This window comes from Saccostrea echinata, unplaced genomic scaffold (assembly GCF_033153115.1).
Source record: "Saccostrea echinata isolate AGI-Se365-2 ecotype Australia unplaced genomic scaffold, CSIRO_AGI_Sech_v1 ptg000047l, whole genome shotgun sequence".
Classification (NCBI taxonomy): domain Eukaryota; kingdom Metazoa; phylum Mollusca; class Bivalvia; order Ostreida; family Ostreidae; genus Saccostrea; species Saccostrea echinata.
Genome location: NW_026889796.1, coordinates 4,200,690 through 4,343,526, shown reverse-complemented (window position 1 = coordinate 4,343,526; position 142,837 = coordinate 4,200,690). Strand labels below are relative to the sequence as shown.

At 31.9% G+C, this 142,837-nt stretch overlaps 6 protein-coding genes and 1 long non-coding RNA gene across 9 annotated transcripts; 3 read left to right on the top strand and 4 right to left on the bottom strand.

Moving 5' to 3' along the window:
• The first annotated feature begins 16,555 nt into the window (after nucleotides 1–16,555).
• LOC133202901 (uncharacterized) lies at nucleotides 16,556–27,046 on the top strand. The gene is made up of 7 exons (XM_061338765.1): nucleotides 16,556–16,690; nucleotides 17,005–17,076; nucleotides 21,684–21,807; nucleotides 22,272–22,366; nucleotides 24,439–24,507; nucleotides 25,846–25,996; nucleotides 26,933–27,046. The coding sequence occupies exons 1-7, from the start codon at nucleotides 16,556–16,558 to the stop codon at nucleotides 26,992–26,994; spliced, it is 708 nt and encodes a 235-aa protein (XP_061194749.1). The 3' UTR covers nucleotides 26,995–27,046.
• Nucleotides 27,047–51,848: 24,802 nt separating this feature from the next.
• LOC133202292 (SH3 domain-binding protein 2-like) lies at nucleotides 51,849–95,763 on the top strand. Of its 2 annotated transcripts, XM_061338081.1 has the most exons (14): nucleotides 51,849–51,919; nucleotides 54,100–54,250; nucleotides 83,797–83,879; nucleotides 85,871–85,999; nucleotides 86,113–86,215; nucleotides 86,571–86,694; nucleotides 88,821–88,882; nucleotides 89,062–89,189; nucleotides 90,282–90,368; nucleotides 90,490–90,539; nucleotides 90,658–90,722; nucleotides 93,961–94,024; nucleotides 95,268–95,321; nucleotides 95,569–95,763. In XM_061338081.1, the coding sequence occupies exons 3-14, from the start codon at nucleotides 83,819–83,821 to the stop codon at nucleotides 95,701–95,703; spliced, it is 1,062 nt and encodes a 353-aa protein (XP_061194065.1). In that variant the 5' UTR covers nucleotides 51,849–51,919; nucleotides 54,100–54,250; nucleotides 83,797–83,818; the 3' UTR covers nucleotides 95,704–95,763. The 2 variants fall into 2 exon arrangements, with proteins under 2 accessions (XP_061194065.1, XP_061194064.1); XM_061338080.1 differs by lacking the exons at nucleotides 51,849–51,919; nucleotides 54,100–54,250 and adding an exon at nucleotides 82,118–82,320.
• LOC133202351 (protein tfg-1-like) lies at nucleotides 66,173–69,463 on the bottom strand. The gene is made up of 5 exons (XM_061338157.1): nucleotides 69,335–69,463; nucleotides 68,650–68,997; nucleotides 67,811–67,896; nucleotides 67,161–67,347; nucleotides 66,173–66,505 (listed from the first exon to the last, which is right to left on the bottom strand). The coding sequence occupies exons 1-5, from the start codon at nucleotides 69,338–69,340 to the stop codon at nucleotides 66,383–66,385; spliced, it is 750 nt and encodes a 249-aa protein (XP_061194141.1). The 5' UTR covers nucleotides 69,341–69,463; the 3' UTR covers nucleotides 66,173–66,382.
• Nucleotides 71,859–73,133, bottom strand: LOC133202350 (uncharacterized). Its single transcript, XM_061338156.1, has one exon. The coding sequence runs from the start codon at nucleotides 73,015–73,017 to the stop codon at nucleotides 71,932–71,934; it is 1,086 nt and encodes a 361-aa protein (XP_061194140.1). The 5' UTR covers nucleotides 73,018–73,133; the 3' UTR covers nucleotides 71,859–71,931.
• Nucleotides 73,838–81,749, bottom strand: LOC133202295 (probable E3 ubiquitin-protein ligase DTX3). Its single transcript, XM_061338085.1, has 4 exons — nucleotides 81,647–81,749; nucleotides 80,844–81,212; nucleotides 80,310–80,527; nucleotides 73,838–74,071 (listed from the first exon to the last, which is right to left on the bottom strand). Exons 1-4 carry the CDS (start codon nucleotides 81,653–81,655, stop codon nucleotides 73,963–73,965), a joined length of 705 nt encoding a protein of 234 aa, XP_061194069.1. The 5' UTR covers nucleotides 81,656–81,749; the 3' UTR covers nucleotides 73,838–73,962.
• Nucleotides 95,764–109,542: 13,779 nt separating the features above from the next.
• Nucleotides 109,543–124,096, bottom strand: LOC133202786 (uncharacterized). Of its 2 annotated transcripts, XR_009723306.1 has the most exons (3): nucleotides 124,057–124,096; nucleotides 114,956–114,984; nucleotides 109,543–109,847 (listed from the first exon to the last, which is right to left on the bottom strand). It is a non-coding gene; the product is annotated as an uncharacterized LOC133202786 (long non-coding RNA). The 2 variants fall into 2 exon arrangements; XR_009723305.1 differs by lacking the exons at nucleotides 114,956–114,984; nucleotides 124,057–124,096 and adding an exon at nucleotides 121,916–122,076.
• Nucleotides 124,097–125,411: 1,315 nt separating this feature from the next.
• Nucleotides 125,412–134,803, top strand: LOC133202785 (homeobox protein ceh-28-like). Its single transcript, XM_061338658.1, has 2 exons — nucleotides 125,412–126,010; nucleotides 133,916–134,803. Exons 1-2 carry the CDS (start codon nucleotides 125,560–125,562, stop codon nucleotides 134,437–134,439), a joined length of 975 nt encoding a protein of 324 aa, XP_061194642.1. The 5' UTR covers nucleotides 125,412–125,559; the 3' UTR covers nucleotides 134,440–134,803.
• The last annotated feature ends 8,034 nt before the right edge of the window (nucleotides 134,804–142,837 follow it).

Genomic DNA, 142,837 nt, shown 5'->3' with positions numbered 1-142,837 from the left:
AAACTTTTTCTATTTGCGATGATTTGATATTTAAATATTTTAAATAAAGCCACAATGAGCACAGAACATATTACCTATTTCACTGTCTACCGCGGTTACCCTGTAAATATTGTCAATTTTGTGTCGCTTGATCTTTTTACATGTACGTCTCTGTTCTTTATAAAATCTTGTTAAATAGCAGTATCATATGTAAATTCAAATTGAAGAATTTTTAAAAAATGTTAAAGAACTTTCTTGCATGACCAAATAAACTAATAAAGAAGCTATTCTCTGGAAAGTCTTCGGAACAATATGTTTATGCTTTATTGCTTTAAGTATATAAGAAGATAGATATTCAGAATAGATCAAAGTTTTAAACACAGTCTTTGATAGGTCAATTCCAATTTTCTAACATGCATCCTATGAGTTTCTTATTTTATGGTGAAAACGAAGTCTTGTCTATCCATGGGGTGTAATTCGCTTACTAGTAAAACTTTCTACAAATCCTGATTTATTCTACAATAATCTATTGAATACAATAGGTACTCAAGTTTTATGTTTGCGCCCAGACAAAAGCTCCATTTTATGTTTCCTTCTCATAAAAATCAAAGGTGTAACAACTGAAGATACAAATTTTAATATAATGCCGCAGAATGCACTTCAATGTTATAATATTCTGAACTTTTTGACTACGTAGATTTAGAATAGGAGAAACAATGGATTTGGTTAAACAAAAAAATGCAAGATTCAGTAATTAAATATGAGTCTTACTTTTTCCCAAAACTAAGTAAGATTGCAAATGAATAGCACATTTAAGCAGGGTACGGGCAACTTTGTGAAAAGTATTTCAGTTTCAAGACAGTTAGGATATTGAATCTTCGATATTTCATTGGACTAGTTATAATCCGTTTGATATGCAACACAGCGAAATATTGTAAACAAATCTGAAAAAAAGTGCACGTGAAATTAACGAATAGTAATCGATCTCAAAAAATCTGCAAACAATACAAATTTGTAAACAGGGCATAAAACACAGAACCAAAGAACCCCTAAAATTCCAGAGATGGGATCAGGTTCCTAGGAGGAATGACCGGTCACATCCACCGTGAGCCCTTTGTATTGGTCAGGTAGACGGAACATTCCATAGACAAATTTACTATAAGAACAAAGGCATATTAATTGAACAGTTGGTATGAAACACGGCAGCCAACATACGAAATGATATATTCTATTTGTAAACAGGGTAATTAAAATCACCGTAGAATTTACGAAACCCTGACTTTTAACGAGGTTGTTGAAATCCCTGTAACATCAGCTTATCTGTTATTCTGTTCGTAGCCTTCCTCGGTTTAAAAATTGAGTTGGGAGAGGTACACACCATATTCAGGTGATTGTGGAGTATTACTACATCAATAAGAAAAGATGATGAAGGAAAAGCTAACGTCATCGCGACAGTCATAAAGTTTAGTTTCTAGTTTGTCCGCATCGTTTATATTCAGTAAAACGTCCAAATATGAAACAGATGTGACAGACTCTGTGTTGTTAACGTCTTCCTTGGAGGAATGAGAGTACCAAATCCCCGGATGTACACGTGGTTTTGTTTGTTACACAAAGTAGTATAGAGTACTGAATAGTGTGTGTTACCCGATTGGCTGAATTCAGGTATATAATTATTTTCGTTTTAAAGTAAAAATATTAATGTTTGAAATAAATGATGGAATGTAGGAATATTACAGAAAATATAGAAGTACCAGGGGAGATTGTAGGAGTGGGGGTTGATATTTTTGGCATAGTGTCATTTACTGCCGATCGCTATAAGTTGTAAACAACAGCAATTTTGACCTATAAACGCCATGGGACCCTATATTTTTTTCGGGCTTTTTTATAAGCGCTCAGAATAAAGTTTCAAATGGTGCCAAGGATTTGTCTGAAATCGAATTAGTAGAGTACTGAGAGAGCAAAAGGTTTGTATAGAGTTCTATGGGAAAATAATTGGTACTCTTTTCCCTGGAAGACGGTATATTTACAGTCTTCGGACAATGCACTTCCTCTCTTTTGTGATTGGTAGAAAATACACGATGTGAAGATTTTCAATTATTTCATTGATTTAAATGCTGTGCTTTGCAAGGTAAATAATTTTCTGTTGATTTAATTTTCGTACGACTTAAGAGCGAGTCTACGAGAAAATCATGCAAAAATAAAAATATGTTACACAAGTCACATTAAAAAAAGATTATTTTAACTACATCATTTTAAAGAAAATGGACCTTATTATCTGTTGTGAAAAAATTTTCAACAAATGCTTTCTCCTATTTGAGATAGCCCTGAATCTATTTATAGCTCTCTGGTGGGCTGGGATTTCAAGGAAAATTAAGCACTTTTATAAGCCCTTTAAAATGTCAAATAAAACAATGATTTTGGATATTTTTGTTTTCTATGTAGAATTAATAAGTATAGTTTTTGTATGAAGTTAAATTTTATTTACCAGATCTTATTCATTTGGGAAATTTAAAAGGTTTTATTAAAGAAAATCTACTTGACTATTTATTTGTCTATGGGAGACACAGTGCTGTGTTTGATACAACGGGTGAACTTTTGTTTACATTCATTTATCTGATTTAACGTGAATTTTTACACATTATCTTTCAAGGAATTTCTTGGATTTACGATAAGTCTCAAGAAATACACCTTTGAAACTCTTTAATTTTTTTTCGGAATTATCGATCTTTTCGAACTCTTCAGTGCATGAAGGGAAAAAAGCCATTGTTTACATGGAGGGAAAATGGCAGCGATGTCGTCTGGGGTGTGTGATTTTGGTGAAGGTTGTGAAGAAAAGGCGATATATTATTTGAAAGACTGTGTAAAACAAACCTTTCACCATCTCAGATACCTAAATTCGAACTCTAAGGGTATAGATCTGCCCGAAAGTTATCTAATACTATGCAGAGCAGGTGTTAATGTGATCACGTTAGATAGAATGTTCTATCGTTAAAATAATATTGTCCTACGGACCCGGTTTAACGATAGAATTCGTTCCATGTATTTGCAATGTAGCAAAATAAACACGGGCGATAACTCGAACACTGTGCATTTTCTATGAGGAATCCAGAGAGTTCCGAATGTCAACATGGCGTTAAATTTGAAGCGAGGAAAAAACATTGAGAAAATGAGTTGAATTTTCGTATATATATGGATTAATTTTTAGGTTAAAAGGCATATACAATCTCAAAAAGGTTTGTTATGATTAATTTGGTAGTTATTTTCAGTGCAACTCATTTTGTATTCTTCAGAATCATTTCGGAGTGGATCCACTCCGATTTGCTACATTGCAAGTATATGGGACGTATTCTAACTGTGGTGAGGGCCTGTCCCGAGACACAGTTAGAATATTCTAACTATGATCACGTTAGCACAACTAGACAAGAAAATTTGCCATAAACACAGAGACGCGCTTGGCCTGTACTGGAAACGGAGCAAGCGATCTTGTGTACATCCCTTTCATGGAAAATCTAAAACAAAACCAGACAGAGGCATCACACCAGTTTTGAGTCGGGAACTTTGGTTGCGTCTACAGCTGTCAGTCCCGATAGGCGAAGGTAAGTAAGAAATTTGTCCAAATCTACATTTTTTTCAAATGTCACATGTACTGAATGTCCTTGAATTATTTTTATTATTATTACATTTATGTTTTAAATTTTCCCAAGGACAAATATTGAATATATATACCTAAACTTGCTACTTATTTAGCAGGTCCGGCACAATCTCTTGATTAAGCTATATAGCTTGATTTAGCTATATAGCTTTATTAAGCTATTCAGAATAGCTTGATTTAGCTATTTTATCACACTTTTTTCTCAAATGTGTTATTTTCCAAGTATGCACAAAAAGTCGCACCTTGGTGCAGTGATGATATTCAACCTTGAACTCTTATGAAAATAATGCGTGTAAAAATCACTCATCAAATTGCGTCTCCTTAAGAGACTTTGTACTCAAAGTTCTAAAAGTTTTGGGGGCTATATAAAGCAATTGATACAGTTACCTCTTCAATGAAATTATAAAGGAGGCCAATTATGGTCAACAAGATAATTGATTGGTAATAATTCAGTACAATGAGAAGCAATCATACTTATCCATGCCTCAACGCACACAAGGTAGTGTACAGTTACCCAGACAATGGAAATTCATCTTTTGCTTTAAAGTATTCAAATGCTGCAATGTTAGAACTATCTTTGATTTGGGTTGTTGATTTGATAACCCATATTACATATATGAATAGTCAAATACTTGCGACTTTTTGTCTATTTTGTACAAATAACATTTTTGTGAAAACCTGCATATAAATAGCTTTATCAAGCTATTTTGAATAGCTTAATAAAGCTATATAGCTATTTCAAGCTATATAGCTTAATCAAGAGATTGTGCTGGACCTGTTTAGTTGAAAGTTTATGGCAACAAAACCAGCTGAAAACAACTCAACGCCAGAAACACAAAATATGATGTGTTTTACTGTAGAACGTAGAATGAACACATAGATTAGTATTCCCCGAATTGTCACTAATTTTCCAAGTTTTAATGACCCAGACCCCAGGACAGAAAAGTGGGTATGAGAGCCCTGGTACGCCGCTTGCATTGACCTAATCAAGGTAATCTAGTAAAGTAAAACAATATTCGGTCAATGCCCTAAAAAAGCCTTTTACATGTATTCCCACATTTTAAAAGCATTGTGACGTCAAAAATATTGCAATGTTTATGCCATGTGGCGTTTTAGTTTCAACTGTAAAAACGTGCCTAAATCGGTTTAACGAAGCTCGTTTTGGAGGTCAGATGTAAAAATACATTGCAGGATAAACAAAATATATGGTTACTGTCTTGATCGATAGATAAACAATATTTTGGCTCAGGTTGAAAACGTAATTTAAGGAGGCTATTTTTAGTCAGTCGGTTGGGAGAGGGCAACCAAACAATTTTTTAAAGATGGCCTAACCATGTATGTATTTATTTGATTCATATTAATTATATGTGAAATGTTACTGAGGTCAGCCAAGTCTAGTAAGTCATGATGTTGAAGTACATGTACATGTAAGGTCTTGTGAATACATGTATGAGGTCAGGTTGATAAGATATTTTGTACCAAAAGCACATACTGAGCCAAGACCCCATTTTACAAAAGAATTTAAAACTGAGACCAAAATATGTTTAACGACTAAGACCCAGATATGTTTTTTTGCAAATTATTGTGTACATTAAACTTTTCAGAAGTATAAGCAAGATGTTAGAAACACTTACATTTACTGATCATGATTTCTTTTGTAATAGCACCCATGTATGTAAATCAGTCATGAAGCTAGGTCTTAATTAGCTAGAAACCATAGCAAAACTGACCAAGTATTCATAAAGAAAACAGAAAACCTTATTCATGAGGACACATATTAATAATTCTTTTTTTGAATGTCTTATTTTAAGCTGTATGCAGAACATGTGTTTCTAAACACAAAGCAGATCTCGGTCTTGGTGAACAAGTTGTGGAAGAAATAAAAGGTAATTACTTTTATTAGTATATCATAAATATTTCCAGTTTATTGGCATTAGGGATGGATCCATGTTTTTTTTCTGTTTTTGGTGGTTGGAGTTGGGGGGTTATGGATTGACCAAATTATGCATTCCAAACAAGACAAGTAATATGGGATGTGTCCCTCATTATATACAGGTCCATGTTTGCACCGCTCCTGATTTGTATTGTTTGAATGGACTTTTGAGCTTGAATACTGTTTGTTATCTCCATATATTTCCTTTTCACTTAGACAGAGTTGAGCAGCTGACCATGTCAACTAGTGCCTCATTACCTTCACCTAATCTGAGAGACTGCACTGAAGTCAATGGTATGTTGTTTGTGAATAGTTTCCTTAAACTTTCAGACTATTTATGCAAAATTTTTAATTAAAAAACATTTATATCTTTAGGTCATCTGAGTTTTTCAGGTGACATTTTGCTATCAATTTTTGTCTGTTGTCCTTCCTTTGTATTGCATTGGCAATTTTTATGCCCCGCCATGAATATGGCCGGGGTATATAGTGTTTGTCATGTCCGTCTTCTGTCCTTCTGTCCTTCCATCACACTTTCAAAGAAACTGTCCAAGATATTTTTATCAACCTTCATATGCTGATGGATATTGATGAGAGCTATGCAACTGCATCAACATTTTTTGACCTTGACCTTTCCTTTGACCTTGATCTCACTTTTCTTAAATTAGTGTTTAGCTCAGTTTTAAAAATACCATTCAAGATGGTGTAATCAAACTTCATATGTTGATACATACTGATGTAAGCTATTCAACTGCATCAACATTTTTTGACCTTGACCTTTCTTTAGACCTTGACCTCACTTTTCTTAAATTAGTGTTTAGCTCAGTTTTAATGAAACCATTCAAGATGTTTTTAACAAACTTCATATGCTGATACATACTGATGAGAGCTATTCAACTGCATCAGTTTTTTTTTACCTTGACCTTTCCTTTGACCTTGACCTCACTTTTCCTAAATAAGTTTTTAGCTCAGTTTTAAAGATGTCATTCAAGATAGTGTTATCAAACTTCATATGCTGATACATACTGATGAGAGCTATTCAACTGCATCAACATTTTTGACCTTGACCTTTCCTTTGACCTCACTTTTCTTAAATTAGTGTCATACTTCATATGCTCATACATACTGATGATAGCTATTCAACTGCATCAATATTTTTTGACCTTGACCTTTCCTTTGACCTTGACCTCACTTTTCTTAAATAAGTGTTTAGCTCAGTTTTAAAGAAACCATTCATAATATTTTTATCAAACTTCATATGCTAATACATACTGATGTAACCTTTTCAACTGCAACAACAATTATCGACCTTGACCTTTCTTTTGACCTTGACCTCACTTTTCTTGAATTAGTGTCAAACTTCATATGCTGATACATACTGATGTAAGCTATTTAACTGCATCAATATTTTTTCACCTTGACCTTTCCTTTGACCTTGACCTTACTTTTCTCAAATTGTGTTAAAATGTTGCATTATTAATATACCCTCGGCGGGGCATTCATGTCCTATGGACATATTTCTAGTTTTCAAGTATTTTCAGCTTCTCTTTTGACAGACACACAAAAGATTGAGATTTAATTTCTCCTTGCTTTCACAAAAGTGGGAACAAAAATCTTTTTCTAGCAGGCATATTGTTTGTATGATAATAATGAATAGTTAGCACACTACAAAAATTATGAAATTCATGTATCCCAGGTCAAAGTACAAGGCCCAGAGAGGGGCTAAATTTGTCATACATTGAAATTTATCAAATGGTAAACCTTGCATGGTTATGATGAGCAAGGATACCTCTTCCAAAATTATGAAATTCATAGCTCATATTTTTTTGCCCATGAGTATTAAGCAAACGTATTTAGTACATGGTTATGATGAGAAAGAGTGATTAGTTTTCTGAAAGTGCTTAAGCACTACTGTTTTGTTTAGTCAGAATGGTGATTGTAACGTGGGAGCAAGTACAGGCAAGAAAATAGATCTACTTTAGATTTGTTACTGAGCACCAGATTAATTATTTTGTTGATTCCTGGTCATCCTAATTGTCTTCCATTTTGACAAGATAGTTTCATCTTTATGTTTATTTTCTTTTACTCTATACTTCTATGGATCATTTGCAATTTTGTATTATATTCAGGTGACCGTTAAGGCCCATGGGCTACTTGTTTTTGTAATCATTATTAATTATATATAAAATTTAAATACTTCATAAGATGAATGCTCTACATTTTCAGATGTTAACAATAATGTTAACCCTGCTGAAGAAACTGATGTAGTATCACGTGTCTCTCAGACAAATGAACTTGACCAAGGTCAGCATATACAAATAACCGGGTTTATTTTACAATGGACATTGTAATGAAATTTCTCCTATACTGAAACCATTTTAAGTGACCTTATTAAAATAAATTTATTTGAAATCCTTATGATGAAAAGCTCTAAAGCTCAAGCGAATTTTTCTGAGCTACTACTAAGAATAAAGCCCATAGTCCACAAGACACCTGATTTACCTTTGGCCATGTTCTGAAGGTGTTTAAATACTTGCACATGTATTTCCTTCTTTATCCCCATTTACCAATTTTGACCCCCAGATTGTGACCACACCTTAGTCTCAAACAGTTTGTGATTAAATAAGAATCCATACATAATGGGATGCTTCAAAATGAATATGACTAAAAAGGCCTTGATGTTCTGGAAAAAAAAAGTTTTAAAGAATATTTTACTCCTTTATACATGCCTTAATATGCAAAATTTGATACCCAATTTAGCCCTGGTCCAACCAAAGAAACCATAAAAATTTGAGAGAAAAAAAAAATAAATCCACACAATATTAGAATGTTTGGATATCAATATATTTATAATTTACTGACTGATTATGTCTGTTTTCATATCTGTACAATGGTGCAAGAATGAAAAAAAAATTTAGACATTCCTAGTAAGAACTGTTAACATCATTTCATATATGTCAAAGAAATTTATGCAAAAAAACGTACTGCAAAGTTTTACAAACTTGATCCCCAAATAAGTGCTACTAGTATTTCTTTTTCTCTTATACTCATCACCCTTCATCAGTTGTATGTAAATAATTATATTTTTATTTTTTACAGATATCATGATGTCAGATAGTGAATCTCTGCATTTGTCTCAGTCCACTGCAGCATCAAATTGGTCAGATATGCAAAAGTCTTTAAGGGAGAAGTACAATGATGCAATGCAAATGTTGACAAACGGCCACTTGGAATGCCTACGCTCCCAAGTAAGCCAACCTCTGCAGGACTTGCAGTACTCAACAAGAGCATATTATGTGCGTCATGCAAAAGCTGCTTTTGAATATATTTGTGACATCATTGCTCCTGGCCAGAGTCAACAACTCCTTGATGAAGTGATCAACAGCTACAAAGGCTCAGCCATATTCCATCAAGATTCAATGACAGACACAGTAATTGAGGCATACAGGAAGGCTACAGATCATACAACTCGCACTCAGATTCTATCCCTAATTGCAAGTAAATATAGCAAATCCATACTGTTGAGGATGATTGAGGGTTTGACAATCCACCATATAGATGTGGCAAGAAAACATGCAGCTACCTTCTGGCCTGGACATTATGTTGCACCACCTAAAATTGTACGGATAAGAATTTCAAAAGGGAGAATCCAGCACTTCATAGAATTCATATCAGCTCCTATGTACCTCCACACAGTGAGTTTTGGTTCCAAACACTTGAAACTCTCATCAGGATTGGAGGTCAAAGTACCTAAAGTAATCCGCACAATGATTGCATCAAGACTCATCAATGCATACATGGCATATTGTCAAAACAATGAAATTGCACCACCATCAAGGGCAACTCTATACAAGATAGTGAAAGTTTGTGCAGCTTCACAGTTGAAGTCATTACATGGTATTGACAACCTTGCGAGTGAAGGGGAATTGGGAATTTCCACCATTGAAAAAGCATTAGAAAAGTTATCTGAAGTGGGACTTCATGACGGAAAAGTGAAAGACTTCAAGAATCAATTACAAGCTGTAAAACTGCATCTGAAGAATGAATTCAAAACACACCTCAGCACAAAAAGCACATGCATTGAACATTGCATGCAATATGCTCTACCTGATTTGCCATGTGACCATCAACATTCAGAGACCTGCATATCTTGCCGACAAATAAAAAATGTCACCACTGACATTGCTCAGTGCCTTGAAGATGTTCACTGTGATGCAAGTGTTAAAGAGGAAATTCAACATGATGTAGAGTTATCGTGTGAGAAAATTGTGAACTGACGAGATCACTGCATACGAACTGTTAATCAGGATGCCTGTAAAAGTGATATTCTGAACAATCTTAAAGATGATCAAGGACTCATAATTATTGACTGGGCTATGAAATATTTGCCACAGACATTTAGAGAAACTCAGAGTGAATGGTATGGAAAGCAAGGGATCAGTTGGCATGTTTCATGTGTACTCTTACGAAGAAATGATGCAGAAGATGATGAATCAGTGGACATCCTTTCTTATGTGCACCTTCTTCAACATGGCACACAGGGTTGGTTCACAGTTTCAAAAATCCTGATCCACATTTTGCAGATGCTTCATGAGAGTCACCCACATTTGAAAGAAGTTTATTTGCACTCTGATAATGCAGGATGCTATCACTGTCTTCCCCTTCTGACATGCCTCTGGAAATTAAGGAACAACATGCATGTAACAATCAGAGAATATAATTTCAGTGAAGCCCAGTCAGAAAAGGTTTTGTGCGACTCTCGCACAGGAAGTTGTAGAATGCACATCTTGAATTACATCAATGAAGGCAATGATGTTACAAATGTGTACGAGATGAAAGATGCACTTGAGAGTCATGGGGGAGTCCGGAATACATTAACTTCCATAATTGATGTGGACATGAACGCCCAGCCTATACTATCTGGTCAACTGAAGATTGCCATAAGTCAGTACAACAACTTCATCTTTAAAGACTATGGTATTTTGGCATTCAAGTCTTATGGTTTTGGAGAGCAATTTATTTCATCTGAAAAGCTTGAAGCAGTTACAAAAAATATGGTGGACATCCCAGAAGCTGTGGTATGTTGTAATTTTCATTTGCTTCATATAGCACAATCTTGGTATTATTCTATTAATGAATTTAACACATATGTTTTTTTTTCTTACTTTAGTTCATTTTTTTTATACACACAGATTGTTGCAAACCCAAAGCCACCCTCTGAGAAGACAAGACAAAGAAAATCTACAAGTCGTTTACTGTCATGTTGTGATCCTGACTGTGTAAAAGAGTTCAGAAAGGAGAATCAACTGCTTAACCACCTAGCAGTTGGTAGTCATGTTTATGACAATGAAAAGACCGACAACATACTGGACACTTCAAAGAGAATGTGGGCAGAAGAATGCACCAAAATCAGATCTACTCAGCCCAGTGTCAGTGTGGAAACATGTGATATGAACCCTGCTGAAGAAGTCTCGTATGAGACACCGGCATACGCACTGAAGCAGCGGAAGAAAAATACAAGGTTTTCAAGTAAGGTGAAAAAGTATTTGCTTGAGATTTATGATGAAGGAGAGAAAACCGGCCGAAAAGCCAATCCATACACTGTAAGCAGACAGATGCGATCTGAAAAAGACTTTGATGGGGAGAGACGTTTTAGCCCAAGTGAATGGTTGACACACCAACAAATCAGAGGTGTTTTTGCAGGTTTTGTTTTAAAAAAAACAAAGAATGCTAAGCTGTACTTTCCAAACAAAGCGCTTGAAGTTGGAGGAGGTCAACGATGAGCAGGATGTCGAAATACTCGAAAATATCATAAATAGTCTTCAGGCAGCGGAACAATTTGATAGTGTCCAAGCAATAGCCAATGAACTAGCGGAATAAATGGCTGTCACAGGAACTCATTGTTTGAGTTCAATGTTTTTTTTAGATTTACTTGAATAATGTTTTTATAATAATACTCAGATGTGTATTCCCCATATGTAATTACATGTACTTCATTACATTCATTTTTGTTGGGATGAACTTCTAGGGTTTCCACAAAATATATCATTTTGTTGAGATGTTATTTCATTGATATACTGTAATTTTTTCAAAAGAATGAAAGTACATTTTTCTGGATATTTTATTTCTTCAGAAACATGGTACATGTACTGGGGTAAAATAACTTTGCAGAATTTTAGTGTAGAATTTTGAATGTATTTTTTTTTTCTCTTTATAAAGCTCTCTTTACAGATTTCATAGATGTACAGTCATATTACATATAGTATTACTTGAATTTATAACATGGTGGTTAAGTCAATCCATTCACATATAAAGTCATGTTGTCTTTGAGGATGCAAACAATACTAGTAGTTTTATGGTAAGGAACTTGTACTTATTCTTGTTTTAAATTTTTAGCAAGTAAATTGTTGCTATGCTTTAGCCACCATGTTGCTATGCACCTCAAAGGATTATTGGTCTCATAAGTAGACTTCAACCCAAATTTCCCCATAACATACATGCCTATGGAGCTCATTATTTTATCATACTCTCCTTCTCTCCTTGAACTCTACTTCCTGAAGATATTGTGTGAGGTACATGTAAATACAGATGTCTACATTATGTTATAATGGGAAAAAACTCCCTCCCACCCCTATGAGGTTTGAAAATAAATGTATGAATGGTATAATCTTTGCAGAATGTCGTAATTGAGGCAAAATTGATATTTTTATACTAAGTGTAGATTATTATGTTCATTTTACAAAATATGTAGCAAATATTTAGATTTGTAAAATAAAAGAACTAGGTCCAATATGGGCTAAAATTGGCCTTGTTGATTTTAAAAAATGGTGTAAGTTTGTTTTCATCATAACTTCGTTATATTTTATTATCCGACAAATTCCAATTTCTGATAGAAACACTATGTAATGACCTTTTAAGGAACAAAAAGAAATTTCTCTCTCAACTGTGTATCAGGTATTATGGCTCTTAGAATTAAGGCAAGAAAAATCTATTTTTAGAACATCATGAGATTGTTAGAGTTGTCTCTCATTAAAAGTTTAATAAATTTAGAATTTTTATAATGGAAATGATTAACACTGTTCATATATGTACAAATATCCCATATATTTTCCCTGAAATTTGTTTATTATGAAGTAAAGCTATAAAGGAAACTGGTATTTTTTCATGTGTTTTATAACATTATAGCAATTTGCCAATGACAAACATAGATGGCGCTCATGTACACTGTGCTAATTACCAGAATTTGACCAAATTTGCAGAAAAGTCTTACAATACATTGAAATGAATAAATATGATAATGGGTTGTGAAATTGAGAACCTAACATGAATAGCTCTCTGCATGGTTTTCTCGTAGACTGCCTCTTAACAATTTTTCAATCTTAAAAAAATCGACAAAACGATTTAACAAAAGAAAGTTGCAGTAAATGAAACTGACACTTTTATTTTTTATAACAATTATTATGAAGTTTTTCAATAATTTCATGATTAACAGAAAGAACTTTTTGCGCATGCAAACATTGAAATGCGTGTTTATTCTTTTTTCTTTTGTTAATATGGTAGGGCTAATGTCTGTAAAAAGCTGTTGAAGAAGTACACAGCCAAGACCTACAGTACTCAAAAAATAATACGGTCTTATAGGTGTATGTCAGTTTACAGTTTAAGGTTGTTGCTAAAGACGGCAAAGCTCTTTTGAAAAAGCTATATTTGTTTTATGGGGCATTTTCAAAATCAGTAAATCATTATTTCGTTATGTCGACGTTAAGGAAAAGTTCGATGAGAGAGATCTTTTCCGCATAAGAGATAACCTTTAAGTCTGCTATCATGCGCAGGTCATAATGCACAGAATGTGGGCTTTAGGTATAAAGAGACATTCTTACTGGCATAGAGTTAAGATAAATTGATAGGTGAGTGAAAGGTAAGTAAGTACCTTTAATTCTCAGAATTAAATTGTTTCATTATTGCAAGAATATTTCATTCTTTCTTTATGCATTTCTGATCAAATACTGTCCAGTGTTCGTCTGTCTATTTGTCTGTGTGTTGTCTGTAAAATTTTCACTTTTTCTCATTTTTCTCCAGTACCACTGAACTAATTTAACCAAATTTGTCATAAAGCAGTATTTGATAACGGGGATTCGTTTTTAATGAATGTTTTTCTCCATCAGGAGATAATTAAGAAACAGTGAAAACTTGGCACCATCATTTAAATCTTCTCAAGAACAACTGTTACAGAACAACGCAGTACAGTTAAGGTGCTTAATGAATATATATTTTGGTGATAAAAATACTTTCTTGATATTATATTAATCAGGATGGGGATTCTTTTTAGTACTTTATTTATATCGTATATATGATTTTATGTTAATTAACTATATTGTGAGGACGATTCGATTTTCTATATACACTTGTCATTTTAACCAACTTAAAATTCTAAGTTAAGTTTATAAAAATTTTCAACACCCAATGGGGTTTATGAAAATTGCTGCGATCCTATATAGATTATACCTTTGCATTTTTAAAATTATATTAGTATGACTGAATGCTGAATGTTTTACTGGTCAACTGCATGAAATATAGAAATAATTAATTCCCTTTCAAGATTTCACAAGGATCGCAGCACTTTCAAATAGCTTAATATTTCTAGAATGTATGCATGAAAGATTCATGTGATCCATTGAGTGTATGCCCTTGCACTAGAACGATGTATGTAGACCCTTACATAACCCTCCTGTCCAATGTACCTGCATACAAATATACGACAGTATTAGTTAACTAGGAAGTGTACGGAAAATATTTGAATAAAACCATAAAAAAGACATTGCATCCAAGTTAATGGCTTCTAAAATATCTACAAATATTTTTTTTTTACTATAAAATACATTTTTCGTTATGAAAATATAACTTGATTCACTTCTCACTGCATACAAACTGCGTCAAGTTTTACGAAAGGACATCACATCGACAAGTGCATCACGAGCAGTGACATATGTGGGATTTAACTAACGACAACGTGTTATAGTACGTTTTGATGTAATTTAATGCTCTTTTACAGTTTAAAATCGCAGATAATTGCATTTTGTGGTATTTTAAAGATTTGTTAGTTTTGTGCGATCATCTTTTCAAAATGACAATGCAACATTTTCTCGTATAATGTGCAAACATCCTAATGCATATTTGTTGAAATAATTGCCCTTGTGATATATAAATATAATAATATTTTTTCCCAAAGTACTATGAAGGGCAATAAGCTAAATTGTCTCAGGTGAGCGCTGTGGCCCATGGTTCTCTTGGTATTTTAAAACAAACATACGAATGTTACTTTCATAGTTTACATTAGGAGTGATGTTCGATAAACATGATCAAATATTTTTATCAACCTTTTATTAAAGGCATGAAAACAACATTACTATGTGAGTACTTTTTATAATTAAATATAAATTTTGTGATGTCAAGTTCATATTTTGATCTATTTTCTCTATAAATTTACGTCCACTGAATATGATCCCCTTTATTTTCTTTTAAAAAAATCCAATTCCTGACTACAAATCAATAAACAAACTCTTTTTCAGAGTAAATTAGATATAGAACTTTTTTTTTTTGCTTTGCTTTGTTTTGTTTTTGTTTTGTTTTCTGGTTTTTTTTTTTTTTTTTTTTTTTTGTTTGTTTTGTTTTTTGTTTTTTGTTTTTTTTTTTGTTTTGTTTTTGTTTTTTTGTTTTTTGCTTTGAATTGGTTTTTTTGATTTATTTTGTTTTTCTTTGTTTTGTTCTTTTTTTTTTGGTTTGGTTTGTTTGTTTTTGTTTTTGTTTGTTTTTGTTTTGTTTTGTTTTGTTTTTGTTTTTGTTTTTGTTTTTTTTGTTTTTTTTTTGTTTTTTGTTTTTTGTTTTTTTTTTTTTTTTTTTTGGTCATCTGTATAAAATGTCTTTTAAGAAGTGTCATACGTCAACTTTTTAATTGCTTTTTCAATAATGAAAAGTAATAGTACATGTACTTTATCAACTTTACATGAATAATTACCACAGATACAATTTATAAATAAAAGTAACAAATTTTATTATGTTTACAACAGTGAAATATATTTATTGAATACAAATGATATTTTCTCATTGTATGAAAGGATACCAAAATGATATTCTGTCACAGTGCGAAAGGATATCAAAAGAAGTAAAAAAAATCTGGCCTGTAATTAGATAGAGTAACCAAACCATCTTGATAGAGACTAAATTTCAAACTTCCGATTTCTTCCACTATATGTTACTAAAATCCATGTTACAATGTAACAATCTCAAACAACTGCTAAGCTATGACGTCTCAACTGCTCAACCATGACGTCACAGACTATGAAACTGTGCTAAGAAAAGACAGAGGCAAAAGGAAAATCAAAGAAAATGCAATAAACAGAAAATTCAATGTTTGTAGTTGGATATGGAATTTATTTCACTCGTGAGACAGAATTTTTTAATATTTTCACTCATGCTTCGCACTCGTAAAATTATTTTAAAAAATCCTGTCCCACTCGTGAAATAGATTTCATATCCAACTACAAAATATTGAATATCCTCTATATCTCTCCTTGTTAAGTAATAACAGGATTAACGGTAGCAATCATTACAGATAAAAGATAACGTAACCCGATTGCGCGCTATCTGCAATTTTGCAGCCGTTAATCCCCATATAAAACAGAATAGAATTTCATTGAATTATTATCCATCTTGATCATTTTTCTTTCAGTTGTATTCATCAGCATATCCGTATATGGTAAATAAACCTAAAAATATATAGTATCTTATGATATTGTTTATGTATTGATTGTTTAGTTTACAAAGTATATTTAAACAAATTCTTACAGATTACAGAATGAATCAATATACCTTGTTGAGGATAAAGTACATTTTATATATTATTCAGTCCTTTAAGAATAAAACCATTGCTACATTTACATTATATTGATTACCCTTTCAAACGTATAGAAATCTGCATGGTCAAAAAGGTTTGGACCATGAATATGAAACTTTGTTTTATTTTATCATTTTTGTTAGGATTGATTCGTGCTGGACCAACCTGTATGCGATGTACTGATGCTGCAGATATAACAGATTGTTTTACAAATTTGGCTGTTTGTGGTGACAATGAGGTAAGATTCAAAGGAGCATCAATGTTATGAAAGCCTAATAATTATGAAATCCTATCATGAATTTTACCGCGGAGGTATTACAATATATGCTGAACCTTTTTTTGTATGACCAAGCCTGCATATAAGGATAGTTCAATGGTATTTCAAGATGAAAACAGGCCTTCTGCACCGGAGATGTACTTTCAACAACATCAGAGCCATGATTTAAAATGAGTCTTTCCTTGTAAAAATTGTTGACGTCTTCTTTGAAAGAGAAAACGAAAAGAAAAAAAAAATTAAGATAATGTTCACCATGACGTATTTATTCCTTGTAGGAATGTTATTTGGAGAAAAGTACAGGAGAAGACCTTAGCATCAGGTATAATTCGGGATGCCGTTCACATGCGGTTAGTATATACCAAAACGTTAAACCAATATATGACCTTCTCTGTAGGGAAACAAGGTTTATATTGTTTAGTTTGATCGCCCACTTCCGTCTGCTGTTGTGTCAATTTCAAATTTGATTAAAGGCAAAAATCAGCGTAGGTGTTTTTATATTTAGCTTAATGTCAATTTTTTTTATAATTTTATCGAAAACACTCATTTTACACAATTTTGAAGTTTTTATTAATAAAAGTAAGATTACAATGAAATCATTGTAATTTATGGGGGTTCAATATTCGTGGATTTTGTGGGTAATAAAGGTGAAGTTTTCTATAAGAAGAAATTTAGTCACATAATTAAGTCAACACAATTCTTTAAATTATTAGTATTTTATAATGATAGGCTCCAACAATTAATAAATTTGTTTATCCTTACACTGCAACTTTTTAGAGACTTTAACATCAACAGCATCTCTTCTAATAATATATTCCGATGATATAATAATTATGCCTCCTTCGAAGAATGGAGGGCATATTGCTTTGCAGCTGTCTGTCTGTCCGTCGGTCGGTCCATCAACAGTTTCCTTTCATTTTCTTTGCAGAGTTTGCATATACTGAAATAAAATTTGGTGTATAGATTTATCATGAGAATATCTAGGTCAAGTTGTGTTTTGGGTACGATCGAGCGATTTTTGACAAAGTTATGCCTCTTGGACTTAGAAAAGTTGCAGTTTCCGTTCATTTTCTTTGCAGAGGTTGCACATACTGAAATGAAATTTGGTATACAGATTTATCATAAGAATATCTAGGTCAAGACCTGTTTTGGATACGATCGAGCAATTTTTGAAAGTGGTATGCCCCTTGGACTTAAAAAAAATCCAGTTATTTTGGGGGGGGGGGAGGGTTATAAGTGTTTCACAAACATCTCTTGTTAAGTTTATGTCCTGTGATTGACCTTTACTAAGAGTTCTCAATCATTTGAAGTTTTATTGTTCCACAGAGTGTATAAAAAACATTAAGATTCGCGGTCCTTTCGGAACCAAATTTACGATGGAGTAAATTTCCCTTTATTTAAAAATGGGGAAAGCATAACTAATTTTAATCACTAATTTCGCGAATTGAAGATAAATTATAATACTAAAAATGATCAATCATAGTGTAAAAGAAAGTAATGCATGTATAATATAAAAGAAAGAACAATTAACCCTGAACCACACATACAATTATGTATTTTGAATTAAAACAAAACCACCTCAGAATCTTAAAGTGTTGTTTATAAGGGATTTGTCTTTAACTTTTAAACATTACAACAATACATCATTATGGTATGACAATCAGCTCACAGTGCCAAAAAATTTGGATCGTGGTTCTAAAGGTGAAAAAGATGATAAATAAATGGTTATGAAAAATTCCATGAGCACTCATATGGAATTGAGAAAACAAACGTCCCATGAGCAATCATATGGAATTGAGAAAACAAACGTTTTGTCCATGTTAATCCATGCGTAAAATCCAGCAAGGGTCAAGATTATTGATCATTCAAGCCATATTTTTAGACCAAACTTAGCTGTTATTAACTATTTAGCATTGGAAACAAAACAATATATTTTCCTTTATTTTTGGGTTCAGTTAGAGAGAATTTATTTTCCTGATCTGTGCGGATCTCGTTGTGGTTCAATTAATTATTGTGACGCTAAATATTCTACAGTGGCTCGATAAAAAATTACTTTGGCGCATGCACACAATGAAAAGACTCATCTAGAAGCATGTTTATCAATTTATCATAGCGAATGACTATCCTAATCCATATCCTTAACATCCGAACACAAAAGAGGGTGTTGCAGTTCTTTTGTTATCTTCCCTAAAGTTGTAGCAGTTTAAAAGAAAAATTTCAAGTAACAGAAAACTGTCTTATTTTTTTTCAAATACAACATTATATACAGCACAATGTAGAACAATATTAAGAAACTGCATATCGACTACCAATTTGCCATTAAATGAAGTGTAAATTAGCCACATAGCAAAATAAGTCAAGTTTTCTGATTTTCAAATAGGGAATCCCCATTGTTCTGAAAAATTGCCTCCTTGAAACAGAATGAATTTGATATAAGCATAAAGAGACAGGACTTTTCTTCAGAACTGCCATTTCCGATTTTTGTTTCAAAGAGGCATATTTTTGAAAATCACAAAAATCGAATAAAAATTATTATCCATCCGAAATGGAAAATGTGCACATAAAATAGCACAGGATACGTCAGTGTCGGAGCTGGTCTAGGGGTAAAGCGTGTGGACTCTTTGTGCAGATTCTTTTACCTGGGGATGGGTTCGAATTCTGGAATGGCTGGTATATACATATATTTTTTTCTTAAATAATGGAAGTACAATGTAACAACTCTCTTGAGAGGGAAAGAGAGGGGGAGAGAATGTCAGAAAGTTGATGGGTTATATTTTAAATGCATGCAGAATTAAGTTGTTTTCCTTGATATTGTGATCTAAAACAAATAAGACTACATTTAGTGGCGATGTCTTAAAAAATAAAGTACTATCATTTTAAATAATTGAATTTTTTCATACTCATTTCGTTTCATTAATGTTCTGTTAATTAGTTGCTCGGATTTGACTTGAAACAACTAAACTGAAATGACTCAATGGAATTTTTTGGATATTGCATCAACAGCGTGATTATTGGACACATTTATATATATATTAAAAAATATTAACGAATGGTGTCTACAGCACATCACTCAAAATGAAGTGCGAGATGCACTTCATTAATTGTGCTTTTTATCGTTCTAACTTTTCTCGTGCAATATGGCGACAATGACCATAGATGTGAAAAGAAGTTTACTATCAAGTCGCCAGTCTATAGGATAGGATAATATTTATTTTAAGTCGGATAAATCAACAAGACAGGAAAAATTATGCATGAAATAAACGTAAAATATGAAATGTTTTGTTATAACAAGCTGGACATACCCGCCGTATAAAAAATGTCATCTACGTACCATTATCTATATTTAGAGATAACTCTTCATGCGTCGTGGGTATTTAAATGTCCTTCTTTAGGGAATAATCGCGAGTTTCTGCAACACCCTTTTTCAACATTTCGTCATAGAGCAAAATTAGTGCGTAAAATCAATTGAACTTGTAGACCAAAACATACAATAATGTGTGGAAAAAGATACTCTATCTAACTTCGTTGGAGGACGTAACAATATGTCCATACGATGGGTGATCAAAAAGTTCGCGAATTAATTGAATTACTTCCTTAAAAGATATAAAATGAGGTTTCAGTGTTCATTATTTTTTAAAGTGGTCCTCTGCGATTTTAATGCACATCTGACATTGTTCTGCCCATGCACGAATCACGTGATCAGGCGGTCACGTGACATGCTTCGTAGCGATCTGTTCACAGAAGCTGAGAGATTTTTCCGAGTCTTATATTTCTTACCATGCAAGTAATCTTTTATAACAAGCACAGACCATCTGTCAGAAATGGCCAAATCTCGGCAATAGGATGGGTGAATAAGGATATCCCTTACCAGAATTAGCATGGTGGCCATCACAACCCGAGTTCTCTGTCTCGGGAGCGTCGTTTATCCAATGTGAAAAATGTATGGGCGCCTTCTTTTTTTCATATCTCATTTGTTTAAAGTCTAAAGTAAACGATATTTTAGGGATTTGATAATTATATTATTGCTCAGATATTCAACTATTTTTCTTACTGTAACTTGGCGACCTTTCAAAACAAAATGCTCATTTAAGGACACATCTTTTAACCGGCTTGCTTTTGCTAGGCAACAGAATAAACATAATTTTTAATCATCTCCCTGCCTTCACTAAAACATTTGATCCAATTAATAATTGAACTTCTGGTAAGTATTTTGTCTTCATAAACCTTGTACAAATTATCATATTCTACCACAAAGGAATTTCCGAGATATACGTTAAACTTTACAGCCGTTCATTGCTCGAGTACGACCGAGTCAACCATTTTTTGTCACAAGTGACCTACATACTGACGTCATTTTAACATTGTGACGTCATAAACACGGAGCAAAACATTATTTAACATCTGCTATTTATAGAACATGTGTTTGACTATATGTGTGCCAAATTTCATTCTGATCTGAATTGTGATTTTTTAAATATAGAGATAGTTCGCGAACTTTTTGATCACCCCTCGTACTTAATTTATTGATATTTTACTTTTGTAAATGTATGACTGTTTGCATGTCTTTCCGATATTTCAAAAAGATGTTAAGGGATTGTAAGGAAATTCAAATACCAAAAAGTGAATTAATCTTGCTCAACATCAGGATATGATGGATTTTTTTTTTCAATCAACGTTTTCAAAAGAATTATCAATAGTTTCCCATGACTTCTACTTCTGAAGATGATCAATAAAATAGTTAACCATCGTTTAAATTTACACGAAGGAAAGAAGCTGGAATTTATTGAAATTTCGATATTTGAACTTTGGAATCATGAAAGGCTACAGTAAAATAAGTTTGTACACGTCACTACAATTAGTTCTGCATTCTTGAGGTACATTTACTTACATATATGAATCTGTAGCAGTTCAAATCAGTTATTTTAACTAAAATTAAATAAAGTAATTTTCCATTAAGGTGTGTGAAATAATGAGGATGATGAGTGGTACTACTGGAAGAAAACGGCTAGTGAATTGTGCTAAATGTTGTACAGATGTACCAGACGATAACGGTCCATGCAACGCAAAACTGTGCGATCTTAGTGAGTAGATTATTATAGTTTCAAAATCATTTTATTTCATTTATTAAACCCAACAGTCAATCTTTACGGGAATAAAAAAAATTCTACGGAGATATACCGACGACTTCACATTTAAGACAGTGTCTAATAAGTTTGAAGTGATTATATGATATTACTTTAATAGACTTAATCTTAGGTCAAAATTTTGTTATAAGGACCCTTGTTGAGCAATATTGACCCCAGACATAGAAAGTGATATCAAATTCGAAAGTTTGGTCTTTATCACTTTCTATGTCTTCGGTCAATATTACTTGACATGGGTCCTTAAAAGCACAAATCGACCTATACCAAAGTCCATAACTCACAAATATTGCACAAAGAATTGGTGAACAACATTCCTAGAATATCTTTTTTTTAATTTTACTTTCAGTGTATGTATTAATATTGCTTCATATATTTTTAATACAATCTCTTTGTTATCAAAGCCCCTCCGCAATTGCAAGCCACTTGTGTGGTCTGTAGTGGAGTACACGCTGACGCTCAATCATGTACTTCCGTAGCTACCTGTCCTCCAAACGAGGTGAGTGAAAAAAAATTCAAGAATAAAATTAAATCAATGAAAGCTTAAAGAGCTGTATAAAGTTATATCCTTCCTGCCACATTCCTCTGTTCTTATTAACTACAACTGTAAAAAAAAAAAAAAAAAAAAAAGTAAAACACAATTCCAGATATGTGTTATTATTTCCATGTTGTGTTATTATGAAATTAAGTACAAACTCCCGAAGAAAAAGTAAGTATACATCTCAGAAGGTTCAGCAAATTTTATTTTAGACAGTGTGTTTGAAAGAAATACACCAAGTTTTGAACGCTTAGCAAGCATATGCATGTCGTTTGTTGACCTTTTATAAACAAGTCATTTAATATGCTAAATATCAGTAAAAAAAAAATGTTTCCCTGAAACTATATAATTAAGAAAAAACTTTTAATCAATTCAAATTCATCATTCTATAAATAATGCCTTGAAGGAATGAAAAGAGGCATACGCGTATTCGTGGAATTGGAACGCATCCATCAAAATACAATTATGTCATAATGGAGATGAGACCGTCACGGTAGCTTAGTCGGTAGAGCGCTCTCTCCTTGATCGGAGGGTCATGGGTTCGAACCCCTGCCGCGACTGACCTAAGTCGGTAAAAAAAAAAATAGGAAGCAACTGTTCTTTCGCCAAGCCCTCAGCACTTTGAAGTGAAAGTTGCGGGTCCTTCGGATGAGACCTTAAAAACCGAGACCCCGTATCACGGCAAGCGTTGGCACGATAAAGATTCCTCACTGCTAAATGACCCTAAGCCCTGAGTGTCGAGTAAAGGTCTAAATTTGAAGCCCTTCACTAGTATATGGTTACGTCTCTATATGAGTGAAAAATTCTCGAATGGAACGTAAAATAAAATAAAATCATCAATCAATCATTATGGATAAGGTATTCAAGACCTCCGATATGCCGATTGTATACACGAGCTTGATCTAAATGCACAGACATATAGTTAAAAGATTTTTACACAAATATAACGTAAAATACACGAAATAATTTTATTTACATGGTTAATGAACATGGTATAAATTGCACACACGTAAAATCAAATAGGCAACTGAAAATTACACGAACAATTTTAATGCGCACATAGTTGAGCATATCATTATTATGCACAACGAATATTCATCGTGTTCTTGGTTTTCTGTACTCTTTATTTATTTATGAGTACTGGATGTTAACGAGAGAAAATGGCGCTTACGATGACATATTTGTTTTATTTTTAATTTCTTTGCTAAAGCTCAATTCAATATCTAGTTAATGCAAATCGAGCAAATTGACGTGTTTTATTGTGAACTGTGTGAGAAAATTTCAAAGCTGTTTAGAGATATAATGTTCTTCTTATCTTGACCGCAATCCTTGCCAAAGTATGGAAATATTATATTATGTCAGGCATAAATTGTGGTAAGAAGTGAATGACATTTTCAATATAGTCGTTTGTACTATAATGACGAGAAACAAAATACATTTACACTTTATTAAAAGACTCCTAGCTAAAAGTTCATATTCAAAGACCAAAAAAGGAATTAGGAAATATCAAAGAAAACTCTGAATTGATAAAGAATTCAATGGTCAATACAACAATAAACAGTAGTCTGACCATGGTTATGATTTAGAAAATTTTCATAGATATTAAGATAAATGGTTCTTTTTCAATTTTTAATAAACACTGTTTCACTCTTTGGACATCTTCATTAACAAGCTATATTTTAATGAAAGATCAAGACAATTCAAAAACGCCTTATAATAATGAAGAATATGAATCATTAAAATGAAAAAAATTCTACTTGAAAATCATGAAAAATTTATACTACAAAACTTACTTAATTTTTAATATCCACAGAAATATTTCTTTTACTCCTCAACAAATATGCACTTTTCCCCACTTATTTTTACTTGATTACTTGATAATAGTTACAACCTTAAAGAATAGTACATGTAAAGAGCTGGATTAGTCATGCGATTCGCCTCGACTTTCTAAACTTTACTGAATTAATTAATAGAAGCAGATTGATTGGCATTATTTATTTTGACAATTGCATGCTAAATATTTATTTTTGCAGGTTTGTTTTACTGGAATTCGTATCGTTGGGGCAAATATTCGTTATGTTTTTGGTTGCTATGAAGAACGTGTAAGTTATTTAAACTAAGTACGTAGGTTTAAATCATAATTACATTGTACATTCATAAACATATTTTGTTCATCTGAACGCTTACTTTAGCCTCTATGATGAAAGATGCCCTTGTGAATTATATTTAGAAGTAAAAGTAAGTCAATGCGAATGGTAACGTGAAGGGGGTAATGTAAGAAATTAATTTACCTTGCTCGCAAATGCTTTTGGCTACACTATTATGTGCCCAGTCTCCGTCAATCATTCTTGTTCTCATATGGATGGGTAAGTAATCATTTAGATCATCTTGTCAATCGGTCTACATGACAATTTTCATAGCTTGGAAAACGAAAAAAAAATCAATGTAAACAATATTATATACAGAAATGGTCGGGCTTTATAAACTTTGAAATTTAATTTCTTTGTAGAAATACAATTTGAAAAAAAATGCATGTGCCTTTTCACTCTACCATCGGCTCATACATTCACCTCTATCATTGGCTCGCGTATATCACAGTGATCAGCACGAGAAATAGTGCATTTGTTTAAATTCATTATAATTAAATGCCTGCACTAATGTTTCTCTTTTAAGGTAGATATTTACTAAGTATATCTAGAACTATTTGTTTAATTTGAAACAATCCTTGGAATGTCATGTTTTTACGTTATGTCAAAAATCTTGACATGAGTCCATCGCAGAGGTGTCTGAGAGAGAAACGAAGGACAACTCTGCAAGGGAGATTGGTGCTTTTTATGAACTAAAAGCTTATATATAAAGAGACATAAGATTGACAGTACATAGCAAATTCATATTATTTTCCTATCGAACTGACTTGGCTTTGTAGTATAGTGTTCTGCCTAAGATTAAAAAACTTGCCAATATTTAAGAAAGCTAAATATAGTACCAAAACCCTTGCTTTGCTTCAATCTTTACCAAAATTCTATCAATTATATATGCAGAGTAGATTACAACCGAAAACATTCTGTATTTGAAAAAAATAGTTTCTCAAAATGATTTCAATCTGAGAAAAAAAAATGGATCCAGGTATTTAAATATACAGTTTAATTCAAGATTTTTACCCAAATTTCTTGAAAAGAAAATTCATTTCTTTTTCTTCACTGAAGATCACATTGATTTTTAACATTCAGTGAAATCCACAATTGTAGAAAAGTGTTCTTAATACGAGTTTAATGGATAATTAATATTGGCAAAACATCTTAGTTAAGCAGGGAAACCCAAGGAACTGTTATCTTATTATTTCAGAATCTTGTTCTTAAATTCACGTCCTTTTATACGTATTTTTAATGCAAAGACTCCAAATACAATTTATGTTTGTGTATTCCCATCTATTTTGTTAGGTCTGTCGTGCTATGTTAGATAATGACAGCAAAAACTCGACCATTCATCGATCTGGTCGAGTTATTCACGGTGACCAAGGTACACCTATCTGTGATTCGTGCTGTAAAGGAAATAGATGTAACGCTGCAGACTGTTTTGAACTCAGAAAGAGTAAGTTGTATAACAATGAGATTTTTATCTAGGCATTAGGAGTCCCAAGTATTCATAGAACTTTAAATATCTTGAAATCAAACAAATAGCATCGGTTTTTTCCCGTTTTCCCTTGTTTATAAAAAATCATAGAAGACATATAAAAGTAGTTGTTGAAATATACCTCATTTTGATACAATTGCAAACACTGATTTTACTATTATCCCCCATTACTAAAAGAATGCCTTAAAAAAAGTTGATATATCGTGATAAGTCTTTTTATCTTTCATTGTCCACTAAGAAAGGTCATTGTCTTTCTGATTTTTTGTACTCCTCACAAAATTTGGATCGTGATGACAATCATTTAGGGAATTTTAACACTTTTGTGTGTTGGATGTAACTCCACATTGTAATACTCCTAAGTGTATCGAAGGCAATGACTGTATTTATTTGTGTTCTTAACCCTTGAAATAGAGCGCAGAATAAAAACAAAAAAGGGAAACGATTTTTTGTTTCAATAAGCAAGCGTTTAATTTAAAATTGAAAGCTAAGAGAATCATTTCATAACTATTCTAATCATCATAAAATTTATGAAATCTTGCGTATTTCCCTTGTTATTTCAATTCTGATTTATTTATTTATTTATTTCTCAATTGCACAATGTCTCCAGTAAAAGATATTCATATGTAAACATAACGGAAAACTTGAAAATGAACACACATCTTACTATGTTTTAAACTTTACGTATGATATCAAGATCTCCAATGTCATTGTGCTTACAATCAAATAGGTATGCCTTGTTAAGCTTTATTTGTCTTTTTTTAGAACTCTATGGGCTTTTTTTTAAATTGTAAGCACCACATTTATGCTGCCAAGGCGAGTTACAGCTCATACAAAAATATGAATATTATATTTTGCATCAGTAAATGCTCAAATGTCTTTTTGCTTTTTTGACAGATATGACGATTGGTGACTTTAGCAATGGTTCTGCATCTCCATCTAGATCATCCATTGGTTAAAAAGAAAACCATGTTTTCAATGTTTTTAATAAGGAATGAAATAAACACTAGTATTTAAATAATATGAATTGTTTGTACAAAACTTAATGTTACTTCAATTTCCATATCAGAAATGCATAAGAATTGGCTATCGTACTCTAACGTTCTCGTTTTCGTTTTGTACAATAAAGATTTTAAATATATAAACACAATCACATCTTTTCAGGCCTATCCGTCAAGCTCGAAAAAAACACTTCGAATGTACATCACAGGATGTTAATTTTTTTTCAAAATGGAGTCGCTCCCTATTTATTAAAGTATTGGATAGACAGAAACGATAGATAGGTAGTATATTTTACGTAATATCTTTACATTTAATGAAGTTAAGTCGAGATTCCACATTCTTTGAACAACCTGTATATTTTATCAACCAAATAATCCTTTATAGACGTCTCTACAGATCAGTGTACTCGCTTGTTTTGAATTTTCTTCCATCCAACAAAAAAGCGAGTTGATTGGTCTGTAGAGAACTATAAATGGCTAGGAGGTGGATAAAATATACAGGTTGGTCATAGAATATGTCTAGAATTAGGGAATGAAAGGTAGTTGATTGACCAATGCTGGAAAGTGGAGAAATACATTCCCAACCGGCGCAAGATTTTCTGCATTTTTTTCATATTTGCATCATGGGATCTGAGCGTTCTGGTTAAAGACTAAAATATAAAACCATAACGCTACACTTCTGCAGCAATCAAAAGGGTTTCTTCATTCTACCATGGAATAACAACATCAAAATGAATGTACGTGAACAATACTGCATTCAAGATTGATCAGGTAGACAGTGTAATCCGTAGTCAAAAGTATAAAACCGTGACTTAAGAATTAGCATGAAACATGTCAAACATAAAACGACCCAATGATAGACTGTATTTAAAAACAGGGTCGTTATAACGATGATAGAATTTGGAAATTCTGACTTTGATAAACGATGTTAATGAAATAAGCGAAACATCAAATTATTTTTCAGTGGTCTCCCTCGGTTTTAAAATTGATTGTATAATACTTTTAACTTAAAAATTTAAGAGAAATTCTGATTAAAACAAAATATATTTTATTTTAATTATTTACCTCAATTTTGTTAAATTATATAATAGACTTATGTGACGTTATCTTTTTACGAAAAAGTATTTTTCACTACACAATTAATAATAACGTGTATATGAGAACAGGGGTTCTTGCCATTGCAAGGGGGAACTATCCCAGATACCCAGATATTCTCTACAAATATGAAAGTAACATATAAACATCCAAATAAGCAGGATGGCAGACTCTTAGAAGAAATAAGCAAGCAGTACTGCGCATCAATGCCCACAATACAACGAAAAAAGAAGTAACGCCCTACAATCGCGAAATTTACCTCTAAATAGAGAAGCAGGAAATTGGATCTTTCATTTGGTTTGAATTAGTGTTCCTACCAAGTCTATAAAGCTAGTCCCAATATTTTTATTTTAAGCAAGTAGTTTTAATTTTAAAACTTTTATAGTTAACGTTAGGAATATTCACTTTCCAAATTTAAATGTAGTATGTTCAAAACTGTCTTAAAACGTGAAGTGTAAATGGTGTATGCACCTCTTTGATTTCTTGGTTTCAAAATCAAACAATTGCTACATTTAAGTTGTTTTTATTACATTTTTAATCTATATGAATCTGTATAATCAATATTTTTTAATCACTGGGGTAATTTTGAAAAAAAAAAATGTTCTTTACAAGATACATTACACCAGGATTGATGGGTGCTGGACCATTTTTTATGAAATGCACTGTCTCTAAAGATGTATACAAGACTTTTTAAATAATGTAGATATTTTTACTGTTGACAATAATTTTTGGTAAATTGCAGTAATAATAAATTTAAGTGAAAAGCATTTTTGACCCAATATTTTGCGCTAAGCAAGGACCTAACATTTAAACATAAATTTAACCATCAAATTTTGAGGAATTTTAATGGAAAGAAGTCATATCAACTGAGTGTAATTAATTAGGTAATGCAGCCAGATCCTTTTATGGTTATGTGTGATTACTTATATTTTACAAGCTTACAAACTTACATTTTTTTAATATCTTCTGTACTAGCAAATATAAGATTTGATGAAAATGATACGTCTATAGTCGCTTTGCCTAGATTCTGAAAAAAAGCTTGCAAACATTTATAATGATATTACTACTTTTTTTTCTTGCTATCTGTAATAAACTGATTTAAAGAACTGATTTGTTTACATTGTTTACTGGATATCGCTGATGATATAGTATATAATGCATATTTATTTTAAAGCTATTACATGTCACTTCATTTTATGATCTCACCAGAGGTATCAGGGATTTTCTCTACCACATACTTTAAGATATATGCGTTTCTTTCAATTGATAGAAAAGCCGTAAAGGAGATTTAGGCGTCAATTTAAAATATGATGCAATTTCAAACGAAACTTTTTTTTCCGAAGATGGAAATGATAACTCGCATGAGATAAACATTCAAACTTTGAACTCTGCCGACAAGGCATGATCAGAACGTCTTAAATTTGTCACAAAAGATAAAAGATTGTCGACGACTGAAAATTAAATGTGGAAATATGATGACAAGTAGGTATTACCAAATTACAGAAATCTAAATCAGCTGGGTTTATCTGGTCAGTTTATTTAATATGTAAATTCATGTACCATACAACCAGTAACAAGAATAGAGGATTCTTCAGTATAGATGTGTTAACTTTTAAATCGATTATTTATAAACAATATTTACCATGATTCAATATTGTTTGTTTTAGGGTTAAATTTACATATTTATTATGCTTTTTGTGGAATTTAAAAAAAAAACACCTTCTTTGTAGCAACATGATTAATAGATTAACAAGTAGAGTTTTTTTTTTTAAATTAATCTGCAAATTAAGCAAATTCTTGAGCAATAGTAAAATGATTAGTATTTTGTTTTTATCCTTTAATCATGTTTATTTTTGAATAATAAACATTCAAAGACAACAACCTTTTGTAAAGGCTGAAGGGATCCAAATCCTTCCATTTTTAAATAAGATTCCAGAACTAGAATTCTTGTCTTAATTTAAATTGGCAGATCAAGCATTATAGATTTCTTATGCAGCAAGCTAATTAACCTTAATTACAAGGAATAATGTTGAACAAGAGCTCTGCCAAATAGAGCATCCCTTGCTATAATACTTTTAGAATTATTTAGGATCACTACTCAAAGTTTTCTCTAACCCCATAGACACTTTCACGAGAAGCAAACTTGTTTTTTTATTATTCTGTAGTGTTAACTTTAACATGAAATTCGAGTTTATGACCGATATTCTTAGAAATAATTCACCAGTTATCTTGAAATTTAATTGGGTTTGACGTACTATACTCGTATTACAATTGAGAACGCATCTTGCAATGTTCAATCTTACGCATGCGCACTAACTATTAGCAAATACAGGGGTTCATTCACACAACCATACACACTGACACAATCGTCGCCCGCGTGGAGCAGTGGTTAGAGCGTTCGCTTTAGAGTCGCTGAGTAAAAAGTTGATCCTTACGTCGCGGGTTCGAATCCCACTGTGGGACGTGGAGAGCGGTCCTTTGGATGAGACCGTATAAACTGATGTCCCGTGTCGCAGTAGGTGCTGGCACGAAAAAAGATCCCTAACTGCTCAGTGGCCCTGAGTGCCGAGTATCTAGGTCAAAATTTACAGCTCTCCACCGGCAAGTGGTGGCGTCTCCATATGAGTGAAAAATTCTCGAGACGGATGTTAAACAATAAACAAACAAAACTGACAGAATCACATGCGAGCACAATAGCGATATATTCCTCCGCAGCTTGTTTATAATTCATATAGTGTTTCGTACAGGTTGTTATTGATAGACGACAGAAATACAATTAAATTGTTATAACCTTCTCTATGAGGCTAACATTTACTTTGTAGACATGCGAGCAATATTAGGTGAGTATTCACGTCATTGGAATAAGCTACCGTATGTCTTGCCCAGTACTTCACTTATGAAAATATTATTTGAAAAAAATGATATTTTATTTTCTTTTAAGTACTTTCCTCGTTTTGCATCCTCCTTTGTGGTAAGTTTTTAAAGATACTTTGAAGGAAGTCTCTGCATACGAAAAAAAGAAGGAAATGCTCCAAAATCATAATGAGAAGTAGCGTATGTTTGGACTTAAATTTCACTTAAATTAACAGGTTATATTCATGCTGGACCCATTTGCATGCATTGTAATGGAGCCGTACATATTGCAGATTGTTTCTTAAATACCGTCAGCTGCGGTGACCTGGAGGTGAATTTAAAAAAATCTTTTCAAAATTTAAAAAAAAAAAGTATTGAAGTTGATAAGGATTGCTATTGTAAATTTATAGTTAAGTTAATATGTTTGCTTTTTAAAATTGGCCATTGTAATTTGATTTGCTATGATATATTTCATTGCTTAAATATAAAAGTTGTTGAAAATGAAATTCCATGGCGTAAAATATGGATATGAAATATACATATTCCATTAACAAAAATATGAAAGATTTTTTAATCGGGAAAGACTACAAAACTTTTATTTCACTCAGTTTGCTATTGATGATTAATTGTTTCTAAACTTACCTGTGTTAAAATTTAGCATTATGATATATTTGCTTATAATATGAAGCAGCACTCAATATTTTGCTCATAATAATGCATAAAATTAAATGAAAATCATTAATTGTATTTAGTATTTAAAAGATCATCATTTAGAATGATTAACTTTGTACTAAAAAGTTACCGAATTTGTATTATCCTTACTTCTTTCATTTTTATTTTTATTTATTTTTTTTTTTCATCTTTTTTTGTCTAAGTTTAAATCTGTCAGGGTCCAATGGTGTTTATATGTACATGTTTATGTGCACGCAGTCAGTGGACTTTGATGTGTGTAATTAGATGGGAGAATATGAATTTTTATCATCTTCAGTTTATTTATTGAGTTGAGGTACATGTATTAGAGGGGGATGTGCAAATTTAAACAGCATTCATGTGATTGATTTAGGACTGTTATTTGGACAAATACCTGGATGAACATTCAGCGATCAGATACGATGCAGGATGTCGTTCAAAACAGGTTTATATATATATATATATATATATATATATATATATATATATATATATATATATATATATATATATATATATATATATATATATATATATATATATATATATATATATATGTATGTATGTATGTATGTATGTATGTACTCTGGTGAAGGCAGCAATCAAATCAAATTTTATGTAAAAAGAAAGGCCTAACATGTCAGTCAAACTACACCCATTGATAGGTTGTATTTGCAAACAAGGTCATTATAACCACCATAGAATCTATGCTGACTATGAGATTATTGAAATCCCTGTAGCATCAACATTTGGCTATTCGTTGTCCTGTCTAAAATTATTTTGAATAGTAACTAAAGTGTTTCAAGGAACACATGTGTCGCCTTCTTTATAACATCATTAAAGATAACAATAAATCGAAGGATGGTCAGTTATTTATTTTCTACTAGCATTATCATGATTTAAAATAGCAAAGAAAAAAATGGACAAATATTAGGACCGAAAGAGTAGCATTTATCATATAAAATCTGATATTCAAACAGAAATATGATTCCCCAACCTTCAAAGCTAGAGTGAATAATGAAATTGATCGATTGATTGTATGTTGTTTTACGTCCCATTTGAGAATTTTTCACTCACATAGAGACGTCACCATATACCGGTAAAGAAAGGGCTTTAAATTTAGACCTTTATTCGGCACTCAGGGCCACTGAGCAGTGACGGTTCTTTGCCAACGCCTACCGTGACACGGAGCCTCGGTTGTTAAGGTCTCACCCGAAGGACCCGCAACTTTCACTTCAAAGTGCCGAGCGCTTGGCGAAGGAACAGTTGCTACCTATTTTTTTTTATCGACTTAGGTCAGGAACAGTTGCAATCTATTTTTTATCGACTTAGGTCAGTCGCGGCCATGATTCGAACACACGACCTTCCGATCACGGAATGATGAAACTGAATTTACATATTAGAAATATTTATTTTTCATTTTAAAACATATAAATACGTGTTTAATCCAACTATCCTCCAAAAGAGATTTCAGTCTTTCTTTATTAAATAAATAATAACAGTCTTTAACGTTCCTTTTGGCATACCGATCCCGAAATATTTTCATAGTATATAAATTTCAGTTTGTGTGGTCACTGTATAGCATACAGTTTCAAAGTACAGTGTCATGAGATCATAAAAATGAAATATAAATGCTAATATCAAAACCATGCCTAAAAATCAAAAGAGACACGTCAAGTTAAATCAAACCGGTCGTAGTATTTTTTCAAAGTAGGTCAAAGGTCAAGTGTATTGTAACGCTGGCAAATTTCCTGATGTTTTATCTCAAACAGTGCACATGCTAAATAGCATAAATGTACAGTACCTCTTAAATGTCAAAAATAGCTGTAGATCGACACAATGAACTATTTTGAAAAGTTGATCAAAGGTCAAGTTTCAAGATCATGAGATCGGTAACCATGGTATTTTAAAAAAGCCAATGTGCTGAGCGATCTATGTGCAAAATATCAAATCCATATCTCTTACAGTTCTCAGGATATAGGGTGTGACAGACGGACGGACAGACAGACGCCTAGTAAAGTGATCCCTAAGTGTCGCTCTGCTCTATTACTGTCTATTAATTGTCCAGTCTGTAATTATTTGAGTAGTATAATTTTCCTGTATATACATGTAGTTATTTTGTGTAGTAAAAGCTATTCATTGTCCTGTCTTTAGTAATTTTGGGTAATATAAATTGTCTATAAACTGTCTACTCATCGTCTGCTCTATAGTTATTTTGAGTGGTATATAAACTATTCATTGTCCTGTGTAATGTTATTTGTCGCCTGCAGAACAAAGCAGTTAAACTATCTTCTTTCTATCTGTTTGTCCGCTGTTTGTCTGTCTGTTTGTCTGTCTGTCTGCTCTCCGTCTGTCACACCTTATATCTTGAGAACTGTAAGAGGTATGGATTAATATTTTGCACATGTATAGCTTTGCACTATGGTTTTTGAGAATATCAGAATTACCCGCCTCATGATCTTTGAACTTGACGTTTGACCTTTCAGAATGGTTCATAGAGCCGATATACGGCTTTTATTTTTCACATTTAAGAGGCAAACCTGCGCTGTTTAGCATGCGCACTGTTTGTGATAAGATATCTAAAAAAATACCAGCGTGACAGTTCACTTGACCTTTAACCTCCTTTGCAAAAATACTTCGAAAGGTTAATTTTAAACATGTCTTTAAAATTTTTGTTGGCAGAGTTTCGATAACTAGCATACATATTGTATATCACATGTTTATGAGTTCATGACACAGTAACTGTACTTTGAAATAGTATAATAAAATATACAGTTACCATACAAACTATGAAAATACATCAGGATCGGTATACCAAAATGAATTGTACTTGTAGACTGACAATTGCAGTAACGATAAACTGAAATCTCTCTATAGTCACGAATCTGTGAGGATTGTAAAACAAATATGAATAAAATAATAAATAATTATTTCTAATAATTACAATTTCATTATTTATTTAAATTTGAGGGTTGGGGAATTTTATTTTTGCTTAAAATAAATAGCTGGCCACTCTCAGATTTATTTACATTTTCAATGGTGCTATATTACAGAAGTCAATTAGGATCAATCTATGAAAGAAAAAAAATTAAAAGCGTAAATAATAACATGAAGTGAAAAGAGGCAGTAACGCCAATAAAGGCGAAATAACGCAAAAAGGGGTAATAACGCAAAGTGAAAAGGCGTTATTACGCGTTTCAAAAAGGCATTATTACACATTTTGAAAAAGCGTTATAACGCAAAGTGAAATGGCGTTATAACTCATGATCAAAGTCTCTTGACAGGCCCTTTGCAAGTTTTTAATATTGGAGGAGGGGGCAGCTTCACAAAATTTCAATGTTTAACCAACTTAGTTCTTCTGTGATGCCAGACACCTGGACCAAGGGTCATGAAATTGGTCAACTACGGTATACGGAAAAGTAGATCCGTAAAACCGATTAACATCTTTCAAATTTAAAATAAGGAAAGAAATAGTTCCCTTTATAAAACAAAAAAGTGAGTGTTTACCTTATTACGTCAAATAAATGCGTTTAAAAAATAGTCCACAAGAAGAGTTTTTCTATAAATGGTTGACAATTTGACATTAAACCTGTATTGTTATCACAAAGGTCGACGAGTCGACAGTTGACACCTAATTGGTAAACTCTTATCCCTCAAAATAAAGGTCGACATCAAATTGCTAAATCTTATCCATCACAACAACACAGCTCGACAGTTGACACCTAATTGGGAAAGTATATTTTCTCTAACCCTTCCGAGAGATTAGGGTTAGTCCTCGAACCCATCGGAAAGATTAGGGTTAGTCCTCGAACCGACCTGAGAGATTTGGGTTAGTCCTCAAACCCATCGGAGAGATTAGGGTTAGTCCTCAAACCCACCCGAGAGATTAGGGTTAGTGCAGGAACCCACTGGAGATAATAATCCGTCGACCTGTCAACCCGTTGACTCGTTTACCTGTCGACCTGTCAACCCGTCGACTCGTCCACCTGTCGGCCTGTCAACATGTCGACCTGTCAATCCGTCGACTTGTCTTCCTGAATACATGTAGACCTGTCAAGAAAACAATCTGTCAACCTGTCGACCTGTCAACCCGTCGACCTGTCAACCAAACATTTTGTCAACCCGTCGACCTGTCAACCTATCCACCTGTTTACATGTCCACAATTTTACCAAAATGTTCCTACTCTACATAGAATTTCTCCAAATTTCCTCATATTCTTTAGCAATACACATTTATTCTTCAGCCCTTTGGCGTATGAAAATATTTACCGGTACTACTTATCCATACATCCTAGTTGAGCCGTGGATTTTACGATTTTGGTTGAAGGCTACCCGGTAATTAATATTGCTCATCATACCCATGGAAATAGTTTGCCTGCTTTCAAATATGTGAAATAAAATTTTAATATATGACTAGCTAAGCCCAACGCTGCGTGGGCCTTAATTCTGAATTTCTCTTAATACTCATGTAAACATGTCTGCTAAATGCGCGGGTATATAGAAAAATAAATACTGCATGAATTAAGATGGCTTCGATCCTACCGTTCATATAATCCTTATCATATGATAACGTCTTTTCCCTTTGCGGTGTAAAGCTTTACATTTTCCGCTATTATGCCTTTTCAAACAGACCCGTAGTACGCCCCCCCCCTCCATTTTTTAGAATAGTCTATGGTTTCAATATGAGTTAAAAGCTATATATAAGCTATAAGTTTCATTTATAGGCTGCTTTGTCCTTACACATTTCGCTGCAGTATGGTCGAACTCTGGAAAAATCTTGCTTATAAAAATACTTTACCACAAAGTTTGAAAAAGATCTCTCCTCCTCAATCCCAACCAACGAAGTTAGATTATCGAGTTTGGGCATTTTTTTAGATTTATTTATTTAGTTTTTTTAATTATTATTATTAGGTCTTCCGTTTTCAACGGAAGACCTATAGTGATTCTACTGTTTCTTATTAAGGTCTTCCGACTTCCTTCGGAAGACCTTATTGTTTTCCGTCTGTTTTCTATTATTATTATTATTATTATTCTTTTTTTCATAGTTATGGCGATATCTCAGCTGTGAGTGAACAGATTTCAGAGATTTTTCGCGGAAGATGCATCATGTAAATATCTCCAGACGTGTTTTTCATTTTTTTCAAAAATCACTTCCGTTCGCGATTTTTGGGGAAATTTGTATTTTTTAAATGGCATTTTGTCCAGAATTTTTCTCGACAACGGCTAAAGATATGAAATTGAAACTCAATGAATAAATAGAACATTAAATTCCAATATGGGGAACGACCTTTATTTTTCGTCGTCGGCACTTCCGGTCGCAAACGGAAGTGAATTCAAAAAATCCAAATTTTCAACTTTTTTGTTTTTCAATATTTTTCTTTAGGATTTACAGGGTTTATAGAGTGTTTTACAAGAATTCTAAATATGTATTCAATATTTTGATGCGTGCATTTATTGCAAAGATATGACTGATCCAAACTTTGTCCCACTGTCTGGGGTTCGAATCCTGCTGGAGGTAGTTAATTTTTTTTTCTTTGTTTTTCTCTTTTTTTTCAGTTGCTAATGACTTCTCTCTCTTTAAAAACATGTATGGTAGTTTTTGCTGATTTTTAAAAGCTTTTTTGTCAGAGATTCTGTAGAAAACCTTTCGACATATACTGAATATCTTTGCATCTATGATATGTCCTTCTAAAACTATTTTAAGATTTCATTCTTGTCCCCAAAGCTTGACCCATTCAAAAGTTGTCACCCCTTTTGCAATAAAACCTTGTTATCGCTACTCCTCCGAAACCGTAAAACGTAGAGATTCCAAGCCTTCAGCAGTGTCTTCGACTCATTTAATACTCTCTTCATTCTATCATTGCAAAAGCATTCTTTGGTCCCTTGTATGAGTTACTGCCCCTGAAAGTTTATGCTGCTTACATTTAATGAACCTTTTTTAAAACGGTGTATCCTAGAGACATGGGACCAACTGCATCGGCATGTTTGACTTTGACCTTGAAATATAGGTCAAGGTCAAAGTCATTTAAAAACATAAGAAATTCCTTATATATGTGTGAAATATAGCAATTCACCAAATGACCTTGAACTTTGACCTTGACCTTTGGCCTTGACATTGGGTCAAATGAAAAAGTAAGGACATGCATCCAGCTCCAGTATCAGGTAAAAACATAGAAAGTAAAGATTTCCTTGTTTTGTTTTGTTTTGTTTTTTTTTTTTTGTTTTTTTTTAAATGACCCTGACCTTTGATCTTGACCTTTGATCTTGACCCAAAGGTCACAATCAGGCTTAAAGATGTGAAAGTAGTTACAATTCTTAGTTTAAAAGAGGCATAAAATAAATAATTCATTCCCCCCCCCCCTTCTTAAAAAAAATCACATCAACAACAACGTAGAATATTTCTGTAAAATTCAAACCAGACCTCGGATCGACAACATATTTGGTACATTTGTAGTATAGACCTCAGAGAAACTTTCTTGAGAGTTTTACGATGAGTCTTATAAGTTTATAGAAGTCATGAAGTTTCACGGCAAAAACTACAAGTTCTGTTGTGTTTGAAATTAAAGTGCAGGTGAACGAAGAAATGATCTAAACCTTTTATCGGCTATTTCTTCAGATGTCGTTAGTAGCATTCGATTTTCCTGATATGATACGACATTTTAGTACCAAGCATTCTCTCTTTCTTTTACATTTGGAATTTATTTGATTTTTATTTAGAATTAATCAGTTTCCAGAAATAGCGATTTTCGGTATATTAAAAACAATTCTCGCTTTCATTGTCGTGTTTCCCTTCTAAAAATGCATGTTGGGAGTTTAATTTGTGCTACACATATTTAATTTAACCCAAAGAAATGCTTATTTAAATGTTTCATATTTATTTCAGGATATTCAGTCAGAAATGTTAAAATCCGAACCCGATCTTTTAAGCTTACAACAAAGCTATTTTCAAAAAATTCAGCAAGCTCACAATATCGATGAATCGGGCTACAGTCCATTAATACATTTTCATTAGGGAACAGTGTTAACGTTTTCTCACGCACACCCGTCCCTTGTTATTTTATATATTGCTTGCACGTTCAGGAACTTTTTCCTTTTACGGAACTTCTTTCTTCCCCTACCGATTCTAAAAATACGCTTGTATTTATTCTATAGTCTTAAACAATTAACTTACCCAATTTTATCGGAATGTGTAGCGCAGTGGTTAGCGCACCTGCCTTTCAAACCAAGGGTTTTGAGTTCGATCCCAGCTGGAGGAGGATTTTTTTTTTTTTTTTTTTTTTTTTTTTTTTGCATTTTTTTGCTTTTTTTTTGGCATTTTTCTTTTTTTCGGCCTAAACGACACGAAAACACTTAAAAAGGTGGAAAGGCCTCTAACTGTTCTCTGAACAATTAGTTTACTAGTAATTATTAAGGTCTTTCGATATATATGAGAAGATATGAATATGAAACTTGCTGAGGTGATAGAGCATCAAATGTAGATATGTTGATCGACCATTATTTTCCGTCGTTCGTACTTCCGGTCGCAAACGGAAGTGAATTAAAAAATGTTAAATTTGTAACTTTTTTGTTTTTCAAACCCTTTTTGTCCCTGCTGACAAAGCAGGTAACAACATTGTCTTTGTTTGTAAGACTCATTATATTAAATGTATTTTAGAGGAACTTGGATTTAATTCTACAAGTGGTAATCCAACTTATACTCATAGTTCCCTTTCTAAGGAAGAACTTCTTCAAAATTATATGTCAGTTTTGAATATTTTTAATATTCCAAACAACCAAAATGAATTCGAATTACCATATTTATATTGGATTCCGAAACTTCATAAAAATCCTTACAAACAAAGATACATAGCGGGTTCCAGTATATGTTCAACCAAGCCTCTATCTTTACTCCTCACTAAGATATTAACAGTGGTGAAGGAGAAACTTGAAGAGTACTGTGCAACAATATATTTGAGAAGTGGTGTAAATCAGATGTGGATACTTAAAAATTCCAAGGAACTTTTGGAAAATTTGAAATCACAAGATTTTACCAAAATCAACAGCTTTAAAACTTACGACTTTTCAACTTTATACACAACCATTCCCCACGATAAATTAAAGTCCAGGCTTTTTGATATCATTGACAGCTGCTTTTTCAATAAAAATGGAACTCGTAAATATACTTACCTTGTCATTGGTCATTTGCAAAATTATTTTGTTAAAAAACATTATGATTGTACACACAAGTACTCTGAAGTTGACATTAAAAAGATGCTTGAGTTTCTGATTGACAATATCTATGTGGTTTTTGGAGACCAGGTCTTCCAACAATCTATTGGAATCCCCATGGGCACCAATTGCGCCCCGTTATTAGCAGACCTTTTTTTGTATTCATATGAAGCAGAATTTGTCCAAAATCTTGTACGTGAAAAGAAGAAAACACTTGCTGTGGCCTTCAACTCGACATTTAGATATATCGACGACGTATTGTCAATTAATAATGGCTATTTCCATTCTTATGTCGATACGATATATCCTGGTGAACTTTAGATAAAAGATACAACAGAGTCTGACACATCTGTTTCATATTTGGATATTTTACTTGAAAAAGACGTTAATGGTAATCTAACAACCAAGCTTTATGATAAACGTGATGACTTTAACTTTTCAATCGTCAACTTCCCTTACTTATGCAGCAATATACCTTCATCACCTGCATACGGGGTATGTATCATTCAGTTGATTCGATACGCAAGAGCATGCTCTACGTATGTACAATTTTTAAAACGAGGTAAATTATTGACAAATAAGTTGATGAAACAAGAATATCAGCTGTCTCCTTTTAAAGTCATCATTTCGTAAGTTCTATGGTCGATACAATGACCTTGTCAGCAAATACAATTTATCATTGAGTCAAATGCTGACTGACGTTTTTCATACTAATTGTTACTCCATTATTTACACACTGAATTGTCGACGGATTTTTCCGTGATTTCCCGATCATGACAAGGAGCACACGGCGGGTGTGACCGGTCGGCAGGGGATGCTCACTCCTCCATGGCACCTGATCCCACCTCTGATGTTTGAAGGTCCGTGTTTGCTCTGCTCCTATTTTGTATTGTTTAATGGACTTTTGAGCTTGAATACTGTTCGTTATCTCCATATCTTTCATATGACCGATCCAAACTTTCTCGTATTGTTGCGGGTTCGAATCCTGCTGGGGCGGGAGATTGTTTCTCTTTTTTTCAGTTGTAAATGATATTTTACTCTGTGAAGACATGTATTTGTTAAAGCTTTTTTAACAGATATTCTACAGAAATCCTTTAATAATCATGATCTATGTTGAAAGACTGTGTTACATAAACGCAAACAAAAAATACCTTCAATGAAGTATTAAATGAAGTGAGGTAGCACAGCGATCTGGAGAAAAGTTAGGTCGGAAGACCACTTGTTGCCCTGGCAACAAGAAACACATCTAGTTATTATTATTATTCTTATTTTTTTGACTTTCTAATTTTGTGCACGCGATTTCTCGAAGACTATTGGATGGATTTACATGAAATTTTCAGGAAAAGTGTGTTGTAACATGAACTTGATCTATCTGAGAGATGTTTTGGAAATTCCCTTCCGGTGCCAAGTTACAGACCATTTTCTGATTTCAAAATGACATTTTGTCCGCGGATAATCTCAAGAACGAAAAGAGATATCAATGTCAAACTTTCAGGGATTATAGCTCGTGATAGGTACTAGTCGGGTCGCTACTTTTCGTTCGTCGTCGGCACTTCCGGTCGCTTACGGAAGTGATCAAAGAAATCGTAAAATTTCAACTTTCTTTTTTTAAATTAATACATGTACTTACATCACATTATTGGATCTCTTTTGTAGTTTCGAAATATGTTGGTCCCACCGGAAACAAAAACGACAACTTCCGGTTATAAGAGAAAAACTACATAATTTGAGTATTTTTCTTTCCCATTAATATCTTTTGTAGATAAAGTATTTGGAATGAATTTTAAATATGTTATTCAGACTAAAAATGTCTAGAGTAACGTCAAATATCTTTGTAAAATTCACTTCCGGTCGCGTGTTTTCCTGTCCTCAAAATGAGAAGTTGTGTGAGGAAGATCTCGGAAACGGTAAGAGATTTAGACACCAAACTTTTGTGAGCAACAGACCTTAAGATGTAGGCAAAACCATTGGGGTTAAGAGTGTCAGTCGTTACTTCCGGTCGTCACAGGAAGTGATCAAAGAAAACGAAAATTTCAACTTTTCTTTTTTAAATTAAAATTTGCATCACTTTATTGCATCTTTTTCGCAGATTCGAAAGATGTTCGTCCCACCGGAAACAAATACGACAACTTCCGGTTAGAAGAGAAAAACTAAATAATTTGAGTTTTTTAATTTCCCGTAAATATTCTTTATAGATAAAGTATTTGAAATGAATTTTAAATTTGCTATTCAGAGTGCAAATGTCTAGAGTAACCTTAAATATTTTTTTCAAAAATTCACTTCCGGTCGCGTGTTTTCCTGTCCTCAAAATGTGAAGTTGTCTGAGCGAGATCTCAAAAACAGGTAAAAGATTAAAACACCAAAATTTTAAGAGTAATGGACGTTGAGGGGTAGGTGAAACCATTTGTGTTAAACGCGTCAGTCATCACTTCCACTTGTCACAGGAAGTGAACAAAGAAATAAAAAAATTTAACTTTTCTTTTTTTTAAATTAAAACTTACATGACTTTATTGCATCTCTTTTGCTGTTTTGAAATATGTTAGATTCCACCTGAAACAAAAACGTCAACTTCCGGTTTTAGGAGATAAACTACGTTATTCTTATATTTAACTTTCTCATAAATATGGCTTATCAATGAAGTACCTGAAATGATTTTATGCATGTTGTAGATACTGCAAATGTCTAGAGAACAGTCAGAGATTTTTATAAAATTCACTTCTGGTTGTGTGTTTACATGTTCTCAAAATTAGAATTTAGTCCCACAATATTGTTTGGCAACAGTAAACCACTGAGGACTAAAACTTTCAGGACTGATATTCAGTCATCAGTTTATTTGAATCGTGAGAAAATCTTGCATCGCCGTTACTTCCGGTCGTGAAAGGAAGTGATGTAAAAAAGTGAATGGTTAATGGTTAGCACGTTGGATTTTCATGCTGACGATTAGGGTTAAATCTCCATAGTGTCTGAATTTCTTTATCACTTTTTCAGCTTGAATTTTCGTTTTTATTTTCAGAATCGGACGGAAGACCTCTCATTGCTCGCAATGAGTTTCTAGTTATTATTATTATTATTAATATTATTTTGCTTGTCTAATATTTGGGAAGCTGCCCCCCCCCCCCTCTGTTTTCAAAAACAGCCAAAGGGGTCTGTCAAAAGGCGTAATAACGCCTTTTCAAAAGGCGTAATAAAGCCATTTTAAAAACCCGTAATAACGCTTTTTTGAAAGGCGTTATAACGCCTTTTTGAAAGGCGTAATAACGCCTTTTTAAAAGACGTAATAAAGCCTTTTTTACTTCGCGTTCTATTACACATTTTTCGCACTATTAGGTCTTCAATGACTTAAAATGCCTTTCTGAAAGGCGAATAATGCCTTTTTGAAAGGTGGAATAATGCCTTTTTACTCCGCGTTATTACGCCTTTACTGGCGTTATAACGCCATTTATTATATATTTGTAATATAATACAGGGTTTTTGCATCCCTGATATGAACACAGGCACGCGCCCTGTAATACACACCCTGTATCAGCACCCTTTATTTCACCCTTTATCACACCCTTTATTACACCTATCCGGAACATCTCTGTATTTTTCATTCGGAGTACCTCGGATCTTTTTCTATTAATTTAATTGTTAATGGAGTTTATTTAAATTGTAATCTTATTTCATCGGGTATTTAATGTTGTTCAAAATAATTATTTTTTAAATTTGTAATTATTTCATTTCTTATCACTGAATGTAATGCCTTTGGGGAAAAAAAATGAGAAATGGAAATTCAACAAAAACAGAACCCATTCAAATGATTAAAAATTCAGTAATTAATTTACAAGTTTATAAATGATTTTAAGACACTATTTTCAAATATATAATAAAAACAACAATACATGACAAAATCTGTATCACACCCCATATCAACCCTCGACCAATACCAGCCCTCTGGCCTTCGGCCCTCGGGCTGATATTGGAGTCTCGGGTTGATATGGGGTGTGATACAGATTTTGCCATGTATTATTCTCTATTTCATTTACGTTACTACTGCTTTTTGTCGCATATTACGTCTTTTAAAAGGCGTTATTATGCCTTTTATTTTTTCTTCTTCCATAGATTGATCCTAATAGGTTTTTTACTATAAAGCAGGCTAAAGCAGTCTAAAATTTTAGCTTGCTATTTATTGACCAGGTGAATTATAACATTCTGAGTTCTTCATAGGTGTGTAGTAGTCAAGGTAGGCGGAGAAGACGTTTATTGATCTGCACCAGTTGTTGCAGCGACGCCCCAGACTATAACGGACCATGTAATTCTAAACTTTGCGGTGTAGGTGGTAAGTTATTACCACTGAGATAACACAGGATTTAAACTTTAAGTATCAAATAACTGTGTATGTACAAGAATTTCCGAAATTTTGTTTCAGGAGGTGAACTAGATTAATTATTAATATAGAAATTTAAATGCTTTGTCTGCGATGTTGATAACCGTGCGATTTTTTTTTTATATATAAATATAGCTGTTAGCTTTGCAAATTCCACTTGTGTTTCTTGCGATGGAGTACACAGTGACGTGGCATCTTGTTCTTCATCTGCTATTTGTAATCCAAACGAGGCAAGTTTAAATATTATTCAGGGTAAGAAATGATACATGCAGATGCCCCATATATTCATTATATTTCTGAAGTTCAAGGTAAGGATCATGTAGAGGCAGTGTTTATAGATATATATTTTTAAAGTTCAGGGTAAGAGTCAACAGAGATTCAAACATAGTATTCAGCTATTAGGGGTTGGGGGATGTCATAAAAGGGATTCAAGATCTAAAGAATGATTTTTGTATGCACATGTAAGTATTTCAATAAAATTAATATAAAGAGATTCAAAGACTTTCTATTTGTGATAATATCGGATACATTCATTTGGTTTTCGCCTTTGTATTGAATTAAATGTATAGTATTGTTGAAAATTTCAGTTATAAGACCCTACCGGTGTCATATAGTAAATCTTTCGCATAGCAAACCTTCCCACGGAAAGGTTACTATATATATAGTAAAGCTTCCCACTCGGAATTATTGCTATATAGCGAACCTTACTGCCGGAGTCAATTTAAATTTTTTTTAGTAGTAAATTTTCCAACATTATTATTCATAATTCGGATTTAAGTACATTTATTTACTGATTTTGATAATTATTTTACTGGACTTGAAATCAATAACTTTTTCACAGGTTCGAAACTAAATACTTCAGTTTGATCCGCTGTGATTTTTTTGACGGAAGGACGATCTTTTTAATTTTAAAGGATAACCATATTAACGTGATTAAGAGACTAGTACGAGGGTTGTTTGGAATGTTTCTGGAATATGCCAATCTTCGTTATTCTATCTTCAAGAAATTTAAAATGAGCACATTATCATATGTAAAAACATTTATTTTGTTTAAGTGTGAAATTTCATTCCATGTGATTTGATAGAATTCATGTTATTTAATTTTGAAATCAACACGTTATGTAACCACGGAACAAACTCAACAACACTGTAACGTCAAAAACAAACCGACATGAGATTCTCAAAAATACTATCCCTATACATTTCACACCTGAGTGTCAGTACTGCCCATACCAATACCAGTGCTCTCATTAAAAATGTTTCTCTGTCACTTGAAATCTATTTTGGTAACAGTTGTTCCAGTAGCATCATTTTGTTGTCAATGTTATATTTTTTTTTCACTGCATAAGTATGCTTTCACAAGATCAGCATCTGTGAAGCGCCAAACTCTTAGCATGACCTTACTAACTTTTCAATGTTTTTAATATTTTTTTTTTTTTACAGATAATCCGTTTTCTCACAGATCACCATCGTCTAAGCAGCGTAGTCTATCATTCAAATACCGCTTGTACCATGTTCACACACATGCATGGCTCGCTTTTGATATTTCCTACCTCCTCCGACATTTTCGGAGTTTTTTCTCAAGTTTTCCAGAGTACAACACAAAATTGTATGGTTAACTGCTGCTCCGTGACGCTCTACGACGTCATCTTTTTTTTTTTTTTGACTTTTTTTTTTTTTGACTTTTTCAATGAGGACTTGTGACGGTACATATTGTCGTTTTGTACATATTGTCGTCGGCGACAATATGTACCTACCCTTACTGCACATATTGTCGTCCATCGGCACATATTGTCGCCTGCTGAAAAGTTAAGCATGTACATATTGTCGCTGGCGACATTACGTGCCTCACCCTCACTGTACATATTGTCGCCCCACAGAAATTGTTGCTTAAAGATTTGTTTTGTTGTTTTTTTGGTAGTTTTGTGAATATAATTTTTGTGTTAATCACACTGACGTGTCTCGTATGCTATTTCATGCAGCGTGTTGTGACGGTACATTTTGTCGCCCTGTTCATATTGTCGCCGGCGACAATATGTACCAACCCTCACTGCACATATTGTCGTCCATCAGAACATGTCGCAAGGCAATGCACGGCAATGCTCCATGTAAATATGGCCAGAGCAACCAAAAACTTCAAAAATGGTCATATACACTTAATTTGATCGCCGACATATGGCTGAAATATTGTCGACTCGGCGTTAAACAATAATAATACATGAATCAATCAATCCATATTAATATGATTAATCATTGCTTTGCTTTTCTTGAGAAGATATTTTTTTAAAAAATTTTCCCATATATTCCTATGCAAAACTTTGATCGTCCATTGTGGCCCCACCCTAGGCCAGGGGGTCATGATTTGATTGAACCTTTACTACCTGAGAATGCTTCCAGAAATTTCAGAACGGAAAGGGATGGGGGGGGGGGGACACGGGTGTTGCAGAATTTTTTTGACAAGCAAAATATTTAAAAAGTCATTTGTATGTAAAGGTGTGTTATTGTATATGTTAAGTAAATTATTTAATTATAAAATTTTACCTGTGGACTAAATTGAGAGCATATACAAGTTAAACAAACAGAATTAACCAAAGCACAAAAATATCAAACCATCGGGCCGGGGTGTGTGCGCCATTGCTACATCTGTCTGGTTTTTGAGAAGATTTTAAAGATTTTCTGTATATATTCTTATGTAAAACTTGATTTTGTTTGTTTGTTTGATGTTATAATGTCCATCTCGAGAATTTTTCATTCGTATGTAGACGTCACCACTTGCCAGTGGAGGGCTGCAAATTTAGACCTGTACTTGGCACTTAAGGTCTTTAAGCAGTGAGGGATCATTTTCGTGCCAGCACCTCGAAATTGAACTTACGCTATGTAACGAAGCTTTCACATACTGTACGTGTACATAAATTGGCGTATTCAAAATTTAGCGCAATCACTGGGAATGGAGTTGTTGGCGTAATCATGAATTAGCGCTACACATGTCAGTATCGTGTATTGTATTTATAAATGATTTCTTAGCGATATTCATGAATTAGCGCATCGGTTACAGTAAGTATAATCTCTTCTGACCCAGTACCTCTTGAAAAAAATTACACAGATTTTTTTTCCTAGATATTCTATGAAAAACTTTGATCACCTATTGTAACCACACCCTTCCCCCAAGGAACGCGATCTGAAAAAAAGTAGGAAAAAGAATTCAATAACGTTGATAAAGGTCTTGCTATGGTAAAGGAACAAATGATGGGCATCGGTAAAAAAAAAAACCTCTAAATTGCATCAATTAACCAATATAGTCATCCAGCCTCACATGAAAAAAAAACTTTATCTACACTTTATAATGAAGCTTTCACATTAGTTTCATTTTTTCTGACACAATGGTTCATGAGAAGATTTTCTTCAGATGTCACTAAATGTTCACTAATTCTTAACTACTTCCCTCGAAAGAGGGCATGGCCCTTCATTTGAACAAACTTGAATCCTCTTTATCCAAGGACGCTATGTGGCAAGTTTGCTTAAAATTTACCCAGAAGCTCTTGAGAAGAAGCTGAAATTATGAAAAGTTTTCAGACAGAGGGACCGTCAGACAAAATGTAATCAGAAAAGCTCACTTGAACTTCCAGTTCAGCTGATCTAAAACTGTCAACCCCAACACCAGTCATATCGGCACATGATTGTATATAAAATAAACGCAAAAAAATAATTTCCAAATAATCATTACTACTGAACAAAAAAAATACATGTATTCAATCTCCAAGTACATATTACAAGAAAAAAGAATAGGCTGATTTTTCAGATATCTCAAGAATTATGGTACCTTGACATATCATAGTGATGTACATCAATCCTGGACACAATTATTTGACCAAAAAGTTTTCTCCTTACAGTGTTACAAGTTATGGTGTCTGTCTCCTCCGTGCGTGTGTATGTGTGTATTTGTCAAACTGTCTTTCCTTTCTCAAGTAAATATTCCTCAAAACAACATATCGACGACAATATATGCCGACCTTGACTGTACATATTGACGCTGACGACAATATGTGCTGGTGCTTGACTGTACATTTTATCGTCCATTATGCAGGAGGAAAAGAAGGCCCGTCTCGGTACATATTGTCGCCGGCGACAATATGTACCGATGGACGACAATATGTGAAGTCAGGTTAGGTACATACGAGGGGTTATCAAAAAGTTCGTGGACTAGCGTCATAAAATTAAAACCGCTTTAGGTACATCAATGAATTTTTACACATTTAGTAAGCATCATCTTTCCTATCTGTAGAATAAACCATAAATCATAATTTTTATTTTTTAATAAATTGTTAGTGTTTTTGTAAGCAAAGGTATGTCCAGGCGGCGCAACCTCTAATATGACGTTTTTTTTCTACCTGAGTGTAACTGAGAAAAACTCTTTAGATATGAGTATTTGTCATCAAAAAATCTCGTTAATTCAGGCATGTGGTACGACACATTTGTTCAGTAAAATTTGCAATTTTTACCCCATTCTGTAATTTCTATGAAATTTTATCGTAAATTTTATAAGGAGTGTCCAAACAATTATGGGCTTGAAAATAACGTCAAGAAGGGGGAGGGGTTTCTTTTTCAAACACTCTATATATAGAGTTTTGCTCCTGGAAAAACTGGTATTGACCTAAGGAATGTTTAAACTGGCTACAGAAAAATAAAATGCATCCAGAGTACTTGTTTTTAATGCCCAAAAAGATTCAGAGAGATGAAATATGCACAGTTAGTGTCGATTTGTAGTCAGGGTGTCAAAAGTCAGTCACGTCGAAAAGTGACGTTGATCCTGTGTGGTAGAAATTGAACTCCAACAAGCTAAGTATTCTGGCATAATCAAGTGAGGATCTTTCCCCATATAAAGATCCATTTACAATATTATATGCATTGAAAACAGCTGCTCATGACATTGTAAATTCATATAAATAAGACGGGTTTAAGTCCTTACTTAACTCCAGGTAATCTCATCAAGATAAATGTATGAGGTAGAGAGAGCGGACCTTAAGAAACAATGGCGTTAAGCGGACGTCATGACACTAAACGGCGACAGCGCCGGGTGATCACATAAAGTCTTTTTAATTTTAGAATAATTTGGCAAATTATCGACGTATCAAGCTAAAATTTTCAACATTTCTTAAACTTTTGTTGTTTTATGTTCCGCATAAATTTTGTAAGCAAAGACTACATATTATTAATTTTATCGCGTCAGTCCACGAACTTTTTGATAACCCCTCGTATTGTCGCCGACGACAATATGTACAAAACGACGATATGTACCGTCACAGGACTACCTACATGTATCTTCTGAAACTGATTTCTTTTCAATGAAGCAAAATAATAAGTCATCATTTGGAATCTGAAACGATTAAACAATTCTTAATTTTAACGTATAGAAGTTTTCCGTTTTTGTTTCATTTTACACAAGAAATGATTTCAGACATTACTTAGTGTCTTGATTGTAAATAACAAAATTTTGACCTGCTCCGTGATCCGATCTCGCATTTTTTAAGTCTAAATAAGTTTGAAATATATGAAAGCCGATTAGGATCAATTTATGGAGAGAAAAAAAATTAAAAAAAGGCGATAACGCCTTTTAAATTTTTTTTTCTCCATAGATTGATCCTAATAGGCTTTCGCAGAAATAAACCACGATGTTTTAAAAATTTTTAATACACATCATTTGAATTTATTGTTGAAATAGGATATACATGTGTAATATGACGTTAAGTAAAAAAGTGATGGCAGTACTCCACGAACTTTCCGAACAACCCTCGTACTGTTTGTGAAATGCTCTCAAATTGAGATATATTTTACAATTAATAACCCGTAAATGCAGCCATATCATATTAAGGCTTCCCGTTCAAGTTCGAATGTTCATGTTCAAAACATAATATTGAATTGTGAGATCGATTTTGATTTTAATTTGTGACATTCGGTTATAAACTTAAACACAGAAAATTTATATAGAGGTGTTCTCTCGGCTTTATATTTGTTACTTTAAAAGTTTACACTATATCAAGTTAAAATTATCTATAACAGGCGAGTGGAAAGCTAAATTCACTTTCCAACTTAAATTTACTTAAATAGTAAAGACTTGATTCTAAGATAAAGAATTTGTTTCTCTTTTCTATCAGATATAGTAGCTCGTAGAAAGCCGAGTGGCATTCTTCATTTATGCAGAGCTAGTTCCCCCAGTGCAAAATTGTATGTGAAATATTAAAATATATATATGCTATGATACATGTATCACATGACTGTCGATCACGTGACGGTCATTTATATTTTTTGAAGTCTCACATAAATCGCTTCTGCGCAGCCGATTAACACAAATGAATTATTACTAACTTTTTGTTATGTAAGTGAACCTTTCGGATCCTTGTGTACCGGAAATGTGCTTGCATTACTTGGATACAGATTATTTCATGAGAAGTTCAACTTACCCGCACATTTGAGGATATTTTCCACTCAGTATCGTAATCTGTATCAAAACAAAGTCATCGCTCAACAAAAGCATTCGTCCCAAGCAAGATTCAATCAGAGGACAAATTTCTCTTACAGATTTCCACAAAAGATCACAAATTAATCCTCATTAACCCTTTTACACACATACATATATTGACACATATAATAAATTCTACCTCTAACCACAGGTATAACACAGAGTACATTTCCAAAGTATATTTTTGTAGCATTTAGAACACGCTGAATTTCAATGAAGGGTATTTAAGTGAAGTATTTTAAAATAATCGGAAATAATTTAATTCTAGTTGTAACGCTGTATTTGATTGGATAAAAAATTTACTTTATATCGTATAAAATGGGTTGCCTACGACACAATGACTTGCGTCAAGACGTATCGATCCGCCTGACGTTACATTCAAATTTTGTACAAATTGAAGTCATCTTTTTAAGAACACGCTTCGCTTCGCGGTTTATAAAGCGTAAACTGCCCCAACCCACTTTATACCGTATAAAATGGGTAGCTATTAAATTCATCCTTAAATAATTTAGTTTTAACACGTCCTTTGATTGGATACAAAATTTAGTTTATATCGTATAACATAAGTTGCGTACGTCACAATGAATTACGTCAAAAAAGTATTACTCCGCTTGACGTTACGTTCAAAATATGCTCAATTTGAAACCATTTTTGGAGGAAAAATTGTGTCTTATTGTCTACACTGAAATTAAATTATAAGGAATGAAGCTTATTTTAATCTATCTTGGGGCAGTTTACGCTTTTCTATAAACCGCTTCGCGGTTAAAATAAGCTCCATTCCTTAAATATACAAAATGGATTTCATTTGTAAGACACTGCCCCGTAAAGTTAGTTGTATTATAGAGGGGAAACAGTAAGTTACGCCGATTGAACCCGAATTAACCCCGCAAAGGGGAAAAACTTTAAATGTGAATAAAAGTATGACAAATCAAAAAATATTTATAGCACTCAAACAGAGCAAACTGACCCTTTTTTAAATTCACAGATTATAGAAATGAATTGATTTTGTGTTAAATTTAATGATGATTGAAAAATATTGACTGTTTTGAATATGAATTTTAATAATAGTATTAAAATTTTATCAGGTATGTTACACTGGTATTCGTATTGTTGGTTCGAGCATTCGTTATGTGTTTGGCTGTTACGAAGAACGTGTAAGTAGCATGTTTAAGAACTTATTTTATAACTTATTGTCATAACTACATATATTATACTTTCATGTAAATTAGTTGAATCTGATTCGTCGAGAAACATTTGTTAAAAAATTCTATTACCCGCTGAATAATGAAGCCACGCCCTACAGCGTAGCAACAGTCAAAATTGCTTGACGACGGGTGATATTCTAAAAAAAATTGTGACTGCGCAGAGTTAATATGTATTTGTGCATGTATAAAACATTCAGTATAATATAATAAATATTGCATGTAGTTGAGTGTAACATTGAAAATTTTCACTCCTCGAAAACCATTGTCAACCTCGGCTGTGCTTCGGTTGACCGTTTAGCTGAGCATCTTAGGTTAAATTTTCTTTCACGTCAGTTTTTCGATAGTTTTTTTTTTTCGGGGGGGGGGGGGGGTCAAAAGTATATGCCGAATTTCAACCAATCCTTGCAAAATTAGTAAAGGATAGTTAGTTTGTGGGGGGGGGGGGGGGGGGGGTCAAGAGTATATGATGTATATCGACCAATCCTTGCAAAATTAGTATTATATAAATAGTGCACGTTTTTGAGGGTAACAGTTGAAATTGACACCCCAAGGAAAACCATTGTCAACCGACGCGTCAGCGGAGGTTGACAATGGTTTTCCGAGGGGTGTCAATTTCAACTGTTACCCTCAAAAACGTGCACTATTTATTTTATTATACTGAATGTCTTATTGATTTCGGATGTCATAAAAAAAATTCGGAGATCGTCGTTAAGTTCACGCTTAGAAAGCTCTCAAACTCCCCGCTTCTATTTTTCTCAATAAGAAAGCTTCGAAAAAGATTTACCAACCTCTTTATTGTTTGTTTGCATCTCAAAAAGTCCTTTATCTTCTGAAGTTTGCACTCACAAGGATGTTTCGTCTGTCGTTTGTTGTTTTCAAGTAAGCTACTTCGGACTCAAGCTTTTATTGACGTCGTTTATTCGGCTTCTTTCAAACGCACAACTGACGCGCATGATTTGAACGCATGTGATATTTTCGTAATGTTACCCGTTGTCAAGTGTGTTGCTAACGCTGTGGGTAACATTACGGATTGTTAAATGCATCTAAACCAATCAGATTTTAGTATTTAACATGAAAGTATAATAAATGAAAATATATTTCTGCTTAAATAAGCGGGGATAAAAAGACAAAACTCGTTGGATAAAGAATTTGAAAAAAGAAAATTGATTCATTTTTATCACCCCAAAGACTAGTTTTTCTTTTAAATATAATATGTTGACGGTGTGACCGTTGGGGGCGAGCGCATTGTTCACTTAATTTAAAGATCCGCCTCTTCAAACCGCACGAGACATTTGGAACGTCTAGACTGTGACGTCACATGACGTCGTATGTTAGCTGCATTTCCAATTATAAACAAGTTTTAAAAACGCACAAATTTAAACAAAGAACGTTTAATCTACTATCTGTATGCAATATCCACTAAATTAAGGTGAGTTTATATATGTGAATTTTTAGTTGTTGTTACCCCGTGAACGAAGTTAGCAGCGAGATCAACAAGCGATGCATTGTGGGTCCAGAATTACTGCGGAAAAAATTCTATTGAAAGAATGTGCAGTAGTCCGAATTTCCTCTTCGCCCAGGCGTTGTCGTTAGAGCTCGCAGTGACGAGCGGCGCTTCGCGCCGCTCGCTGCGCTCGCTATTAATGTACATATTTTACTTTCCAGAAAAACTCTTTAAGGTATCGTTGTAAAACTGTCTTTGCTAATAACAAAAAAAACAACAAACTTTTATTATAATAATCTACATGTTTGAATCGAAATCAAAGGATATTAACACTACTCAGAAATCTTCCTTATTCTTTGAAAAAATGGTGACACATTTATAATTTTATGACAAATCTCAAACAATAAGAAAAACTTGAAAAAAAACTCGTAGCCTTTGCAAACATCTCAACGTTCGTAAGGAACAGGTCTGTCATAAATATTGAGATGATATTTGAAAATAGCCGACAGAAACAAAAAAGGAAAATTTTATAAAATCTCTATGGTATTCAAAAGGTATATATATGCGTTTTCCAACTCTTGTGAGATAGAGATGAAATTCAACAATCAGATTAAGTGTGTATTGTTTGATAACTTTCCATCAATTCTTAATAATATCTTTTCATAAACTATACGATGTTTGTTAGATTTGTCTTGCAATGATGGAGAACGACAACAAGAACTCCACGATTCATCGACCTGGAAGAGTCATTTATGGTGATCGGGGTACTACTATATGTGATGGTTGCTGTAAGGGATATAGATGCAACGCAGAAGACTGTTTCATAATCAAAAAGAGTAGGTATAACTTCCTGTTTATGAGGCCTCTTCCTTAGCTGGTGACATTCTTTGTGCAAAAATCTTCAAAAAGCATATTTCTCTTACAGTACATATATAAAATCTTGCAAAATCGAATCATTCGACTTTGGTTTACGACCATGTGGTAAATCTCGACACTAATATTTATTAGATGGGTGTACATGTATCTTGTTTGTTTGCCCTAATGTGAGGTTTGTATAATATTTTTCAAATGTCCTAAAAATTTTCATGGTGATATATGTTTTACAAATGAATGGAGTATATGTCATTGTAACATGATTCTTTTCAATGATTTCGGTAAAGATAACCGTATGTTGCTTCTTAAAACTGAGAATCACAATAATCTGAATCTTCTTCTAATGAATATGTATGTGAGTACACGGCATCACTATATTCTGATTTTAGAAAAGTTGATCTAACACCAAAGACCTGTCTAACCATCCTTTGTAAAGAATAATGCAATCCATTGCATGAAAGCGGTTATGTCCTTACCTTTTGTATGAGAGAAACTTAACAGAGAGAGAGAGATGCAACTTTTTTCTTTCCGTGAGGATAAGATATGTTTAAATAAAGTATAAGATAAATATTCAGCATATAACAAGGCTAGCTTTAAACAAAATCTTTGATACGTCAATTCAAACAGAATTATTGACGTATCTTTATGGGAGGTTTCCAATTCACTGTAACGAGTTGTATCTCCCTAGAGTATTCGTCATGACAAAATAATTATATCGTTCAGTAGCCTTGACTAGGTCATCTACAGGAATATGTACAGTGTATTTCGCTGAATTTCCCACTCTTATCAAACGATTTGCATTTCATTTGATAGAAAGGACTAAAGGCATTAAAACTTTGCAATTCACTGTGATTATCTTCCTAGGAAATTATTCATCTTTCGTGTTCGTCTCCTTTAACCGGATGCCCAGATTTCTCCTTAATCTCCACCGAACAGTTGAGCGTATGTTTGAACAAGATCTTCCTTGTCTTCATGGAATCATGAATAAGTTCTTACTGCTTCTAATACCATGGGATATGTAGCATATACTCTTTTTTGTACATGTTCACCAGTAATATTTCCATTTTAAATTAGCTCTAAATAACGGACATTGCTGTGTCAAAAAATAACAACATTGTGAACAAGAGGAAAATATCAACATTTATTTTCTTTCAAAGTAAACTGTTTAAAAATATTTTGTTTCAAAAAGTTCCGATGCTTTCAGTGTTGCCTTTTATTATTCCAGTGTATCAAGCTACTCTTTCTTTAACCTATACAAATAGAATGAAAAGTATTGATTTTATCGAGTCATCATATACATGTAAAGACCTGTAGAATTGCCAAACACAAATAATTCTATGTTGGAATTTTTAATATATTAGAATATAAAATCTATCCAATAAAATTAGGTTTTTCTCATATAGAGAAAGTTTGAAAAACTTTATTTTGTTTGCTTAGATGTGATGAAGAATTATGCATGTAAATATATTGAAATGAATCAACAATATCATTTTTTTTTTTCAATTTGTGACTTCACTCAGAGAAAAGCTTTCAGTATTATTTCAGTACCTTAAAATCACAAATGTCAAACAGAAAAAGTTTCCTAGGTATGAAGAAATCGTCATCATCGTCTTCATCATCAACAGCCTCATTAATATCATAAGCCTGGAAAAAAAATATAGCATATGAGAGATTTTCTACAAAATTGTGTCATGTGGTAAATTTTAAATTTACTGTGTGATAGTAAGTACAAAATCTACAACAACTTGTAAATTTTGTATTCATTGCCACCTGGCAACATAACACATATATCAAAAGCAATGCCAGACTCAGTTTTAAATTCAAATATCCTTTGTAAATGTGTTTTCCTATGGTTTTTGAATTGCTTACAGTATGACAGATGCTAGAAAAATTAAGTTACAGTATGACAGATGCTAGAAAAGTTAAATCAAAGTCTGCTAGATAAAGTCTTCAATACCTTTCCCTCATCGTCATTGTTAGCCACTGGCTGAAGTTTTGGAATCTCTGGATTCTCTTCATGCACCTTTGTCTCAAAGATCTGTGGATCCCTTTGGAATTGTTCTTTATCATTTACTCTAGTTTTGTTTTGTTGTTCCTTTTTATTGACTTGATCCGGGCTCTCTCTGCTTAAAAAGATAAATGTTCCAATATCAATTGATATATTTCTACATTAATTTGATTTCAAACACAACATATAAAAAATAAAACAGGAAACAATAGTTAAGGATATATATTTAGATCAATGAAAAGGGGTGTCTTAGTTGACATAAAAATAAAATTCTTCTTATTGAGTTGAAAGTAAACAAGAAATCAACACAAAAATGAAAATCAGATAATCTGAAGAAAATGGCTTCAAACAATGGCATCAATCATTACCTAAGAATATCAAAGTCTTCATTAGTTTCTTCTTTATTTTGCTTCTTTACAATCTTCTCTGTCTTTTTGTTGATAGCTTTATCCACAGGTTTTGTTTTCTACAAAAAATTGGGAAATTAAGTTTTGAAATATATTTATATATGGCAGATAATATTTTTTTTATTTTACATTTAAGTTACCTTTTTGTCAATCTAAAGACTACTAGGATTTCTTAACAGGTTTAAGGGTTTGTCAGACTTTTTTGTAGGAATTTTGAAGTATAAATGAACTAAGCAAACGTTTTAAATATATATAGCAAAAATTAGTCTTTTTTATGCTAAATAATTTGCATTGTAATACCTCATCTGTTTTCTCTTTTCCCTCGACTCTATCTGCCAACGACTTATCAAACTTAAGCATTTTCAGTTTTTCCCTCTGTAATTTTTAAAAAGGATCATTTCTCATATTGTAACACAATTTTTACATATGAGAGGGTCTTTGTTCCATTTTTTGAAAGTTTATCCTCGAAGTTTGCGTGAAAATATATATTATTTGTTAACAAATACATGGAGCAAAGACCCACTATACCTTTAAAATACATTTTATGACACAACATTCGTATCTTTCTGAAAAATACTTGGTCCATTTAGTCAAGGGTGATATCACAAACATAATTGAAATGCAACTATTCATCCGGAGTTGTGTAGCATAGTGGTTAAAGTAATAGTCTCAAAGGAAAATGATACTAAGGATTTTTATTGCTAGGGTTCGAACCCCAAGAATAATACATTGTTTTTTTTAATTTTTGCCAAGGAAGTCTTCCTAAGAAAAGTTTTGTTTGTCATGATTTCATAAATTTCAATAATAAGAACTTAACTCTAATTGCAAACTCACAAACTGAATACGATTTTTATATATCTGAAGCTAGAGACATTCTGCACGTCTTGTTTGCCCATCCCCTTTACCGGGTGTCAGTAAGTACTAAATGTACTAGACAACTTTTTAAATTTTGTATTTATTGCCATCCGGCAAATTCAAAGTATACAACATGACATATATCAAAAGCAATAATTCCGGATTCATTTTTTAAATTCAAATCATTTAGGCAAAATATCTTTTGTAAATTTCTCCTTTGGGTTTGAACTGCTTAACGGTATGACAGATGCTAGGAAAGTTAAGTTAAAGTCTGCTAGATAAAGTCTACAATACCTTTCCCTCATCGTCATTGGTAGCCACTGGCTGAAGTTTTGGAATCTCTGGATTCTCTTCATGCACCTTTGATACAAAAGTTTGTGGATCCCTTTGGATTTGTTCTTTATCATTAACTTTAGTTTTGTTTTGTTGCCCTTTTTTATTGGCTTGATCTAGGCTCTCTCTGTGTATAAAAAGTTAAACATTCCAATATCATCTGATATATTTGTATTATATTAATTTGATTTGAACCACAAGAAATCAAAAATAAAACAGGAAACAATAGTTAAGGATATAAATTTAGATCAAATGAAAAGGAGTATCCTAGTTGTCATAGAATGAAAGCTAAACAAGAAATCAACACAAAAATGAAAATCAGATAATCTGAAGAAAATGGCTTCAAATAATGGCATCAGGCATTACCTAAAAATATCAAAGTCTTCATTAGTTTCTTCTTTATTTTGCTTCTTTATAATCTTCTCTGTCTTTTTGTTGATAGCTTTATCCACAGGTTTTGTTTTCTACAAAATAAATTGAGTAATTAATTTTTTGAAAATATATATATGGCAGATAACATTTTTGTTCTTTATTTAATTTTTTATTTTACATTTAAGTTACCTTTTTGTCAATCTAAAAACTATAGGGATTTCTTAACAGATTTAAGGGTTTGTCAGACTTTTTTGTAGGAATTTTGAAGTATAAATGAACTAAGCAAACGTTTTAAATGTATATTGCAAACATTAGTCTATTTTATGCTAAATAATTTGAAATGTAATACCTCATCTGTTTTCTCTTCTTCCTCGACTCTGTCCGCCAACGAGTTATCAAACTTAAGCATTTCCAATTTTTCCATCTGTAAATTTTAAAAAGGATCATTTTCTCATATTGTAACACAATTTTTACATATGAGTGGGTCTTTGTTCCATTTTTTTTTTTTTTTTTTTTTTTTTTTGGAAAGTTTATTCTCAAAGTTTGCGTGAAAATATATATTATTTGTTAACAAATACATGGAGCAAAGACCCACTATACCTTAAAAATTCATTTTATGACACAACATTCGTATCTTTCTGAAAAATACTTGAGGTCCATTTAGTCAAAGATGATATCACAAACATAATTGAAATGCAACTATTCATCCGGAGTTGTGTAGCATAGTGGTTAAAGTAATAGTCTCAAAGGAAAATGATACTCAGGATTTTATTGCTAGGGTTCGAACCCCAAGAATAATGCATTATTTTTGTAACACTAAAATAATTTTTGCCAAGAAAGTCTTCCTGAGAAAAGTTTTGTTTGTCATGATTTCATAAATTTCAATAATGAGAACTTATCTCTAATTGCTAAATCACAAACTGAATAAGATTTTTATATATCTGAAGCTCGAGGCATTCTACACGCCATGTTCACCCATCTCTGACCGGGTGGCAGTAATTACAAAATGTGCCAGACAATTTTTTAAATTTTGTGTTCATTGCCATCCGGCAAATTCAAAGTATGCAACATGACACATATCAAAAGCAGTAATTCCGCATTCCTTTTTTAAATTCAAATCATTTAGGCAAAATATCTTTTGTAAATTTCTCCTTTGGTTTTGAATTGGTTTACAGTATGGCAGATGCTAGGAAAGTTAAGTTATAGTCTGCTAGATAAAGTCTTCAGTACCTTTCCCTCATCGTCATTGGTAGCCACTGGCTGAAGTTTTGGAATCTCTGGATTCTCTTCATGCACCTTTGATACAAAAGTATGTGGATCCCATTGGATTTGTTCTTTATCGTTAACTTTAGTTTTGTTTTGTTGCCCTTTTTTATTGGCTTGACCCGGGCTCTCTCTGTGTATATAAAAAGTTAAACATTCCAATATCATCTGATATATTTGTATATTAATTTGATTTGAACCACAAGAAATCAAAAATAAAACAGGAAACAATATTTTAGCATATAAATATAGATCAAATGAAAAGGAGTATCCTAGTTGACATAAAAATAAAATTCTTCATATTGAGTTGAAAGGTTAACAAGAAATCAACACAAAAATGAAAATCAGATAATCTGAAGAAAATTACTGCAAACAATGACATCAAGCATTACCTAAAAATATCAAAGTCTTCATTAGTTTCTTCTTTAGTTTGCTTCTTTACAATCTTATCTGTCTTTTTGCTGATAGCTTTATCCACAGGTTTTGTTTTCTACAAAACAATTGAGAAATTAATTTTTTTTAATATATGCATGATAACATTTTTATTCTATATTTAAGTTTTTTTAATTTTACATTTAAGTTACCTTTTTGTCAATCTAAAGACTACTAGGATTTAACTGGTTTAAGGGTTTGTCAGACTTAGTTGTACTAAGTATAAAGTGAACTAAGCAAATGCTTTACATGTATATTGCAAAACTTAGGCTATTTACTCTAAATAATTTGTATTGTAATACCTCATCTGTTTTCTCTTCTCTCTCGACTCTGTCCGCCAACGAGTTATCAAACTTAAGTATTTCCAGTTTTTCCTTCTGTAAATTTTAAAAAAGCGCACATTGGTAAATAAACTCTTCATGACAATTTAATCAAAAGTTCATATTATATCTTGAACAAATATATGCACCGCTCCATAGGTTTCTCAATAAATTGTTGATTTTTTTTTTTATATCAATTCATATATTTTAGGTAAGGCTATTCCAATTTTTTTTCTATGTTTAGCGTCCTCTATGGCTGGTAGCGCCTTGGTTTTTGACACCCCATATAAGAAACAAAAACAAAATCAGTGGTCCTGAAATTAATTTTCTGGTCGAAATCATAAAATTCTGTCAATTTCTCCAATTATTTGTCTACAATATTTTATATTAGGAATATTTTTAGCATTTAATACCTTGATTTTGCTGAAGAATAGGTCTTTCTTCGAGAAAAATAGATTAATGAAATCAAATTCAATGAATGACGTTATTTTTTATGGCTATAAAGTCTTCTTTTTTCTTTTTTTTTTTTCTTTTTTTTTCTTTTTGCTTGTGTGTGGGGTTTATTCTTCAGAAAAAAAAACTTGGAATGGCCAAAAGATTTATTCTATCTTTTCGGTAATATATTGAAAAAGATCTATTAATTCATTACACTTTTACTTATCTGTAACATTACTTATTTCTTCGTTGTAAATACGTTTAAAAATTTTGAAAAAAATTGATAAAAAAGACGAAAAAACTTAACACTCACACTCTCAACCCGCACCCCAATTCCCAACCCCTACCCCCCCCCCCCCCCCCTTTACCCCCAAAAAATTAAAAAATTAGAATGGGAAACAACGGGAAAAAAAACAAAATAAAAATCACAAAATGACAATAAAAAAACAGTGCTTACCAGATTTTTTACAGGCTTGTTTTTAAAGTCTAAGACCGCTGTATCTTCACTACAGAGGAAAAACAAGCAAGATTAAACACCTGTATCAGAAAATACAATGTACATGTATGTACAGACAAACGATTTGGGAGTAACCGTTAATTCTACCTGGTAATAAGCTCCCCGCTGTCGGCCATGTCATCGTTTATCTTCTTCCCGAAAAGAAGTTTCTTTATTTCTTTTTCAATTTCTGCACATCGCTGTAGATTCTTTTAAGGAAAGAGAAAATAATTCACTTGATTATTATAAACTAATGACTTCATTTAATTATGTGGTCTATTATTTAACATTACTATTTTTTATCATTAATACATGTAAGATTCTCTCAATTGGACGGATAATTGAATGTCATGTCCTTCGGTTAATAAAACATTCTATAATACTTTCACAAAATCCTAAATATCTACGGGAAAAAAAGACTTTAAACTAGAATATTACTTTGTATCCCTGGTATCAAACGTTTTAAATATCAGTCAAATTCCTTCTTGATTCGTATTGTAATACCTTAATTTTCCTCTCTTCTTCCTTGACTCCATCAAACGAGGCGTAATCAGATTTAGGGATCTCTAATTTCTCCGTCTGAAATTTCAAAATTAAACAAATGTTTTTATAACATATACTGTAGGCAGTCCAACAAATTGTAGATTTTTTTTAAATATTAAAATATTTTAGATAGATGTACATGTCTTTGATTTTTCAGTAAAATATTAAACGAGTCAACCATCTCTAAATCGTCACACAGTTAACTAATTTGATATCTCTAAGATGTAAATCCCTTCTTTTAAAATAGTATAAAATTGTAATAATATTTTTTAAAAGGGGTAGGGGCTACTAGCACCCCCCCCCCTCAACAAATGGTGCATTATGTTATTATACTTTCAAAATTGTCATTACCACCACATGCACATTACCGCGTCAAATTAGGATACAAGACCATACCATTTATATGTGCACACATTGTATGTATAAGTTATCAAGACAAGGCATCTTCTGTAAGACATGCAGCACCTAATGCATGTACGTGTATTTTTGAAAGTCTTATTTGTACGAAATTTAATTGTAACCATCAATGATTAAACTTGCATTGCTATTTGTAACAAGTACAACGTTCAAATGTACTTCGACAACAGGTTGAACGAATTATTTTCAATAGGACTCGATTCATGTTCTGTGGCATGCACATTTAATAACTCGTAGATAGGTTTGTTTTTGCAGTTTAATGCGTTGTAATGGACAGTATTCTTATTGGTAAAATGTAGCGGTAATGCACACCTGAAATCGAGGCGAAAAGTAGCGGTAATGAATTGTCCATAATTTCTTGCAATGTATAGCTGTAATGTATTCCTTTCAAAATTAAAACTGGAACAATAAGAAATTAACAAAAGCAAAAATTTTCAGTTTCAAAATAATAATTTAAAAATACTAACCCAATCTGTTACAGGCGTGTTTCCTAAGTCTAAGACCTGTGTTTCTTCTCTACAAAGAGAAAGCAAGGATTAGACTAAATACCTTTATCATAAAATTTGGACCAAAAGGAAACAATCTGGCGTACATTGTAATTTTAATTCTACCTGACTACAAAGTCTCCATTGTTCTTTATGTCATTTTTGTTCATCTTCCCAGACATTAATTTCTTTAATTCTCTTTCAATGTCAGCACATCGCCTTTGATCCTTTTCAAAGTAAATAACATTTTTTCAAAATTAAAAACCTCATTTTCCAACATGTATGTTATACTTAATTATTCTTTTTCTTAATCTGAAGTTGTATGAATTGGATGAATAATTAATCATTTTGATAAAAATACCCTTCGGAATATAAAAGTTTAACAAAACATCCGCAATATATCAAACATCTAATTACTAAACAAAAAAATAATACTAGAATTATTCTACGAATCAAACTTTTTAAGTCTCAATTTTAGTATCCGATTACCTCTATTTGTTTTTCGTGCTCTTCTACTGCATCGCACCAATTATAGTTAAATTTTAAAATGTTGAGTTTTGTCTCCTGAAAATAAAATACATATGTTTTAACATTTGATATGTCTTCTCGAATAATGTATAAGTGCATATCAGGCTCATGGCCTGACGTTTCGTAGGACAATAAAGTGGGGGGGGGAGGGGGGACCAGTGATAAAACATTTTGTTTGTTAAATCTCACAGTTATTTAGCTTGAATGTTTCCTAGATAAACTCGAATAATTCAAACCACGAGTTTTTAGGCGTAAATCATATTTGTCTATGATTGTCACCCTTATAAATGTACGCAATGTATTTGATGCTTGGCTTTAAAACACCACAATATTTTAAATGGACAAAAATTTAGTACGTACGTATACATAAGAAATACAGATTTAACAGTTATTATGTTTATGAACAGAACTTACCACATCAGTAACGGCACTCTCTCCAAAATCTAAGATTTCGTTCATATCCATTTTTTGTTTTCTGAAATGCTAGTAAAAATAAGTAAATAAATACATAAGGTTACTCTAAACAGATAGACGATACACAGATTATTGAATTATTCTAATATAGAATCGCTTTTCACATGCCTTTTACCTTCGAGTTTTGTTGTAGTAACAATTATGACGTCAGATCATTATTACGTTTGTTCACGTGACATAGTTATTATGACGTCCTTATAGCAATATGTACTGTCGTTTGATGTTTTTTGTTCATTAAATTCAAAGGGGTGTAGTTTTTATCGCTACATCATTTAGACGTATATTGATAAACGCCTTGCAGCGCTGCTAACTTTCCTGTCATTCACATTCTTTAATGATGATTTATCATTTATTCAATTTTGAAATAAATTATGTTTTTTTAAGTGATGCTATTGCGTATTTGTATCACAAGACACCCAGAGTAACGCATTTAGTTTCTTGAAATCATAAAATTTTATATTCCAATTACAAGTAATACAATATATACATGTATGTAAATCTATATTGTGTATATATCGATCTTTTACATTTTTTTAAAATGTCAAATTGCAAGTGTGGGAGAAAAACACTTAATATGTGGCTCTTAGTTTCACACCACCCTAATGAAATCCACCCGACTAAAACAATGAACAAAATTATCTCAGTAGCTTAGTTTTTAGCGATTCACAGTTCTTCAGAGTAAGAAGTCCAATAATAAAATTGTTCTTTGTGGACCATTTTCTTAACCAAAGTTTGCTGAACCTTTCCATTTGAATTTTCAAAGTAAACGAATTTTAAAAAAAGACACCCCCCCCCCCTCCCAATTTTTGACATTGATTATGAATAGTTGTTCAAACAGACTGGTTGGTTATAACTTGTCGCTTGGTGGTGAATGTAAATAGAAAATATCAAAAAATTATCAAGAACAAGTTAATTATTCTAATAAGCACTGAATATAGATTTAGGTTGGAAAAACTTTATACTTACGTTTCACTTCTCTGTCTTTCTTTGGTAGTAAAAGAAAATTTATTGTTACGTCATAGCTATAGATCTCGTCAAACATTCTGTGACGTATTATGTTCTATCCTTGAAATTTTCACTCATCTTTCTCTTACCCTGCATAATAATATTTATTTTTTCCTTCAGTTTTGTCCTAAGCTATACTATTTGAGTTTTGTATAATATCAACGATGTCTTTATGTAATGTTTCAAATCAAAATTCAGTATAAGATGTAATATGTATAGGCACAAATGTACTTTAAAAAAAAGAAAGAAAAAGGTTGTTTTTAATTGTAACGATTGATTATCTTCATGTACGTCTAAGCTTATAAATCTTCTCAGAAAAGAGGGAAAATGTGTTCTTTAAGAAGGGAGTGTTAATGGGACACTCCACCACCGATCCACCTTTTTAGAAATAACGTGTAATGCTAAATTGAAAATATAATCAAAACATTTAGTAGGATGAAAAATGAGTAGCATTGTTCGGATCGAGGTTTTTTTCGGAAAGGGGGGGGGGGGTAATTCCACATGCACTCCAAAAAAAATCTGACAAGGAAAACACGTAAGAAAAGAACTCGAAAAACGAATAGTGAATTGAAATATAATCTCCATTAAGCTTTAAATTGAAAGTAAATTTATCATGCAGAGACTACATGTCCTTTGGGGGGGGGGGGGGGGTCAACTTGCACGTCTTGAGTACTATATCTGGTCATTTTATATTTCTATAAAATATTTAAAAAATAAAGATGATTTTTATGATACACACAGCTTTCTTGGGACAGAATATTTTACAAATGTTACTCATCATGCCTTAGTTTTTAAAAGATATTTAAAAGTGAAAATGGAAATGCATTATATCAATTTAGTTATTGATAATGTTAAGTTGTCTACCCACTGTAGTGAATTTCCAAACTATTGTTGAAACTCATCGTTAACTGCTTTAACCCCCCCCCCCCTCCCCTCAACACGCACACATCTGCATTAAATTAATTCAGATCCTGATTCTTTAATCTATAACTGTATTTCTGTCCTTTTTTTTTTTTTACAGATATGAGGATAACCGACTTTAACGTATTCGGGTGATGAAAACCTTTATGCCTTTGCTGTATATGAATAATAAAACCAGAAATGGTATTGTTACTAGTAATGTAAATGTATTGTAGCATGTAAATTGATTTTTCAGCTAGTTAGCGTAGGTTGATTTAGCGCTTTTCAGAATATGACATTTAGCAATCTACATAATAATTTTTATACATCAAAAATGACATTTAGCGATGCATATGATGTACTTGGTCTAGCAGAAGCTGTTTCCCACCGAATGTCGCTAAATAGAATACACAGTCAAATGTTATGTTTTCGGTATTTCTCAAATTATATATTTTATGATAAAACCAAGGCTTATTTGTATTTTTAATGACTATTCAACCGTCGATTCTTTTACACAGTTTCTGAAAGTAAAGAGTTTGAATACGCCACTAATCATTATATTTCGTCATACAACCTTGTATAAACTTGGAAAGAAAGAGAATGTACTAAAGGTACATGTACAATATAATCTTTATTTTATGAATAAATTAAGATAAAAATATGTCCAGATATTTTGCAAATCCTATGATATACAAAGTAAAAAATCATCACACTCTAATAACGATACATAGGCACATCACTCGTGAAATGAAGAAGAAAATGGTTATTTTAAAATGTCAAAGTGGATAACAAAATCTGAATCCTTTATTCTTTAGAACAGAATTATGCAAATTTAATTTCATTGATCTGAACCGAACCATCCACGTGTAACTCGTCGTACTTTTCAATTGGGTACAGTCTTGCAGCGAAGGTAATGTTAGGGTTAGGTTGCTGGTTGATAAATATCTGAAAGAAAAAAAAAAGGCATATATCACAATTAGTAGGATTAATCATCATGTTCGTTAACTGCCAGTAGTAGCCCAAGAAAGTACAGCTTTCACTATTTTGATGCCAAATGTGTATCTTACCCTAGTAGAATTATTAGAATTTCTGATTCAGATAAATCATAAAGTTTAAATTCTTAATAATTTTGTTTTTCTGGTATTGATGCCTCCATTTATTGCACTAGTACTTCCCATGATAGTTCATGTGAACAGATGCGAACATAAATATTATGTAGTGTGATTGCAATTAAAATTGTGTATGGTCAAGAATCTTCAACATTTTTTTCCGGAACACAGTTATAAATACATAAGCTACATGTACATGCATATGAATATCGTTTTGTAACATAAAGCATGCGTTAGAAAATGTGAGGTTATATCGATGTATAGTGTCATTAAACGTGATGCTACACTTTTGTCACTACATTCTACATATGTACATATTTGACATTACACGTGATACTACACTCTGTGTATCGTGTCATTATATATGATATATCGATGTATCGTATCACGGAATGAATTCTTTTGCCAGCCCTATCATAAAAACTATTTCTGATTGCGTATAAAGTGTTGCTTGCTTTATCATTATATTAGATGCCATGTAACTGCGTTACCAGGTACTGGTTTGGCTCCACATGTATACAGAGTTCAAAATGTTGGCCGGGTTGAAACATGCTTCCGTTATGCCTCTCTTCTGGTCCCCATCCATGTTGGCTATGGTTCAGTACTACACATCCTTGACTCGGACGAGGATTAAAATGGAGGCCGTATTCATCCCCACATTTAAGGTTCACCGAAAACCTGCAACAATGATTTATTTCTTATTTATGTTGTGGTTTTATAATGTATAATAGTACAACTTAGATCTATTTCTTTTCTTTTCTTTTTCTTTTTTACTTTTAATATATAGATTTTACTCATAATCACACGAATTGACATCGTTTTCAGTTAATATGTTTTTGAAAATTATTAGATTTTATACAATCATTCAACAAAGATACAATGGATAAACATGTAAGTTCTTTAAAATTTGCTTACCTTGGGTAAATTATATATATATATATATATATAGAGAGAGAGAGAGAGAGAGAGAGAGAGAGATATCTATTATCTATCACCAGGGTTTCCATATCTATTACTAGGGTCTGTATTATCTATCACCAGGGTTTCCATATCTATCACTAGATAAATAGAGAGAAGCTAGGAGAGAGAGAGAGAGAGGAGTTAAAAGTTATAAAATTTGAATGATATGAATTACATATACCTGTCATCTGCGGTCACCATGCCTTTGATGATAATTGATCTCCCTGGAACAACCCCGCCAGGAACACGACCCACGAATGGCATTGGCTGCAATGAACATCACACAAATTTTATTTGAAGTATTAAGTGTGTCCTTTCCAGAAAATAGACGAAAATAACGAGTTTTATGTCTTAGTGTTAAGTTACCTTTTTTACATTACATTTATAAGCAAAGATTAAAATGATACTAACCATGATTTTTTTTTTAAATAGACATTGACAATTGTAAGTCATATTTAAAGTAAGAACCCCCCAAGTTGTTAGAACTTGTGTTCGAACTTTTGTATGATATTTATACAATAAATATGTTCAAATCAGACCATGATTAAGATCTTGAGGAGAGATGAGCTACATTTATGCCATGTTGGTGAATTTGGGTCTCTTTTTCTCGAACATATTTCTGTCATTTGTTGTTGCTGACTTTTATTTCCGAACTTCTTCATTAAATTTCAAAATCAAACTTCATTCATAAACATGATGTATGTGTTTTCAAATAAAGAGTTTGATTCATTCCTCAAGTTATACATTGACTTGACATGAAGAATTTGTAAAAGAAAGGCTGTTCAGATACTCAGACCATTTAATTCCCCTGCAAAATCACTATAAAAAAAATATGACAATAGAATAGGTTCAGTCATACGTTTGGACTTTGGACAACAAAGAAAGAGTAAAACGAAAGTAAACGTCCAGATTTATAATTTTGTATGAATGATAATTTGATTGAATTATGTTTTCATAACGCCTACTTGTGATGAACCAGAATAAAACTTTACTTTATACATGTATATCATGTCCAATTACCGGGTTATATATGGGTCCCATGTGTCCCATGTTCCCCATCGGAGGGGGAGCGTAGCCGCCTGGGGGAGGACCAACTGGTCCCGTTCCTGGTGGAGGCCCATATCCACCTGGATGACCTCCATAACCGCCTGGAGGGGGACCACCATATCCACCAGAAGGAGGGCCTCCATATCCACCGGGAGGGGGACCATATCCACCTGGAGGGGGGCCATATCCACCGGGATAACCAGGAGCGCCGCCAGCTGGTGGGGGATAAGCGCCGCCAGAGGGAGGTGGATATCCTCCGTATCCACCCTGAGGCGGAGGGTAATGACCCCCTTTCTCCGGGGGTGCGTGGCTTCCGGTTGGCTGAAAAATATATTCAAATTAAAAAAAGCACTCAAAAGCGTTTTGGTATTTTAAATGAAAACTGTAATGTACAATATGCGGAGAGAATTTATAACTTTTGTAAAGTTTATAACTATAAGTACTCAAGTTTATCATTCACATTTTCTAAGGGGAGCATGCACATGCAGTTTTCAAATGATCACATTGTTTATGCATATCGAATTTTAATCTTGAATCTTCACTGCATTAGGAAAATCATATTTAGAAATTTGTCCATCAGTAATAGCTGAGGATACAAGAGCAAATATAAACCCACTGCAGAACTGATTAAACTGGTACGAAACTTACAAGTACTTACATACATTGGAGTGTGTCGGAGAAGAGGAACTGGACGACGCTTATAAACACTATGTTACGAACAACATAATCCGCACTGAAAATTCCACAACTAGTCAAGCTTGCTATTTAAATGTGTATTTCTAAATACTCATTCTATTATTGAGAAATAACCCTCTGTCTGTGACTTTAAAAATCAATATCTTCTAAGGGTAGTGTGCCCATTTCTGGTTAATTTAAGACATCTAACCTTGCTTAGGGTGATATGGTTCAGAAGAAGATACGTACTTCGTTCAGATATAATGTTTTAACATTATCTGTTCAGAGCTGCGAACCCTTACGATACATACCCGTACGGTATGAGCGTCTAAAATACGCCGTTAGACTTCCATATACTCTTCCGATTCCCGTTTTTCTCAATACAATGCTTGAAATACAGGAATTTTCATAAAATTCTATCATAAGTTTCCTATTTTGATTTTTTAAAAAAGTCATATCCCTGCAGACAGACGGACAGATGGACACCCCAATCACTATATATCCCCTGTTTTTCAAGCGGGGGGGGGGGGGTAAAAAAAACTGTTTGTAATATCATTCATTAACTTCTATAGTATGTGTATACACAGAACAGCTTGAAAAAAATGCATTGTGAGTAGATTTCTATTATCTAATGACGGTGAATTTATTTTCCAGTATATAATTTGTTTTCATAAAAGATGATTTAGTATACACAAACGTTAACATTACTGGAGAGAGAAAGAGAAATTGACAATTACATAAACATGAACACTATGACAGCATGCTATACAAGACTGTCTATTTACGAAAGAAAAACAAAAGAACAAACTTGTTAAATCTGGACAGATTTACAATGATGAACAAACTTTAAAAAAAATTATTGCGTCCACTAAAAGCTTGCATAATAATATCATTAGTGGATTTCATACCGTTTGGGGTTACATGTATTTCTAGGGAGGACAAGAACTGGTTAAAAAACTTGATTACATATACCAATATGTATTGCCATGTGATTGTCCATGACGAAACAGACAGAGCTGTACATGTACGTCCGGCCGGGCCGTTACGCTTTGGGGTACACATTTCTTATCCTCAACTCCTCCTATACCACTCAATATATTTTAATGATACTTTCACAGAATATTTGTTACATACATGTTACATACATACACTCTTATTTAACTTTTTGATCGGACACATATTTTGGGTTTCCAATAGCAAAACATAGACACTGCCATTCTTTGTATGATATTGAGGGGTACCCATCTCTTATCCGCAACTCCTCTTATAACACTTAATAAAATTTAATGATACTTTCACACGTGCTTGGGGACGGACCCCCCCCCCCCCGTGTTCCGTACCCCAAGGGTTCTTTGACCTTTTTTGAAAAAAAATATTTTTCTATGACACATTCACAAAGTATTACATCTGAAAAATCCAAAATGTAACCTAAAACTAGCCTTTTATAAAAATTCACACTCTCAGATACTAAAAGAGAATTTTTAGTATCAGAAAGTGTGAATTTTTATAAAAGGCTTGTTTTAGGTTATATTTTGGATTTTTCAGTTGTAATTGTAAATGTATCATAGAAAAATATTTTAAATATTTTATTTAAAAAAGGTCAAAGAACCCTTCGGGTACGGAACACGGGGGGGGGGGGGTTCCGTCCCGTCCCCAAGCACCTGTGTGTTCTCTTTTAGTATCAGAGGTGAGAATATTTGTAAAACGCTTGTCCCCAAGCACCTGTGGATACTTTCACAGAATCTTTGTTACATAGTGCCATTGTGCACCTCCTATTTCACTTTTTGATCGGACACATATTTCGGGTCTCCCATAGAAAAACATGGACTTCTCCATTATAAGCACATGGGAGGCGGGGGTATCATTTTGTGAGCTCAGTGGTCACAGTACCTCTGGTTAGTTTTTACATCTATTCATTTCTAAACAAGGGTGAAGAACGTCTGCGAAGAAGCTACATGTATGGTGACAATGCAACGGAGGAAGAAGTGGATACCTTATTGCCGTGATTGCAACCGCTGCATTTATTGAACAAAGAAAGCATTTTTATTGTTTAAATATACCACCTGTCGTTACCTTGACTTCTCATCTGACCTTCCCCCTTTTATGTTTGTTTGTTTTTTAATGTAGAATTTAAATAGCATACATAAGAGTCTAATATCGTCAATAAAAAAAATTACATAACATCTGATAGATTTTTTAATTTTATTTTTTATCATTGAATTGTCTTAACAAAACAATCATCAATAACAAATAAATCATAACCAAACATTGAAAAGTAAAACTAATGCGGCCTTACACAATAACAAATGCATAGTAGTAACCCAAACTGCATAAGTTTCATATAATCCATACATCCTCAATTTAAAGTATGTCTGTGTAAAAACATTGTAATTTCAATACATTGTATATATAGTTTTACAATATTTGCAAGAGTAAAATCATAAACATAATATAGAAATGATTATGTACAAATAAACTTATGTACAATTAGCCCAATATCCTTATGTACATGGGAAAATTTTTATGTACAATTTGTCACTTTTTTTTAAAGTCTAATTATTGATAACTGCAGGTACATATCTAAACATATGTACATCTTTGTCCATTCTTCCAATAGGTGTGAAGTTCCGAATTCCCAATAATTAGATTTCCGAGAGTACACGAATAAACATTATTTGGATGATGAACTACTCGCTTCTTGATCTTTGGCACATTCAATTTAGCACTGTATCTATTGAAATACTTATTCAAATGCGATGTGCCTGACTCTGGTTGCTTAACAGGTGTAGGTATGGGACTCCTAGTCAGCATGTCGGCACGTTTTTGAATTCCCTCAAGTCTTTCTTTCAAAGCTTTATCTTTTTGGCGCATCTTTTCCGTCTTACGGTTAAGCACTTCCAAACGACGTTGCCAATGCTGTACTTGGTAAGTACTATTTCTTGGAATCCATAGATGCGGGAGTGACATCACGCGATGCAAATTGTTCGAGTCAAATTCGGATTTTCCCGGAAGCTGAGGAGCAGACATGGCACGTTGTAGAACTTTTGCCGAGGCACCATTCCATAACATATCCTCATCCTCTATCCTGATGTTATCCGTTTCTTTCGGTGTACTGTGACTTATTTTTCCTTTCTCAGCAAACTTGATCCTCGGTTGAATTTCAGTTTCTTTAGGTGTGCTGTGGCAAAACTCACCTTCTTTTAGGATAGCCTGACACCTTGTCATTAGTTTATTTCCAAATTCCTTCGGAGTACTATGTAAGACTCGAGCTGTTTTCAGAACAACATGTTGATAGGGCTTTTTGATTTCCTTCGACTCTCTAAATGTTTCTACTTTTTTACTTCTTTCACTCCGAATATTCGTTAAATCGTTGTTAAATTTAGGTGTACTGTGAATGAATTCCTCACTTTTGCGTTGTATAAAATTGTGTGTGCATTTCACATTCTTCGCGCAGATATTTTCCTTTGACTTACTTTGGGTAAATAGTACATTTTGCACAATACTGCCATGTTTTCCATGGAATCGGCTTGCAGCTTCTTTCGGTGTACTATGTCGAAAATTGTTCACATCTTGAAAAACTAAACATTCTTGGCCACAAGACCTTTTAAGCATCAACTCCGCATCGCCAGATATAAAGCACTCGTTTACATTCAAATTTAAATCCATTACCACCAATATACGAGTTAAAAGTACATTAATATTCTCCAAAGTATGCGCTTGTCCACGCGCCCCCAGCACATTAAAGTGTTAAATTTATATAATTAGTTGCTGTATTTATACCATTTCACACCTTGTCAATCACTTTAACTGACAGTATTGGAACTATATATGCATTGTGACACTGAACAGTTGTTACTACACAGTGTGAACTCCTAGGCGTCAAAATCAGAGCATGTTCTTTGTATTCTAATTAAGCAATAATTAAACTTGCTTAATAATGACAATTCAATGAGGACAGAAATCAAGTAATGTCAATGCCACAGTGTCTAACAAATTAATAAATCATATTTATTTATTTATCCATCTTTAAATTTATTTCGCATAAATGAAAAATAAATTTTCTGCACAATAATTTATTAATAATTGTCTGCACATAATCCATCAATTGATATTCATCCATACAAACATGTACTACTTCCTTTGAAAGAAACGTGCATGTATCAACATATAAATTGATAGTATATTTCATTTTTTTGCATTCATTTAAGTATTCAAATGACCTAGTGATAATACTTAAAAACATGTAATAAATCTTACATAAAATACAATGTTAAATAAATTAAATCTCATTCAAAATATTTATAAATTATTGAAATTAAATACTAGTGAATTAAATTCTTATTTTAATAGAGCAATAGTTCCTGAATTATAAATCACATTAAAATCAATAACAAAAACACGATTACAATGAAACATTAAAATAAAGATTTGCTAAGCTACAGATCATAAAAAAATTGTATTATATTGTTGATAATCAATTTTTCATTCATGAATAACTAATTCCAGGAAATTTTTAGTCTTCGGTATTTTGCAAAGAAAATCAAATTTCACCCACTTTCTCATACACATATAAACATTTTTAATCTGAGTTGAGTCTGGAATTGATACGTATCATTTAATGATATCCTCTTTCACTTCATGTAGATCATCTTGGGTCACACCTTTCGCAGCCAATTCTTCTAACACACGATCCAGGAAGGTGGGGTCTGGGTATCCAAAACTGTAAAGACATTTCAAATATTTCTCAGACTTCTAGCAAAGATTTTCAACTTTATGATGTCAGGTCTTGCATGCACTTTGCAATGGGCTTGGCTTTTTATGAGGTCGTAAATTCCATGAAAAGGTTAAACTTTTTAAAATCTTTGGTCATAATTGTTGAAAATAAAATTAAATGTGTGAATATGATTATCACATTATTCAAATAATGCACACCTTTTTGCACTCCTGCAAAATTTGAAGCCCCCAGTCAGCTATAAATATAACTGTATACAAAGGTAATTCACATGACTTTAACACATGCAATTAAAACGTAATTACATGTATGGTACAGCCCTTATTCCAAAGTTACCCCATGCAGCAGTCCCGTTTTTCTGCGATTTTTTCCAGCACCCTCTCTGCTTTTCCGTGACTACTTCACACTATTTTTTAACGATTGGTTTTAACTATGTGATATGTTACTTTCTTTTTTGCTACCTCCTTTCCGCGATTTTTGAATGAACATAGGTAGAGCTTGGCATCAAACGGTTGCCGATATGTACCTGTATTTTCTCAAAAAGTTCTACTTAGGGCCATCTTTACAAAATTGTTTGGTTGCCCTCTCCCGACCGACTGACTAAAAACGGTCCCACTCAAAACTTTTTTTTAACATTCAGATAACAATTATTTTTTTATTGATCACCCACAGTGGCTCCACCCTACCCCAGGGGGTCATGATTTGGACAAAATTAGATCTACACTACCTGAGAATGCTTCCATATAAATATGACTTATCAAGACCTTGCTGTTCTTGTGAAGATGAATTTTAAAGATTTTTTTCTATGTATTTATATGTTAAACTTTGATCACCCATAGTGGCCCCGTCCTACCCATGGGGTCATGATTTGGACAAAATTGAATCTACATTACCTGAGGATGCTTCCATATAAATACATATATGACTAATCAAGACCTTGCTGTTCTTGTGAAGACAAATTTTAAAGATTTTTTCGATGTAATCCTATATTAAACTTTGGTTGCCCATAGTAGCCCTACCCTGGGGTCATGATTTGAACTAAATTGAATCTACACTCCATGAGGATGCTTCGTTATAAATATAACTAATCAAGACTTTGCTGTTCTTTAGAGGAAGAATTTTAAAGATTTTTCCTAGTATTCCTTTGTAAAATTTTGATCACCCAAAGTGGTCCCACTCTACCCCAGGAGGTCATGATTCCAACAAACTTGAATCTATACTACCCCAAAAAGCTTTCACAAAAGTTTTATCTTTTCTGGCCCAGTGGTTCTTGAGAAAAAGATTTTTAATTACCCCATCCAATTTCACTATTTCTTAATTTTCTCCCCTTGGAAGAGGGTGTGGCTCTTTTTTTGAACAAACTTGAATCCCCTTTACCCAAGGATACTATGTGCCCAGTTTGGTTGAAATTGAACCACTGGTCTTGAGAAGAAGATGAAAATGTGAAAAGTTTAAACAACAACGACGACAGACAACGGGCAAATTTTGATCAGAAAAGCTCACTTGAGCCTTTCGGCTCAGGTGAGCTAAAAAAGGCTCAAAACCATGCTTAAAATCCTACTTCCACCTTTGTGGTAAGCAGGAACAACAGATTTTACCTGACAAACAGAAGAAGTACATGTTAAAAACCAGAAGTCTCTGATGAGACTGTAGCTCTACTGGTTGTATTTATAAAGGAAGATAAAAGTAGCACTTTGACTTGAAACTTTGCAACAGCAATAAACAGAATAATGATCCTTGGTTTAGTCTCTTTTGTGGCAAGATTTATTATTATATCAGACTAAAACTGTAGGAGGAGTAGCCTTTTAAAACAATTTTACAGAAATTTTGATTTTAGTAACCATGGCAACATCATTCAACAAAAATCAAAAAACAATAACACCAATTATGTATCTCTGTAGTCTACTTGTATGCCACATTATACTGAAATCAGACAAAAAATGTAGGAGGAGTAGCGTTTTGAAAGTATTTCAAGAAATTTCTACTTTTAGTAACCATGGCAACACCGTTCATTGAAATCCAAAACTGGTACAGAGAATTATGTATCTTAGTGTAGTCTAATTGTGTGCTAAGTTATACTAAAATTAGACCAAAACTGTAGGAGGAGTAGCATTTTGAAGGTATTTTAAGGAAATTTCTATTTTTAGTAACCATGGCAACACTGTTCATCAAAATCCGAAACTGGTATAGAGAATAATGTATCTTAGTGTAGTTTACTTGTGAGCTAAGTAATACTAAAATCAGACCAAAACTGTAGGGGTATTATTTTGAAGTTATTTCAAGGAAATTTCTATTTTTAGTAACCATGGCAACAATGTTCATCAAAATCAGAAAATCAATATAAAGAATTATGTATCTTAGTGTAGTCTACTTGCTTGCCAAGTTATACTGAAATCAGACCAAAACTGTAAGAGGAGTAGCATTTTGAAAGTATTTCACAGAAATTTCTATTTTTAGTAACCATGGCAACACCGTTTATTGAAATCAAAAACTGATACACAGAATTATGTATCTTATTATAGTCTACTTGTGTGCCAAGTAATATTGAAATCAGATAAAAACTGTAGGAGGAGTAGCATTTTGAAAGTATTTCACAGAAATTTCTATTTTTAGTAACCATGGCAACATCGTTCATCGAAATCAAAAACCGATACACAGAATTACGCATCTTAGTATAGTCTACTTGTGTGCCAAGTTATATTGAAATCAGATAAAAACTGTAGGAGGAGTAGCATTTTGAAAGTATTTCACAGAAATTTCTATTTTTAGTAACCATGGCAACACCGTTCATCGAAATCAAAAAGCGATACACAGAATTATGTATCTTAGTGTAGTCTACTTGTGTGCCAAGTTATACTGAAATCAGACCAAAACTGTAGGAGGAGTAGCATTTTGAAAGTATTTCACAGAAATTTCTATTTTTAGTAACCATGGCAACATCGTTCATCGAAATCAAAAACCGATACACAGAATTACGCATCTTAGTATAGTCTACTTGTGTGCCAAGTTATATTGAAATCAGATAAAAACTGTAGGAGGAGTAGCATTTTGAAAGTATTTCACAGAAATTTCTATTTTTAGTAACCATGGCAACACCGTTCATCGAAATCAAAAACCGATACACAGAATTATGTATCTTAGTGTAGTCTACTTGTGTGCCAAGTTATACTGAAATCAGACCAAAACTGTAGGAGGAGTAGCATTTTGAAAAATTGTTTACAGACGGACAGACAGACAGACGGACGGACGACGGACACCTTACTATCGCATAAGCTCTTCTGGTCTCTGACCAGTAGAGCTAACTAGTGGGTATTGTTTTTTTTTACAAAAAAACACATGTCTCCCCTTCTTTACCAACATTAACGAGTGCAAATATATGATCAGGGTCAAAAATAATAATGCAGTGCATCTCAACTCAAATTCTGTGTACAAAATTTCAAGTCTTCATGTCAAACACATCTCAAGTAATGGTCTGGTTGTGTTTTTCTTAATTTGACCTTGAAGAAAGTGGTCAAGGTCAAATATTTTGATGCAGTACATTTAGTCTCAATGTTGTCTTTCCTTGTTCCAAGTTTGAAATCCTAATGTCAAAAAGTTCTCAAGTTATGACCTAGACTATATTTTCATGTAAACGATTGACCTTGACTTTATTAATAGGTCAAGGTGAAAAAATGTTGCCATTCACCCTTCCTCTATACCACCTCTCCATGTTCCAAGTTTGAAGTCTTAATGTCAGGGTTCTCAAGTTATGGTATAGTCATGTTTTCTCTATTTGACCTTGAAGAAAGGGGTCAAGGTCAAAATTTTGAAACGTTGCATCTTGTAACAATGTCTTCTTTCTATGTTACAAGTTTGAAGTCCTAATATCAAAGGGTACTCAAGCTAAGGCCTGGACTCTATTTTGATGTAAAAGATTGACCTTGACATTATAATAATTGGATCAAGGTCAAAAATTTTGGTGGCATGCATCCTTCCTTCATACCACTTCTGCATGTTCCATGTCTGAAGTCTTTATAACAAAGGAGTCTTAAGTAATGGTCTAATCAAGTTTTTTCCCTATTTGACCTTGAGGAAGAAAAGAGGTCAAGGTCAAAAATTTTGGTGTGTTGCATCTTGTATCAATGTCATCTTTCTATGTTACAAGTTTGAAGTCTTAATATCAAAGGGTACTCAAGCTATGGCTTGGACTCTATTTTGATGTAAAAGATTGACCTTGACCTTATAATAATTGAATCAAGGTCAAAAATTTTGGTGGCATGCATCCTTCCTTTATACCACCTCTGCATGTTCCAAGTTTGAAGGCTTAATGTCAAAAGGTTCTCAAGTTATGGTCAGATCGTGTTTTTTCCCTATTTGACCTTGAAGGCAGAAAGGGGTCAAGGTCAAAATTCTAATGCAGTGCATTTTGTCTCAAGGTCTTCTTCCTATGTTACAAGTTTGAAGTCCTAATATCAAAGGGATCTCAGTTATGGGCTAAACTCTATTTTGATGTAAAAGATTGACCTTGACCTTATAAATAGGTCAAGGTCAAAAATGTTGGTGGCGTGCACTCCTTCTCAATGTCATCTATCTATGTTCCAAGTTTGAAGTCTTAATGTCAAAGGGTATTAAAGTTACAGCCTGGGCAAAATTTGGATGAAGAAGAAGAAGAAGAAGAAGAAGAAAATTGACAAAAACAATATGTCTCCCCTGGAAGGGGAGACATAATTCAGTCTAGGAAAAGCAAAAATCAATTATGAAAAAGAAGTATGACTTGTTGCAGAAAAGCAGGTTGATTTTCATGGAAAAACTGTGTCCAATCGCTGAAAAGTAGAACAGCACCCTATGCATGTGGAATGTTAATTACTTTTTGTTTATGAATCTACAACTATTTTACCTATTCCTAGAACATGTAGAAAGGAGAATATATCCATACCTGTTTTAAATCTATAGATAAACATGACAAACTGGCAAAATTTGGATAGAAATGTAGCTTATGTACATGTACATCATATTCAACATTCAAATAAACTGATAAATTAATGGAATCATGCCTTTAACTCATAATTCAATTTGATAAGTTTTCTTTTTTTCTAATGAGTTAAAAAAATGCACTTTTTTCACATTTTACCACATAAATTATTTCCTCTTGAGTAGGAAACAAAAACAAGAGGCCCAGGGGCCACCTCTCTCACCTGAGCACTTTGGTTAGGAAAAAGCAGAAAATTAATCAGTTCAGTATTGAAAAGTATAAATATGACCAATCACAGCTTTGTTGTTCTTGAGAAGAAGATTTTTAAAGATTTTTCGTATGTATTCCTATGTAAAACTTTGATCACCCATTATGGCCCCATCCTACCCCCCCCCCCCCCCCCCCGGGGGTCATGATTTGAACAAACTTGAATCTACACTACCTCAGGATGCTTCCATATAAATATGACCAATCATGGCGTTGCTGTTCTTAAGAAGAAGATTTTTTAAGATATTTCCTATGTATTCCTATGAAAAACTTTGATCACCATTGTGGCCCCACCCTACCCCTGGGGTCATGATTTGAACAAACTAAAATCTACACTACCTCAGGATGCTTCCATATAAATATGACCAATAACAGCTTTGCTGTTCTTGAGAAGATTTTAGAAGATTTTACCTATGTATTACTATGTAAAACTTTGATCCCCCATTGTGGCCCAACCTACACCTGGGGGTCATGATTTGAACAAACTTGAATCTACACTACCTGACAATGATTCCACATAAATTTCATATTTACAAGCACAGTGGTTCTTGAGAAGAAGATTTTTAAATGTTGCCATTAATTTTACATGAAATCTTAATTATCTCCCCTTGGGAGAAGGCGTGGCCCTTCATTTGAACAAACTTGAATCCCCTTTACCCAAGGATACTTTGTGGCAAGTGTGGTTGAAATTAGCCCCATGGTTCTTGAGAAGAAGATGAAAATGTGAAACGTTTACGACAACGCCAAAGACAACGATGACTGACAAGGGACAAATTTCATTCAGAAAAGCTCACTTGAGCCTTCGGCTCAGGTGAGCTAATTTACAATAATATTATGAAATAAAACTTTCTTCTACATGTTCTAGTATCTTTGTCTCAAATATTTGAAACTTAAAAGTGAAACTTCAAATCCATTGAAGATAATATAAAACATTGAAAAACTCAAACTTCAAAATATTCTCCTTCCTTTTCCTGAAACACAGATGCAGATCAGATATGAACCACTTACTTTTCTGGGCCTCCAGATATAGAAGTTTTATGATGAATGTCATTCCAAGTTACACAGTTATCTACCCCTGTAGTTCGTGATCGTCCAACTGTGAAAACTAATTTCCTGTTAAATGCCACTCTAAGGAGTCGTGCCACAATGCGACCTTTTTCGTTGTCTGGGAGATAGCCAGTACGACTTGTTCCATAAAACCTCTGTCCTGGGTTTGGATGTTCTGGCTGTAAAATTATGTAGCAATTATTCTGGCTTATCATTAATCTTTAAAATGTAGTAACTGTAATACTGATCAAATGTCCTAATGGGACCAGAATGCATGTAGATAATTGTGTATTATTCTTCATGGAAATAAACATATGCATTTATGTACAGGTAATCATAAAATCTCAACAATTTTTTAGAAAAATAATAGAGTATACTAGATTGAAGCAGATTCTTCAAGAAATCCTTTAATCAACTTTATCTCAAAACAATAATATGACAAAATGAAATGACATACATGTACATGTAATCTTAAAAAAACAAACACTTTTTTACCCCCTGCTGTCCATCAGAAAATGAATAGTACACTCGGATTAATCCTTTCTCCATAAAACCAGGAAGCTGGTGTCGCCTGTCTCTATTTATCTCCATGTATCCATCTGGCTGATTCCCCATGATTACTCCATAAGCTGTAAAACATATGGGGCACTGTGGCTTGTACTTAAAATGACTGTCAATGCAGTCCTTACAAAATTCATGTGAACATTTTTCCAATGTCTTTTTATTTTGCATGACATCCATGCATATAACACAATCACTATTTTCATCCACTTCCATTGGCTCTTCTTCAGTTCGTTGTGATTGGGTTGGCCCTTCTTGCTGCTGTTGCTGACTACTATGGCCCTCTAGCATGCTACTGGGAATCTATATTCAAATCCAGAAAAAATATATACATTACAAGTACTTATTTACTGCTTTATATTGATCTGTTGATTGTAGGCATTTCTAGCTTGAAAGCATTATTTTATTATTTTAATCCGATATATTATGATAAATCACCCATAACACATCGTTTTTTTTTTTTATCAAACCTTTAAAACGGAAGTCGAGAAGAAGCTGGAATAAATTCTACTTTCGTTTCTGTTAAACTGTTAAACAGTGTTAAATAAGCATGATAAGAACTTGCCGATGTCTTTTTACAGATATGAAAGAATACTGCTTCTTTATGAAATCTGTGAGTAATTCCATTAAAAAAATGCACATCTAGACTTTTCACATTTAGACAACAAAAAAATAGTTATTTCTTTTTGTTGTGAAATATGATAACATCGTTACACGTACACCTGGAGACAAGTTACCTTTGACATTGACAGATAACCGTGTAAAAATTGCCTATTCTCCCTCTATTTCCCTGATTTCTTAATGAAAATATGTATCGAAGAACATTTTGCCAAACTTTTAAATATAACAGACAACATCTTGAATCGCTTTGACTTTTGTTTTTGTTCAGCAAAATAGAAAACACCGGAAGTTTTTCAGTACTACTTAAAAGAAAGATCACACAAAGGGATAGCAATTATCCGGAAATTAATTTTTCCCCCCTTTGAGCTTTTTGGGGAAATACAAACTTCCATTCTATGCATCGAAGTATGTATTTTTCTCTATATATTTTTTTAAATTTCTGGATGTATTGTTATCAGGATAAAAAATGGGTGTATTGTGCCTGACATCTTACCTTGTGTTCTAAAAATAGCCCAATATCAAAACAGGTAACAAACTACTGTAAACTTCCTACATGTATTGCAAAGGACGTCACTTGAATGTGCTATAAGTTAACATTCTCCAAATTTTTACAAATGATGAGTGGCATATAATTCCTATAGATCAATGAAATGTGTTTTCAGCATTATAAGTAGAATCTGAGCATTTTAGAAACCGATATACACATATTTTGGATTTAACTTTGAAAGAGGAAGTTAAAACATCGTTTCATGTAGTAACCTGTGCTTAAAAACATTTGTTCACATGAACGGTAAGTTTTTAATGTGTGGGTTTGAGCGTTAAATTGTTATTATTATTATTTTTTTTTTTTTTACGATAAACACTGTGTATTGCTAAAACTTGTTCCTTAATTTGCATTGAATTAATAAACTTTGGGACATAAATCATAAAAGGCACATTCAGCAAAATTACGATATTTCGTTTTAAAAGTCGAAGAAAAAACGTGTGTTGTAAATGAAAACAAAGGTAAAAAATATCAAAAATTATTAATCATTATGTGTATTTTCTAAACAAGATATTTTTATATATATTGATCAAGCTTTAACTCAATCAAGATTCAAAATTAAATAACGTGTTGATACTTTAATTTAAATGACATTGTTTGAAATTTAACACGGAAGAAAATTTTATGTGGGTACACAGGTTAAAATACACAGGTTGCATAGGCTGTACACAATAAACATTCCACGGGTGACTGGAAAAACGTTGATTTTAACAAGAGGTGAGAGGCACATAGAGCGATAGGTTATCAGATGGAAATGGCTTTCTCTTGATTTGATTCAAATTGATAACAAGTACTTTAAAAGTTCTCCGTTTTTTCTACTACTGAAATCAGACTATTTTATAAACAAACTGTAACCACTGTTTTTTTTTTTTTTTTAAATAAAATTAAAATCTAAAGAAAACGGTAAAAAAAAAAAAATAATTATATATTATGGCTGGTGACCTATAGTCTACCGACTAACAGGAGGCCCTTTCTTTCTTTTAGTAATCTTTCCTCTTTCCTTGTCATCAAAGGTTTAGCAAAGATTACTTTGTTAAAATCTAAGGTAGGACTAAAAAGTTTAAAAACAATTAAACAAGTCATGATTTATAACATCAGGCATGTTATGTTGTTAATATTTCCCTTCCATTTCCAGACCCCAAGCATCATTTTTCAAAGGGGAGGTGGGCAAACAAAAGAAAATTGACGATACATAAAAGAATGTAGAGGGGATTTCAAAAATTAGAACTTTGATCTAAAGACTTACATGTAGTTTACAAAATTAATTTGATTTTTACATATTTGAAGCCATAGGCATTTTGCACGTCTTGTTCGCCCATCTTAACAGAAAAAAGGATAACTCTCGGAGGAAAGGAGAGATTTGGAGTCCCCCATACTACGCGCTTGATCTGATTTCAACGACATCATGTCCCTTCTTGCGATGACTTTGAAATTGAAGTTAATCAAAATATTTAATGTCTTTTCGAATGGCACTGAACCCTCTAAAATTCTTTATTATATCTTTTTTGAAAATGTTTGTGTGTGTTTGTGTTGCTTATGAGCTCAATACGATTTTAGATACCCAGGGAGATACAAAATTCATAGAAACCCAGGTTTGCTAATTCACTATTTCTGCATGAAATTCCGTATCCTGTCATCGTTTCGACAATTGTCTGAGCATCGATGTTCATATGAAACATATTATATAAATGTACCAAGCATTGAGTTCCTTGTATTTTACAGATTATGAAGAAGGTCACACAAGATGAGCGGAGGAACACTCAACCGGAAGAAAGAACCCTTATCTGAACCTCACAGGCACATAGGTAGGGGAGGGAGTGAAAGTTCCAGACAATCCCTTTACCCAATACCAATAATCTGGTTGATAATCTTAAGGGGGATTTAAGTAAATATTATGTCTCTAAAAATTTTTAAACATAAGCTAGGGCTGGCAAGTGTTCAGCGAGTACCGTACACCGCTTGACGTATTTCGACTCGGGCAGTTTGTTGGTGTGGTATCTGTAAATATAAAGACCTGGAATTATAGTTATATAATTTTGTAAATATTTACTGCACAATGATAACTATTATGTTTGAATCATGAGAAGTGACCAGACAACAGTGTTATTTATAGATTTGAGGGACATTTTACTCGACTTGAATTACTGCAACTTAAGATCACATGAAATTCCACAAAGGTTAGAAAATCTATGAATGCCAAAAAAATCAGAGGAATAATTTAATATAAGTAATATTATAAATTGATTTGAAAAAAAATTGAATAAAAAAAAAGTAAATGTAATTCATTCAAAATTAAGTAAATTAATAGATACAGTACAAGCAAAGTGTCGATTTTAAAGTTTTATTTCTATTAGAACAGGAACACAACTACTTGAACTTTTAAAACATGTTTGTTCTTAACGTAGGTACCTCGTGGGTTTACAAGAATAACAAATATCACTAGAAAGCATATCCTGAAAAATTTAAGAAATGTTTATTAGGATTTTAAAAAATAGTATATGAAAATTGAATCAACTTTATAAGTTAATATATGAAATATATGAATATGTATGAAATATATAAATATGTGAAATGAAAATTTTTATCAACTTTGTCTTCGTTATTTTTATACAATACCGTCCTAAAATTAGTTTTGTTTTGGCTACTGATTTTACGTTGTTGTTTTTTTTTTTATTATTGAAATATTTAAAATTGGGGGGGGGGGGGGGATTTTTCTTTATATTTTAGAGGTGGAGTTTATTTGAGAAATTGCAAATATTTTTTATAACCAGAATATCAACTACTCTGCAAGGAAAGAAAAACTGATTTCCAAATTATTTACTATAGGGATATGCGATTTTATCTATATACTGATATATCGTGGCTTTATTAAAATTGTGTTATACAGTGTATATGTATACATGTACGTACGTATCGTGATACAAAGACTAAAATACCGGTATATATTTCAAACATTATTATAAATTCTCGAAATAATTCATTTTTTGTTCAAATCTGAATTATTATAGAGAAGTGTAAAAATCGTATTTTTAAAAGAAACATATCGTAACATTACCTAATATTAGAGGTCAACATACTTTATAAAGTATTTGGTCCATTCCTTGTGTATACATGTGTTTCGGTGGTATCAATAGCATATTTCATTTTATAAAGTTTTCGTAGTAAAGCCCGCCTCATCAGAGATACCTAGGGTATCTATCGATCAATCTCACGAATTAAGTGTGAATTTAACTTCGATCACCTTTGATTTAATGTTTTTGTATGCAACCATAGAAGTAATTGTGAATTAAATGTTCATTCTTCGTCTTGTAGAATGCAATTCCCATATTTTCAAGTAGTCTCTTAAATCCGTTTATATTTGGGAGCATAACGTTCAGTATGATTGTTTTTATTGAAACTTCATTATTTTTTTTTAAATTGAGCTCATAAACGTACTCTTTTCTGTTTCATTTTGTTTGAAAAATTCAAAATTTATATAAATAAAAAATGAATAAAGCAAATCATAAAAAATACTGCATGCAATGCAAAAAATCTTGATATTATCGTGATATTTTGGGGGACAAAAACATGATATATCACGATACGAATTTTTTGGCGAAAACCATCCGTATCATTTACATAAAAAATATTTTTACTCCAAGATTTTGTTGTTGTTGTTGTTGTTGTTTTTTTTGTTTGTTTTTTTTTTTTTTTTTGTGCTATTCAGTTTTGTATCTACGGTTATGAGTTAAGATATTTTAGGTGAATATTTTTAAATGGTATTCTAAAAATGTATATTTGTTACATAACTGAGTAGGTGCTCAAGACCTTTTAAAACAGAAAGACAGTGTGTGTCACAGCGGCTTTTTGCGCAGCCGAGGGAAGTTGGAGAGAATTGTTGGATCAAATGCGTTATTTAAAACCATATTTTCAGAACTTGCCAAATGTAAGTCACAATATATTTTCCAAGATTCTTCTTACCTTATTTTCTATCAGACGTTTTGTTGAATATTCTCTTCCTTCTAAATTTCTTAATATGATTCCACATTGCATTACTAGGGCGTCAGCGGTTTGTGATTATTGGACGAGGGTGCCTTTACGTTTACAAAGACGAGCATGGGAGGGCTCCACTGCATTCTGTGTCCCTCAAAGGGTATAGCAGGTTAAAAAAAATGAATTACTAAAACACATTAATTATAGCATTTTATGCAACAGCAAAACCTAAATGTAAATACATGTTTATCTGTTACTTTACATTAAAATTTTTAAATGTATTTACTTATTAATCTAAACTTTAACAATTATTTGCATATTCCCGATCAATAGTTCATTTGCAATGCCCCCAAAAATGCTCAGATTATGCAAACGCTATACGATAAAATCTCCTTCACAAGAGAATTTGTCACTGACAACACGTAACGAACGATTTTTCTGCAAAAAAGGACCCATCTAAGATAATGCTTTGGTAACATTAACAAAACCATTTTCCAAAACTTTTTTTTTCAATATTTATGCAGAGTGGAGAGGCCATCGCCAGCAATGGGGATAGAGGTGGACACACGAAGGTGTTTTCAGGTGGTGCCTTCAGAAGAGACAATGAAAACTTTTATCTTTGGTTGTGCAAAAGATGGTGAGAGGAAGGTAATTTATGAATCAGAATACGGCAATCAATATACGTCAGAATATGAAATATACACTCCTTCAAAATGTTACAATTATACGGAATTAAAAAGGAAATTGAAGCATTCTGTTAGTTGTTGTCTTACCGTTGAAGACATTAGTTCTTTTTTTTTTAAACAATGAAGGTATTTTATTCTCAGAAACTGTGACAACAGTATAGAGAGGATATTATATACATGAAATATTTACAATAAAGCATGTATGAAAGAAAAAAGCAGTCAAAAACGACAGTAAGTTAAATATAAACCAAGAGAACCAACTCTCTCAATAATAATCCCAATAAGTTTACGTTGTTTAATCAATTGATTTTGCTATTGAATTGTTCAAACTTGAAAACATTAGGATTTGGATATTAATATTTGGAAAATCGTGTAACTCTAGAATTCTAAATGTATGGATCAGTGCATTTAAATAAGAAATAGAGTACCTCTCCAATTTCCTTATATGAAAACAAGTGACATAGCGTGTTCCAGTAAATCTTTCTTTACTCCTCACTAAAACATGAACAGTAGTGAAGGAGGAACTTCAGGTGTACTATACAACAATATATTCGAGAAGTGGTGTAAATCAGATGAGGATATTTTAAAATTCTAAGGAACTTTTAGAAATGTTGAAGTCACAAAATTTTATCAAAATCAATAACATCAAAAAGGATGACTTTTCAACACTTTATACAACCATTCGCCATGATGAATTAAAGTCCAGGCTTTTTGAAATCATAGACAGCTGCTTTTTCAATAAAAATGGAACTTGTAAATTTTCTTTCCTTGTCATTCGTCATTTCCGAAATTATTTTGTTAAAACATATTCTGATTGTACACACAAGTACTCTTAAGTTGATATTTAAAAAATGCTTGAGTTTTTGATTGACAGCATCTATGTAGTTTTTGGAGATAAAGTCTTTCAACAATCTGTCGAAATTCCCATGGGAACCAATTGTGCCCCGTTATAAGCAGACCTATTTTTGTATTCGTATGAAGCAGAATATATTAAAAAAAACTTAAACATAAGAAGAAGAAGACACTTGATCTTGCCTTCAACTCGACATTTAGATATACTGACGACGAATTATATCAATTAATAATAGTTATATGTACTTCCATTCATTTGTCGACTTGATATATCCCAGTGAACGTGAAATAAAAGATACTACAGAGTCTGACACATCTATTTCATATCTGGATATTTTACTAGAAAAAGAAGGTAATGGTAGCTAACAAAAAAACTTCATCATAAACGTGATGACTTCAAGTTTTCTATCCCTATCGTCAAATTCCCTGACTTATGTAGCAATATACCCTTATCACCTGCAGGCTGCATATGGTATTTATATCTCCCAGTTGATTCGATACGCAAGAACATGCTCCACATACGAATAATTTCTTGAACGAGGCAAGCTATTACCAAACAAGTTCATGAAACAAGCATGTCAACAGTCTCGTTTAAAGTCATCATTTCACAAGTTCTATGGTCGATACAATGACCGTGTCAACAAATACACAATCTTTCATTTCTAAGTCGAATGCAGACTAACGTTTATCATACTACTTATAATTATTTAAACACTGAATTTTCTATGGATTTTTTCGTTTGCCGATCATGACAATGAACACTCGGCTGGTGTGACCGGTCGACAGGGGATGCTAACTCCTCCATGGCACCTGATCCCACCTCTGATGTTTCAATGGACTTTTTAGCCTGATTACTGTTCGTTTTCTCCATATTTTTTGAACACAAGTGAGAAATTCTGTTTTTCTCCTGCAATACTATACCATTTTCTTGTATCTTTTGGAAATTTAGCATTTCCAGTTCTAAAACACAATATTTCATAAAAATTTAGAGGGTAAATTCAACAAGTATTTCTCAAAAGTTAATGATTTTTAAACAATTTATTATTAAGACATTTGGCGAATTACAAGTTACTATACCAGAATTGCTTAAATTGATCTACAAGAACATTATGCACATTTTTCTTTAATCCAAACTCGTATGTTCTATATAATATGGTAAGTGAACATAAATCGGTATGGGGAATATATTTTTGGGATACAATAAATCAATCATAGTATTGTATATTTTTTAAACAGGAGTGGATGCAGCACATCCGAGAAGAAATGCTTTTGGCTAATTCTGTGACGGACGATGGCAAGTAAGGCGAAATTACATTCCTTGTTTTACAAACAATGGCTATTAAAAGTATTCAATGGGAAAATAAGAAACAAAGCTCCACAATAATGTTATACTCTCAAGTTGAAAGGGAGCTACATTACGTCAGAAATCAGTAATACATACATGTATTATTATATAATATTTTTGTTTGAATTTTAGAGAAATATCAGGAACTGAATCCGATGAATATGTTTACTTGGAAAGACCAGTCATTGAAAAGATAATCCAAGGAAAATCTCCCACGAGACCTAATGTCCCAAAGAGAAAACCTCCTAGCACACCCAAAGGTAAGAATACTGTTGTGCTTTTGAAAATCAATGTGAATAATTTTTACGTCTGAACATTTAAGAATAAATACATATATATTAGGAATGTCAAAATATTTATCTTCCTTAGTCGATTATTCGATTGCATTATTCGAACGATAATCGAATATTCGGAATATTTTCTGAAAGTAAAAACTGGTACATAGCGTACTTTTAACTCAAAACCCCTTTTACTTAAATCTATTTAAAAAGTAACATCAAAATTAACGCAACGGAACGTGTGAATAGCATGACTAAATGAAATAAATTAAGAAACCTAATTTTCCAAACTGTGTGATTTCCCCGTCAACTGAATTATAAATCAGTTTGTACATGCAGTCAGCTTTTTTTTTAAGTATGCATTAAAAATTTGCCAGCCGATATTTTTATAGGCTTATTATGAAATAAATTTGGGAAGGGGGGGGGGGGGGGTAATCTCACACTATCCACTCGTCAGGTGCCTGTGAAATTGTTCAAAATAGTTAAATATTCTTTATTCAATTATAGATTGCTTTGGCTATCAAAATGTCCTAAAACAGTTTAAAATGTAAGCGAATTATTTTAATAATTATCGAAGTGTCAAAACATGACACAACTATTGTTTGTTCTTTGCATTTGAGCAATCTTAAAATAACAAAAGATAATTGGCACATGGTATAAGATCAAGTCCAATTAATAATTTTACAAACAAAGCCCAGTATATTGGTGGGTAATTTATTACAAAAACAACACAGGCAGTTACTGACAAATAATTCTCACAGTAGTGAATTGAAGCACTTATAATTACTGTACCTTCCATACATGCGTGGAAAATCAACCGTTTTTTGTTGAGGAAAATTATCTTATCGACTGTCTCTGAGAAAAGACGGTTTCTCAATTTTGTGATGAGAATTCCATCTCGTTATCACTCTTTTATTGCATTTATCAAATTATAATAATATTCGAATGTCGTTTCATTATACGATCGTCGGTCCATTCGACTGATAGTCGAATAGTCGACTATTCGTTGACATCCCTAATATATATACAACCATTTGTGTATGTTTAAATTTTCCCTCCTTCTCCTGCCTGCAGAAAATGATGACGACACGGACTCGGATTCTGATTACGATAAGATTGCCGAGGACGAAATGAAGAAGATCCGGGGAAAACCTTTACCAGGTGATTTTTTTCTGGTCTAGTGAATAAAAATTAATAAATAATCATTCAAATAATAATCAATAAACCAAATACGCATCAACACCATACTTTATTTTAATCTAAATGATTTTTTTTAATTAAGCAATCCCGCCAGAGGAAGTTGTGAAAAGGCCAAATAAGCCAAAGAAATTGGTAAGATAGGCCTATTACATTGTATTTTGAATATTCTTGCAACGCTTAAAATCACATAATCTGTGTAAGCTTATTATTTTTGTCTCCCTATCTTTAAAATACATTTACATAATTTCAGAAACCAACAAAGAGCTCTGAAGATGAATATGTTTTTAATGATTCCGACAGGGAAAAGGCTATAGAGTATGTGATATTATAATTATTACTAGTAATTTATTCATGTATTAGATAATGTCTATCCGCAGTTACTTCTTTGAAATTATCATGTTGTAAATTTTGAATTTACTGAGTTGAGGTAAATTCAAAATTTACAACATGATAAAATTATACACTAAAGCAAATACAATGATTAAAAAATATCTTAATTATACTGTATTTCTCAAATACTAGTAAATTAAATAAAATTATGAATGAACCCTTGGAAAAGTGAACTGCCTATATACAGGCCTCTATGTGACCTTTAAAAGTTAGGCGCCAGTTGGCTCCTATTAAAAAAAATTTAGTCGCCAATGCAAAGTTTTAGGGCGAATTTGTTTCTCAAAAACTGGTTTTAGTTTTGAACTAGTTTTGTAAACTGTTCATTTGTTCCACAAACTGGTTTTAAACTAGTTTAAACCCAGAACCGGTTTTCCATTTGTTTTTGCTGTAACTGAAACCAGTTCGTTAAACCAACCAAACCACCTCCGATGGTGGTTTATTCGGTTTACGAAAGAGCGGGAAGTATTCCAGTATGGCGGTGATGAAAGATGGTGACTATTTTAATAAAGAAAAAAGTTATAGATGATTGTTTTTTCGAGGACAAACAAATCTTTTTGACTTTAATGACACATTCTGATGTTTTATATAAAGCTTCAGAGAATAGATATATGCTGCATATTGTAATGGTGTTTGTTGAATGATAATTTTCAAAAATTAGTTCTGATTCATTTGAACAAACTTTAACATGTATGGTAAATTGTAGAACATACTATAAAAACAGTTTTAATGTTGGAAATCTAAAGAGTATAATTATAAATACCCAAGTTTTTATCTTTCCATGTGTTAAAAATGTAGAAATTGATCATTTGATGAATCTTTGAGGCATTATAAATGTAAATACTACATTTTTAAGTAAGATAAACAAGGAACAAAAAAAATACAATTTCTTGGATTCTTTTATTAAGAAAAAGATTTTAAATTTATTTGCATGTGTAATTTGGTTAATATGTTGTTCTAGCTCTTCATCTTAAAGTTCCTACATTGTAAATGCACATGAAAAACGTCATAAAATTATTGCAATTCTATCTCTTTTTTTCATCAACAGCATTATTTCCGCGTTAAATTTCCAATTAACATGATTAATATTAATATAATTAATCACAGGGACTTGAGACAATCTTAGCAAAATCGGGTATATAGTATAATAGTATTAATATATAATAATATTATACTATATACCCAATTTTGCTAAGATTGTCTCAAGTCCCTGTGAAATTAATCATGCATGGATCTTTTAGACGCCATCTTGTATAAACTGTTCATTTGTTTTACCGAGGTAAACCGGATCGAAACTTATAACCAGTTTGAAAACTAGTTTTAAACCTTAAACCAAAACCTGAACTAGTTTAGGCGCAACAAATTCGCCCTTAGTCGCCAGACACATAACCATTGCTAACTTTTAAACCTTTTTTCTCCTCTTTAGAAAAAAATTGTGAAAATATTTATAGTTCAGGAATTTGATGATCACCGAGTCAATTTAATATGCTCGCCAATTTGGTGACTTATAGAAAAAATTTAGGCGCCAATCAAAATTTTTAGGCGCCATGGCGACTAAATTGGTCGCCAAGTAGAGCCCTGATATAGGCAGTTATTAGGCAGTTCTTCAGCAGTTTTGCAAATTTTAAGTAGTTTTCAAACAGTTTCAGGCAGTTTGGCTTTTTCTGTTCTTTTGTGACTGCTAGTGCCTTTGGAGTAAACAATTTTCCTTTAGTTAGCAGTTTTTAAGCAGTATTCAGTTTCCCTAGCAGTTATATCTTGGTCGCCTGTGCTTGAGAAGACACTTTTCCTAAGCAGTTTTGTAAGCAATTTATAAGCAGTTTCCTTGTACAATTTGATTGGGTTCAAGAAAAATTATAACGTTGGGCTCAATGATCAACAAATATAAACAACAGGAACCCAACAACAGACCGCCAAAATTCAATTTTTGGCTGCCATGTTGTATTGTTGGAAAGAGGCTATAAAGCATCCTGAAGAGGGAGCCTGCTAGCCACAAAGCTTTAGATTTATTGAAATAATGATGTAGACATTTAACATATCGGTAAGTACAATATATTTATTAATTTATGTCTTGAATAGAGAGATATAAATTACAATACAACTTGGATCAATGGATGATCTATTAACCCTAGCAATTATAATTACCCAAACAGTGCTGATTGAAATATTATTCATTTGTGGTACAAGGATCGAAAAACCTGACAACTAAAATCGTTCAAAATTGAAACCATACAGATGTTAAGATGTGCACCTTAATTAGTACTGTGAATAACAGTGCCATAGCCTAATAAGACAAATCTACAGAAATGTGTATTGTCAATTATAATGCACAAAACTGAAAATACAGCTGTTGCTAAAATTCTTTGATGATTTAATTGTGATCCATATTTTTATTATCTCTTTTATTATTATTTTTTTAATTTCACTTATGTGTATTTGGATGAAGTGAATATTTGCTGTATACTTTTGACTTTTCCCTTAGTGTTGAATCTTATATGTCCTGGGATCATATAAGATTTCTTACTAGTCATGCTAATCAGTGAGTATAATTGCATGGCTGTACATGTGTATGTAAATAAGATACATATGTTAATTATTAGTTACACTGATTATAATAACAGACACATAAAACAGTGTATGATACTTTTTAAACATTCATCTTAGCAATCTCTAATTGTTTGACTGTGGTATACAACTGTACAAAATACAATAAATTAAAATGTAACAAGCATTTCTGATATAGGTAGATCTATTATAATTGCATATTATTTCAGGCTGGATAATAGGAAATGTCCTCCTGACTAATCAATATTTATGTTGTGAAAGGGAAATAGATAAGCAATATATAATAGTTTACTGGAAGTCCACTAGCAGTTAGCAAAAACTGCCTAAATAACTTCCTATGAACTGCTAAGAATCTGCCTATGAACTGCAAAGAAACTGCCTGTAAACTGCAAGCGAACTGGTAAGGCTAAGAAAACTGCTAATAGATTACAAAAGGTTTGAAAGCAATTTGTTTATCCATTAGCAGTCTAGGGAAGGTTAAGTAACTGCTCAAGAACTGCTAAGGCTAAGAAACTGCTAAATAACTGCCTTCCACTTTGCCATGGGAATGTAAAGAAGGAACATTTTACATAAACATAAACATTAAACATAATTTGAGCAGAATTTTATCCAATCGAGGCAGTGGAACATTCTTAGTGCGGAAATCCAGAGCAGGTGATCAACAAGTAAGTGGAAAATTCCTTATTACATGTAACACCTTTCTGAACTCTATACATATTACACTACATTCATATTTAATATATTATATGGAGTATAAGCTTAGGCAGATATGAAAGAGAAAAGTAATCGCTAAAATGAATACTAGTATTATTTTTGGGGGCTTCAAATTGCGCTTGATTTAAATGACGAATAGTGGCTAATGAACGAATTTGGAAGTACCATAGATAGTCGATTTCCCTAAAAAGAGTTATCTTTCTTACCTTACTTAAATGAGTTCAGTTGCTGTGAAAAATGTTTGTTCTTGTCTTGTATAAAATATACAGTTCAAAAACAGATTGTTCCATCCAACAGTGTAAACTTTTTCTTGCAATTTTGTAGAAGATATTAGTAATTACTAATATCACATACATGTACAATGCAGCTTACTCTACATTGTACATGAAATGTTCTGTCAGAATTTTACAATGTATCGAAAGTTCGCGATGTGTTTAGTGATGGGAAATCGGATAATCGGATGCACTATACTCGATGAATAATCGATTGATCTCAAGTATTAAATTAATTCATTTTTCAATGAAGAAGATTATGATTTTTAAAATACACTTTTACTATATTATTATTTAGGATTTAGTTAAATTCAAAGAAGAATGAATAAAAAATCATAGGAATAATTTGCTTTTATCCAATATTTTCATTAATCGATTAACAAAATTATCATCGATTATCTATAATCGGGGGCCATTTCGATTAGATAATCGATTTAATCGATTAATCGGTACATCACTACCTATACATAACATAGGAAACAGTTGTGTGTAACTTCGTGTGTTATAATTATTTGTGTCAAAATATTTGTTATGGGTACCTGATTGAACATAACCTCCTTATTAATGACAAGACATAGCATTCAGTTGAGGAAAAGAAGAGGTCATTTATATAGTTAAAAAAATGACAGAATAATCAAACAAGTCATATATATGTAAACACTTGTAAACACAAATAAGACAAAGCAAAACATACTAAACACAGTTCTCAGACAATTATGCAATAATTATAAAAATAAATGTGATGTACATAATAAAAGTGTTTCTCTAAGGTAGACTCAATATTCTTACATTTAATACAACAAAGGTTACATGTTCAACCCCCATACAATTGAAAAGATGGGGCGGATCGCGTATTATATGAATTATGTTATTAACAATCAAATGTCATTTCTTGTTAAAAGAGATATTGTTGCTTACATAGGTGTTATCTGTCAAAACAGACGAAGGAATGAAAGAGTACAAAATTTATTCAAAGGTTGGTTACTATTTTTTGAATAATAAAAAGATATTCTCTAGATACAGACACTATTTTCCTATTTTCAATTTTTCTTGCTATTGTAGATGTTTCCTTTGTGGATTCTGGAAATTTATTATTTGATATTCATTTACAATCGATTTACAGGCTCTTTATTCATACTTAATCACATTTCCACAAATCCCTTAAATATTGAAAGACTACCTTACGAACATCATTAATGTTCGTATTTTTGTTTCTTCTTCAGAATGACGGGCTTACTATCGATCATAGAACGTATTTTCAAACAGTAGAAAACCTTATTGATAACTACAAACGAGTGACTCTCCCAAATCGAACAACGACTCTGTCACGGGGATTTAGTGTCAGCGGCGAAGATTAATGCTTTGTCGATATTGAATTTCTGACATATTTTCTATTCATCAATAAAAATCTGTGTTATGAGTACTTAAAGTAGTCATTATGCATATTTTTATTGATAAATAAAAAATATATCAGAAAGGCAATATCTTAGCTAGAAACTGTTCAGAGAAGGAAATCAATTTCATTTTATTGTGTATTCTTTACACATGACAATTGCCTCAATATGTTACTTGTTTGAAAACCATGAATACTTATGCATAATGCTTCTTTATAAGAAATTCTATGATATACACATTCTAAATCTATATCATGTTGATTTTGTGTGAGGTTACTAATTGATTTTATATTTACTATTCTTATTTCAAATCTACTTGTTCGTATTGTGAAAAGCATGGCTTTGTACGACATGTTTTATTACAATTTTTTAATTTATAAGTTTTGTTTTTGTTTTTAGTCTGTTTATTTGTACACTTAAGTTACTTTAAATTTACTGCTTGTGACAAAAAGTATGACACTGATCTCAATTACAATATGGTTGTGAAAATCTTGATAATTATAATTAAAACATTAAATGAAATCGTCAGTGTATAGACAAGAATCTATGAAAATAGTATGTCTGTAAGCAGAATAGATGGAATTTTTCTTTTGCATGGCGATTTCATTTCCACATACATTCAATGTAATACTATAACATTTAGACTATCTTTTAAAAGGATTGATCGCTCTCTCCCGACTCAAAGAAATTGGGGTAAGGAGGTCGGTGATTTTTTTTAATTCAAAAACACTGAAGTTGAAATAGCTATGTAATGGGTGGAAAAAATTCGGGGTGAAAGAATTTCCTGCAGGTTAGAAACATTTTGATTTCGACAGTTTTTTTTATCACTCGGTCAAGAGAGGACAAGCAATCGTTTTCTTTTTAAAGATGGCCTTACATGATAGCTTTTTTAAAATCTTTCCCGAAGACATGCATTTTTTTGTTCATTTTTTACAATCAACCATTTATTTGAATCTTCACCATATTACAATAGTATATAGAGACTTACAACATATGGATGATTTAATACATAGCAATAGCATGTGTTAATAATAAAGAACAAAAATTAGTACGTTGCTATAAATGTGACAATGTTACTTGAATATACATGTACATGTATTTGTGAACTAATTACTGATTATTACATATGTTTATACAATATATTTATAAAGCGATTATTATTGACTTAAGACATTCTTATTGGTTACTAGTTAAGAAAATTATGTTTTGTTTTGTTTTTTCCTTCTTCTTCATTTTTTGCGTTGGCTTGTCTTGCGTAATGTTTTCTGCTCTCCATATATTCTTTCATCTTTTGATTGTTTGAATTTTCCTTGCAAATCCTTCATCTCATCTGCGATTCTGACAGTATGTAGTACTGCTATATCTGTGAACATGATATGTGGAATTAATGATACAGTTTTACAGAAAATTTGAATACGTTGTAATATATAGACTGTGTGTTGAACTGAACGTTAACTGTCATTAATATCTTTTGATAATAAATTCCATTAAATTATACTTTAAAAAGTCCCTTTGCTTCAAGTGAAATTAAGCAAAGACTATAAAACGATATCTATTGAGTATGTATTATTCAAACGAATATTTTTGTTTTAGAAATGTTTTAAATCTATGTTATTATTTTAGAAATGCTTGAAATTTGTGTTATTGCTTCAAAAATGCTTTTGACTTAAGCAATTGTTTTAGAAATGCTTTAATCATTTTTAAATCTTTTTTTATTTTAGAAATAAATGCTTTTAGTCTAGTTATTTTAGTACGCCGGATTTACAGAAAGTTAAGGGGCCCGTTTTACAAAAGAACTTTTGACTAAGACCAAAAACTTGAGTTTATTGTAAAATTTTGCAAAATTAATAATTCTGTTCGTTAAAATTGCTAGAGTAAAAATATCTTACTACATTCCTTTCAAAAATATTAAAGCAATTTTTAATATGATGTAAATTAAAAAGTTATAAGCAAAATAAAATCGTAAGTTCTTTTGTAAAACGGACCCCTGATTCTACAGAGGGTAACAGTTTTTGTATTTCCTGAAAATGCCCACATATTTTTGTTGCTCGTCAAGAAAGTTATATTATTGTCTGTGATTCTGTTACAAACAAGGGTTTCCTCTCTTTATCCACTGCGTATTTGTACGACGGTCCGCCGAATATTATAATGGTACCAACAGCTACTTAAGTACATAATGTAGATATTTAGTCATATATACATGTAGTCGGATTTTTTTTTCATGTTTGACAATATGATGAAAAAATGGTTAATTAAATGTTTTCTTTATTTATACAGGGGATGAACGGTTGCAACGTTGCAGAAAAGTACATAAATAAAATGTTATAATTGCAATGATTGCAATTTCATTTCTGTAATTTTTTTTTTTTAAGTATTTGATTTTTTATATATTTATGTTTGTATAAATTATTCATGCCAAGTTGGTTAAAGTGTGAAAAGCATTGGATTATCGATGAGCAATTTACTTTAAAGGAATTGCCATGAAAGAGACTTTTGACACATTCTAAGAAATTTTTGAACTTGATTGTGCTATTGATTGCTCAACTGTAGAAATAAAGGATAAAATATTCAGTGAGTGTATAAAAAATGTATGTAAAGAGATCTTTCTCAAGAAAGCAACATATTCTGCACGTTGATCGAGTTATACATTATCTAAGCATGTTGGTAAACAAAGCTTTCCTAAAAATAATCTCAGATTACCAACAATTAAGTGGACCTTACTGAACTTGTGTCTCGCTTGAGACCTGTTTAAAGACTCCTATTGATTACCAACTTGATATCTATAAACTGTGGTATCGTATCCCTCATAAGAAGCTAGATGTGTCGAGACTTCATTTCCAATGAAATCCAAATTTAGTAAACTATTAGAATTACCATAACTTTGGTTCAGTAGAAAAAAATGTATTTCTTGCTAAGAAAATGTATTTTGTCCTATCGAAATATACGAAAAGATTCTCTTAAAAGATTTGTAACTCGATGTAAATATAATTGTCTTGCATGTAGACATAATTATCTCGCATGATGACATAAATATCTTGCATGTGAACATTATTAACTGGTCCTTTGGATGAAACCGTATAAACCGAGGTCCCATATCGCAGTAGGTGCTGGCACGAAAAAGATCCCGGACTGTTCAATGGTCCTGAGTGTCGAGTATAGGTCTAAATTTGCAACCCTCCACCGGCAACTGGGGGCGTCCCCATATGAGTGAAAAACGTTAAACAACAAACAAACAAAACCATTATTAACTCGCATGTTAACTTAAATTAGTAGCATGTCTACATAATTATGTTGTATCTTGTATTATTTACCCATATTAAAATTAGAATGTCAAACAAGGTTGGTAACTTGCATGATAACATAATTTTCCTGCATGTAGACAAGATTATCTGGCAAGTTGACATACTTTTATTGCATGATGACATAATATATCTTGCATGTAGGGGGCAGAAATATGCCACCATACTATGCTAATAAGCGAAATTTCTTATTTGCATATACATAAGGACGAATTCCACGAACAAAACATTTGTGTTTAACTGGAATATTGGTATATTGTAAAGGTAACTGTGTAGAGAGTATTCTTAAGATTTTTAAAAAAAAAAAAAATGTGCATAGTAAACCCCGCAGAGAAAAAAAAAATGTTACTAAATATTCTATATACTATAAATCTAAACTTGTGTAAAAATATTCTCATTAAAAATCTGTGTAAATGTGCAAAGTTTGAATTCCGTCTACAGAGGATGTTTCAATTTTTTTTTTTTTTTTTTTTTTTTTTTTTTTTTTTTTTTTTTTTGTAATTACGGATCTTAAGCCTTTGAATACGGAAATTGAAACTGAAAATGAAATTAAGTTTTTAGCTGACCCGAGCTAAATCTCCAAGCAAGCGTTTCTGATCGAAGAGAGTTCAATGTCGATCTCTCTGTCTCGTGTTATTTGTAAACTTTTCACATTTTCATTTTCTCCAAAACAACTGGGACAATTTCTTTCAAGCTTGCCAAAAAGCATCCACAGCTACAAAGATTCTCTTTTTTTCGAATAAAGAGCCACGGCCTCTTTAAAGAGGAGGCAATTAAGAAATGACGAATATTTCTTGTTGTCATTAAAAATCTTCCCATGCTCGAACCACTGGGCCAAAAAAGACATCACTTAAATGTATGCTTCCTTAGTGGGTTAGATTTAATTTGTTCAATTCATCGCTTCTGAGGATAGGATTCGACCTCCATAGAAAATCAAAGTTTAATAAAGGAATGTACATATGGAATATTATTAAAAGTCTTCTTCTACAACAAGGTCACAATTATTTATATACATGTTGATATGCAGCATCCTCATTTAGTGTACATTTAAATTTGTTTAAATTATATTATGACCCTGGGTTTAGGTTTGGACGTCAAATAAGTGTGATCTCTTTTATAGGTAGTAGTATGTATAGTAAAAAAGAAAAATCCCTAAACCTCATATCAAGAGCAGCAGGGTCACAATAGTTCATACCATTCGTACAGTGTAGGTTCGGGTTTTTCGTTTGGATCATGGTCCTTTGGGTGAGGTTTGGGATACAGAAGTAGTCAAAGTTTTTTAATAGCATAATTATTCACAAAAGGTCATTTTAATATCCAAACATTCTAATGCAGTGTGTTCTCATATTTATTCAAATCATGACCCTTGGGGCTAAAGCCAATGCAACAAATACGAGTCGAATTTTTTGTATACATGTAGATTTAAATAATGTAGGTTTAAATAAATAGAGAAATCTTTGCAAATTTTTTTCTCAAAAACATCGAGCAAACATATGTTATATTGATTCATGTTTAAATTTATGTAATGTAGATTCAGGTTGTTAAAATCATTAAATAAAATATAAGGGATCATAATTTAACATTGCAATATGTAAAGGGGCTATTTAAACTTATTCAAAAGATCAAAGGGTTATAATAATTCAAAAAGTTGAGTATTCCCCAAGTCATGTACATACAGCTGCATACATATTTGTCTCATTGTGGCAACCGAGGCAAGAACTGTATCATGGTTGGTGAACAAAATTTGAAACAAAAATACATTTTAAAATATTCACAAAAACTGTCTGCATTAAGTTTCTGTATATCGTAAATTCAATTATTAAACTTTACATCTGTGCTCACAATAATTAGTTTTATTTATCTTTTTTATTTGTGACAAAGGATATGGTGACTCGGGTGAGCGTTGTGGCCCATGGCTGTCTTGTTATAGATAGTACACCTGTTCATGTTCAAGTATTTTTTCAGCGAAGAATCTTATATCTAATGTCGTGATTTAGTAGTATACTTCATTTCTCGTCAATGAAAAAAACTTGCATGAACGAAAGTTCAATGACTTCACTTAGCGTCATTCAAAGACCTCTTAAATGCATTCAGAATTCTTCTATAAATTCTATACTTCAAATCACTTAAGCGATTCTGTGTTTTCTTTCATGGTTTATAAACTTATGCGACTTAAAAGGTATGTTGGGCTTTACATCAATATTAACAGTTTTATTCTCAAATCTATGTAATATTTTAAAACCATTTCCCTTTTTATTTTATCATATCCTTTCCTTTAGAATTGAGAATAAGACAAGGTAATTATACGATAATGCCTTTCCATGCATTTGGACAATTTACATCGTCAGCTTATCCTTGCATTTAGATTTTCAGGCTAATATTGAAATCAAACTAAAAACAAATAAAAATGATTTTGAAAAATTATCGTATTAACCGACTTTGAAAGAAGAAGAATGATTACATGAATTAAAATTACATTTTCATTTTGATTGTATATAGCCGAATGCTTTTGAAATAATTCAGACTTGAAATCACTTACTCTCAGATATTTATTTAAAAATAGTGGTGTATCAAATGATAAAAATATATATATTTACCACCTGCACAACAACAAAAAGTCATATAAACATTAATCTTCAAAATTAATTTTATGCCATTATTTTATAAACACAGAAAAAACGCAAAAAGTTTTCTGCCTAAAATAAAATAACTTCAGTTGAAAAATGTATTCCATTAAAATATAAAATTAAGCCATTCTAAAATTGTGCACTGAATTTCTATTAAAGACTACATGCATATATATAGACAGACAGTATTGATAAATTTTGCAATAAATAACAAGGAACATGAGTTTGTTCAAAATCATCTCTCTCTCTCTCTCTCTCTCTCTCTCTCTCTCTCTCTCTCTCTCTCTCTCTTAATGTGTGTATCAATTGGTAATTTGCCAGTCATCATCTTCGTATTTGATCATCCAATGAATTCATATTGAACAGGTCAAAAAGTGAAAGGATGTCACATCATCTGCTTCATAACTGTGTAAACTGTCGACACATCTCCAAAACATCTTAAGTGTACACTTCAAAATTTGATCAGGATATCCAAATCAATCTGAATTTAGCTTTAAGTACTTCCTTCATTAGAAATTATAATACTCTCTCTCTCTTTTTCTCATCCGCATGTAAAATTATCTTTCTTTTAGAACTTAACACCATCGTACAAAAATATGTATCCTATGCTTTTTCAACATTTATTTAAAAACTACGATGCTATTTTTTGCTTTTCCTCATAACCAGTCTGACTGCAAAACAAATTTAACTTACCCACTGCAGTATAACAAGGAAATCAACTGTTTCAACCTTTCTCTTCATTTTGTCTTACATTTAATCTCAGTTTTTTTTTAATGCAGGCTAAATACCATCTTCCCATTCAACTTATCTTTGTCTTTTTTTAACCAACAGAAAGGAAAGAAAGAAGCGGTTTAATTTCATTCGAAGTAGTATAGGTTAACTTTCGGTTTGGTGCAGTATATTTAGACTATAGGTTAGATACATACGGCAAATATTTTCTTTCTCTGCTTGAATTGGAGACTCAGTGATAGGGTTCGGTTCGTGTGTGGAAAGTCCTGACTTTGATGTAAGGGGGGGGGGGGCTGACCTGAGACTCAAAGTAGGTAATGACTGTTCCCTTGCCAAAAAACTCAGCATCGCAATGTGAGAGCCATGGGTCTTTTGGATGAAACTTAGGGCCAAGGCTCAGTGTTGTGGCACGCCCTGGCACGAGAAAACACCCTAACTGCATTGGTTTGAAGGCATTTAGAGCTTGGCGTACGATTGAGACGTACTACATAAGTCAATCTATTGAAATGTCATTGCAATGTCTTCCATTCTTCTTGTTTATGAAGACAAAGAGTTGTTTTCATGAAACGATCTGATTTTTTTTTTTAAATAATTCATATATCAAACGTCAAGTACGATATTCTTATTGAAATATGGAGATAACGAACAGTATTCAAGCTGAAAGTGCATTAAAACAATACAAATTGGGAGCAGAGCAAAAACAGAGGTGGGATCAGGTGCCATGGAGGAGTGGGCATCCCCTGCCGACCGGTCACACCCGCCGTGTGCTCCATGTCATGATCGGTAAATAACGGAAAAATCCGTCGATAATTCAGTGTGTAAATGAATATTTTAATAAATAGTATATAATTCTGAATATGCAAATAAAACCAGGTTTCACTATAAAAATGTATTAGAAACAATACCTGGCTATGACTATGAACATACATGTTGAAAAAAACTTTATCGTTAGACCTGGAATTTATATTTTTAAATAACTTTTGATATTTTGTTTAGGTTTTATTAAACTCAATGTTTCAATTCCCTTCAAGATTCAGGAAAATAGATTACACAAGTGAACGAAATAAATTAAAAATGTAAACAAATATACTTCAAGCTAATATATTTCAATCTTTTGAATTACAACCGGAATATATACATGTAAGAGCTGAAAAAATAAATTATCGATTTCTTTCAGCCATATGAAGGAGTTAACGTGCTTAGTAATATTGATGTAAAGGGTATATTGCATTTATTTTTTTTCTTTAATTCTATGGTATAAAGATAAAACATTACAGACTAATAAAATAACATGCTTTGAAATACAAAGGTTAGGATTCAAGACTTAATAGAGACACTAGCTACTAAGACAGACAATGCTCACAAAAAATCCAATCCAAGAAATAAAGTAGCTAGCATGTTATATAGATATACGTGTATTCTCAAAATAGAGAATACAGAAACATTCAAAAATATATATGAAATAAAAAAAAGCAATGTTTTTTCTAGGACCCAATCTCGAATAAAAAATGGACACTGCCATTCTTTCTATATCATCGGGGAACCTATTTCTTATCCCCAACTCCTCCTATACAAATGAATAAAATTTAATGCTACTTTCACAGAATCTGTATTACATAGTGGCGTTTTGCACCTCCTACTTCATGCTTTGATCGGACAGATATTTGGGCTGTACCATTATACTCATATGGGAGCTGCAGTATCATTTTCTGAGCTCACTGCTCACAGTACTTCTAGTTTTATTTCATTTTTTGTTCCATTTTTTTTTATTCGTTTTATTTACTATTTTATTCATGCTTTCTTTATTTTTTGTGGTTATGGGATTGCTTTGTTTTCCTTGTTGTCGGGTAATTTTTATTATTATTTGTTTACATTCTTATTACATCAAATTATAAAAATTCTGTATGAAAGCTTCAAGATGCTGAGGTTTTCCAAAATATGTCAAAATACAGATATGTTAGACTCTTAGAACTGCAGTATAATTTAAATTAGTTGTGTTTTGAGGATAAAGAAAGTATTTTCTTCTTGAAGAAATTTTGTTTTCAAAATGTTCATATACATTCTAATGTATACTTTGAAGGAGAAGATATCAGATTAAAATCTCAACAAGTTCTAAATTAATTGCATAAATGAGTTTTCTTTTCATTACATGTGTCCAAGAAAAATCTAGAATCTGAGTTATCATTCATCATTGTCAAAGCAGATGTGCAGATTGAAGTAAATTTAATCTACAATTAAATAATTCTTTGTGATATTTTTTTAAATATAAGTTTAAAGAAAATTTCATAAATAATCTTGACTGTATGATTAAAATGATGAGCGCAAACACCACCGCCTGTGCATTGCTATTCGTAAAAAATGGGTAAAGTTGTACTGAATGAAATATATGGAGATAACGAACAGTATTCAAGCTCAAAAGTCCATTAAACATTACAAAATAGCTGCAGAGCAAACACGGACCTCCAAAACATCAGAGGTGGGATCAGGTGCCATGGAGGAGTGAGCATCCCCTGCCGACCGGTCACACCCGCCGTGTGCTCCTTGTCATGATCGGGAACTAACGGAAAAATCCGTCGACAATTCAGTGTGTAAATAATGGCCTAACAATTAATATGAAAAATGTTAGTCAGCATTTAACTCAATGATAAATTGTATTTGCTGACAAGGTCATGAAGGATTAGTATTTTTTCATTTGCAAAAATAAAACAATTAGTCAGAAATAATGGAAATGGGTGGGAAATGGGTGTAAGCATTTTTACTTCCACGATGGGATCGCCCTTACTCCATGTGGTATTTCAGAAACAAAACGTTTTCAATATAGACCATTTCAAAGAATATATATATATATATATATATATATATATATATATATATATATATATATATATATATATATATATATATATATGTCTGACAGACAACATATCCGACAATTTGCGGAAGTCTTTTTACAACACGGACACCAGCAGTCATTATTTTTAATGATATTAAGTACATTGTCCTTTTCAATAAACACTCGCCCATTTCTTTATCGTTTGATGATAAGGAGTGTTTCCTTGAAACATTAGCTTCAACCCATGCATTTTTGCTTTTAAAGGTTCTTTTTTATTTTTAATTCCATTCAACTATTCATCTCCACCGAACTAAAAACGTGTGTGCTGTATATTTTGGAAATTAAAAGACACAAGTCTCTTGCAAAAAACAATGTTGTGATGTTTATTAATACATAAAAACCATTTGCCAACAGCAATAAATGCACAATCATGTACCGTAATCAGATGCTCGTTTAGAGAGTTGTTGGACTAGTTGGCGGTCAGCTATGACTTTTTCACGTCACGCTTAATTTGCATACGTTGATTCTCGTCTTTGGGAATATCCGCCAAGAGCTATATCTAATTTTCTAATCGTAAAATGTATAACAAGCTTTTTACTGACTGGGCTCTCGGGTAGAATTTTTCTAAACGATCCCTCAAACGGTTCCTTTTGGCGTAAGGGCCTCAGACAAGCAGTTTTTATATTCCCAAATTTTTCAAAGTAAAACTCATCAAAACTGGCAATTTGCAGCTAGCTTTTTGCTGGATCCCGTACATCATAAAATAAATGGAACGGCCTTATGTGTTTAATCAAATAAATAATGTAAAAAGACAAAATGTATAACACAATATAAATAATTAATTGGCAGGGATTTAAAAGCAAACAATGATTAAATCTGACTAAATTCAATGAGAGACATAATGGCTAGTCATATATTAGATATCCCAGCAAATACAACTTAACTATAAATAAATCGTACAACAAATCATAATTGTGAAAGGTGGTGCACAAGAGCATGGGGGCATATTTCAGCCCCCTACATGCAAGATGAATTTTGTCAATGTGCAAAAAAAGTATGTCAACATGCAAGATAATTATGTTGACACGCTAGTTTAAAATCTTTTTAGAGAATCTGATTTTAACACGGGTAAATTTACTTATTAACGCCAATATCTTGAACTTGAACTTGAACTTTATTCTCATAACTGACAAAACAGTGAAGAGAAGATATGTACAGTATAATAAACAGAAAATATTATATTATATTAATAATGCCTGATGAAGGGGTAACAGAGTATGTCAACCAAGAGAGCCAACTCTCTCCATTATAATATCTAACAATTTACAAATTTTGCTAAGTTGATTAGTATTGGTTACATTAAAAAGCATTTCAAATTTCAAAACATTTGGATTCAAATGAAAATATTTTGACAAATACATAACTCTTGAGTTCTTTATAGACACATCAGTGCATTTAAATAAGTAATGAAATTCATCCCCAATTTCGTTGCTGTTACATAATTTACAAATTCTATTTTCGCTAGGGATGTTAAACCATCTACCAGTCTCAATTGGTAATTTTGTATTCCCAGTTCTAAATAAACAATATTTCTTGGATTGTTTAGGAGGCAAATTCAACAAATAGTCTTCAAAGATTAATGATTTTTTAAAAATTCTATAGTTCAAACCTTTAGGGGAAGTTTGTACATCACTAAACCATGTTTGCTTAAACTGATCTAAGAGAGTGGTATATACCTTATTTTTTAACCAAGATATATTAATTGAATTTTCATACCACAAATAAGTCAATCCACATCTGACATCATAGATGCAACATAATTATGTTGACACGCGTCTTATTTATGTTGAAATGCGATATAATTATATAGACATGCGATTTTTTTATGTTGTCATGCAACTTATTTATGTCAACTTGCGAGATAATTATGTTATGCAAAATATTCATGTCGACAGGCATGATAATTATGTCAACTTGAGAGTTAATATGTCACGAGATACTTATGTTGATTTATCTTGCATGTAGGGGACAGAAATATGCCACCCTACAAAAGAGCATAAAAGTACATGTGTACCATTGAATATTTAGAGAAAAAAATCATTGCCTTAACTCTCATTCCTGGTTATAGATCATTTGTCCTTCTTCAGGTTTAAAATTGATAGGAAGATTTAGAAAGGTGTTATATTACTCTATTGCTAAAAATAGGATCCTAACACTAACTCATTTTCTCCTTTTTTCTAACATTGTCATTTAGTCATTTATTTCAGATGCTTACTATATATATATATATATATATATATATATATATATATATATATATATATATATATATATATATATATATATATATATTGAATAATTATCTTAACAGAGTTTCAAATCAATAATTTGTCTTATTCTTATATTGTCTTTCAAAAAATCATTTCAAATCAAATTTATTGCATGTTTGAGACTGCGCTCTCGTTTGTGCTAAATTTATCTTTCAAAATGAAAAAATATAGATGTCAACTTAGATAATATCTCGATTCCAGAAACTGGTTCATATCGCATCTGTAGCCTACTTCCGCCGGAACTGTGGAGCGAGACATGGCTTTCTATGTGCATTTTGTAAGAATTGCGTTAGGTTTTTAATTTGTTCACCGGAAGGGCACACTAGGTTTTCGCTATATTTCATACAGAAACAGTAATTATTTCTTTATTATCGTCCGATCAAATCATTAAAAACTATCCACGTAGGTCGGACTGAAGTATGATTGAGCTTTGCGTTTTGTAACATTCTCTGTCATTTTGAATCCATGTAAACGATTTGGAGTCAGCTGTCGAAATCTCAAGAGAGAAACATTTCTCTCTGTATAGTAATCAAACACAGGCGTCACCTCGACCCTACTGTGATCTCTCAAGTGCTTATGGAACATTTTTACCCAACTAAATGTTTTTCTTTTTGTCAGAAGAGTTGTATATTGTCTGTTCTTCTTTGACGGCAAGCTTCTAACAACAACTACATGAAAATTATCTTCCTAAAGTACTTTTTTCTAATATATTTATTAGTGGAACATATGTCAACTCCTAATCAAATGCACGTTTTATGGTACCGATTGGTTTTGGAAAAAAAAAGTTTTTCGGCACTTGTGAATCAAAACTATTTCCTAAGTGGTATGGGAACGATCGCATGCCGCTGATATACGGAAACAAACATCTCAATTGATACAAACACGACACCCAGCTACATACACTAAATTCCTGTTTTTTCCCGATTCCTTATTACTTTCAATTGCTCTTATGTAGATTTCAGTTTCAAGCTTTTGACTTTTGAATTTTATTGAAATTATGAACTATGCTTCAGCATATGTTGAGAGTTTTCAATCAAAAGACCGTCGAATATTTCAGAAAATAAAACCAATATTGGCGCAAATAATTATTTATTTATCAAAAACTCTCTTTATAACGTTTTAAATAAATGTGCCAATAAATAATACATGCTTTAAATTCATTTTTGTAAGAAATGATAGTAAAGATTTTGAGAATACTCAAAATTGATAATATAAAGTTTTTTTTAATATTCATTTTTATCAAAAAATGTTATATGAACTTGCTTTAAGATTAGAAGAACATAATTTTTTTTTAATAAAATCATACTTTTTTAAGTGCACATGCCTTTATTATAAAGAATACAGACAATCATCAAATTGCACATTAGGATTTTTAAAATAAAATAGAACACTTTACATCCAAATAAAATATAGTGGATATATTTATTTTTTCCAGATTGAAATACAATATTCTTTCATGAAAAAATCAACATATTCATCTAACACTCTTTGTGATAATATTAAACCTGTAACAAAACTCAGACTACTATATTAAGTTTTGATGTCATTAAAAACAAATGCCAGTCTTTGTTTTAGAATTATTAGCTTGCTTTCCATTTGAAAAGAACCTGAACATTTTTGAAGACATACAACACTACATTGTTTATCACAGTTCGTGTTTAATGAGAAATGATTTTATTATAGAAGGCTATTGGAGCCTGCTTATAAACGGCATGTGTATACTTAATTACACTTAATGCTATCTTGGAACAGGGTAGGGATCCTGATAAGCAATAAAAAGGTCTTCACGCGATGGCTTTGATAGACGAGCTCTTCTCCAGGGGATGGCAAATATTCCGTCATAGAACAAAATAACATCTTAATCGGTTTTGTTAGATTGTATATCGCCACATTTATAACACGTTTTCTTAAATGAGATTCCTCTATTTTGATTTTTATCATGAAAATTAGCATAGACTTTTATATAAAACAAGATAATAAACAGATTGATCTGTTTCATCTTTTAATTCACATTTCTACCTCCCGTCGTAAAGAGTTCTAAATTCAAACATTTTGGAACGTTTTGTTTATTATACATTTAATCGCAATGATAACGTAGCGTAATTAGAGTTGAAATTAATTTAGTTATGTTATTAAATTTTTAATCCAACGATGTCGATTTCTTCAGCGTGAATTTAACATCAAAAGAGGCGTTATCTGTGCCTGGCTGCAGGAATTGAGATTTTGTGAACGACAACTTGAGTGGTGCAATATTCTTTGCTTCGGAAGCGCTGCATCATATCAACAAAATCTGCAATGAAAAAAAGTAGATTCACGCCAAACAAATGTTAACATTTGTATGAACTACAATTTCATACCCGTAAAATGTGTAGGCAATTGGAACTTTCTATTAAGCTTATGTTTACTTTGGATGAATGAATTCTTTTTTAGTATCCAATTTGTTGTTTCTTTGAAACCGTGAGTTGATACCTAGAAATGTTAATATTTCATTGTTTTCAACCAAATTTTACTACCATAAATACATAAGTATCTCGAATTAAAAAAAAAACCCATTAGAAACTAGACTACAGGTTTGGTGAGATATTTGGAAAAATTACTGTTTTAAAAAAGGGATGCATATTTAATTTGACAAAGTCTTCATAAATGTATTCAAATATGAGATTACTCTAATTTTTTCACGCAGTCATAATAATTTTAATATTATCTTTCTTTATGTGTTTCTTTATATGTTTCTTTTAGTGATGTTCATTTTTTTTTTACATGTGTTTATCAGATTTTAACGATTTATATGTTTGTAAACGCAAGCAATTCTTGAAATGTAAAGAAACCAAATTATCTATATATATATATCATTAATTTATGTAAGCCCTTTAAATATCAAATACATCCAAAATTTTTACGTTTTTTAAAATCTTATTTATGTATTACAATACTACATGTAATTCACAAAATTTAAAATAACAATATCTATTTAAAAAATGAACAACTTCATTATCATATTTTGACAGGGATGTTAATTTCTTAACTGATGGGGATACACAATATCTTTTCTTGCAGTTTAAATGACTCAGAGCGCTTGTACTTCATACGGAGAACTGAAAAAAAGAAGGCGGTATATTATGAAACAACTGGAAAATACAAGTATGTCTTAAAATGTCAGTTGCAAATATTAATCATACCTGTTTGTGACAATTTTGAAGTGTTTCTGAAAAGAAGTATTTCAAAACAGAAAAACAGAATTACTACATATAAGAAAATAAACTTTCAAAATTATTTAGAAATTAGTAAAATAAATTAATGCATGAACTGTAAACTTACTATTGCAGGGGGTGTAAAAATATATCAAAAGACATAAACGAAATATATGTATGTTTTCGTAAACTGAAATATTTATATTTTTAATAGAATTAGAAAAAAAAATGCAAAAACATCATTAAAATGTCTGCTATACGAGGGTAATTTAGCTTTTAGTACTTTCTGACATTCTATTTTATGAAATCAGCTCTCCAATTTGACTAACTTTATCGCAGATTTTATTTGATAAAATAAAATTTTCCAGAATGGACAAGTTCATTTTTCCCAAATATATTGATATAAAGCGACTCTCATGAAATCGTCGCAAAGAAGTTTTAATCCTTTTTCTAACTTGTTTAAGGATTACTCAAAGCTACCGAGAAAATGGGGTTAAAGTAAAAGTGGCATTTGTTTAAATACATCTATATGGCATTAATGACAAACTTATATATATATATATATATATATATATATATATATATATATATATATATATATATATATATATATATATATATATATATATATATATATATACACTCTGACCAAATATCTCTTCCATATATGAAGCATCTTAACCTCATTTCACAATGACTCGTGATGTGTCCTCTTAAAAAAATGCTGCATAAGTATTCGAAATGTTCATGAAAGGATAATATATCAAAAATACTTACAACTAGCATCACTAAGGAAGCACTTCTGTTTCTACATTTATGTTTATTCAGTTTATTTCATGGTGTTTCTTTTTGTCGGAATGCATTCTATATTATATGCATGAAAAGAATATCCCTCTGAAATAATGTTGCCTTTGCTTATATCATAACTTGTAACTTAATTTGAATAACTCTGCGTGTTCTTTAGCTAAAAAGATTTTTTAATATTGAGTTAAATGTCGATTTTGGTACTTTTAACAATTTCTAAAATACCTTTTGTTTGCTTTTATTTTAATGCATGTTAATCAAAATATTCTAACATTTGAATGGATACCAAAGTTTATGTAATTATCTTGGAAATCTTAATGGTAAAAAAATATTGCAAAAAGTTTAAAATGGATACAAGTCTGGACAATTCCGGAAATAATCTAATTGATGTGGCGGCTGAAACGTACCAAAACTTCATCGTTCGCAATTATCTTCGATATGTAGTTTAAAATTCTATCAAATTGAAGTAAATGTAATTTTGAAAGCTGTCAATTATTATAAATCTCGACCAAATAAATGAAGACATTTATTAATGCCAAAAGCAAGAAAACATTTTTTCATGAGAATATGTCAGGACAAACACGCTTACTGGTTAAAAAAAAATGAATTAAAGTTTACAAATGGTTGATCTATTGCAGGTGTTAGTATTTCTCTCTCTCTCTCTCTCTCTCTCTCTCTCTCTCTCTCTCTCGTGGTTTCTTAATGTAGCTATGCTAATGAAAGAGTACAATTTTAGATTGAAAGAATCACTTTTTAAGAGATAGCATTTTGAAACCTCCCTGTTGTCCTGTATAGAAAGGGAAAATTTTACAAGTGTCGAATTCCGGCCCGATGTGAGTAAGATAAAAGTGACACATTTTCACGTGTTCTAATTTCATCTCCTTGGGCTGGTTGCGACATCATACTTCCTAACACTTTTTAGAAAATCACTGGAAATTGCTTTAAAATTTCGATGACCATACCACTTCTTATTTCCATGTTGTTGATCACAAGAGACAATTTCCTAATTTTGAGATATACAAATGCACTATTTCTAGTATCACCAATGCTTATCCTTTTAAAGATACTGAGCTACTCATTACAAAATACAAATTCAAAAGTGCTTTTCAACGATGTCCAATTGAGATGCTATTTAAAGTCATAATATTCATTGGAATTTGTTTATATTCCATTTGAAATTAAGTATGCATGTGATACTAAAATTTGAACTAATATTAAGTTTTAATAATTCAACTTTACACAAATATCAAGAGATTAATTTGATTTTTATTTTGAAACAACAACTCTTAATTATATGTCAAAATGGTTATGTAAAAAAAAAATTAAATTAAATGTTTAAGCATGATTCTGTAGCTTTCGCATTGTTAGCAAAGAGCTTAATAAGTATTTACACTATGCAATACATGTATATTTAATATAGGATTGCAAATGTAAATATTATTACACATAAACAGCTTTCCCCAGGCAACAGGTTTTTATGCATTGTATTAATATTCTAAGCTGTTTCTGAATACTTGTGATTTCTTTTGAGCAGAAAAACTTCAAAAATATTAATCCAAAAGTAAATGAATCACAAAGCCCTATATGAATCACTTTTTAGTGAAAATGGGAAAAGATTTCTTTGTTACTGTTGTTGACGTTGTTGTAGTTGATTAACGCTGTCCATGCCTTTTCTAATGAAAATGAGAATGACTGTGTAAAACAATACGACAGGAGATAATCAATTTTTCCCCAGAAAAGTTTTTTTTTATCAATAATCAGTTAAATACACGTGGACTGTCCTGCAGAATAGCGTTTTTGGGGGTGTTTTTTTTTTTTTTTTTTTGTTTTCTATTGTTGTTGTTTTAACCGTTCTTTTGTTGTTGTTGTTGTCATTTTGGAGTGGTTTTTGTATGTACATATTACTAAATACTGGTTATAAAATCCAAGTCAAAATAGTTTGTTTTTCATTGATTGAAGTCATATTCAAATAAAAAAAAGATAAAAGGTTGCAGAATTTACACACAGAATAAGGCAGAAATGTCATAAACTTTTGGATTCAAATAGTAATACTTTTCATAATACAAGTCAAGACTTAATAGACTTTATTGTGATGTTAATATAATGACTGACTCGTTTTGTATGTATTTGGTATAAATAAATATATAATAATTTATATATGATCATAAAGAAAAACAATAGTAGGGTTAATGAACTTTTTGGACAGCCCTCGTATGTTTCGTATATTATTCCCAAACGGACCAATGAAAAAGCATCCTACTTTGAGGTCAATGTTTGGAGACATCGAGAGACAACAATGTTTACAAACAAAACTATTCAGCAACATATGCATGCTTCTTTATTAAAAAATATTAAGAGACATCATTAGAATAATATTTATCTGTGAACTTAACTTTGCCTATTATTATTGAGTACCACATTTAAATTGAAAATAAGATTCATTTATTCGACTTATTTTGAAACATACAAACAAAAATCATTTCAATCGGTTAAAAAAATGCAAAATGAAAATACCCTATCCTTAACACGTACAAGCATACTTTTGAACTTTGAGTTTGAATCATTATATTATTTTTTTTTATCATGAATTTTAAATACAAAATGAATTTTGACTACCAATGAAATAAGGTACATGGGATAAAGTTTCCTCAATATGTTATATAAGTCTAAAAATAAGAATAAATTAAGATATTTACTCTTTTTTCAGTTTACAATCTTTCTAAAAAGAAATTAAGGTCATTAACTGGCCAGGCCGTATTTGCTATAATCACAAGGAATAACATCTCATTCATATATTAACCCTCTTTTTCTGCAATGGTCAAAAGAACGGAAATTATTTCCTTTTCCTATAATAATGGATATTTTTCTAAACATATTCAAACTTTCTATAAAAAGTAATGGAGTTATTAATAAAATATAGAGTAACAAATACCCATTTAGAGAAATATAATTCAAAATAAACAATTCAAATAAAAATATAAATTATACCTGGGTATTGAAAGATTAGATCACCAAATGGAATAAGCTGTACATATAGAATTTAAATAAGACAATATTTAATGAAATGTAATCAAATTGTATAGAAAAAATATTAGCATAAGTATAATCTCTCACACTCAAAAATCCCTAGAGAACAGAAAGAGAAATAGTTAATACATAAAGTAAGTGAGGAGCATAAAAACATTTCCAATGTGGGCAAAAATCTTAGCGCATTGTAAAATGGGTTTCTAAACGAAATAGTTTTTAAAAACTTTAGATAAAATATGTAGATTTAGAGGTTATTATTAATGACGTAACTAATTTCAAAAGCGTGCCCCTCCCAAAAAATTAAATAATTAAAAACAATGTTTAAAAAAGATTGTTCAAAATTTTTACAAATACATGTACTTCAATTTATAATTACCTTGTGTTGACGTGTTTTCCATCGTTGCACTGAAAGAAAAACTTGCTTGAATAAAAAAAAAATATACATGTTCGTATAATATTTTTGATTTACTTGGTAGAACCATAAGCTTCATATCTGAATGTTGCAAAAATTATTTTGAAGAAAAAGGATGGGTGAAGAATTTAGATTAGTATTTTTTTCCTAAAGATAACTGTTCATTGGTAAAAACACGGATTAGGGTTAAGATTAAAAATGTGTATTCCTATAACGCATAAATCTAGGGACAATGCTTGCATGTGAGAATCGTTCAGATGCCACTTTAGGCATATGTAAATCGAAAACTCTTCAACATAAGTATTGTTCTTAACCAAACCACAATTACAATGGAAGTACCAGGCACATCATTATCTCGTACAAGAGTCAATTATATGGATTATGCTTCCGAACTTATTCTGGAATATAATGCTCATCTAAAACACATGATATTGAGTAAGCTTCAATTGTTATTAGTAGTAAGCAACTTTTAACTTTCGACAACTTTCAAAATGCACAGGGGAAAAAAAGTTATGATTTTTTAACATTATTTAAGCTGATGCTTAAGCATGTTTAACTCAGTATTACGTCTATAATAATGGAGCATATCAAATTCCACAACTAAAATACTAAACATTAGAAATATATTTTAATTACATAAAAGAAAACACGAATTTTATTTGATCTATACAATGTTATAAACCAAATGGTGTTGAGAAAGGAAGTAGTGACCCTTTCTTCACATCTTAATATTTCTACTCTTGACAACCACAGTTTGGATGGATATATTACAACACATCCTGAATTACTTGGGATCCAATCTGTTCCTCGTTTAAAAAAAAAAAGAAACTACTTTTTCCAATTCTTCCTGCTTATAATAAATCTTCCTTGTTACCTCATTTTTTTTTATAATAAAGAAATGATATACTTTAAGGTTTAATTTTGTCCAGGAATACTTCAATTTTTTTTAGTCTAATTATGTTATAAGTTAAAGATTTACGTAAGATTCCAATATATTCACGTCTTATTTAATAATAATAATAAACGTAAAAAGGTAAGTTTTTAAAATGAAATTAAAAAAAAAATACCCCAAAATTGTAAAAGGAGGTTTTACCTAAAATCATTGTTTTTTAGTTGCGGGTGTTTCCTGTAGCATGGTACTTTTCTTACTAATCTTAGATATCATGGATAACATTAATTTAATCTCAAAATAACAAACTGTTTTGGCTTATATGAATAGAAAAAAAACCTAACAGGATTACCATTGGCATGTGTAGTTGATTGATAAGAAAGTTACAATTATGGTTCAAATAAATTTGACTTTGAATATTCTCGATGTTCCTGATTAACTAAATCAAGTCGTTATATACTGAAACTGATTGAAAATAAGAGGGGTATTGTCATTAAAATAAAGGGTATTTTGAAAATAAAGGGTTAGGATGAATATCAATATTGTAAATACCGGGACATTTTCAATACTCTTCGGTACAATACAAACACTATGATCTTCAACACACCATCCGGCTTGTCTAAGCAGGAAGTAAAGAAATTGGGGATAAATGGGGGGAATGTTGTTTCCTTAATTTCCAAAAGTGTTTTCTCGAATAGATTTTAAATCTATTTGAGTTAATTTTTTGGCATGTTTATCAATATTGAAAATGAAACTACCAATAAGTCCTCAACAAATTTTGAAAATTAAAAAACAAAAGCTTCGTCTCATTTTTTTTTTTTTTTTCAAAATCAGAAAACATTTATTTTTCCACATTGATATTGAAATAATAGTAGTAAAGATAACTGGTTCAGTATTTCAAAAAGTTAAAACAAAATAGTAATTTTTGAGGTGAAAGTTTGTTTTAAGCAAATCATCACTTACAAAACGTATGATTCAGCGCATACGTATAAAGTATATGTGCAAGTATGTCAATCGATATTTCTAGTCACAACTAAATAAGTATGCTGATGTAATTAATTCTCCGAATTGTTTTAAGTCACACATATCTATTTTTTAAATAACTAAAAACACAGTCTTGAAGCAAATTATAGATACAGCAAACAACTGACGATCAATGCAACCAGTTTTGAGAACTGTCAAAGCAAGGTTTCTTTTTCTCCACACTTTGGTCATCTTAGTATACCTACAGAATTAGATATACATAACTATAGGTAAATATGACAGGTATTTGCCAACATATACATGTTTTACAGAAACGTTTGTTCGCAATAACTATAAAGATAGCTAAATTTTCCTTCACTTAAAGCAATATGAACTGCATTTTTGAGAATTTTATTTTGTGTTGTTATGATAAATCTGTGTGTACTTTAATCCTTTATGATCTATTAGACGAAAATAATGTATTAAATTGTTTAGAAGACAGATTTCTGTACAGTGGAATGTATAGTATTATATAAGAATTCAATATTGTACAGGACGACAATAAAGTAATTTTTCTTCAATCAAAGCTTATAAATAGTTCTTCCATCGAAAATATGAACAACAGAAGTGTAAAAACCTTCTTTTTTCTGTCATTGAAATAGTTAATTACAATATTGCAACACAAATATCCGACATCAGAGTTGCAGCTCATATTGCTTTAAGTAATCCGAATCGTACATCTGAGGTAAGTTTGAAGTTGTGCTATGTTTTTGAGTGTTTTCCGTTCTAGAAGAAATCCAAAAATTGCACACTAAGGAGCCCATGTTTTGTATGATGAAAAGGCCAGTCCATTAAAATGGATTCAAGATCTTTTAGCACATACATGTATATGTATTAACTTCTTTCAAATGTGCTATTTAAGAAATGAACTTCAGCGATTATTGTCATAATTTTTTATTATCACGTTACGTGTAACAGGCTTAAACAATTATGCAAATATAACTTTGTACTTGGAAATATGAAGCTAAATTTGGATTATCATCTAAATATTGTAAACTGTGTAAACTAGGAAATTGTCAATTATTATTATGTAATATATATCCTAATGGTACAAACTTAAAGAAACTTTTTGAAGTGGAAATATGAATATTTGTGTAACTATATGCCGTGTTTCTTAATTTGAGTTTTCTGTGTATGGAAATAGGGTATTGTACAAGCCAATATGTCATCTACAAAAGATTGAAATAATAAAGACGTATGTGAGTATTCGAAATCTCATTGAAATTTTATGTGAGAAACTGAATCTTTTTGAAAAATATTTTCTTATTTTCAAGAATTAGAATCATAATTCATAATCTTTATCTTCAAAAATCATAATTCTTATTCGTGCGAGACGTCACTTACTGATCGTGTACACTATCTTATATCAAAAGTGTACTTTTAAAAGACTTATTATATCCAAGTGAACCAAAGTGGAGTTCTTATATTTGTGTCTTTGTACACAATGTACACGTACTTAATCATATAATGACCTAATTCGTTAGAGCAAACACAAATCTTACTCCCAGTGCTACGGAAGACGCCATCGATAATAGAGGAAATATACGTGTCAACGAAATCCCCAAACCGGAAACTGCGCACAGCTAAACCCCTGATCGGCGCTCTCCTAAACAGGAAAATTAGTACAGAACTAGTAATAGTGAGGGTCTCTGATCAAAGCTAGATATAAACTGCGGTCGTGCCCTTTCTGTGTGTCCCCGCTCTTAAATCCGGTAAACAAAATCACATCATTAAATCGTTACATGCTTAGTTGCTATTGAAGAACATTTACTGAATCATAATAGTAGCTGATGTTGTTATCTTTACTGATTTATCATCTTTGTTGACGAGTACATGTGCTATAAATACGACATCGATTACAATGAATGTTTTAACATATTTCAACTTGAAGCAACCGTTTAATATATGATTTCATAACAATTTCTCATACGTTATATTTATCTAAAAATAAGTCATGCGATTATATATATTATTGTCTAATAATGAAAACGTGTACAATGGATTTTACAAAAGATAAGAAATACATCTCGATAAAAAGTTCCAATTTCAACATTAACTTCAAAAAGAATAACTTTTTTTTTATTCTGTGGAAAAACCATTAAATGTGCCGTATAATGCAACACGCATTAGATGATAAAAGTAAAAGTAGAAAGTTCCGAGACTTTTTTAAAATTAGAAGGAGATGATAATATAATACAACAATTAACAATGCCGAACACTCACTATAGTATTTCAATTTAAAGATACAAGTATTTAAGATAACCAATTTGAAGATGAATCAAATAATGTACTTTCCTTCATATAATATCATATTGAGAGATCCGACGGATAGCAGAGTTATTTTTTAATCTTGGAATTTAAATAACTTCCCATCAGGCTCCCTGGCTCTTACTACAAATCAGAAAAAAAGTAGCTGTCGTTTATTTATATCAGTCTTAAGTGCATCTCAACGGAGACAAGATACTCCCTTAAGTATCTTCTACATAAGCCTTTCATCTTAGTCAACCTACGTATTGATAGAAGCTATAGTAAAACACTTTGTTAAGGAAGATTTGCGGCTCTCATTCTATAGTGTGGTTTAGTTGACTACTTGTGATTGTTTATATACTTTAAAATCAATTATGTTTATCAATATGTTACAAGAGTGGAACGTTAATAATATCTCATGCGGGAAACCAAGGGTGTCCGTGTGAACTCATTGAGAGATCTTGCGCTGATTAACGCCTTTAATTAAGTGCTATCGCTTGATTTGAGGTTATTATATCAAATCCCATCACTTAACTACGATTATATATAATAACTGCACATCTTGACTTGCATAACTAAAGTATACAGAAGAATAAGATAAATGTCTCTTTGTTATACAAATTAACTAACGGCATTGCATTGTTATGTGTATTATCTCCTTTTATGTAAATCAGAAAATGGGATGGAGTAGGAATAGAATTTTGTAAACATGTATTCTATAAAGAACATTCATTTTTATTATTATCAACATGTGCAAAAATATGTAACTGTATCATATTGCACATAATTTGTAATTCCTTTCTGGTTGGTGGAAAGGTTAAGTGCACGTGAGAAACTGAATACGTTTGACCGTAAAATAATAAGTAAAGTTGGTTCTTTTCCATAATTCAATTAACGTGCCAATTTTACAAAATATTAAATATACAGAGGAAAAAAGAGAGAGAGAGAGATCATCCGCATTTTTTTTTAAATAATTTTTATTTTATAGGACAGGGAGAAATCTATGATTTACTTTTAAACCAATTTCTTGCAAAGTTTATTTCAAATATTAAAAGAGTGTGTTTGATTTTACATCATAATTTTAGCAAAGGAAAAAAAGTACAAATCTATCGCATATATTCTCAAGGAAGCAAAGGATAGATAAATGATATATATCATATACTTAGTAGTAATTACTCCGTTTCCGCACTGTGCAATACGGGTGAGGCCACAATATCCCATATCAACAACCGGTCTGAAAACCCGTATCACCTAACAGACCGGCGTGCAAAAATCCATATCACACCTTGAGTAAAGTTTTCATAAAGATAAAATGTTAATTAAGTTGATTTTAATGAAATATACCATATATTGTATACAAAATATTGTAATATAATTTTTGAACTAAAATTTATTGACGTAATTAGTTTTAAAATGGCCTAAAATTTGCTCTATTAGATTTACGTGTAAGAAACATTCTTAAATGACTTGATGTGAACACACACACTAATTATTTCAAATACATGTGGATAAATAGAATACTACATACATATGACATCAAATATGGATTTTAGTTTGTAATATTCTTTATTTAAGGGGAAAAAAGACAGATAAATAATACTTCAGTATTTATTGATTAAATTTCTTAAGAACATCATTACAATTTTCTCACAGGAATTTTTAAACTAATTGTTAGTGTTGTTATATCAAATATTTTTCAAGCAAGTATACTATTTGTGTAAACAATATTTTTACTAGAATGTACCAGACATTGGAGAGGTAAAAACTCCAGACATCAATCGCAATATTTCTGAAAATTATTTTTGGAAAAAGAAAATACCATAACGTACCAAATTCATCAAGTGTGTGTCAATTGCAACAAGTACTCGATTTCAAAGTGCCCATACAACAGGTGACAATTTTCCTGAATGTTGTTCCAATATGCATTATATACCAAAAGGACATCCAGTTTTTTAAATTATAAAAGTACAGTTTTTTCATGTCGCAGTTAATTAAATTATCAACGCTAATTTAGAAAAAAAAATTAGTTTTTTTTTTATGTCATTAGATAAAGGAAACCGATGTTTGTACGATTTTTTTGAGTGAAGCGCAAATTACCCTAGTACAAAGAACAAATTTTCCAGGATTTATTCCTAAAATAATTCATGAATAAATATTTCCCGCTTTAAATCATACCTCAGAAATCGAAGTTTTATCAAACATACTCATAATTATTCGATATCTTTCTTAAGTTACAACTTTTGGTATATTTCTACTAAAAACGTAACAGGTTCAATGCTGTTAGTTAATAAAACGCAAGACGACAGCTGTTGTGCACGAATAACAACGTTATTACCCCTATTATTATTATAACATTATAAACAGTAGCTTGCAAATGAAAGCAAATAAGTTGTTTATGTTAAAATATTCTTTCCGACAGTTTATTATTATAATTATCTAATGAAATTATGTAAATTCATATTGCAAATTCTTATTTCATAAAATATACAATGACAGAGTTCAGAAGATACGATTATATTTCCAACGAATAAGAAATTGCAAAATATGTTTTTAAAAATTATGAAGCACGTATTTGCAAAATTTACGAAAAAATAATCCACTTAAGAAAAGAACACATATGTTTTTAGTGTTAGTCCTGTGAAAATAAACATAAAAAAACTTTATTCCGTAAAGTTACATATATACAACTAGAAAATTTAATGCTGATAACGTTGTTTCTTTTAAATACTACTGAAGTGTATAAATTATAAATACGGAATATTTACCTATGCCGATATTCAGAGCACAATTCCAGTCTAATTAAATCTTGGCAAGTATTAACTCAGTATAAAGTTTCTTATCTGACTAACTACAGAATATGTACAGTTGAGTTCTTGCTATCTTGCTCTAAGTTGTACTTGACTGGCAATTACCAATTATCAGCTCTCAAAGGCTAGAGAACTACTGCTAGGGACTTCTAAATCGCCAGTGTCAAGTACAAGCTTTGAAAGTAATGCAAAGACTCAGGTTTGTACGTCAATTGCAGATTAATAAGGAAAAGGTTTACATTAAAAAAAAACTCCTTAACATGTACATTTGTATGTAAAATAAGCATGCAACAAGAATCACATTTCATAAATTTTATTCGAAACATTTGCAAATTAAGAAATACATGTACGTGTATTATGGGGGGGGGGGGTTATCATCAGAAAAACTGTTTTAATTAATTAGTTACTTATAAAAATATCATCAGGTTAATCAAATAAATGATTATTTAGAGGTACTAGGATTTTCACAGAAAAAATGTATATATGGAAAGTGTCAAATTTGGCCTCTTATTTAATGTTACTTGAAATATACTTATAATTGTAATACTTTCAGATTAGGAACCAATTACGAAACATTTATTTTATCATGTTGTAAATTCTGAATTTACCGGGTGGTAGTAAATACAAAATTTGCAGTTGCCATGTTGTTAATTTTGTATTTACTGCCACCAGGTAAATTCAAAATTTACAACATAACAATTTATTCAGTATTGATTTTTATTAAAAGCATTATAATTTTCTAAATTTCCTATTATTTTGAGTTTTAGATACACTGTGCTTTGGGAATCACAGAGAGAAAGCAATTTTATCTAAATTCCATACAAATATATCTGATACTAAATATCTACAAGAAAAAAATGCCTTAAAGATGCAAATTTTGCAAAAAAGGCTAGCTTGCACTTTGTGTTTTTGAAGCAATATTGTACCTTAGAATTCCTTGAAACTGAGCAATATTGGAAAAATTTGGATATTGGACAAATCCATTGTATTTCATTGACCTTTGTTCATGCTATTACTTAGAAACAATTCTATTTTGATATCACAGGTGTGCGTTATTTACGATTGCATACTTCGGACTATCAACCGAAATCAGCGCCAAAATATTGGTTGTAGGATCCTTAGTTTATTGTATAGTTTATATTTATTTATTTAAAAGTTTTTTTTTCTATTTATTACATGAATACTAAGCTTTTCAATCACTAAAAGATAATTTATTTGACTAAGTTTCCTAGAATTATACATTTATCATTTCATGAATTTATTGTCTGGAATATATTTTTAATGGATATTATAATTGATATATGGATTTTCACATTTACTCATTTTTTTTTTCAAGTCATGAAAAATCTTTGTAATTTACATAGTAAATTCACTGTAAAAAGGCAAGTTCTCTGTCTTTGAAAAATATCAAGTGAGCTTTTTGTGTATTTTTGGATGTAGTCTTTAGATCACAACTAAAACTTATACAGATGTAGAAGTTTTATGAAAAAAAAATGTATATTCACTTCGGGGTCTCTTTATAAGTGTAATATCTCAAAATATTTATTTTTTTTTCTTTTTAAGTTTAGTAATGATATTGCTCTTCACAGCAAAATTGAATATATGCTTGTATGTCTTAAGCTCAAAATATACTTCGATTGCAATTCCATGCAACGATTTATTTAATTTGAAATGGGGGGATGTTTAATTCAAAAGCAAAATTGGAAAAAATTCTAAAAATAATGCTTTTTAGTGTTTAATAGTGTTCTTTTAAGAAGTGTTTTGCTGTTTTTCGTTCTAGATTTAGTTCTTTTGTTACAGTTAAATTCTTAGTAAACTAAATTTGAACAATAACACCAGAAGTATTAAAATAGATATTCAATGTTTAAGAAAGAAAAGTTAAAAAGAAAAGAAAATAATTTTCAAGGAAATTTATCTTGTTCCTCGATTCTTTATCATAATTCTTAATCGTTTAATTCAATCATCAGTTAAAACTAGTCTTTTTTATAGTAACATGTAACATCTTTTTCTATGGATTTTAAATAAAGGGACTCGAGAATAAAATACTGACTTAGATTGATCACGGATATGACTAACATAAAAAAAAATTACATACTCACCAAAAGGCCCAATCTTTACGCCAATTGAAACAAAACCGATCTAATCTACAAAAAAATGAAAGATACTTTTAAATAGTCCCGAATCAGGTAATATGCGAGAACTTTGAGGAAAAAAAGGAAAATATTTACAAAATAACAAATGTTTTTTTAAGCACTGAAATCTACTAGTACTCTTATGGTTGTTTACGAATTATCCGGGATGCACGGAGCTCTCTTTTAAAAAATCAAGTTAATAGAAAACAGTAAGTATTGGAACTTCAAAAAAATGGTAACGATCTCGGTGTGCGGAAAATCCTCAATGTCTGTATCATGTAACAACTGTTTCTCTAGGACGCAAATTAAGTGAAAACAGTCAAATTTTAAGGATGATTTAAAACCCATACATCTGGGTAACAAAACGCTTAATAAAACTCGCCAAGATATAGGAAAACATGCATATGAGATATAATAAAGATAGTGCTAGGGGCAGACAAAAACAGTTCGTTTACGAGAAACAGAAATAAAAAGGAAAGACGGGGCATGTGGGATTTTTTGCTGATAGATTCTATAATAGAAAAAGGTGAACTGGAGACATTATTTGTAGAAACTAAACCCTCTTTTGCCATAAAGCATGCTAGCTGAATGTACAGATTCGACGACAGACTGACTGGAATTTGTTGTTATGCTCTATAAACTAAAACACGACATTGTGGCGATCTCACATGCAGGCCATGTCGGGCAGTATGCGCTCGCCGATTTTGAGAATAACCACCCCCTCCTAGCGGGCGGTAAACGACTCGCTCTACGGTGATTTGAGGCACTAATCTACGTGCGATATCGGGTTTTATCGAGAAAAATGTCGTTTCACTCTTTTCCAAATGATTTCAATTTCATACAAAACAGTACCCTGTGTAAACATCCTAGTCTGAAGAATAACATTAAGCCACATTGTTGATACGAAAATTGAATCGTTTAGTAAGCGCAAGAAGAAAAGATTAATAAATAAACGAGGCTTCACACGTTGTTTCATTTACGGCATTTATAAGAATCAGTTGCAATGAAATAATTACAAAAGAGCTGGCATTTCTGAACACGAAAAATCTTTTAAAAGATGTTTGAAGAAATAAAATTCAAAATATTATTTGGTCAGGAAGACGATATGCAAACATGATTTTTTTTTTCTTTTCTGATAAAAATTTTCTTACGGATTAAAACTCGCTGGAAGATTATCTAGTGTATATACAACAATAAATGTAACTATAAGCCTTTGTAAAATACTGAAGCTCACTAGGAGGGATAAATTCGCCTTTTCCTGCTTGAATTTTACAGCAGGAAATCTCCGTCATTGGCATAACCGATTGTGATTGGATGGCGCCTGAACATAATTTGAGATGCAGCGAGACCCCCGTTATCGTACAGAGCAAAACACTTGGTCGTGACAAACAGGCTCTCCACAATCTAAAAGCGTTTTGACAACAGTGTAGCATTCTTGAGTGGATATTTGGTTGTGTGGACAAGGTGGCAATGAATTATTCCAATCATTCCGTAATGAACTTATTAAGTCAGGGTCCAGGGTGGCCAACAGAACACCAGGCGATGCATTGCGGTTTGGACTATTACAATAGTTACGGACTTCCAATGGAAAACAACAGAATGACAGATCAGTTGCATATTTACAACAGCAACCAAGCCTGTATGTATGGAAAGTCACCGTCTCCAACATTGACTTCTCCAATCCAACAAGGGTACACCCTGACAAATCTATCTTCCAATGTCTCCAACAGTATGTCCCTACCTGTTCAACCCGGGGACTCCATCAAGACAGAACCAGATTCACACGTCTCCGGAGAAATTCGGACCTCCCAATCCTCACCAGATATGATGTCCCCTGGCTCATCCTCCCTATCCACAGATAACGGTTCATCCATCACTCCAAAGAGCGAAAGCAGCGAAATCATGGAAAATCTTGACAAACGTATGTATTGAAAATAAACTCTTCTGTTGCGGTGGCGATGTATTTAAATGTCTGGACTTGTTGAGTTTGATCAAGAGTCTCTTGTGCCATAAGGGGTACTTCGAAATCTCCTTCTGTCTTCAGAAATCGCGATTTGTATCATCAATATAGGTAGCTATGAAGTGGTCCACTTAAAGCTATTGGGGGCTTAAGCATGCTTTCAATGTGTGGTGATAGGTGTTGCATAAATCTTATCGTCTCAAAAGGTGAGAGCCATTCCAAAATCTCTTGTAATCTTGATACTTGATTTGAAATTTAATCCTTATCCAAGTCATCCATCATCTCAAAAAAGAAAAGTATCTTCGTCATCGCTTTAATAGTAACACTTGGTAACTCTTTAAAACATTCGGCTTCACCCATTTTTTCATAATCTATTACATAATATGAAATTGGTACAGTAACCGCCCATTAATTTACTTAAAATTTTATTACATATTGTTCTTTAATAAAAAAAAAAATCATTTTTGATTTTGAATTTACTGAGAAGGATTATCTTTTTTTATCATTCCCAAAATAAATTGTAGAAATAAATTTGTTGGGATGTCTTAATATAGTGTCGTTATTATATAATGTTGTGAATTGTAAATGTTGTTTTAAACGACACTGACTCTATACTAGAACTGTTTGTGTGTTGTTTATCTTTCGGAAACACAGTCGGATGTTGCATAAACTATGAATCTAAATTCAAAGTGTACACATATGTATTCTCTCGGTTTTTTAAGGTGGTCAAATAAGGTTATTTAAAAATATGAAAGCTAAAGAGTTGTATGTATTATTTTATTTCTTCATCCACAATTTTCAGGTTTCAAGTCTTCAAAACGTTTGACGCAAAAGAACTCGGATATATTTATATTTTTTAAAAGCATTAACAAGTTTATTTGATTTTTTTTTTTTAGATAAATTTATTTTCTCCATAAAATTTATTGTCACAAATGAAAAATGTCGGCATCCTCTTAATGTTCTATGAACACACATCCTAAAATCTTATTAGAAAGTGAAATCGTGTATAATCAATCCTGATTGTATTCATTTATAACAGATGTCACGCAATAACTAGACCAGCAGAACTATTTTTTTTTTAATTTTTGTTTATTTCAATTTTAATGGTGTTGGTAAACAAACAAAACAGAGCTAGAAGTAGGGTTGTCCGTAGAGTATTTTTTCCCTGAGAAAGTCAATATTAGGACGATATCATGGGAGGCAATATTAAATACATATGTACGTACACATGTCGAACTAAGTTTGATGGGAAGATATACGACAGAAAAACGGTTTTATCACACCAGTTTCTGCAAATTTCATCCCCAACACCGTAGGGGCCCGGGAGCGCGGTCGGATTCACAAACATTATTTCTGTCATAATTTGAAGTTCAAAGAAGACTTATTACCCAGACTTTGGGCATTTTGGGTGGACACGGTCTAAAGTATTTTTGGGGAATGGTTCTCATCGATCGCTTTGTCTCTATACGTTTATACAGTGTAGCGATCATGAGTTTTAATTTGGATATTAATTTTTTCGGGTTACAGTTTCCGTACAAAACGGAAGCCAGGCAGGATAATTAGACCTAATGACGATGTATTTGTATTCAAGTACTTATGTTGCAGTATATAAATTCCATCATTAATAATGAAATTATTTGTGTCACGTATATTTCTGATACATATGCCTTTATCATTAATGGTTAATTTTCCGTCTTGCTTTTTAGTTTCTCAAGAGGTTATATTAATTGAAGGATTGATAAAGTCCTTGTAATTAGCAATTTCTCTAAGTAATAGTCGATTTGATAATATGAACATGTGATTTAGACTGAATGTGTTTTACTGAGAATAACAAGAAAAAAAATATTTCCTTGTAAGGGATAGGAAGATTGCAAGTTTTCTAATTTCCTGTACTGTTTAGTATTTCCTAAAGAAAAGACTGTTGAGTTGAATTTCCTTGATACGTTATATTTTTGGGATGCTTCGGATGTTAGGTTCTATCATCTTCTTATGCAATATTCTTGATGTGAATATTTCTTCCATAAGCATTTTTCTGCATAATGTCTTTCCAGCTCATACCCTGATAAAATCAAATTTGAACGGAACTTTAATTTTTATTAAAACATTTTCTAAATTAGAATGTTACTGCATTTATCAGCTGGAGTTGTAAAAACGTGCGGACACGTTTGGATCCTGTGAACGCTAGGCCCCAAGTTGTAATTCTGATTTCGTCTTTATTTTCTACGTTTAATTTTATGATCTTATCACTCAACATAAAGCCACTATTTACGATACATTTTTCTAATTACGTTGTGGAACTTGGAGCAATCAGATACGGCGGCAAAAATACTTCAAAGACGTGAAATCTAGAAAACCCCCGGACCCCGACCGGCCCTTAATGATTCTTTTTTATTTTTAATCCGCAACGGAATCAAAATATATCATTAAATTAGAGATAATATTTGAATATTCAAACAAGATTTTTTACAGTGATATTAAAAAAATTCAATTTTGAGTGAAAAACGTTTAGATTTATTTAATTAGTATACTTTAATATCTGCTAGATTGTGGAGCGTATTTTTGCGACATAAAGAAATCATATTTAGATGCATAATTTGTAAAATTCTTTAGAAATAGTGCAGTATTCGAGCAACATAGATAGATTTAGAAAACAAATACATGTAACATATTGATTCTTTATTAGAATAGCTATTGCCATTTCCTGTATATAAATCAAGCTCCAGCCACATTTTTTTGATTTAATTTTATACAATGTACTACGGAACCACCGATATACAAAATTCCTTCGTTCATCTGTGTTTAAGCAAACGGGGGTCATCAAGTTCATATGATGTTAAACGGGGGAGAGGGGAGAAATGATACCTCCGCGAGCGCAGTATTTATCTCGTAACGTTTACGCTTGGTCGTCGAGCTCAAAACTGCATAACGCGATCTGAAGATCGCCATATTTATTGGACATTAAATACGCTTGTGATCTTTCACTTCCCCGTGTGGCCAAATGTCATGCTAAGTAGAAATATTCAGGGTATTTCACTTATTTTTTATTTTAAACTTAACAAATCAATTAACTTTTATTGATAGGAAAATTATCATGATGCGCCCAATGAAGTTGTTACATATAATGGAGATAGGTTGATGTGGAACGGAAAAGTGAGATTGATCTATTAATATTTGATCGCATTTAAATGATGAGAAAATGATTAGAGAAAATTTGTACTTAGATATATAAAAAGCTGAATTGATAAAAAGAAAAATTTATACTTATATCTTTTTCATTCAATGTCAGTGTATTGTAAAGGAATATAATTAGATTTATCTGATTTTATCGGAATTTTTGTAGCTTTGAATGTTATTTTATGGAAAACTTAATTTTTATCTGTATTCTACAATCAACTCCAAAGAAAACATTTTCTTCTGTCAAAAATGACTACTCAAATGAATGTAAATCTTCCAAACTGTAGTAAAAATACACGAAGTTTTTTTTTTTCAAGGCCATTGCATAATTGCGGTTTTTTTGCTTCACGACAAAACAATACTGAAATGACTGCAGCACGGTAACATCCTTTTCCATATTTTTACTCTTTCCTTCTGAAATGAGAATAAAACTGGAGCACCAACCTCGAAATTGTGAGCAGTTACTCTGTCGCGCGACAAGGAAACAGGGGGCTCACGATCGGCGGGACATCCGCTTACTTTGCCTCGCAACAGGATGTAGGGAAAATTTATCACAAATCTGTCAAATCTGGAAGTTACCGATATAGCGTACCCAGATTATCCTCACCTTCTATTCTGATTTTTTTTTGTATTAATCTTTAGAACAAATATAGAAAGTAAGGATAAATAAATAATTCACTATTTTTTGTCTTTTCCCTTTGAGCATAAATTTTGAACTGGATCCGGAAATGAGGTATATTTTTTTTTAATTTTTGTATCCAGGTTTTCTTTACTTCTTCCTCCATTTTGCTATTTCCTGCTTTTTTTTTAAATTTAATTTTGTTTATTTATTTATTTATTGGTCACTTATCTGTTCATTAAAAATGTTGCATAGTTTATAGTTTGTGATATTGGTGAACAAACATTGTTTGAACAAATGAATTATTACATACGAGTAGCATGCAGTGTTTGTTGCATAGTTTTGTTGGTTTTATTTAATTCTGTATTTAAGTATCTTGCTTGCAAAATAATGTTAAGATTTGCATAAAAAATAAACAAACTTTAAAAGAGAAAAAAAAACGTTGAATTAGTAAAATCTCTTTATCTTATTAAATCTGCTCAATATGTTATCATTGTGTGAAGAAAAGTGCAAAGAAGCGAGGAGAGATTTGTCAATTTATCATCTTTGCAAACTGTTTTCAGATTCCTTTATCAGAGGAAACATCAACAGCGATTTAAAAGTCCAACAGAGATATTTATATTTTGTGATATTCAGTACGTCTAAAATCCCTTGCCTATTTATTTACCAGCCATCACATTACTTAAATATAATTTCCACCTCGATAAAAAAAATTGATACAAATTTGCTAGATATAACCACATGCCTGACGAATGAAATCTGCAATTAAATAGATACGAAAATATGCATAATTTAAAAGTAAAAGTCGACCTGGTAACAATTTTAAGACAGAACTAATGCAATTCAATACAAAAAAAAGATGTAAACATAACTGTAATTCCGAAGAGAATTTCGTCCAATTTCATGATAATAAATGATATTTTAAATAAATTTGAAATTAAATCACAATAATTTAATTTTGGTTGTACATGTAACACGCCATTTGATTGGATAGAAAAATTCGTTTATATCGTATAACCTGTGTTGCCTAAGTCACAATGATTTACGTCAAAAACGGATCAATCCGATGGACGTTACATTTAAAATCCGTAGAATTTGGAGGCCTTTTTGAAAGGAAAATTGTCTTATTTTTTACACTTAATGATAGAAAATTAAATTATAAGGAATAAATTTAATAGCTACCCCAGTTATACTTGTATAACCTGGTTTGTAACAGTTTACGCTTTTTTATAAACCGCGAAGCGGTTTATAAAGCGTAAACAGGCCCAACCCAGGTTATACAGTATAACTTGGGTAGCTATTAAATTCATTCTTTAAATATTCCTCAAATACTGAAAACTCTAAAATAGTCTGGAAATGAACTCTGAAAATATGGTTCATCATTAATTCATAAGATATTCGTAGATTATACTGAAATATTTTCACATTTATTCGTTGCTTTTTTGAACAATATTCTTGTTTTTGTCTTCTTAAAAAAGGGACATATTTCCCTGCGGATTCTACAACAAACAAAATTGATTAATATTTTATAATTAAAGAAAGAATAGATATATATAAGAAGATATGTAATTAATATCGTTTTTGTTGACGTAAGTATAATGTTCTTTCTGGCAGAATTTTTTTTATCGATCTCTTAAATATATTTACTTCTAAATTTATAAATAAAATCTGTCGGAAATAAACATATGGAAATTAAAATGTTATATTAACTTCCATATGAAAATTAAAATAATATACTAGTGTACCTTCCATATGGAAATGCAAATGATATATTAACTTCCATATGGAAATCAATTTCAACATTTTCATTTCGACGGTCGTCATAAGATACTTTATATATTCTATGTGTTAAGGTATTTCATTTCGTGGGTTTATGGTTTTTTTTCTAAATTATGAAGAAAAGTGCGGTAGATCTATAAGGATTTTAAATATATATAAAGCATTCATGGGAGAGAGAGAGAGAGAGAGTATAACGCATTCATTTCATTATACGTTATTCAATTCTAAAGGAGTTCCTTAGAGGCAAATTCTGCTTAACAAGTCCATTAATTTCGATAATACACCAGATGGTGGCATAAAAACGTATATAAGAAGATGAATTTCATTTTCTTTTAACCAAGTGAAATCCATACTATCCTTTTATTTCTTATCTTCTTTTAAGATAAATTACAAATTGTTGGTCAAATAGTAATTTCAATTTCAAATTGAAAAATTAATATTAAAAAGGAGATTTTTATCTTGTTTCTGCAATACTTATGTACGCGTATATTTCATGATAAGGTACTATATGCTTTAAAGAGCTAGAGTACTATATAGAGTTCATGCAAATAAAGAAACTATTTAATAGTACTGTTGTATTTTTACATATATATAAATCAATATGCCATTAGAATTTTCGTTTGAATTTTCTGAAGAACTTCAAAGTACAGTTCCTTTGTTTAACCATTTTTCTGAGACGGAAGTTTCCAATTTTTGTATCCATCTTTCCTTATATTATTTGCCTCACTTTCATGAGGCTGGTCGTTTTCACACAGAAATATTCAGAATATCTATATACCATGTTTTTTTGGTTTTACCGACAGTCAAAATGATTCCTTCATTTTTCATTTACCATTTTCTGTTTCCTGACATTTTAAAACTTGACAAACTGTTAATATTAATTACTAGGAGGTATGGCGCGTGTCTTTGATTGCTAGCCTTCCCACAACACGTTAAAGTTCCAATCTTTTTTTTCCTGCAAATGTTCCTAATGCTAATAATAACCGAATATTAATTATGTGCCGTCATGTTAGTGTAGCTTTCAACTGTTAGGTAATGAACTCGTGTAAAAAGGGAATCACTGCCTCTGTTTTGAAAATTATTGGAAAATAATACATGAGGAAGCCTACCCTCCACATGCTTGCCGAGAGCCAATTTCAACAACTGTTGTTATGTCTTTATGCGAGCTTCCGCCCCCTGCTGAGGATTGAAGATTTTCTTCAAGTATCGGGTGTAAATCTTCCGATGTTGGTCTCTATTTTAAAGCATAACTTCTTAATAATTATTGTTTGTGAGCTGTTAAAAGCTACGGGAGGAATTCCAGGGTGGGAAGGATGCGCTTGTCAATCAAAAAAAGAAAAAAAAAGAATCTGAAGCACTTGGTATAATGTGTAAACCGCATCAGTCGGCAGAACGACAGAACCATTAAACAAATGTTATCCATTAGAAGAAACAACTGGTCTTATTTTTAATACATAAAAAGAGAAACGTTTGATGAGTTATATCTTTCATAACGAGAGTATGAGAGTTGTTCATTTTTCTTCGATGACATTAACATGCGGAATTTGAACTTTTGAAGTTTTCTATATAGGATATAAATGTATACATTAAGATGTTTAACAGATATTATTTAATTATCCTAGTGAGCTCATTTATTTTCCCATTATTTTTGCCATGATTAAAATACACTACTTTATTCTTGTCCGTGTTCATTGGATTTCCTGTCTCCGGACTTAGATTTTATTTTCGCATTTAGATCGTTGGTCCAAGTTTCTTAAGAGGATTGTTTTTAATCTCTTCCCCATGAAACACTTGTGTGGTTATTTAAGATTAATTCTGATTCTTTGCATTATGATGAGAACATTGTCTTTCAAACGATGATGCAACGTAACTGATAAATTTTGTCAAGGATGACGAATCTCTAACCGGTAGGATGGTGTACAGATGTTTCCTTACATTAAAACAGGGATTGGTCAAATAACCCCAATACAATAACGTTTAAACAATCTTGCATCACATTTATTTTCAATAAAATATCATGTATTTTAAGAAATTTAGAAATTGGTTTTTGTACAGAACACAGTTAGCAGCCTCGATTTCGATACTATTAATTGTGTCACAAAAACGTCATTGAACCAATTCGCTGAGGATACAGCAATGCCTGTCCAGTTTTGGGGGGCTTTTATCTCTCACTTCAACTCCATTTTAGGAATACGGAGGGGGGGGGACACTAAATACTATAAATTTAAACAATTATGATTTCGCTTCGCTTATATTATTTTGAATATTCAATTAAGATTTTTTTTCAATTTTAGATAATGGAAACTGCAGCCAAGCTCCATCTCCGTTAGATGAAAACGACAACGACAAAAACCCAGAAAAATCAGGTGAATGTAATTTAATGAAACAACGCTCCAGACGAAAACCCCGGGTGTTATTTTCTCAGGCGCAAGTGTTTGAATTAGAAAGAAGATTTAAGCAACAACGATATTTATCCGCACCCGAAAGAGAACAGCTAGCATCCTTACTCAAACTGACTTCTACGCAGGTGAAAATATGGTTCCAAAACAGAAGATACAAATGTAAACGCCAGAGACAAGACAAAAGCTTAGAATTGTCTTCTATGCCACCAAGGCGTGTCGCAGTTCAAATGTTGGTCCGCGACGGACGGCCATGTTTGCCACAGAACGTGCCTGGAGCTCCTTATTCCGCGTCATACAGTAGTCCCTATTATCCCTCACCATTGAACACTCATGTCTCATCAGCTGTTCCCATTAATCCTATGCAACAAAATCCATACGCAAATTCACAAATTCCCCAAGGCATACGATCTTGGTGATAATATTTGTATTTGACCTCAATTTGTTGTAAATATATATAATATATTGTAAATAAGAGTTGTATTTTGAATACGAATATGTGAAAATGGAGTTGTGTTTCATGACAAAATAATGCATTTCGTCGAAGTTTATAACACAAAGTGAAAATCTAAATTGAAAAATATTAAGCTGTATGCGTCATGAACATATATTGAACAATGTGTGTATGGATAAAAAAGTGCTGATGTATGGTTGAACACTTTATCATTTGCGATAAATTCCGACATTTTTTCCTACAAGAATTAAGTTGGCAGACTTGATTCTTTTATACTCATACAATATTGTTAACAATTTGGACTATGTTTCATATTTTACAGTTTTATACGTTCATATTTTGATGACATATTTTTGCAAAGAATTAACATGTTTTTTTTTAATTTGTACAAATGATGGATAAAAAAATGAATAATAATAAAGATTTTTTTAAAAGATACATACTATTTTCATTCATTTTTTTAATATACATATATTTGTGTGATTGCCTAGTGATACCCTAAACAACAAGTATAGACAAAGATAATTTTGTTTAAGGAAAAATAGACGTCTTTAATCAAGTTACTTTAACATATATATGCATATACACGTACATGTATATTTCACTTTTGCTGGTCAATATATATGTACACATGGTGACTCTCTTCACATGCAAAGTACCTTGATAGTGTGAACAAGTGGCCGACCGCATTTTTTCTCATGGGAATACTGCAACAAATAACACTGTAAAAGTTGAATAAACATACGTAAAATACAACAGCTATAGGTGGTGCTACTTTACATAGGTCCCAAGCATCTATACAAGACATTGTATAATATATACTCATAGATTCTTGCCACTAGATTGCTTCTTAAGATAGATACACTTAAATCAATTAGAAAGCAATTAAGTTTTACGTGTAGATGGTTTTATTTCGTTGACAAAATTACTCAGGATAACGAGATGTGATCTTCAGTTTGAGTGCTCTATTAACAAATTAAAGAGTCTTTGTTTAAGAAACAAACCCGCATTGTGCCATCCGCCATATCCTTCCAAAATAGAAGACTCCTCAGTTTAACGTGCCGGAGTACAGATACTTACTATATAGCTAGAGACTTAATTAATTCCTGGTCAAAATGCACTTTTGTTTCTATGCTAATTTTGACAATACGTATTTTGTTTTTATTAATTTTCTGCACATGTATGTGGACATGCAGATTTTTAGAGTGCTTTAGTATACAAAGGATCTATTGTTGAACATATGACTGGAATGCTAGTGGACCCAACTACATGCAAAAAAAAAAAAAAAAATCAACTTATAAGCGTAGGGCGTACATTTATTGAATATATAGATAAATTTTATTGTACTATTGTACAAACTGAATCTTATCAACAAGATTTCATTTCATTCTCTAAATATTCTTGAATCTCAAAATCATGGTTTCAAAGGAGAGACCCATCGGCTATTTAACGATGACAATAGAAGGCAGGGATATGATTCGTGGGCATTTACCACATGAAGCGCTTCTTTTAGCTTTCCTGCAACACCCTGGATCAACGAGTAACCCATACTTTTTCAAGCGTTCCAGCACTTTCTGTCGAATCTAAGTTTATGTGTAAAAACCTGAAGAATCACAGGATAAAAATCTGCCATGCAGATAGCTGAAAGGTGACTAAATGGCAGAACCCAGTCACCTTTCCAGACCTTTTAGTGATCATTCTATTGATTAAAAGGTGTAGTTTTATCCTGTGAATAATACAATCTCAAAGAAATTTTAGCTGAAATAAACGTACTTCAGAAACCAATTTACTTGTAACCCCCCCCCCCCCCCCAGTGAAAATGGATTCAATTTGACCTTTAAAATTACTATGTCCTTGACCTTAACACGAAACCTTAACCTTCGTCTTCAATTTGAACAACTAATATGAAATTACTATTTCCAATTGTTTCAAAATTATAGGCTGTGGGTAGAATAATGCACGACAAATAATATATTTAACAAAGAAGAATAAAAACATGACATGCACTTTACCCGATTCCTCGCAAATATCGGATATAGATAAAAAAAGAAAAAAAGAACCGTGTGTGTTGTCACGTAAAACTGAAAATAAGTTAAATATAAAACAATTATGCATTAAGGGTGTAACTTAAAACTGCATGATTACTGAAACAGAATAGTCAGTAAAATTTGAGAAAATGGTTTGAGTCTTTGTTGCGAGTCATTAGGATATGACTTTCCTCAGACCGGATACGTCATATTGTAAATATTCCCGTCGTTTCGGGAGGACGGAAATTTGTGGGACCTCGATCAGCAATACCTCCCACGTCAACATTCTCTGCAGATGAATGATGTCCACTAATGTGCGATAGAAGCATGTTATAACTCATCTAAATCTTTTAAAAAACTGTGCTTCCTATTTGCAATTTTTTGCATAAGATTCAACATACATTAATGAAAAAAAAAATGGTTTAACGTAATTCTTCCAAATCCTTGGTAGTGAAACAAAAATCACACGTGTTTTTCTTTAAACGTATTTCTAATTTTAAAAAAAGAAGTAAGTTGTCTCTTTGTTTAAACTAAAGTAACACTGTGTTTAAAGATATATAGAATACCGTAAGTATAGTTATGATATAAAAGAAAAAGATATTCTCTGTAACCACTTGAAGTTTAAAAAAAAAAAAAATTGGCACGCATGGTCACCGATTTTGATCAAAGTTTTCCCATTTTTACAATTTGACTACCAGAATCATATAAAATTATCAAACAAAATTTGGTTGCTTTGTGTCTTGGTTACCATGGTAACAACCGGAAAAGTTTGAAAAATTGCGATTTTCAGCTACTTTGAATCTTTATTGAACCTTAATAAAGACTTACAAAATGAAACAAACCACTCTCACAAAAATACACCTTCTTGCCACTTATGCTATAAAGAAAGTATTAAGAATGTATCTTTAAGTAAGTGGTAACCAGGGAAACTCAAGACTGGCAAATATACAATCGTTAAGACCTTGTAACACGGATAGCACAAGAAAAATTGGGATTGATTGCTACATTGTAGTGTCTCCAGGGAAACAACATATAAGTGATTTATATTGATAATTTGTGCTGCTTTAGGAATGTAGTAACATTTTTATAAAGAAACCCCTTTTATCTGAATCACCTTAAATTGTTCTTATCTGATAAAATTAAAGTTGAATATCATACTTGTATATTGATAAAGTGATGGGGAAAATAACACTGTTGCTATGGTTACCAAGAAGAGAAAATGTCCAATTTTGTTAACTTTATAGCAATAGTAAACCTTTTGCGCAGCGGTAGCTTCTTGCATCCAGTTAGGGATTAGGTTTTAATAAAAATTAAAAGTTAGTTTTTCATAAATATCAATCATAAAAGTTTTGGGATTCTTTATACAATGGTACGTATCCAAGGAAACGAAATATTTTTCAGCTTTTTATACATATTTCCCCTATAATTTCCATAGTAACGCTCTATTTTAAGAATTGAATTGTATTTTTTTTTTAAATATGGAAATTAGGACCACACCATTGCCCTTAAAAATTAATTATCAGTTATACAGAAATATGCTTTTTAAAAAGTTAAGATCGAATTAAAACATGCAGAGCGTAAATCTAAAATTCCTATGCAATATTAAAACCTATAAAAAATATCACATTTTTTTCCTTGGAATGTGTTAGGCCTACAAAGATCTCTCTCTCTCTCTCTTATTTGATTGTATTTCAACTATAATTGCTTTAATTTTTTGTCTATGACTTAATTAAAATGAATGAATAAATTCATTTATTCTGAATACTTTGTTTTCATAGTAACTTATGTAAATAGTTGATTTCCAAAATATGTTTGTTGTGCATTTAAGACATCAGGTCCGAAGACAATAAACTGAGAACAAACTTAAGCCAAAATTACAAACCAATATAACTTTTGAAATAATTTTGATAATGACACAAAATTTTCATCATATTTTTGAATTTAATTAAATGCTATACAAAATTGCAAATGTTAACTGAACACGTTAAGTAAAACTCAAGATATTAAAATTCAAAATTTTGACTTAATTAAGTCTGTTCTCAGTTTATGGTCTTGGGGCCAGACCTTCAACTTCTGGAAATAGTCATTGCCATTTATCTGCATTGCTGCAAACGTTATCCATGGGACTCTGAACATGGTCAAAAATGCCATTTTTCAAACTTTAGGGCATGTTGTCACAGTAACTATGACACTTAACAACCAATATTTGCCTGATTTGAGCTTACGGTATCAAAGACTTTTATCACGGAGAGTTTGGAGAAATTCTGAGACTATGCGTGCCACAGCTCCTTCATAAAAGTTCAAGTCATTACAGAGAATTATCAATAGCTCTTAAATACTCTTAAATACTCGTATTTTTTTCAGAAATTTTTTAATCAGAGAATATAATTTTAGAAAAATTTACACAGATGAAATGATATTTATCACTCTATCGCATTTTACAGCTTTGCAGGTATAAACATGATCATTAGACCTGTACATTGAAAGGCTCAAATATATCAAAATTCAAGTTAAAGTAATTAAAAATCTTAACTCGTGAGGACATAAAGTATCTTCCATGTAGAGGATGCTTTATACTTAATGCAAAGATGATCTAAATTTTAATTTGTTTTAAAAATAGACAAATGTATACGATTGTTCATAGATAGTTTTATAGAGGGAAATTCATATCGCGAAAAGTATAATATCGAGCGTCAGTTTGTATATTTTACTGGATAAGGTTTGCAGCTTCCAAAAACATCCGTATATGCACATGCGCAAAATAAATATTCAAGTATATGTTTCTTTTTTAAGACCTGGAATCCATGAAATATCTCACAACCAAGTGCACGTTGGTATAATCTGATAATAGAGCGCTAGAAGGAATAACACTTCTGATTTCTTAAGAAAGAATTCGAACCAAGGGGAAAAAGGATATGTGCAGAGTTATAAAGTTTGAAATAATGAATCCCTAAACATCAATCTTTCTGGGTATATCATTATTTTTTTAATGATCGGTGGACACTGAAAGGCATTTACTGGGAATAACTTGTAAAATTACTAAAATCGTGGTGATTGATAACCCCCCACCTCTCTCTCAACTCACAAACATTTTTTCTTTCAATTGAAACATTACAGGATAAAAAAGCTCAGGAAAAAAAAATGAGCAGGGACCCCCTTCAGAATGATATAATAATCTAGCACGTGTTGCACTTTTGGTTTGACTAACTACTGGACTTTGCATCCCGCGTAACACTTCACGAGTTGATGACTGTGTTATATATTTTTTTCTCTTTCTTAAGTACTACTACTTTTCCCTGAATGGAAATAAGTACAAAAATATATGATACAAGTGTCTGTCGTCCCTGTCTGGTGGGTATGATAAGTGTTTGTTTAAGATGTTCCAAATTGTCATTTTTGACAAGAACGGGTGTTGGGTTTCATGAAGAGTTCTGCCATTCAATAAAGCGGTCTTATTTGTTTTTTTCTTGGGTCATTGTCACCTCCTCAGGTACTACTTTAAACACAGTGAACGTACACTTAAAATGAAAGGCATTTCGACACATTTCTAAAGGTTTACACCATAAACAGAGAGTTGCTCAAGGACCCAGCTCTTAAGAAACAACCGAGAAAAAAAATCCCCTATGTCTTTCATATAAATATCCACTCATGAATGGTTTGCCTAGAAAACGTTCAGGAAGTGGTCATGATTTTCACTTTCGTCTATTAAACTCCCTTTTGAATAAAAATAGATTATATATATACGTATATACATGAATACATATGATCTCACACATTTATTTATACTTTTTCTGATAATGGAACGAAAGATAGAATTTGTTAACAGTCGATTACAAGAAAAGGTCGGAGAAATTGTAAATATTTCTTGCTTCTGGTAGACGGTTTGACGGTAGTGCGCCGTTGTCTGCGCTAGACGCCCGCGCCAGATGGCTTGATGGCAGTAAACGCATCATTCTTCTTTTGCCCTGTGCTTTGTCATTGCAGTATACAAGCCACAACATCACGTCACTGAAGCACAAACGGTTGACACCAAAAACTGATATTGAGATACACAATTGCCTTTGCTTTATCAAATAGACTAATTAGTTAAGGGGAAAAGTTCGTGACGCTGTGCTAAAAGTTTACAAAAATTGGTAAATTATTATTATTACCCTTTACTGTGGTTGATGGATATTCAGTGTTGTATGAAAAGTAGTTTTTTTCTTTTTATTTTCTTTTTTGTCGTTTTGGATTAAAAAGCGATATGCATGCAACAAGCGCAAAGTTTTCCTCGCATTCTCATTGCATTTTAAAACATTAGACGGATATAAAGTAGAATATAAAACGTGCATGAAATGGGTTATTTAGTCACACATATAATATTTTAGGAAAAATATATTAATTTCATTGATCGATGCATGCAGTGACATGTATATACATCAATATGTACTGTGTGGATACTAAACGCGGTCAGTATAGATAGAAAACATTGGTCTCCAATGCTATATATAGGGAAGAGTAAGTGATAATTTTTCCACCACCATCCCCCTCCTTTTAAAAAATGAAATTTTAATGATAATGAAAAAATGTACGCATACAATGTGTACATAAGCTAAAATTGCACATGCAAAAATTCGGAAAGGGTTAATATGTTTGTCTTAGTAGTTGGGAAACCCGCTTGTGGGTGGAAAGATGATGACGTTTAGGCCGCATCCGTGTCAAAAACACGTTTGCTTGAGTGAGGGACATTTGTCTGATTTTCTGACTGTGCGAGTAATTTTACGTGTAAGAGATAAGGATACTTTCTTTTCGAATAGTACCAGCTTTAACTGTAAATTACATATTTCCCCGCAGTCAAAATTTTCGTGGTTTGAGGAAAAAAATATTAATTCGGGGAGACTTGATTTCGTGCCATTTTCGCTATAGCCAAGGGTCTCTGACACACTACTCTCCTCATGAACTTGTTTATGAGGAGAATAGCGTGTCAGAAACCCTTGGCTAACGAAGATGATTTCGTGCATGAAGAAGCGTTGAGTTGGTCTATATTTGAAATTTTACATTTCGTTGAGGACATGAATTCGATCGTGGGTATCTTCATAACACGAAAACAACGAAACAAAATTAAACCCAACGAAAACTAGTGATTTCACAGTAATATTTAATCGAATACGCGTGTTTATTTTTACTATGTTGTTCATTATTACTTTAAACATTTACATCAACAAAGTGTACGTTCATATTAATAATATACATGTACATGTACAAGGGTAGCTCCAAAGTTCCGTTGACATTTAGCGATACTTTGTAGGAACTTAGAGTCATAAATTAATGAAACTTCATAAATAGATTCATCCTTCAAAAAATAAAATAAAAAAGCATCATTAACAAACATCGAGTAATTACATGGAATGAACCTTATTTACATGTATATTAATAATAGAATGCTGTAAAAACTGGGTGCTGCACACAAAAATTGCCATTAAAATCAGAATATGATGTTTAAAATCTTATTAAAAAAAATTCTACTCAGAATTTCGGGAATAGAAGTAAAAATTCCTAATATCTTTACTCTAAATTTGTCGTATGTGCTCTAATCAATAATAATTTTTATAATGTTTTTCATGTACCGTTTTGAACACCTAACTGACTTGTTGAAAAATTGGCGGCTTTGTGAAACAGGCGGCACACTAGACTGTCAATCAAATATTCTGAGTTCAAAACAAAAAACCAAAAAAACAAACAAACAAACAAAAAACAAAAAACAAAACAAAAAAAAAACAACAAACAAACAAACAAAACAAAACAAACAAACAAAAACAATACAAAAAAAAAAAAAAAAAACAACAACAAATAATAAAAAAGAAACTTGTTCGGTACACACAGAAATGTGTTTTGGTTCTTAGTATTAAAAGACTGGAGGGTGCGTTTTTTTTTCTATTTTCTATGTATGTGAAGAAACAAAATTGTGGTAGAGAACGGCTGAAAGAAATGGACAAAGAAATATTTGTCAAAGTGAAACTGTGCAGCTTCGTTTGGAAAGGGAAACAAAAACCCCGAGGAACGAAGGAAATTTATGAATTATTGGATTCATATAATGCTTTGTTCGCATATTTAGATGTTAAATTATGATATTTGACTTTAATCTGAATGAATTAAAGAATTTGTTTCTGATTATTAGTGTTTTATTTTACACAGGTGCTTTGGGACGGGAACCACCCCCCCCCCCCCTCCCGTGTAAAAAAATATTTATTTTCAAAAAAGCCAAAGAACCCTTGGGGTATAGAACACGGGAGGGGGGGGTCCCAATTAAGCACCTCTGTTATTTTATTGCTCCGGGTGGTAGGAAACGGTAACATT

Bases quoted from the DNA above. Each gene is read 5' to 3' on its own strand.
- LOC133202295 (XM_061338085.1), bottom strand. The intron at 80,528-80,843 runs GTAAAAAAGTGT...ATAATTTTACAG, and splicing joins TTTCTGATGGACAGCAGGGG to CCAGAACATCCAAACCCAGG. The intron at 74,072-80,309 runs GTAAGTGGTTCA...ATGTCTTTACAG, and splicing joins ATATCTGGAGGCCCAGAAAA to TTTTGGATACCCAGACCCCA.
- LOC133202901 (XM_061338765.1), top strand. From the start codon at position 16,556: ATGAATATGAAACTTTGTTTTATTTTATCATTTTTGTTAGGATTGATT. The intron at 16,691-17,004 runs GTAAGATTCAAA...TATTCCTTGTAG, and splicing joins CTGTTTGTGGTGACAATGAG to GAATGTTATTTGGAGAAAAG. The intron at 22,367-24,438 runs GTGAGTGAAAAA...TTATTTTTGCAG, and splicing joins CTACCTGTCCTCCAAACGAG to GTTTGTTTTACTGGAATTCG.
- LOC133202351 (XM_061338157.1), bottom strand. The intron at 67,897-68,649 runs GTAATTGGACAT...TGTTCATTGCAG, and splicing joins TGGGACCCATATATAACCCG to CCAATGCCATTCGTGGGTCG. The intron at 67,348-67,810 runs GTATATGTAATT...TCATTGTTGCAG, and splicing joins ATGGTGACCGCAGATGACAG to GTTTTCGGTGAACCTTAAAT.
- LOC133202292 (XM_061338081.1), top strand. From the start codon at position 83,819: ATGAGCGGAGGAACACTCAACCGGAAGAAAGAACCCTTATCTGAACCT. The intron at 86,695-88,820 runs GTAATTTATGAA...TTTTTTAAACAG, and splicing joins CAAAAGATGGTGAGAGGAAG to GAGTGGATGCAGCACATCCG. The intron at 89,190-90,281 runs GTAAGAATACTG...TCCTGCCTGCAG, and splicing joins ACCTCCTAGCACACCCAAAG to AAAATGATGACGACACGGAC.
- LOC133202785 (XM_061338658.1), top strand. From the start codon at position 125,560: ATGAATTATTCCAATCATTCCGTAATGAACTTATTAAGTCAGGGTCCA. The intron at 126,011-133,915 runs GTATGTATTGAA...TTTCAATTTTAG, and splicing joins CATGGAAAATCTTGACAAAC to ATAATGGAAACTGCAGCCAA.
- LOC133202350 (XM_061338156.1), bottom strand. From the start codon at position 73,017: ATGGATTTAAATTTGAATGTAAACGAGTGCTTTATATCTGGCGATGCG.